We start from the raw sequence: 144,179 nt of genomic DNA on the forward strand, positions 1-144,179 counted from the left end.
GCCCGGGGCTGGGCTCAGCCGCTCCACCGGACCGGACCGGGCCAGGCCGCCCCGCCGCGGCTCCCCTAGCGCCGCGGGCTCGGGCTGCCGCACGGGGACGGCGGGCACCCCCCGAGGCCTGCCAGCATCTCCCGGCGGCGGGCGCGGCGCGGGGGGCGGGCCGGGGCGGGGACCGCGGGCGGGGCGGGCCGGGCCGGGCTGGGCTGGCACGGCGCGGCACGAAACGGCACGGCGCGGCGCGGCTCCCATGCGTACGCGCTGCGCGCTGCCGGAGCCCCGCCGCCAGCGGCAAGGTACGGGACCGCGGGGGGAGCGGGGGGCGCGGGGCCGGGGCACGCGTGGGCTGGGCGGCCGCGGCACCTGCCACGGCGCGGGGCCTGCGGAGCCCGGCGGTGCGGGCGGGCGGAGCAGGGGCGCCTGCCCCTCCCGTGCGCCGGGGCTGCCGCAGCCCCCGCCGGCCCCACCCCGCTTTGTGCGGAGCCGGAGCCGCCGCCGCCGGGGCGCGGACGGGCGGGGGATGCGGCGGCCGCCCGGTGCTGCGGGCCTCGGGCATCCCCCGGCGTGTGCCGCGGGAGCGGGTGCGGGAGCGGGGCTTCCCCGCCGGGGCTGGTCGCGCCCTCCCCGGGCAGGACCCTCGCTGCCCGGCAGCGTCGTGCCCTTGGGCTGCTCCCGCGGGTGACTGCAGCGGGGGGTCCCGCCCCGGGGACGGGGGTTTGCAGGGGCCCGGTGCACGGAGCAGCGGAGCTCCTCGGCGGCCTGAGGCAGGTGGGAGCCGGCGTGGTGCCGCCTGCCTGGGAGGCTGCACCGCCTCCCGCCGCCTCCCGCCGCCCTGCTTGCCGGTGCAACGGGTGGGCACGGCTTGGCATCTGCACAGCTTCCTTCGTGGTGGAGAGAGAAGCCTCTCCTATGGCTTTGTGTGTGCACGCCAGTGGCAGGATTTGGCCCCCTTGTGCTGGAGTCGTGGGGTTTTGGGTGCTTGGTGTCAGGGCAGGTCACAGCTTGCACAGAGCATGATGACAGTCACACAAACGGCATAGGGGCCGTACTCTCTGGCAGCGGGGTCTCCTGGTACCAGTTCCTCCTTCAGGGCGAGCCCGTGAAGGGGTCTCGCTCTCAGGCAGCGCAGCTTTGGAGGACTGCTTCCCTCGCATGGGTCTGGGTTTGATGCTGCAGCTCTGTCAGGGTCCGAGGCAGGCTGTTGCAAAGGGATATGTAATGATGACAGCACATTGCAAACAAGTCCCTGGTGGCCTGGAGAGGCCAGCTATGTGCAGTGTCTTGCTGAACATCCATTGTTCACCCTGCAGGGAGTGGTGCCCTCCTTGTCTTGCTCTGGAGCGTGGAAAAACAGCCCTGCAGCATCCTGGCTATTCGTGATCCCTCTCCCCCTGCCCCGTTCACTTACACCTCCTAAGCAGCCACTTTGTTTGCTGCAGTCCCTTAAAGGGAATTGCCTGGAGAGGCATAACCTCCTCTCGACTCTTGGGTGCTCAAGGGAAGTGATTTCTGCAGAGGATTTGAGGAACTCTTTGGGGGGAAGTTGGGTGTTGGTTGCCTAAAGCCTCCCAACACAGCTCCCTGGTGGGTTAACAAAGGAGCAGCCTGTGTAGCCCTGCTGTTCCCTTTGTTCTCCCACTGGCTGTGCCCTCTTTGGAGGGCTCTGATCTCTCCTGGTTTGATCACAGATAGGGAGCAACTGATGGAGGCGTGCAGGGATGTCATGTTTTGGTGTGAACGTTACAGGAAACTCTGGAGCAAAACTTCAGGAGGCAGGATAGGGGAGAGCTGTTTGCTTCTTAGAGACAAGGGAAAAAGGAGGTGTTTTCAACTATGCTGATGTTGTTTGGTAAATTAGCATTATTGCAGAGAAGCCTTAGCTTCGTGAATGAGAAGCATTTCAAATTCATTCAATCCATTAGCCCATAGCAACAAATCAAAACTCGTCATCTCTTTAGAGCTGCCATAGACCTGAGAAACACGAGGCCCAGGCACTGGAGACGTTTGGACAAAGAGCCAGACAATTCTGCTGCCTGTACCCAGCTCTGCCCCGAGCTGTGCCTGACCTTTCTTCCTCGGAGGCAAAGCAGCTCTGCGTGAATGTGTCATTTTTGCAAGGCCCCTCGGGAGAGGGAGACTGCTGCCCTCTGTGCACCAGCTGCGTCAGCTTGCCCAGCAGCGTTGCTCACCTCCATCCCATTGATCAGTCTGGTTGCTGGCTGTGTCCGTGCAGCAGGTGGGTTTCCTGGTAGCAGGTCAGGGTATCTCCAGATGTGGTGGATTTCTCAGTCTCTTTTCCCCTGCTGGCTAATTTCTGCCTGTGTCTCGAGCATGTTGGCTTGTCCCATTTGAGCAGATTTTTTACTCAGGCAATGCCAGTAATGGATAATATTTTGAATGTTTCTATGTCTGCTACATTTGTTACTAATGGGTGATGGGTGGATTTTGGGTTGTCTGACTTTGCAGCAGGATTCTGGGAGCCTCTTTCTAGGTGGATTGGCACTGGGCAGGCTGTTGGTCTCTGGAACCAGTTTTGTTGTGCCTGTGCAAGGGCAGTTCTCTGTTGCCTGTGGGCTGTCTGGCTGCCAGATGCCCGAGTGCTGTGCGGATGGTGTTTTGTGGGTATCTGCTCCAGTATGGAGCAGGTCCCTGAGCTGTGAGCTGCAGGTGCTCGGCCACATGTATGCTTCAGTGTTACAGAGACTTGGGGAGAGAAGTGAAGGCTTTGGCAAATCCCCAGATGCGAAGATGATGTTCTGGAGAGAGAGACAGCTGCCTCAGGGCAGGCTAAGGTAGATTCTGCACGTGACCTTCTTGTATACTGTGGTCAGTTTGCTGCCTCTGATGTTTGTGTATTCCTTGGCTCACAGTGTCTGCACAGCAAGAAACCTTAATTCCACACTGGTGGGCCTCGATTTCCACAGCAGGGATTTCGATGGGGAAACTATTGGAGGGTGGGTTATGACAGGGTATGACAGAGACCTTCAGTGAAGAAATAGGGTGGAGGGACACTGTCCCAGATCAGTTCCCCACCATCTGCTCTTTGTTGGTCCAAGGGGACTTCAGCAGAGTCCTGATCCTTAATGGCCAGACCCTGTCCTCCACCCACATAAATAAACCTTCTCCGAGAAAGTTTGCTTCAATGAAAAAAAAAACCAAAACCAATCAACAAACTCGCCACCTTATTTGAGTATTCCCATCTGCCAGTTAGAAACAGCAGCAGTCTTTTTTGGCAATAAACTGGTAGTCAGTATTACAGTTTGCCAGTGGGCTGACGTCCGGGTGGCTGCTGAGGAACTTGCTACTATACCTCCTGCTCAGACCCAAGGGGGACTGGGGACTCATCCATCGCTGGTGAGGCTGGACAGTGGCTGGGGCTGGCCACCTTGATGCACAACGGGGCCACAGAGGGTCTGGTCTCTTGCTACCTTGTCAAGAAGACACCAGTGGAGTGATGATGTGGTAAGGTTTCGCATGTAGTCATCACCTGGCTTCCCTTAAGTGCATGTTAAGCTGCTCTGGCTGCAGAGGGCTGATTGAGGCAAGCAGCCCGCAGCACACAGCAATTACGCTGACGCGCCTTTTGCCTCTCTGCAGGAGAAACAGGAAAGACCTTTACATCATCCAGGAGGCTGTGTGGGCTGAGGGGGTTTGACACTTGCAGGGTTATACTGGCCTGCAAATAGGAGCCAGTCTGGCCTAGTATTTCCAGGGATTTCCCCTCTGTGGTATTACAGGCTTGGCAGCAACTCTCCATTTTGAAAATACACCTGCAGGGCTCTGTTAGGGTAATGCTGATGCTTATTATTTCCAAAGCACTTTGAAACTCACAGACAGAACTTTTCTGACCCTCAGCCAGACAAAGCCTTTTCTAAGCTTGAGACATGCTGCTGCCCAATGACAGTGTGCAGCTCCAAGTCCTGTTTTCTCTTCTCCTGTTGATCTGCTCCCTGCTCTATTCCACAGTTTCACATTTTCCATAGCAGTGCCCAAAGTTTGGCCTCTCTCTCCCTCTCTTTTCCAAGCATCCTTCTAGGCTCTGGTTTGTGCAAAGGTTTATTTCCAGTCTGGTGAGCTGCTGTGCTCTTTATCTCTGTGCAAGGAAACGTGCATTCCTACCTGAGGAGAGGTCTTCTGCACCGATGACTGCATTGCCTCACTCCCTTTGTGGGACAAAGCCACTGAGAAAAGTGATAAGGAAGATAAATCAGCAGAAACTCCCATTTTTATCTCAGAGATGGAGACAAAGTCCATGGAACCGATTAGATAGCCTCCAGGAAAGCAGGAGAGGCCAAACTCCATCTTGTTCTTCCTCCTACCGCTCTGGGAGGTGTGCTTAAACAGGAGAGGAGACAACACTGAGGGAGAACTCCTCCCAGGAGAAGGTTGCTGGGCAAGGCTCTCCAGGTCAGGGTTACACTAGTAAAGTTAGTATGAGCCTTGCTGAATATGAGCTTGTACATAAAGTAGAGCAGGGGCAGTCAGAGAAAAGGTCCAGCAGGAACCAAGGTCAATACTTGGCCCACTCTTGAGAGTGGAAATTAAGAGTCCTTGCTCTACAGATACCATGATTTAAACTCCTCTTGCAGGGTGCCTGTGCAGAGGGCTGAAATGCTCCTTGGAAGAGTCAGAAAGCTCTAGATCCCATCTCATCCCAGGTTTTCTGGAAACCACTGGTGAGGTGCATGGATGGTGCTTGGTAGAGAAGTGCCTTTTTCTCAGACATTGCCCTCTCCCTGGTCTGGGGTATGGACTGAAGCAGCAGGTAAATGACAGCACGTGCAAGCACAGGACTGAGATCAGTGGAATTCTCCCAAAACTGCCTGTCTTATTCCAGCCTCACCTGGGTCTCATTTAGCCAGAGAGCACATTTGCCTGCCTGCCAAAAGGACCCTTGAAGTGGTGCTGCCCCTGAATGCCACCCAGTGCCATTCTCACAGGGGCAGTCAGCACTGAATCCAGTCACAGGCTTTTCACCACCCTCTGTAGCACAGTAGCTCTTCTCCCATCAGGTGTCTGTGGAGTTTTGCTTTCCAGGCTGTGAAGGGTTCGGGTCTGCCAGTGCCATTCAGCTTTTGGCCACCTTCCACATAGTTACATGTGAGGTTATGTAAACCAGTGTTTCACAGTGTTTGTCTTGAGGAAGAATACACAAAACTTGAAAAATATAAACCATACTGCCTTAGAAAAGTGTAGATACTATTTTGCTTGAACTTCTGGCACAGCTGCAGTGCTCCTTTCTAAGGAACCTCACACTGATGCTATTGGGAACACTGTCTGGTAACGTGAACAGTGCCAGGAAGGACCAATCTTCCTTGCCGTTCCCTGGTTTCTTCCATGCCATCTGGCTCCTAAAAGGAACCTGCCTGTGTTGGCAACAGAATCGCAGGGTTATAAGTGCAGGGAACCCAGACAGCTCTGTAACTGCAATAGACAAATAGAAGAAGTCAAATATTATCTTGCTAACATCTACTTACATGTAATTAGCTCATATTATTTTTCTCTGCCATTTTCTCTAATTTAAATACTAAAATACACACACAGGGGAACAAAAACAAAATCAGAATAGCATGGTTGCAAGTTCCTGCTCTCATAATATTCAGATCCTCCTGCGTATAGAGGCTCTTTTCCTTACGGTGACAAGTATCAGGGTCTCTTCTGACCCCTCCTGCCTGCGGTCATGGCTGTGGCTCATGTTTCTCTTTGAATTTGCAAAGATATGATGTCAGTAACTTATGCCTGAAGTCCTAATTGAAAAGATTGAATTTGCTGATGATAGCCTGACATCCATAGAAACCAATAGGAGTTTTAAAAATCATGGCACTCATTTGAAGGCTTAATAGGGATTGAAGGGCTTGATATTACAGCTCCTTGCATCTATTTGAGGCTCATGCCTCTGCCATGCATTAAGCCCTGTACAATAGCTATGGGTGTGATGGACCCTGCCAGGCAAACCAAGTCTTGGAGCAGAAAATCCACCTCACTCTGATTTTATAAGTAAAAACTCAAGTGGAAAGTTGACTCTTTCATCTTTCTTGGCATCCAGGTTGTGGTTTTGGTGAACTCTTTGTTCCTGTGGAGTTTAAAAGATCAGAAGCCTCTTGTATCTTTACAGATAATGGATTTTTCAGTCTAGCTGACAAGAGCCAGTAGCTGGAAGTAGAAGTTATTATTTGTCAAAATAATAAGGCAGTTGTGTTTTTAGCAGCAAAGAGGAGTAATCGTGGGAAGAGCTTCCTGGGATGAAGCATTTCTAGAAACTTGAACAGGATGATCTTCTAAATAATGTCAATCAGTGCAGGCAGCAGCGTTCTTTGGGAGCAGGTGACATCTCTTGGCCTGTCATTAGCCAAACAGCAGCTATTTGGCATCCTGCAGAGATTTCTTTCTCCCAAAGCATCCTGTCTCACCGTGATGGAGAGCATACACTCCTCTTTCCAACCTTTCAGCATGTTCTGCTGGGCTTTGCCTTTAGGGCCCCATTCTTGTTCCCCAACATTACAGCTAACTTTCACTCTTGAGTTTTGTTTTATCATCACTGGAAGGATGACAATTTGAAGGCAGGAGTCCTCTCAGCCACTTTGGACATTGACATGACTGTAAGTGGAGATGGACTTCACTGACCATTGGCTAGAGATCTGGAGAGGCAGGAGTAAGTTCCTTATCCTCATGGATGTGTAGGACCAGTACCTGCCTTTGCTGCTGGTGTGTATTGACTGACCGGGGTCACAGTTATTAGCCAGACAGGGTCTCAGCAGGATGGTTTGCTTGCCTGTAGTACCTCCACCTATGGTGATTTTCATAATTCACAAAGGCAAAGCTCTGAGAAACCTGGCCTGACTTAGAGGCTGACCCTGCTCTAACCAGGAGTTTGAGCTGCAGACCCCCAGAGGCCCCTTCCAGACTAAATTTGCCTGTGGCTTCTGTGATGATAGTAGAAGTGAAACTCTGTTAATGATATTAGGAACCAAATTTCCAAGGAATTAAGCCAAGGAAACCCATAGCTAAAGTCCACCTGGAAGGTCTACCTTGGTCCCTACCTCCCATACTACTTTCCCAACACTGATGCCAAGTGTTGAACTTGGATGAGCATTGAGAATCTGCTTCTGCTGCAGCACACATACCTGCTTTATTGGTCCAGACAAAATATCAAAGGATGTCCTTGAATATATTGTGGTCATCCTTGAAGTTTCAAAAGATATTTCAGTAAAGCTCATCTTGCTGTTAGCTTGGGGAATCTCTTGCTGTTGAGACCTTGGTTTTGGTGCCCAGCCCTCTGTGTGCATCTTAAGCTTAATTGAAAGTAGATCTGTTTGATGTGTAAAGAGGGAACTGAAGTGACAATTTCTCTACCTTCTCTTTCTTTCAATTTTTAGAAACCAGTCATTATCTTTCATATGGTTTTGTGTATTTCAGAAGAGTTTTCTAGAGTCTTACCTATTCTTGCTTTCCTGACAGCATGACTTGCAACATGAACTTTTCTGTGATTTCATGACAGCTTGTATCTTATGTATAAAAACAATATAGCAGTGTTTATACTCTTGTTTCTGCCTGTCTTGCAGTCAGGCTCAGTTGCAGGTGTTTGGAAGGCTAATGGCACAGACACCATATGTGGCACTAGAAGGGTTTCACACACCTTTCACTGTTGTGGGGTTCTGCTGCCACTGGTGCTACTAGCCACTGGCAGTACAGGCAGATGATTGCATGGTGTGCTAGTCTGTAAGTCTGGAAATCCGTCTCTTGAACTCCTGCAGAAAGGCAAGTCTTCCCCAGGAAATTCAGACCTTTATGGCAAGCTCTTTCTGAAAACCTTTCCCTTTCTTTACTTCCATATCTGCCTGTGTCATTGTCTGCTGTCCTTCCTGTGCCTGGAGTTCTCTGGCATCATGGGGCACCCAGGGCATCACTCAGAGCAGCACCAGCACTCACCCACAGCCCTCAAGTAGGCTTGGAGAGCCCCCTGTGCAACTGCTCCCAGTTGCTGTCATCTTTGGCTGAGCAAGAGCTAGGAGCATGGTGCATGACTCTCCCCTGGCTTTGAACAAACTGCAGAAGCTTCCTGGAGCCTGAAGACTTTCTCTGGTACTGAAAAGCCCTAGATGCAGGTGTAATTTCATGAACACGTGTAAGATACCCAGAGAAAACTGCATATTCAGTCAGGTGCAGTGTGGCCCAGTGTGTCCTACACAGTGCTTTTATTCTCACTCTTCACACAGACAGTCTTTGTTTTTGCTGCCTAAGGCATGGAAATCACGCCCCAAGCTGCCTGGCCTGCATTATGTCAGGAGTGCAAATGCTGCTTTAGTTCACAGCCAGACTTCAAGGGCTGTGCTACCTTTCCTTTTATTTTTTTTCCCTTCCTTTTCCTTTTTATCCTTTCCAGTGGCACTGTAAAAAAGATCAAATACTTTCTGGATACATCTACATTGCCTCATGCAATGCTAGCTTTGTGCAACTCATTGAGGACCTGGTAATGCAGAAGAGAAGGCAGAGAGGGACAACTGTTTAGCTTGGAAAAGGTATGCCTGAAAAGGGATATGACATATGGCCTTTGACATGCGGTAGGATGATGGGATGGAGAGTTCAGATGGGGTGTGATTGTTCCTCTGTTTATTACTGCCCAGGAACCACAGGATACAGATAAACAGTGGAACGCATTGACACAGGATGTTGGGGATGTGGTTCAAGAAAAGCCATTAGATGGATCTGCAGGTGGAAAACCCATTAGGGCTGGCTAAACAGACAGATAAGCCTTCGGCTCAAAAAGTCCATGAAGCACAGATGCCCAAGACAGAGACCTGACTCAAAGGCAGAGAAAAAATCAGTTTGTTTGTCGTTGTGGATATCAGCTATGCTGGAGGAGTAGGCTGGCATGGAAAGTAGCAGTGGTAGAGGCAGCAACTCTGTGGCAGGGAGCTTAGCTGGGACATGGAGGTTCTGCTAGGGTGCTCCCCAGCTGGAAGGGTTGGAGAGAGGGATGGTGCAGAGGGACAGAGCTGGAAAACGATCAAAACTCATACTGGAGGAGATATGCAAAGAGGCTGGCAGGAATGACGTATGTAGGAAATAAACTACTATATGGGAGGAAAGACTGATCTTCATGGCTGATAAATGGGAGGTGGAGGTGGGAAGAGGGAGACTGGTCACAGGGGAGAGCAGTGATGTTGAACAAAATGATCAGAGATGGAGGAACACCTAAAACTAGTATAAGAGAACACTTGGAGGAGAGGAAGTAAAGAAAATAGTCTATCTGAAGACAAGCGAGGCTGAAGATCAAACAGAGAAGGAGGTCTATGGAAAAGTGTCTGTGCAGTGACTGCATCAACTCTCTGATAGCTATAGCCACATCTACAGTGCAAGAGGAGTAGACCTGTGGAGTGAAAGAGGTAGTACCGGGACTTCATAGCCGCAGGCATTTTGGATGTTTTAATTTGACCCAGTTGGTTCCATTAGCGGATGGAGTGTACTCAGTTCTGATCCTGGAATGTTCTTAGTTTCACCTGGAGGGAATCCTGTCCGCATGCTCCAAGATGGCTTTGCAATGCAAACTGGAGTGCAGTAAATGTCAGCAATAAGGATATTTGCTTTGGAAGTGTCCTTCCAGTCTGAACCAAGCACTGCTTCTGCACGTGGACCAATGGATCTGGTTCAGAGTGATGCCATTGGTTTCTCAGAGACTGTGCATTTGCTCTTGCCAAGCCCAGCAGGTGAATTAATGGACACAGAATCTTGTTTCCCTGGCAGATAAAGTACAGATAGTCCTCCAACATCAGTGAAAGCCAGACTAAGAACCAAAAAGAGAAAAACTGAACCTCTGCTCTAAATGGTGAATCGATTTTAAAACTTGTGATGTGGCAGAAGAAAGTGTTGTCTGTAAAACCTGCCTTTGCCACAAACATTCACTGCTTGTCATGCATCAGATAAATGGGGCCTGCTGTTAGAGAGCTCAAAAGCATGTTAGGAGTTTTCTGGAGAACACAGAGATGTCAATTTTGATTTAATCAGGCAGTCAAAGAGAAAAGCCTCAACGGACATCATAAGGCAATTCCACAGGCACAGCATGCGTGTGAGAGAGCTCCCCACATTTCTGTTTTCTGTGGGCCCCTAAATGGTTTTGCACGCTGCAAGGGAGGTGGAAGAACTCTGCAGCTATGAGCTTCAGAGAAGACCTCTGATGCTGCCCACCACCTTTCAAAGAACAAGGTACTGCTGGCATTGCTTCCAGCAGGACAGGGACCATTTCCCTTTGCTCCAGGCTGATGACTGGGACATCCTCATCTGATTCTTCTCTAGTCTCTTGTAGTAGGTACCTGTGTCTTTTGCTGCCATACAGATTTATTAATAGCAGGATACAACTCCTGGAAGAGCAGTTACAGAGCCAGACTCTTCTTGGCAGTGACGGATAGTGTAACAAGGAGAAAAGGACACAAGCTGCAGCTGGAGGGAAGTAGGTCAGATGTTAGAGAAAGCTGCATGCCCAGCAGGGTGGTACGGCCCTGGGACCAGGCAGGTGGAGGCCTTCATCCTTGCAGGTTTTGAGGGTTCCACATCTGCCCTGATTTAGAGCTATGGGCAGGCTCAACTGTGAGGCTGGACAGGAGACCACCAGAGGCAAGGTGGCCAAACCCCCTAAACCAGTGATGCTCAGCTTTGCTGCAAGGCAAGACTTCGGTACGGTAGCCTGTAGCAGAGATACACCATCTGCCAGATGTCTTCAGGCATGCTTAGACCTCATGATAAAGAGCAGTGGGACTAAGCGTCCCTGTCTTCCCAAACAACACAGCAGACTACTAAGACCTTGCTGAAACTTTTGATGGGGAGCTGAACTTTGGTTCCTGAAACTCAGAAACCAGCTTGATCTTGAACAGCAGGAAGCTTCTTCCTGTGAAATAGGAGAGGAAAGCATGGTGTCCTGGTTTCAGGAGAAACTGCTGATCTTGCAGAGGGTCAGATGATTTTTTCAAGGCTGCCTTTCTGTCAAGAAATGTGGCAACATCTCTTAAAGTTTGTGCATTTCACCACTTCCTTTTTATAATGAGTTTTTGCAGGGTGGGGGGTAGAGGAGGCTTCTAGTTTTTATTGTTTATTGAACTGGGGTTGTGGTATTTGCTTTTCTTTCGTAACAGAGCATAGTATCTTGCCAGAGTAGAAAAGCCCTGTAAGGTGGAATTTGCCCTCTCATTGAATTGAGAAGCACATTAGTACTCACAAGGAAGTTGATAAGCAATAATATTTTGTTTGCTGCCCAGGTAACCAGCAGAGTAAAAGAGGGTATTGTCTCTGGAGAATGCAGGCAAGCTGGCTTTATCTTTCTGCCGGAGTACACAGGCTATCTTGGAAAGCTGGAAGTGAACCAGGAGAAGGAGGGGCATGCTCTCTAAAGAGGCTAGGGTGGCCCCATCCTCTGCTTCAGTCATACTGCCTTCTGCCCTTCCTGGGAGCTCTGATAAGCCTAATGAAACAGTGCTGAGTTTCAGGGGTTTTGAGGTTTTTTGAGTTTTCCCAGCCTTTCGCACTCCCCCAGCCCACTACTGTACTTCTTAAAGGCCATGTTGACTGAAGCCATTTGTGTCCTCAACACATCACCTTTCTTTCTGCCAGAGCTTGCGGAGTTGGGGCACCAAATGAAGCAGACACAGGACACGTGGTGAAGGGAGAGATTGAACTATAAGGAAACAGTGTTGTCATGGAGTGTGGGATCGTCCTTGGAGGATCCTCCTGTTCTTCTTAGGACGTACGAACTGACTTTGCATTGACCGAGCATAAGTTTCTTCACACTCACTGGAGGGTGGGCTGTGCTCTTCAGCTTAATTTCTATCTGATACTGGCTTAAAAGTATTCAGGAGGCTACTTCTTCTGTGGCCTGAGGAATTCATGTGCAGTGAAGTGGTGTTTCAGTGCCTGTGCCTGAGTGAGAGGTGTGAACCTTCAGGAAGTGGAGCTCCAGGCGCCATTGAAGGCAGAATGGCAGTGGTGGTGCCACAGGTGCCTCAGGCTCCCTCGCTCCAGGGTGAATCACTTCGGTTGCTCATGGGAATGCAATCATAAGATCCTTGTCTGGCCACTGCAGGGAAGTCCGAGGTCTGGCAACAGAGCCTCCATGGGTACTTCCCAGCCCCTGGAATTCTTAAGCAACCTGGAGGCTCCCAGTCTGCTTGATGCCTCTCATGAGGGGAAAAACAGCCCCTCATGAACTTCAATAAAGATAAATGTCAACTTCTTGTCTGATTTGCAGCAGTCTCCTGCATTGGTGCAGGCTAGGTCTGACTGGCAAGAAAGCAAATCTTCAGTGAAGGCCATGAGGCAGCAAGTTTGACCAGAGTTATCTGGGTAACTTTGCAAGCCCTGCAGGCCAGCTGCAGCCTGGACTTCTCCGCAAGACGGTAGGCAGACATGTTTCCCAAGGGGGCTGTGGGATCTTCATCCTTGTTGGTCTTCCAAACTCAGCTGGACAGTCCAAGCAACATGACCTGCCATTGTAGTGAGCTTTGCTGGGGGCTGAGGATAGGACTCAGGACTTTCAGAAGTGCCTTCTGGCCTAATTTTTTCCTGTCATTCTGTGTGCTTTGTTGTTGTAATTTATTTTTGCTTCTCCCACTTGTCTTAGGGGAGGCTCAAGTACACATTCAGTGCCAGGTTTGGAAGTGACCCCAGCAATAAAATGAAGAACAGGTGGCAATTCAGCTGGTACTACATGACATGGCTTCACTTGACAATATTCTGGGGTATTTTATCCAAAATACTGTCTTGGGCTCCTTGTCAGGTCAGGTGGCAGGACAGTCTGAGCCTCTTGGGAGCTGCCTGAGGCTGTAGTCTCTGCCAGTTTTTTTTCTTTGCTTTCTTCCCTGCTCCTGGCTGTTGCTGCTGGATGTACTGGGATGACCCACTTAAAAATAACCTGGCTCAGCTATTTTTGTGAGTCATGTATGCTCCCTTGTCCATCTCCCTTCTGTGCCAGTGTGACAGAAGAGCACAGCCATGGAGTAATACTAGGTGGTGGGGCTGTGACAATACCATGAGCGGTGTCACCATCAAGGAGTTTTTATGCTGGACCACGCTTGGCATTGCTGCCTGCCCTGGGGACTGCATTGCAGTTTCAGCTTTGATTGAACACAAATACAGTTGGAAAGCTCATACAGGATGGCCATTGGATTTTTGCCGTATCAACCTTGCCTTGTGGAGAGTGCTCTTGTTTCAATCCTGGCAGCCCCAGGCTGCCCCTGGACATATGCACTTAAAATTATTTTGAGGTTCACAATACTTGGTGTATCTTCTAACATGAACAAAATTTGCACATCATGCGTTTTACCAAGTTTTGGGCTTTGGTATGTTCTTGGCTTTAGTGGGCTGCTTTGGGATCCCTCACTAGAAAGATGCTCTGAGACAATGTGGTACCATCTGGTGACAAAGTTTGTGGGATGCAGGGATGCAGTGGGCTGCTGGCATCAAGCCAAGTGTCTATGCAATGTTTGCCTTTCCTGGCTGAAGTGGATATTTGGGGGAAGCAAAAGTACTGGAACGCCTTCCTGCTTATGGTCCAAGCACATTATGCCTGTCAGTGGAGGAGCCACTGTCTTGCCTCTCCTGGGGTTGTGTCCACCTGTTACTCGCTGCATAAGCTTTGGATTACTGTACTGAAAAGAAGGAGCAAGAGCGTCTGCTGTGCCCACTCAGAGAAAGGTTTGGGCTCTGCTGTTTTGTGGGTGAGGAAATTAACACATTTCCATCTTGAGTGTCTCCTTCACCCCCTGCTTCATGTCCTTTGTATTTATGCAATGTTTATACTACATGTAGAAGTGTTTTTTTCACAACCTGCTTTCCAGGGCACTATATTTAAGTGTCTTTGCCATGCTGGAGAACTGCAAATATTTCAGAGTGTTATTTAGAGCTGAATTTTCTGATGAAAGATAACACACCTCTAGAATATGATGTCTTTTGAGATCTTGCCCACTATTGATATTTTGTCCCACATCACCTCTGCAGATCCAGTAGCACATCCTCCCTCAGGCAGCCAGTGGCCTGCAGGTTGTGCTGCTGAAATGAGGTGACAGAAGCAGTTCCCACAGCTCCCAGTGGATTGCCAAGGAGAAGGGGCTTTCGTGCTTCTGCAAAGGATTAATGTTCAAACTGGTGCAAGTGGTTGACATCTTCAAAGCACCACTTCCCATCACCTGCTTTGCTTCTGACAATACAGAGGTTTGAGTCTATGGCTGAGGTTTGATTTGGTGAAGGCTCTTTGCCCATTCCCCCACACTGAGGAAGGGTACTTTGATTACGAGGCTGCTTTACAGTGCAGGAGAGAGATGTGGCATGTGTGCTGTGTGGCAGGGCTACTTTGTCTCTCTCACAGGCAGCAGGCTGTAAACTGCTGCTTTTGTGGGGTGGCACATGTCTGTTTCTGAAAGTGGATTGAAACCTTAGTCTGAGCTCCCTTAATCTGAGCCCTGTAATGGCAAGCGTGGATTCTTTAGGGACAAAAGACAAAGAAAGGCAATTGATAAAATCAAGGCCCATTGCAGGATGGTTGATTTAAAAGGTTGGTTCCCAGCTGGCTGCTTTAAAAGGCTTCCAGCTCTGGTAGCAGATAGGGTTGTTTTTCCAAGGATATGCCTCTGAGCTGCTGTAAAAAGGTCCTGCTGCCTGATAGAAAGGCGTGCTGAAAGGGTTTTATTTGCTACTGTGGATTGATTGGAGTACAGATGCTCTGGAAGACGTGCTGCATTATTCATGTGGCAGATACCTTTGCTAAAAGCTAATGCACAGCCCGAAGGCTGTGAGCAGTGGTACAGCTCTTTATGCGGGTTTTTTGTTGATTCACTGGAGAGCCTGGGCTACTCTCAAGCTTTTTTTCTGAATATTGTGATTGATAAAGCAAATTGGGGAATGCGAGATCACTTAGCTAATGGCTCTCCACCTCCTTTCGTGTTTTCTTGTTTACAAACTATTCCCAGCTTTTTTATTTTTTTTTTTTTTAAATGAATTGTTCGTACAAAACTGCTTGCTAGACTGGTCCTGTTTGTAGTACTTCACCGGTAAGTCCGTTTTCTTGCGGCGCCAACTTAAACTGCTTCTCTGGTAGGGCTCAAATGTCTGAGGTGCAATATGCATACCAACATTCGGTTTGAAAACCGACCGTTTGCAGTAACAGTGCCCCGTGTTGGATTCTCCATTAATGCATATTCAGTAGATTTACCCATGAAGATTACTGCTGTTGAACATAGGTGCTGGGGCACCCACCACCACCAGCAGGGCTGCGGGTGGCAGCGCCTGCATTTCTGCGTGCTGGCCACAGTGGGAGAACCTCTCACAGGGTGCCACGCTCTGAGATATGAGCCCTCTTTTTGTGGGAAGAGGCACAACTGCAGCATGCATGCTTGTGCCTGGACTTCCTGAGCCCCCACAGGTCCTCTTCTGAGCTGCTGGCCGCCGGCAGTGTGCTCTTCTTGCAGAGACGGGTTTAAATTATATTGCAAACACCGGAGTCGGAGATGCGAAATGCTTTTCCTGCTTGCACCACATTTGTGGGGACAGGACCTTGCAGAACTCATCAAGGCAGACTCTGTTTCCCACTTGTGGCCACTCGCTGTAGTTGCACTATGTGGGCTGGATGCATACAAAAGCAGTCCGGGAACTCGTCTTTTAATGTAACTCCCTTTGCTGTCTTTTACCACCTGGCTGTCAAGGGACACGGTCAAGGCCATGGTCCAGTGGTCAGGTTGTCCATCTGAGGACTCCAAACCGACAAACCTCACCTCCAAGGCAACATCCTTGTATGCAGGATTTGTTTCTCAGTCTACGGTTGTGGTGGAGACAGCTGCGTCTATTTGCCCTGCGTTAGGTAGAACCAAGCTGTGAACCGAGAGGTGAAAACCACCGTATCCATACCATTTATTACTCTTGTAACAATAAATCTGTAGCTTCTGAGCTTGTAGCATTGTTTGAGATGACACATACAGATGGTATTTAAAGCTCTGGGTTGCTGCATAGTCATGTTGTTTGGTTGACCTTGGATCAAAAGGAATTTATTACTGGTAATTTCTCCTTGATAAGTGTTATTACACAGCAGAAGTGGATTTTGGACAGTGAGTGCATATGGGTGTATGTGACCTGCTGTCTTGCAGGTATGCCTAGAAGAGTGTCTACAGCTCAAGCCTAGCTTAAGCTCTCAGGCTTACGAACTGTTTGGTATGGCAAGTTTGAGAGAAGCTGGACCAGAAACAAAATGGTCTGTGCTTATTTGGCACCCAACTCAGGAGGAGGCTGATGGCTGCTGACAAAGTTCTGAGAGCTCTGATTTTGTCTTGAAGCAATAGCTCAACACAAACTGTGATATAACACCTGTAAAGGGCAGGAGACTGTTTCGTATGTGTGTGTCTTACAAATTGTAGGTAACACTGACATTCTTCTGTTTGCCTTCAGGGTTGCCTTTTTGAGGACATACTTGTATTACATTTTGAAACTTTGAGGATATAAGTCTGTAGGTAGATTTTTTTAAAAAAATGCAAACTCAAAAATGTAAACCTGAGAGCCTTGAATCAGTGAAAAATGTTGCCTGGATAAGTGTTGGAGTCAGCATGCCAGCCTGTAACATGACTGCACAGGTCCGCGTGCTGGGGCAAGTGAAATGCCTAGTGTAGCTGAGCAGGGCCATATGACATAGCTGCTGTGTGCATATGCCTGTGCACTGACTGCGCTGCTGGGTGCAGGGAAACGACTGGTAAAGGGCAGTAGTCAGAGATGCTGCACCAAGAGATGGATGGTAGATTATTTGGAAAAGCAATCAGATTAGCAGGAATGCATGCATTTTCTGAAGAAAGTGTTCTCTGGATGCTATCCTCCACTGCTTTTCTGTGCAGGAATAGACAATTTATCTTTTGAAATTAAAGAAGTATGGCTGGAATAAAAGGAAGAAGGAGAAAAAAAAAAGGAACTGATAGTGTTAATCTGCTGAACTGCAAAGTGTAAGCTGTGATTGCTCTCTAGATTTCTAGAGCTGTTGCTTTCTGTGTACTGTAAAGCAGAGACACCTTTACTTATCCTGTTACTAGCACTGGGCTTTCCAAGCCTATTTATGTGGGAATACTTTTTCAGTGGAAGCTAAATCCTGTAATTATATTAATAAAACCACACCAGTATTACTGGTCCAGCTTGGCATACAGAAATAAATACAAATGGGGTACTTTTCAAAAGGGAGAGGATGAAGATGCTCTTCATCCCCATCTTGCCTGCAAATAAGCATGTCTGCAGAGGGACATTTGTTGGTGTGCTGAGCAAAACGCAGTGCAGGCAGGGGTGTGAGACAGCCTGTTCTGCAGAGAGCTGCCAGGATACACAGCGCTGTGGGCCTGACTTCCAATAGTAAGAGCAGCAAGACTTTGTGCAGCCTGAGAAAGTGTGCTGTGAAAAAGAGGTGTCCTGGACCACTGATTTTGAATTTGGAGTTCTAGGTGTTGCTTCAGAGCTCCAGTCACAGGTGAGAGAGGAGCTCTCCTCCTCTGCAGATAAGACTTTCCATGAGTGACTTGCTGATGATAGAGGTACTTAGTGTGCTGGACCTGGAGCTCAGTCTCATGTATTGGAAGAACCTATTTCCAAAGCCTCCTGAAAACAAAAGCTTGGAGATCCCAAAGAACTTGCGCCCATGGTAGGCTGTTATGAACAATAAACAGTTTTATGTCCTGCATGCAGTCCAGTCCCTGGACCCCAGTGGCTACAGGGGTTCTGGTTGCTTAGCCAGTGCGTTGCCACCTAGCAGGCTTGGCATGCCCTGTGATGACCTCAGCAGCACAGTCCTGGCTGGCAGGGCTCACAGTTTCCGACTATATTGGCTTCTTGAAGTGAAAAATGCAAAGCCCTTCCCAAACCTGGCTAAATTCCTCTGCAACAGCAAGAGAGGATGAGTGGTAGTTTGGGCTACAGTGGGGCAGTGAGGTAAGGCAGTGTTCATGGCAGATGTATGGGGACCCCAGTCAGTGTGGGCGGCAGGGCACACATGAAGAACTGACTGAAATTAACTCAGAGCAATTAGAAGATTGCCATTGAGGATGCTGCAGCAGGTAGAGAAGATTCCTGAGCTCTAGACAGAGGGAAAGTTGAACCCTTCTATAAGGAGAATATTAGAACAACAAGAAAAAGCAGAACACAAGGGAGAAATAATAAGATGAAGGAGGCAGAGTAAGCATGGCAAAACCAATCATGCCAACACACTGTGATTTCCTCTTGCAAAGAGTGGTGAGAGCGATGGATGTTGAGAAGCAGATGTCCTTTACCTTAACTTTAGGAAAATGTTCAGTGCTGTCCCACACAATTAAGCTAAGGGAATGTGCACTAGATACACCTGGCTATGGTAAGGTACATGTAAATCTAGTGAGGGAACTGCACAGGAGAGCTCATCTGACAGTTAATTATCAAAATGTGAGGATTTATTGAGAAGAGTTTTGCAGTGCTCTTCCTGCCATCTGATGCTGTTTGGTATTTTTGTTAGTAATTGGGACAAAGGAATAAATAATAAACAGGAAACCAGGAGGAGCAGGAAGCCTGCAGAAGGACAGGGCTCTGGTTTGAAATTGCCTCGAAGAGCTGAAGAAATGACATGGGAAAATGAGGATGCAGTTCAGTCTTCAGGTTCAGGTCTTCAGATGACGCAGTACCATTGGACCTGGTGCAGTTCTGCAGAAAAGTGTCCAGGGTCTGCAGTTAGTTCCAGTCTGAGCACGACCCAGTGACATGCTGGAGCAGGAAAATAATAAACATGAACAAAGAGATGAAATGTTTGTTCATCCATGTTAGTAAAGTAGATGTATGCCAGTTTTAGGTGCACAGCTCTGAAAAAATACAGATCAGCCAAAGAGAGTGGAAGTAAGGAGGACAAATTCATCAGCTGTTGAGAAAATGTGGCTGACAGAAGGAGAATGAGGTAAAAGCTGGAGAAGACTGGAAAGCTGTGTGCTAACTGCAGAGGAAAGCTTGCTGCAGGAGGAAGGTAATAGTCTTTTTCCTGTGATCTGACTAAATAAGAAGCAAGAGATACTGATTGCACAAAGGGAGATTTAATTTTCAAAGCAGGGAAGAGCTTTGTACTCATAAAGGCAGCTGAGTGCTGGGATACAGAGCGCTGGGATACATTTCACAGGAAGATGGTGGTCTGTTCGTTACTGGAGAATTTTACAAAAAGATCCTTAGGGAAGAATGTAGAGAAACAAATGAGAAGAGTAGGAGAAAAGATGGACTCCCAAGACCTGTAATGATCTACCTTTGTTCTATGAGTGTATCCTTCCTGGGAGACATATAGGCATATAAAGAGGGTGCTGAGAGTCTGTTTTGAACTTAAGCCTGAAGCACTAAAAAAGTAGGCATTTCCCATTTTTCAAAACCCACTTACCCATTTGAGGACATTCTTGCTAACCTCATGCTGCATTATCTCTGCGTTGAGGAGCCATGCTAGTATTGGAAACTGGGTACGCTGTGTCACAGAGGTTCTGGCTTTTGTTAGGTGAGGCCTGGCAAGGGTTTACGTAAGCTGCGTTGACTCTCCATCTATCTCATTTATCTGTGTATCTGCTTTGTTCTGGTTTTCACTTCTTTGATGCCGTTTTCCTTTCCCCAGCCTCCCCTGAAAACTTTCTGACATTGCTTTTTTGCTTTCCCCACGTGTTTGGATTTAAATGACAGAGTGGACAGTGTAGTCCAGCTATTTTTGTTGCTTTAGATCAGCTGGTTGCCACTGCTTGGAGCATTTCATTTCAAGGAGGGCAACCAGATGTTCCTAACAACGAGCAAGTATGCTCCTGAGGATCTAGGAACAAGAAAATTCTGGAAATATAAATGCCACAGGGAGGAGGCTATGCAAAGGCAAGTCTTGCTCACAAGCAAGGTGCTTGTTTTTCTTCCCCTGGCCATGGCCTGTCTGATGAATCCCTGGCAGGCAGTGCTATGTAACAGGAACTTCTCCCACCTCCTTTGTGCTAAATGTGCACAGAAAGTTATGGGCTGCTTTTATCTGCATCTACTTGGGATGCTCTCCCTAGAGACCACTGTGCAGATTTTACAGGGTCATAGCATGGCATAGGGTAGAGGCACTTCTGGAGATCTTCTAGTCCAACTGCCAGCTCAGAGCAGGTTCACCTACAGCAGGTGGCTCAGGGCACTTTCTGGTTGGGTTTTGAGTATCTCAAGGATTGAAACTTCACAGCCTCTGTCAGCAACCTGTGCCAGTGTTTAACTATGCTCACAATAAAAAAGTTTCTTCTTATGTTTAACTGCCTGATCAATCTCAGGCTGAAGGGCCTGTGGTTCCCCATATCATGTGTCTTGCCCTTTTTAAGGTGACATCTGCTTTCTTCCAGTCCTCAGGGAGATCCCCCAATTGCCATCGTCCTTCAGAGAAAACCTTGCGACAGCATGGGCCTGTGGGTGCATCCCATCAGGCCCTTGTGCGTGTCCCTATGTCCACTGCACCTATGCGTTTTTGAAACACCTCCCATCTGTTTTATTGTTTCTTGACCTGATCCTCCTCCACCAAGGATGAGTCTTCCTTGACTTGGACTGTCCACAGCTCTTAGGAGCCCAGGATACCTAAGGGCTGGTCTTAGGAGTAAAGACCAAGGTGAAGAAGGCATTCAATGCCTCAGCCTTTCCAGTGTCCTTTCTCAAGTCCCCATTCCTCATCAGGCTCATGTTTTCCCTAGTTGTCCTTTTGCTGATGATGTATTGAAAGAAACCTTGTTACCCCTCACATCCCTCATCAGATTCAACTGCGGGTGGGCTTTGGCTTTCCCAAGCCCAGCCCTGCATCTTTGGACAGTCTCTCTATATTCCTCCCAGGACATTTGTCCCTGCTTCTGCTTCCCGTGTGCATCCTTTTTATGGTTGAGTTGTATGAGCATGTCCTGGTCCATCCATGCAGGTCTCATGCTGCCTTTGCTTGTTTTTTGCATTTTGGGATGGACCATTTCGAACTTGCAGGAGGTGAATCTTGAAAATCTTGCTGTGGTTGTGCTTGAGAAAGAGTTTAGTAACTTTTCTGATTAGTTGTGCTTTTCTGTATTAAATCTGCCTAAATGTATGAGCCACTTTCTATTTTCTTCATTTGGCTTCAACTTTAACCTCTCTTGCTCCTTATAGTGCTCATGACTATTTCCGTGCCACTTGCAAAGACAGAACTATTTTAGCTGCTTCTTCTATTGCTCCTTTGCAGCAAGCTTCCTCACTTGGGTTTGGAACTGCTTCCTGAGCCAAAACAGAGTTGCGGTTAATGTTTGGGCTTTCTGCCTTCTCTGGGCAAAATGAAAAGGTTTACATTAAGAAAGGAGCTGAAATGCTGGAGATCTGTTATGATACCTGCATCTTCTTGGTACGCCAGCAAGCAGCCTTCTAGGTTCCAGAGGACTGGAAGATGGCCCGTGCAGTACCGCTGCCTGGTGTTGGTGGTTGGTGGGGACAAGATAACCTGTTAGGTGTTCATCTCCATGGATAGTTCTTAGCAATATTTCCTCCATAGAGACAGCAGTGTATTTCACACAGCCTTACCCAAAACATTTCATGCCCCAAGACAAGGAATGCTTAAAATGAGGAAGGAAGCATGATGCTTTTAACTCAAGGTTTGAATGGCTATGTAAAGGTTTGGCTTTGATTTATTGATGTACATTCTCTTGGGAAGATCTTGTAAATGAGGTGCCACTGAGCAGGAGAGGACAGGAGAGAGGAACAGTTGCCTTGTGTCATGGTTTAACCCCAGCTGGCAACTCAGCACCATGCAGGAGGAGAGTCGGAAAGGAATGTAAAACTCAACCCTTGAGATAAGAACAATTTAACAGGTAAAGCAAAAGCCACCCACGCAGGCAAAGCAAAACAAGGAATCCATTCACCACTCCCCACGGGCAGGCAGGTGTTCGGCCATCCCCAGGGAAGCCGGGCTGCAGCACGTGTAACCGTTACTTAGGAAGCCAAATGCCACAGTGCTGGATGTCCCCCCCTTCCTTCTTCTTCCCCCAGCTTATATACTCAGCATGGCGTCATATGGTATGGAATATCCCTTTGGCTAGTTTGGGTCACCTGCCCTGGCTGTGTCCCCTCCCAGTTTCCTGTGCCCCTCCAGCCCTCTCGCTGGCAGGGCCCAAGGAACTGAAAAGTCCTTGATTTAGTATAAACATCACCCAGCAACAACTGAAACCATCAGTGTGCTGTCAGCATTGTTCTCACACCAAATCCAAAACACAGCACTGTACCAGCTACTAGGAAGAAAATTATCCCAGCTGAAACCAGGACACCTTGTGAGACCTTAATCATAGGCAGTCATAGAATCATTTATGTTAGAAAAGACCTTTGAGACCATCAAGTCCAGCTGTTAACCCAGCACAGCCAAGTCCATCACTAAACCACACCCCTAAGCACCGCATCTACATGTTTTTAAAACGCCCCCAGGGATGGTGATTCCACCACCTCCCTGGGCAGCCTGTTCCAGTGCTTCACCACACTTTCAGTGAAGAAAGTTTTCCTAATCTCCAATCTAAACCTCCCCTGGCGCAACTTGCAGCCGTTTCCTCTGGTCCTATCGCTTCTTACTTGGGAGAAGAGACCAACCCCCACCCGCCCACAGCCTCCTGTCAGGCAGCTGTAGAGAGCAGCAAGGTCCCCCCTGAGCCTCCAGACTGAACACCCCCAGCCCCCTCAGCGGCTCCCCACAAGACCTGTGCCCCAGCCCCTTCCCCAGCCCCGCTGCCCGTCTCTGGACACGCTGCAGCCCCTCTACGTCCCTCTTGCAGAGAGGGGCCCAGACCTGAACACAGGGTTCGAGGGGCGGCCTCAGCAGTGCCCAGTGCAGGGGGACGGTCACTGCCCTGGTCCTGCTGGCCACCCTGCTGGGGACACCAGCCAGGGTGCTGCTGGCCGCCTGGGCCCCCTGGGCACACTGCTGGCTCCTGCCCAGCCGGCCGTCACCCAGCACCCCCAGGCCCTTTCCCACCAGGCCCTTTCCAGCCGCTCTGCCCCAGCCTGTAGCGCTGCGTGGGGCTGGTGTGACCCAAGGGCAGGACCCGGCACTGAGCCCTGCTGACCCTCACACCACTGGCCTGGGCCCATCGCTCCAGCCTGCCCAGGTCCCTCTGCAGAGCCTCCTGCCCTCAGGCGGGTCAACACCCCTGTCCAACTTGGTGTCATCTGCAAACTGACTGAGGGTGCATTTGGTCCCCTCATCCAGGTTGTCAATAAGAGGACTGGCCCCACCACTGAGCCCTGGGGAACACCACTTGTGACCAGCTGCCAGCTGGGTGCAGCTCCACTCACCATCACTTGTTGGGCTTGGCCATTCAGCCAGTTTTTACCCAGCGAAGAGTACACCCATCCAAGTCCTGAACAGTCAGTTTTTCCACGAGAATGCTGTGGGAGGTGGTGTCAAAGGCTTTACTAAGGTCCAGGTAGACAACATACACAGCCTTTCCATCATTCACTAGGTGGGTCATATTGTCATAGAAGGAGATCAGGTTTGTCAGGCAGGACCTGCCTTCCATAACCCCATGCTGGCTGGGCCTGATCCCCCAGCTGTCCTGCACACGCCACATGATGGCACTTGGGATGATCTGCTCCATAACCTTCCCCAGCACCGAGGTCAGGCTGGCAGGGCTGTGGTTCCCTGGATCCTCCTTCCTGCCCTTCTTGTAGATGGGTGTCACACTGGCTAACCTCCAGCCTGCTGGGACCTCCCCGGTTAGCCAGGGCTGCTGATAAGTGATGGAGAGTGGCTTGGTGAGCTCCTCTGCCAGCTCCCTCAGTGCCCTCGTGTACCCATAGACTTGCACATCTAAGTGGAGCAGCAGGTCACTAATCCTTTCCTCCTAGGCTGTGGGGACTTCATGCAGCTTCTCCTCATCCCTGTCTTCCAGCTCAGGGGGCTGAGTACCCTGAGGGTAACTGGTCTTGCTCTTAAAGCCTGAGGCAGAGAAAGCATCAAGTACCTCAGCCTTTTCTTTATCCTTTGTGGCAATGTTCCCCACCACATCCAATAAAAGATGATGATCATCATCGGGTCCTGGCCTGGTCCCCTCCACAGCTGCCGTGAATTCCTTCAGGAAACGGTAATTCCTGGGAAAAAGCAAATACGAGAGACCCACCCTCCTCCCCTGGTGTCACCTCGGCCCAGCCAGGGTCGGGCTGGTCAGAAAGGGGTTCCCAGCGTCATCTTCTCCGGGGAGTGGGGGTGACAGGACACGGCAGCAATTGCTCCAACGAACCAACCAAGGTGATGATTTTGACAATCCTTTGTGGCAATGTTCCCCACCACATCCAATAAAAGATGATGATCATCCTTGGCCCTTCCTAGCAAGAGCTGCTAACAGGATGCAGTGAGGATGGTCCCAAAGGGGTGGAGTAAAGGGGCGTCTTGGCAAAGCCTCCACCTGCTCTTACACAACAGTCTGACAGGGCAGTAATTCCCTTTCTGTTTTCAAAGGTATCCTCCAGTTTCTTTGCAGGCTATAAATGAGGGACTGCCTCTTCATCTGCCTCATGGTGCTGCGGACTTGGTGTTTGTGAGTACCCCATCTAATTAGTGACACTGCTATTAAAAAACTTCCAGCCCAACCCAGCAGGCTTTCCTCAGGCTGCTGGTGAGTCCTCTCTGGGGGCAGGAGGTGGGTGTCTCTGAAAGTACTCCCTGATCTGCTGTGAGCAGAAGTCCCTGCGGGTAGGTCAGCCTAAAAGAGGGTGGTGCAGGGCACCAGGAGAGTGAGAGGTTCTCCCTGCTGGGGGTTTGCAAGGTACAGCTGGAGAAAGCTGGAGCCATACTGATGTGTCGCTGGGGGTGGCCTTGCTCTGAGACAGGGGGTTGTTCACCAATCCCTGTGATAAAACTCCCTTACTGCTGCTTCTGATGAAAGGGGAAAGAGGAGGGTGGGAGCAGGGTGAGGTGTGAAGAGCTGAGTGATCTGGTGAAATCACCTGGGAATAATATTTGTGTGGGCTAGAATGAATTACGGCTGGGCCAGACTGTGCTCCAATGGGTGGACTGCTCATGCCTGGGTCTGGTCCATGTTAACATGAGACAGTCTGTCCTGTCTTCCAAAACCTTCCTGGCGTGAGTGCGTGCTACTTGCAGAAAACTCTGTCTTACTACAATACTTGATTTAGCCAGAGGGACATGTTTTGCCCACTCTGATGTTTCTAATGAAGCCCTTTTTATTACCATGAAAGCTGGTGGCAAAGACACTTGAGATGGGAAATTGAAACCCAGCGCTGGTTGCTTATAGCTTGAAAGCGGCACATGCAGACTGGCACAAGCAGACACCTTTCTCACTGCTTGCTTGTTTTGTGATCACTGTGCTCCTATCAAGGTTGCAGCCAACAGCCTTTTTTCTGCATAAAGCAAGAAGAAAGGGTGAGAAATATATGTGGTGCGAGGTTTAAAGTTTTAAAGCCATCTGGAAGTGACAAGTTCCTCTGCACACTGTTTTTTCAGGGCCAGTTACTTTGAATGCCTCTGGTTTAACTGCGGGGGCAAAGTGTATTGGAGCACGTGGCTGGCAGTACTGGGTCTCAGAGAGAGCGAGCTTTGCCGTGTAGGAGAAGCATTAGTAGCATTATCCAGAGTAAATATAACGATGTGATGTATTTGTCTTCGCCAAAACTGTCCCAGTCTAGCTGGGTGGACCTGGGACTTAGCTGGCTTGGTTGGTTAGTCAACTGCTAAAAGCAACCATTTTCCAGTGAAAGTGCTTGTATGTGAGTCTTGCTAGTGTACCACATCCAGGTGACAGATGTCTTCTGCAGGAGGTGTATGAAATAGTGACCTTGCTGACCTGAGGTGCTGCACTGCTTCCCAGCTGTGCCCTGGTGCTGGATAGGTGAGAGAAGAAAGCTTTGGAGCATCCTGCTCTGCAGCTGTTCCTCTGCTGAGATTCAGTGAGAAGCAGGATGCAGCAACAAATGTGCCCCTCTCTGATCAGAAGAGGGGCTAACGGTCTTCTTAAAGTGGAGACACTGAAACCAAGGCCTTGTGTATGTGTAAGGATTGCACAAGCATGGTTTAGGAGCAGGTAGCAGATGTCTTCCTGATTCAACATAAATCTCTTGTGGGGACAGCAGAGTGAGGAGTACTTAATTATGGAGTTCTTTGGTATGGTCTGTTCCGTATGGAGTTATGTCATGTAATTTACAGTACAATGTAGCTGGCTCTTTGACAGAAAGCCGGCAGTATTTCATGTATTTAACTGCTTCCTTTCTACAAATCTTGGGGTACTGGGAATGGGAATGTCTCTCCTATTTCCCGTACACAGCTTGGTGTTCAGTGTAGGGCAGCGTTGAAGCTGACTTCATGTACATCTTCCTCTCGTCATCTGGCTCTAAGCATTATCGAATTGCCATTGAGTGAGTCTTCCTGACTTTTGGCATCAAGTTACATTATGCATTTTTGGATGGGAAGGGGTGAATTTTGAGAGGATCAGCTGTGTGGAAGAAAAGGAGAGGGAGGGGAGGAGAGGGGATTTAGCAGGAGAAGAGAAGGGTAAGGTGAATGAAATTGAGTTGAAGAGAGCAGGGGGAGAAGGGACAGGGGAAAATCGTGGACCTGGGCAAATTTTGCAAGTGATTCTTCTTTTGTTTGATTTTATTAATTGGCCCCGAGTGCATGTAAAGATTTTATTTCATAGACTACTGATACAGAACTAAGAAGAGGAAGTGTGTCTTCTCTAGAGTCTTCTACTTGTGTACCCTTGTGCCAGTTTCACTCTGCTTATTAGCATGGAATTGGAAGTTTGAATCTCTTGTGGCGCTCTCCTTGGATACTTGTGAACAGAGCTCTCAAAAGACTAGCAGAGCTGCTCTGTGGGTTTTTTGGCCATAGAAACGTTACCTAAAAATGATGAGGTTGAAAGGAAAAAGGCATTACCTATGCAATACAAGCTTAGCATTCCAAAAGAGAATATGAAAAGGGAAATGTAAAGTTTTCATGGCATTTCAGATTGAAATGGTCATTGGAACTTTCAAACCCAGCCTTATTAGCATTTGCATTCTTTCCTTTCTCACCTTTTAATCTCTTTTTGACCCTGCATGCAAGAGAAGGAATGAGGGGTAAATTTATTTTTTTCTGATGGTCCCTGTGCTTTCCAAATTGTTGCTAATTTTCAAGATATTGGGACCTCAGAAAAGTCCTTTAGAACTGTAAATTCTCTTGATTCCCTGTCAATAAGGACAGGGGAGGAAGAGAGTCCAACTTGCCAGGTTGGATCACCTGAACAGCTGAAGTGCTTTTCAGAGTGGCAGGTGAGGTATAGGCAGAGTTTGGAAACCTGCTTATGAACAATAGTAATCAGTACTTAAAAGTGTTTTGGAAGATTGTTCATGTTATGTGCTTTCCCCAGGAGTGCACTGGGCACCCTGTAGGCAAGGTCCACAGAAGTGTGGCTGGATTTCGGCCCATGTTTCTCTATGCCAGGGCAGCTTTCATGCAGGAGTGCAACACAGGCCGCACCAGAGCACAGGCCTCAAGGAGAAGGGAGGCTTCTTGTGTGAAACTGGGGGAATTTCAAGCAAACGTAACAGTTACTAATTCATTGGTATGTATTTGTACCCTGCTGAGAGGTGAGCAGCACAAGAAAACAGAAAGCAATTTTTTGGTGAGGGGCATGTACCATCCACATTGCACGTGATGAACTGGAAGGCTCTCAGCCCAGGCATGGGGTGGGGAGAAGATGCAAATCTCTGCAGGAGATGCTGTGCCAGACTCTCATCTCAGAAGAGCTCTGGCTGTCCTTTGATCACTGTCCTGAGATCAGGGGCAGAGGCTGGCAGTCTGTTCTCCCCTTGCTTACCTGAAGGCAGCTGGAGAGCTTTCTGTTAGAGCTTACAAACTTGTTCGGCCTAGAAATTCTGTGTTGGCTGAATTGAGTGCTGCTTCTGCAATCCATGCAGCCTTTATGTGCTGTATTTCCATACCAGGATTGTCATACAGTCTTATGAGAGATCTGTCATCTAATAGGATGCTTCATAGGCAGTGATCTTGTGCTTCAACTGGCTTAGTTTGGATGAACTTGTAAAAAAAGCTTTGAATCAAGGTGATCTTATAGTAGCTGGTGGAGTAAGATGCCTGTTTGTATCACTGGAGTTAGCAGCAAGCCTCCTCCCTACAGCTTTGAGTCAGTGAAATATTAGTGTGCATTGGCATGTGGACAGAAGGGACCAAGGACTTGTGTCTTGATGGATGCATGTAAAGTTGATGCATGCTGGGTGCTGCCAGGCCCTCAGATGTGCTGTGCACAAAGGCAGAGAGAAGAGCTTAGATCATGTCTGGAGTCTGGTCCCACAGAAGATGGGCACTGGCGTGGCCTGGGGGCTGCTCGGGGGAAATAACCAGCCTGGTTAGCTTGAAAAACTTTCTGTAGCCAGAGACCTCGGACACCTTCCCTGAAGGAGCTGCAGATGACCTAGCCAAAATGAGATGTTTATTGTTCCCACTGGGCTTGTTCAGCTCCTTTAAGTTCTCCAGATGCTGTTTTGTGCTGCTTTAATGATATGTGATCTCTGCTTCTGCAGGTCCAACCCTTCTGCTCAGCATCATCTTCAGCTCTGCATCTGGATGGGATGGTCTCTTCCCTCTATGGATCCTTTTTGCAGTCCCATACAGTTGTTGAGGTTTTAATCTCAGGGAAATAGGGCCTGCATGTTTTCACAAGGGCAGTAGAGAAAGTTTCAACCTAAATGCTGCATCAGACAAATGAGCTCAGGTTAAAATTTTGGCTTTCATTTTCCCTTATACCACTCTTAATAGTTAGCCTGAACAATGGTACATTTGAAAGGAGCTACTCTGGCGCATTAATGTCAGGAATGATGGCCACTGCTAAACAGCTTGTCTTGCAGCACAGCTCTTGGTACCATAATGAAACAGATTGTTCTGCAGTAGCTGTATCTGATTCAGCTGTCTTGCCCTGGATGTTAAGAATTGCAATTCTGACATTAAGATTGCACTTAAAAATTGCTTAAAATTGAGATACTGGATGCCCTGCTGAGGGGGTTAGTGCAGCTAGTACAAGCAGGTACAGCCTGCCACACTCGGGACATAGCAGGCTTACTGCACATGAAATCAAATCATTATGTGATTTCTCTGTTCCAGCTCTGTGAGTCTGTCTCCTGTCCAAATCAGGGTCAGCTGTAGCTCCGTTGTCATTGCTAGTCTTTTATTGAGTCTGCCTGGGAAATACCACTGATGGAGATTCATACATTTCCCACTCCTGTGACTCTTAGAAGTTTTACTGCTGCCTAATTGGAGACTTCTCTGATGCGGTTAAAACACATGGTTTTTTACTTTCTGTCTCCCCTAGACTTTGAAAGCGGACAATTTATATCCTCTTTGCGGCAACCTTTTCCGTGTTTGAAGCCTACTGTCATGGCTTCCCTCCATCATCTCCACTCTGAAGCTTTCAGGATTTCTTAGCAGGTCACACACCTTTGATCACTTGTCCATACCACTCTCCACTGAATTCTCCTATCAACTGTCTGGCACCTTTTGCAAGAGCAGTGCCCAGAGCTGAAGGCTTTAGTCTTCAGCTAGTGGCAGATGGTTCTGGCTTTGGAGTTTGCTGGTTCCTCGGGACTGGGAAAGAGCAGAAGGCTGGCATGCACTGAAAAGCATGAAATATAGGAGCTGACCACGCTAAGTAGGATTTCCTGCCCCCAAACTTCTTGGTCAGGTTACAAACCCATCTCCCATCTGACCTTCATGTAGTCTAAATTCCTCCCTGCTCTGACTGGGTGCAGCACAGCCTGTGAGATGTGCATGCCTGTTTACAGGGGAATGAGACAAGGTCTGGTTCTTAGCTACCCCTCCTTTCCTGGGGTGACACTGTCACGCTGCCTGGCTGTGGTTCCCTGGATGAGCTGAGGGGATCTAATTGCTGTCAAAGACACTCCAGTTCCCTCTGCTTCTACCTGTGATGTGACACCCATCCCTTTGTGCTCTGTTTTACCCACACCAGATACTTTTTATGATCTAATTCGCTCAGATGCCTTATTCTGTTTTTTTCTCTTTTTTTTTGTTGTGTTTGTGTTTTATTTATTTTATTTCCTCCCCCACCTTGTGTTCATTTTCTGCTCTTTGAGCAAGAGAAATTGGCTCATAGATGAGACTGAAATTGCCAGAAAAACAATATGCCAGGGTGTGTGCTGGACAGGTCAGCTCTTAACAGTATGTGGAGCCACATCCAAGAGCTGGTATTTCCAGGAAATAAGGTGCCCATCAATCTTCTTTTAGACCTTCCTCAGGATTTGAAGAAATAACTTCCAGATCTGTATGCCCTCCAGCTCCTGGCACAATCCAAGGCACAATGCCAAGGATGTCAAAGCCACCAAAGATATCAAAGACTGTAAAAGGCAGAATAAAGTGCTGCCAGTGTCTTGAGTTTCCAGACTATTAGGACTGACCTGGCTGCTGTGACTCTTTCACAAATACTGTGCACCAGAGGAGGAAATGCTCTCAGTTGGACCTGTATTAGGCTCCCATATGTCTGGGTTTCCTCAAACATGTTTCGCTTTTTTTATGTGTTTTTTTTTTCCAAGAACAAGAGAAATTAATCCAGAATTCACAAGTTTCATGCACAGTGTAGGCAAATCTGTAATCCTAGTGTAAGTGGGATGCAACAGGGCAAGCAGGAACATGCTGGCCTATGGTGAAGCACATGTTCACTCAGTTGGACATGCATATGCCTATTTGTTTTGTCTAATACTTCCTGGAGAGTAGCAAATATGCCACAGCATAACTTTCCCAAGACTGCTTCTGAGTGCTGCAGACCTTCCTAGACTTCACAACCCTTTTAGGAGCTCACACCTTCAGTCAGGAGCTAGGATCTTTGCAGTCAGGTTTCATGGATGAGTGATGAAAAGTTAACTTTTCATAAACAACCTCATAAAAGAGTCATACCTAAAGCACAGCAAAGTCCCTTCAGTGCTGCTGCATCGTATTTCTGAAGACAAGTGGTAGACCTGGATTCTCCATCTTTAACTGTTCTTCAGAGGTCTCCTAAGCATTTCCATGTTCATGTCTGGTAAACATGAAAGGGCTGAGTAGGCTATGCTTGAGGGTATCAAAGTACCACAGTGGTTTTCTGGGCATCTTTTCAGGTGCCAGGAAGGAATCCCACCTGCTGTCAGCACTGGGCTGAGAATTGCTACAGCTTTACTGTTTTATCTTATATCAGACCCATGTTGCAGCCATGACCTCACTTTCTCTGCCTCCTTCTGCTGTATTCTGGACCTTGGGCAAGAGATGAGAATCTTTTTACATTTGAGACCAGCTTGTATGATGGCTCCTCTGCTCTGTAGTTGAGGTTCTCCACACGATCAGATCTGTGTCTCAGGGTTGTCCGTGTTGTGTCCTTCCTCCTTCAGCTCAGAGCTGAGCACCCAGAAATGCCAGTTTTGAGAGGCTTCAGGGGATCATTTAAAACTACCTGTATGACCTTGCTTATCTCTTGCAGTTGCATTAACCTACTTAGAGAGGCAGAGGAGCTGCTGCTTCTGTTTATGCTAGCAATGAGGAACTATGAAGCAAATGGATGCATTTTACTGTATTTGACATAAATGCATGTTCTTTCATGAGATAGTGCTCCCCATGCTAGGGTTGCACAGCTTAATGGGCAGAAGCTGTCTAGCAAAGACTGTCCGTCCTGGAAAAGTGTGTGCTGATTGCCTACTGCAAAGTGGTAAGCAGAGATCTGAGTGGGGCTTGCAGGGATCTCTATCCTACTCCAGGACCCTTTGGCAGCTTCAGAAAAAAGTCTCCTTAATGTTCCTTGTTGGAAGAGGTGGGAGTGACAACCACAAGGTGCCAGGACTTTGTCTTTGAGAGCTGGGTGAGGGGAGGATAGTGCTAACCACATTTTTTGCATCAGCTGTATGGTTAGAAACATACACACGCTAGTACAATCTGCACTGTCTCCCTCCATCCCAGTTCCCCCTCCCCCCACAGGGAGGCTTGTGATATTGGGAATTAGGGAATTAGGTCAGGATGATGGGGAGGGAAGGCAGGAGGCTGATTCTTGGATTGCAAAGGCTGCCTTCCTCCTTTCTCCAGGATGCAAAGGCTTCTGTGTCATGCTGACAGAGGGCTGATGGTCCATTCACCAGTTCCTTGTCAGTTCAGCATCAGTCTCTGTGCTGATGGCACAGAGCCCTGAGTAGCAAGTGGGGGGAGATCTTCTACCTCCCTGATCAGAAGAAAGGACCCAGACCTCAGCTCCAGCTGCCTCTCAGGGTGGGGATGTGCTGCCATGGGCACTGCCCCGTGTGCACGGATGGTCTGCGTGCCCTTGCTGTGGGCATCCTGGCTCCTTGCTGTCCCACAAGCAGGTGAGGTGAGCTGGGGATCCCTGAGCTGTGGTTACAAGCCTCACCTGGTGCTGCACACCCAGGGTTTTCAGGACCTTGAGCTCTGCCTATGCTGACTCACCCTGCTCAGGCATGAATGTGCAAGGGGAGACTCGTACACTGGGGGCCCTCCAGTGCAGGGAGAAAGCTAACCCCATTAGTCTTAAAAAACACCCAGGGAAAGTATATTCTTAAGGGACTATGCAAAACATATACTTTTGGGGCTTTATAAAATGTACAAATATGGTATTTTTTTTTGAGGTGGTAGCACAAGTTTTTGCAGTGAAAAAACAGTCCTGTCGTGCTGGCAAAATGTTCTGTATTTTCCCACACTTTTTCCCCTCCATCCCTTATACCAGTTTCTGTTTGCACAGTTATAAAAATGGTTGCCCCTCCAAACAGCAGTTTTTATGGAATGGGGAAGAAATGTGTTGTCATTGCTCCCTGTCAGAAGAACAGATGGGAGAGCTGAACCTGGAAGACAAACTTCAGGTTTATTGGGTTGAAAGTCCACATCGCATGGGCATACATCTTGGTATGTTGCCAGTGGCATTTTTAGGGCAGTAAAAGATACACATGGCTGAGATCCAGAGGCCTTAAAATCACAGAATCGCAGAACAGTTGAAATTGAAACTCGTATCTTGACGTCCTGCTCAAAGCAGGGTCAACTAGGGGAGGTTGCCCAGGACCATGTCTGGTCAGGTTTTAAGTATGTCCAGGGATGGAGACTCCACAACCTCTTTTGGCAGCCTATGCCAGTGTTTGACTAACATCACAGAAAAAAAAGTGTTTCCGTGTGTTTAAATGGAGTTTTCTGTATTTCAGTTTGTGCCCATTGCTTCTTGTCTGTTGCTGGGCACCACTGAGGAGAGTCTTGCTCTGTCTTCTTTACCCTCGAGACCTCCTGAGGTGCTGGTACATATTGATAAGATCCTCTTGAGTCTGCTGTTCTCTAGGTGAACAGTCCCAGCTCTCTCAGCTTCTTTTCATATGAGAGATAGTCCCAGTCCCTTTAACATCTTCATGCACCTAGACTGGACCACTACATCCATGTCTTTTGTACCAGGGAGCCCAGAACTAGACACAGCACTCCAGGTGTGTCTCACTAGTAGTAAACTACTTCTGAGTAGAGGGGAAGGATCACTTCCCCCAGCCTGGTGGCAACACTCCTCCTTATGCATCCCCAGAGGCCATTGGCTTTCTTTGCTCCAAAGGCACATTGCTGGCAGCTTATGGTCAGGAGGAGGTTGGTGAGAAGGTTCTGCAGTGTGGTGGGGCCTTGAATGGGAGAAGGTAGGTGGAAAGTACAGCCAGAGCCTCAGCAGCTTTGGAAGAACTAAATAAAGTTACTCATACACCAGGGTCTTCTGCTTGCCATGGAAAGATGGAGGAGAGGGGGATCCCATGGAGGTGCCTCTGCCTCCTGCTTTAGGTATGGTTTTGCAGATAGCTCCCTGTGGCCTGTGGGATTGGCTCTGATGCTGCTTGCAGTCCACTGCTGCCCCTGCCCCCAGCGGTGAGGAAACCTGCCTCCTAATGTTGGGGTGGCAGGATGGGCCATGGAAAGGTTGAGGCGAACGTGGAAATGTGTCAGTGTGACATGGCTTGAATGGACTAAATTGATGTGAGATTAGCTGGAGTGGAGCATGGGAGTCATGTCGGAGCTCAAAGGCCATTATGGAGAAGGTGGCAGCTGCTTTGCAGGACTCACCCAGCACGGGAGAGGATTCAAGGTGGGCTTGCCTCCAAGAAGGAATGGCAGGAAATGCTGCTGGTGACCTAAGTGGCCACCGCTGCTCACTGCCAGGAAACTGCTTCTGTTCTGTGAGGAAGCTGTTGAGTAGCTGACAGTCTTGCAGGGGTGGAGAATAAAAGAGGAAAGAGCAGTTACCTCTGGCTGGTACAGGAGGGCAGTGGATAACCTTACATTGCTCTTCTGAAGCAGGCACTCAGGAGCCGCTCAAGTACAGACCTGTAGTGAAGTGTTTTGCCCAGCCCAGCTCTTCCCAGCTTCTTTATCTGGGCTGCTGCTTGGCTCGCCGTGTGTCTCACTGCAGCTGTGTTTGGAAGTGGCATTTGGCACTTTGGCACCGTAGATGTGTATGGCACTTTGAGCCACACCACAGCTCCTTCTGGGGGCGGGAGATATTTCAGAAACTGGCATCTCCTTGCACTTGTAAGCCAGGGAGACCCTTGTCTCCTACACAACATTGGCAGAGCTGGCTTCTCTGCCACCTGTGTAGGGAGGCAAGCCCAGCTTTTTGCCAGCTGCACCAGAACAGGTTCCTTGAGCCCTGGATGGGAGATACTGTGAAAATCATGCTTCCTTTCTTTGTGTGGTCATGAGCGTTTTTCACCCAGCTCTGCCTTTGTTGTGGTGCTTTCTTCTGTACTTGTTGAGAGGAAGGAGTGGGATGCCTCTCTGCTCTCTGGTCAGTCCCCCTGCTCCACCTTCAGCCCTGGAGAGTGGACACAGCACTCAGATTGTCTCTCCCGGGAACATATGACATTGCATCTAGGAGAACAGAGTGGTAGTCAAGATGGTTGAAGTACCAGATGAGGTGTGATTAAACCAACTCCTTCCTTCCAGGAAGACAGAGGGAGGAGGGGGAGGAGAAGTGACTGGAAAACCTGCTATTTTAGGAAAAAACAAGGAAGAGACTTGTAGCTATAGACTGAGGTCACTTCTGTCCTGCCATGCAAACACAGGAGCTGAGCAGAGAGGCTGGGCCAGGACTGCTGATGGAAACGGGGTACCAGTGACCTGTGACTGGTTCCTGCATTGTTCTGGCAGCAGTGGAAGGGCAGATCTGGGCAAATCACATGAAGGCAGACTGCAGTGGGGACCTGCTGGGGGGATAAGTGTTTCTGTAGTCCTTTTAGAACCTATACACCCACCTATGCAGTTGGTATTGGGCCTGTATTTATACATAACACAGCATTTGGTGCATTGAGAGCTCTGATGGAGAATGGTGACCTCTTTTCTCTACAACGATCTTCTTGTATGCACCATAGCTTGCACTGTCTAATAGCTGAGATCTGTCAGAGCCCTGGCCAGGCTGTTCTTGTTAATAGCCAGCTGGAAGATCTCATCTCTTGCTGAGGAACCACATCTTGTCTGCTGCATGGCTTGTAGCAGGCAGATTGTACACACAGGGCCTTATTTTACTTAGTGAAGATGTGAGCTTTTTCATTTGTAAGGTTTCAGTATGGTTTGGTGGCACCATGCCCTAGGTTTTCTCCAATTCAGTCTCCTGTTCAGAGGCAGGACTATTATGAACATTTGAATAAGGAGAATATGTCTTTATCTAATGAAGTCTTGAAAGGATTTCCAGGGATGGAGACATATCACCACTTGAGCAACTTCCAGTGCAGAACACTCCTCCACACTCCTTCCAAACAAGTTTTTCTTCATGTCCACGTGTCTGCTTTATTTGGGTTCAGCATCTCCCACTGTGCCAGATGCAGTCTGCTGATGCTGCACCTGTTCAGGCTGCTTTTTGCCATATTTTATTTAAAAAGTTTTTTCTTTTAATGTTGAGCTTTCTGCTGTGGCTGCAATTATGTCAGGAGGGACACTGTTCTGCTAGGATTGTCTTTTCCATTTTTATGATATTCCCAGTTATATATTGCCCTGCTGTCCAGGCTGTAGGTGCTTTGAAGTCCATTCCTGTGACAGCTGAACCTTAATTCTACAAACTGAAATAGGAGAGAGCTTGTTTCCTAAGCTTCCTATCCAAACTTGGGCATTTAATTCCTTTTATTTCCTTTATTCCTTATTCAGAGTTAAAATTTTACAGGTACTCTGCATGGGATGTTAGTATCTTGCTGTGTGTTCCTGCTCTCTGGTGCTGCAATAGTGAATATATTCTGTGTACTTGGTGACTCCTTTCTCCAGAGGAGCCTCGAACCTCCAGACCACACACTCTGTCCCACCTCAAGCGCAGTTTATCTAGAAGTTCCTTTGAGCCAGGCAGTTAATTTCCTTTTGGAAAGATAACGTTCCTGCTGTAAGAAGGAACTGCTGCATCCAGACAGTACAGTGATTTCCCCCCCTCCACCATGATGCGAGTAAACCTAACCACTAAAGCTGTGATAAGTGTGAAGGTGTTTGAGAATGCTGCACATCTTGGGCTGTTTGGGGAGCTAGTTAGCTCTGTAAAACCTCAGCTTTCTTTCTGTCTGTGAATATCCCTTCTTCCAAGATTATTTTCCCAGGATCACTGCTTTCTTTTCCAAATAACTTGTGTGTCTTTGTTTTTGTTCAGCATCAGAGCCCTCACTGTATCAGAGATCCTTTGCACCTAATGTTTTCTGCACAAGAAATCTAATCAGCTAAGAATATGGAGAAATGTGGGTAAAACGTGCCAAGGTAAAAGCAGGCAACAAAAATGACTGTGAAAGCAACTGGTGATCTGCCAGGACTGATTTTTTACAGGCATATGTGTTTGTCCAAGGTGGGGTTGGGTCTGAGCTGTGCCAGTAGATTGGGAGGAGGTGAGGAGTAGGGCAGGACTTGTGTCCTAGCACTATTCACGGCCCAAATCTTCCAGTGTGACATGAGCTTTGCAGATCTTTGTGTTGATGGATGCTTGTAAAGCTCCAGTTCAACTGCCCAGGATCAAGCAATACAGACTCCTGGCATTTAATAGTCATCCCAGGAGGATACCGTCTTGTGCCAGCAACAAGGACATTTTGGTTTAGAATTGCTTAGACCTCTGCTTGTTGGGTGATGATGCACTTGGGCTCCTGCCATTGAGTGCGTGCTTCCCTTCAAACACTTACCCTTGTGAATGAGCTAAGTTTGCTGTAACACAAAAGGGGGAACTCTCTCAAACTGGAATATCTTTGATCCAGCAGCACTGATAATACCATTCATGAAATGCACATTCAGCAGATCAATATGGGGCAAACCAAGCCCTCTCCTGGTCTTTGCCTATATTGATTGTGTGGGGCTCTTTTTCACCCAAAACCTTCTTGCCTGATGTACATTTCTTTTCCTTTGGGCAGTAGGATCTTCTCACCATCTCTGCCATGTCCCTTTTACTGTCTAGGTTTTGTGGACGGAGCAGGAGTTCATAGTCTGAATTGCCTTTTCTGTCCAACACTGGTACTTTCCTATTTGAAATTAGTTGCATCAGTTCCATCAAGCTTCACTGCTCTCTGTGGGAAAGGATTCTTGTGGTTAGCATGCTTTATGTATCTCATTTAAACACCATTTAAAATGCTGTCTCTCAGAGGGCTGTAGTGCAGTTATAAACCAGACATGCAGAATGTCATTGTCAGTGGGGAAAAAAACAACAGGTGACTGTAATGATTACTATGATCTCTCAAACCTCTTTTTTTCCCTTCATGTGAGCAAAATTTAGACTAGCTTTTGGTCCTAAACCACCTGAGGGCCAAATGAAGCCTGCATCCAGACTGACTTGTTCACTCGCCATCTTTCAGGCTTTCCTCACCCAGAATATATCTTTCATGCTTCCTGAGTTCTGAGCTACCAGGATTCAATTCCTCTTAACCTTGCTGCCATGTGGCCCAGCCCCCAATGATAGGGATTGCTGGTGCATGCACAAGCCAGCTGGCTGGTGAAGGAGAGGGTTGTCTTTTCTCCCCTGCACTCTCTCCATCAGAGATGTGCAACAGGTGCAGAGGCAGGTCATGCCAAAGGGGTGAAGACCAGCAGAGAAAAATGTGGCTGCTGCTTTCTGGCTGAGGGTTGGTGCAAGGACCCCAAATGGGGGCGGAGGGGGGGGCGAGCTTGTTCTGGAGAGAGGGGAGTGGGGGTCTGCAAGCCATGATGGGATAGCTGATTCTTATGTCATGGGGTATTTGTTGTGTTTCTCCCCTTGCAGATGTCGTGGCACCCACAGTACCGCAGCTCCAAGTTCCGCCACGTGTACGGCAAAGCTGCCAGCAAGGACAAGTGCTATGACTGCGTGCCCATCACCCGCAACGTCCATGACAACCACTTCTGTGCCGTGAACCCCCACTTCATTGCAGTGGTGACTGAGTGTGCGGGTGGGGGGGCCTTCCTCGTCATTCCCATCCACCAGGTGAGCTCCACTGAGGCGAGCTGGCTTTTGAGAGCACATCAAGAGGGGTTTTCTGGGAGGCTAGACTGCACAGACAGTATTCAGTTAATACTGTTGCCCAAATTGCAAAATGATGGAAGGGCCGCAGATGCCTTGACAGGTGATTCCCGAGATGTGTGTACTTAACATTGCTCCTTACAGTTTTTTGGCACCTTCCTTCATTTCAGATCTCATTTGCCTTTCTTGTATAATCAGCAGGAACTGTGCTGTTCAGATGTTTGTCTCCTAGGACAAATTGCAAATAAAAAAGCAGTTAGTAGATACAGAGGGCAAAAATTGAAAGTTGCTTTAGTGGCATGGCTTTAGCTGTGACCAGAGGGGCATGTGGTATGTTTTGCACTATCTTTTCCTTTGTGAAAGAATGGAGGCATGATTATCAGGCTATGAAGCTCTTAAGCTTCAAGCAGTGATGCTGGAAAAACTTCCCTTTCAGAAACAAATCTCATGTTTGTGGGTTTTGATGACTTAGGGATCTGATGAGAGGGAGGAGCTGGCCATCTGATGTTTATTGCTTCAGAACAATTAGGCATGCCCTAATGTGGATTAACTTCTATATGAAATTATGAACTCTCTAGAATCAGGGCAGAACAGATGAAAGGTAAAAGTTCAGCCTTTAATTAAAAGTTAATTGATAGTGTTATTGCAATGCCACTTTTTCAATGTATATTTGCTAAGGATGAAAGCGAACTGGCTATGCTTGAAGAACCTACACAGTTCCCAGCCCTTTTAGACTTTGTTTATTCAGCTCCTTCACTGCTGGTGCTGTTCAGAGACAGTCCTTCTAAAGTTAACTGCTACCCTGTTTTCCTTGACTGAGTCAGTTCTGCCCCCTCGACCATGATCTGTTGAGGCTGAATAACTTGTCTTTATCACAGAGCTGCATCTATAAGCAGGCAGCTGGTGACTGTGGGATGTGGGCTGGGTGGGACCCAGCTCTCAAAAGCGTGGGCAAAATGAGCTGAAGGTGTTTGCACTGCTTACTATTAATTCTTCTGTCTTCTCACCTTTCTCAGCTTGGCTAGTTTTTAGTAGCAATTCTTCCATTCTTAAGATCTGCTCAGATACTCCACCCAGATCTGAAATGCTGCCAGCAGAAGTGAAAGGCATGGTAGAATTAGAAAATACAGAAAAGGATAATTCAAGTACATCAATGAAAATGTGAAATTGCATTCATGTGAGGAAAGACTTCAATCAGTTTGGGAAAAAAGACAAATAAATGAGATATATAAAACTGCGAAGAGGCTGGGGAAGAAGCATAAGGAGACATTCTCCTTGATTTGTGTGGTGAAGGGGATCCTGGAGACCAAGGAGCAGACTGTTAGCAGCAGATGTGAATGCTTCTGCAGTTCAGATGTGGAGCTCACTGCTCTGGATGCTGATAAGCCCAGAAGAATTAAGCGGTTCAAAACAGGACAACTTTGCTAGAGTTGGAGAGGAGTTGGTTTACAGTGTTCAGATGTAGGTCCCCTAGTTCAGGAAATCCCTTGAGGATTGACCTTTGGTGATGGATCAGGGAAAGGATATGTACGTGCTGCACTTCATACAGCTGTTCTCTGAATACCTGTTCCTTACTGATGCTGGGTGGGGGAGAGCAGCCTTAGTCACCCACAGAAAGAGGATCCCTGAGTCTGGGGGCTGTGATACCTGTTATTTTTTTTCATGAGACGCTTGCAAACTGGTGCCACCTGGTAAAAAGCGGCAGCTTTTGGCTTGTGCTTGTGTTGGTGGTATTTGTGGCTGCCACCTCCTCCTGTGGTGGTGACCCATGGCAAACAGTGTACTGGGCTCTATGCCCCTGGCTGCCAGGCCACCAGAGGCAGCCTGGTCTGGAGACATGTGCCTGAGACAGTATTGTCCTCTCATGATGTACAGCTGATCTGAGGTTACTTTTGACTGGATTCACAGATAGCAGATACATCAGAAGCATGCCACAATGTGGAGGAGATGCCCAAGAGCCAGGACGTCATGTTTAGCCAAAGTTGGAGGTGGCAACCAGGAGAGGGAGGGATGCACTTCTTGGGGAGGATGAACAACCTGCTCAGGGAGCTGCTTTTGTCCCTTCAGTGCCTTTTGAGTTAGTTCTGCATGTGCTACTGGAGGGACTGCCTGCTCCTCCTGGAGGATGTGCTCAAACACAGGCTCAACCTCACTCTGTTTAACTGTGCCTCCTTGCTTGTTTGTTGCGCTCCTCTCCTGCTGAGTCATGGACACCAAGCTCTCTCATCTATCCTTGAATAAATACCACTTCTTGCCTTGTGCATCGTTCTTCCTCTCTGAAAGCCTGGGGGTGAGGCAGAGTTGGGAACAGCAGAGGTTATTTAGGGAAAGAGCTCTTTGCCATAGATACCCTCCTTTCAGCAGGCCTTTGCATTCAGCCTGAAGAGGAATTAGTTGAATGTTTGCTACCACTTGGAGAATGGTCTTCAGTTGCACAGGATGTGTCAGTTAGGTCCTCCTGAAGATGTGCCATTGAAGCCAGCTGGGTAAAATGGCAGTACATCTCACCAGGGAGGGAAGTGGCTTTGGCTACAGGGGCCGCCTGGTGCCTGTAACAGACAGAAAGCCGTTATAAATCCTGCAAGTCAGACAAGGCATGGCCTCAGTGACTGTAACTGGGAGATAAGATGCTTTCCCACAGTGTGACCTGGGTGTAGATTGGTGTCTGACACAGATGTGTTGGGGAGATGCATGAACTGCATGCCAAGGAAGGATCTTGACTCAGAAGGACAAGTTTTTGGCATTCCTTTGAAAGACGAAGACCTGCCTTTTTGCTTCACCAGTGACCAGACTTGGTTGGCACTGCATCTGTCTGTTCCTTTGCAGTATAAATTAAAGGGATAGCAAAATGAGAACAAAGTCCTGAGAGACAGTGAGATATTTGTATCCAAGTCTTCGCAGTCTCTCACTGTGTCAGCACTGGGTGTGAATGGGAGGATGTATGTGTGATTGTGTAGATCTCCTAGACACAAACCCCACTCCCTTCTCCCTGGGGGTGAGGACTATGAAATGGATGACCCCTCAGGCCTTACCTGACTGACGCCAGATGTGAGTGCTGTGCTGTGACTGTGTTAGTGCCCTTTGGAGAACACCTGGGAGGTAGGGCTGACCCATGTCACAGTAATCTACCCTGCACAAATCTGCTGGGAGAGTTTAACAGCTGTACCATTAGAAGTGGTTTTTTTTTGGTCAAAGAACTCTGAGTTTGGCTATGTTTAAAAAATGCTGGGAGTTTAGAAAGTGAGTGGTTGAAAAATGACACATTTTCAAGCTCTGCAAATAATGGTGAACAGCAGGTACCTCTGCATGAATGACAACATATCTAGTAATTGAAATAGTTTTCGGTCTATAGAATGCGTTTTCCCCCAGCATATGAAGAGCTTCATTTCCACATGCAGATGTGTGTCCAAGACTAACAGCCTCACCTGTCATATATGTTTGTTGGCAGCCTGGGGCATGTGTTGTGTTCATGTGTTGTGGGTCCTGCTCTGTCCCAGGGCTGCAGGGCTGCACTGGGGCAGGTGAGACTGGTGGTTGGGAGGGCAAGGGCTCATTTTCCAGGGCCAGTTGAGCCTGCTGGGGATGTGGGGGTAGGAAAGCCTTGCAGGATGAGGCAGGCAGAGCGGGCTCAGGGCAGCCTGGAAGTCTCCCAAATGGAGTGGGGAGCAGACAGGCAGCCAGCTCTGGGAGGGACAGAGTTCCCATAGGGATCAAGGGATCCCTGTGGAGCTGGCTGCCCAGCCCATTGAGCTGTCAGCTTGAAACCAAGCGCTGAAGCCTACAAAAGGACACCGTGGGCGGGGGAACGCTGCTTATTAAAGGCCTTTTATCTCTCTTCTGCCTTCCCAAGTCACTTTGCATTGTTGCTATTATAAAAGGGAATTGTTTTAGACTGTAGTCTAAAAAAGCACAGTCTTTTACATTTCAAAGCCCTCTAAGTGTTCAGTTTAAAGCAGGTTAGTCCTAGTCTATGTGACAAAATTTCCAGTGAAGCCAGAATAGTTACACATCGTGATTTGTTCTGCATTCAGAACTGTACAAATTTTCAAGGCTGGGAAAATTGCATCCTAGCCACGCCACATCTGGGTTAAAGCCAACTCTGGTTCCCCTTTGCTGTGCACTCCTAAGGCCCACCTCTGGAGAGGTGCAAGGGGGTACGCCAACAGAGGTGGCTGCTTTTCAGTAGAGCATGCATTTGCGTTTGTTTTGATTTACAATTCTTCCAGGTGGGATAAAAGTAAGCAGGTAAGCATCACCAGCTCGTCACCATGTCTGTCTTCTTAGGTGATTGAGCTTTGATCTTGAACAGATGTCTGGGATGCAAGGTGGGTCCCGGAGCTCCCCATACTTCTGCTCCTGACAGGAAGAAGCAAGTGCTGCTCCAATGTTAATAAAATCCTCAGCACCCTCCCTAGCACATAAAAAATGTACCGACTTGGCTTTGTAGCAGGGACTGCGCCTGTATGGGTTTATCCTGATGCAACACAGCCCCCATGTGGCACTAGGGCCTCAATACTCCTTAGTGCACTTCGTGCAGGATTTTTACCACTGAAGATGCCACCCAAACATGGCATCTTTTTTGAGTCTGGAATGCTGATTGAATCCTGTGAATGGCTGGATTTCAACACCATCAGAGAGAAGCGGATGGCTTGCTGAAAGAAAAACTGCATTTGTAATTTGTGTCACAAACGTATTTTTGCTTAAAATATATATGCTTGCTGATGAGCGCCCCCCCCAAAAAGCTAAAACATGTATCTCCCTCCCAACTCCCCACTCTGCCCCTCGCTTATCAGAAATGTCTTCTGAGACATATTCTGGTGTTTTTTTCCTCCCAAGATATTTAAAAAGTGTGGAAGATTCATCTAATTTTTGTTTCCCCTCTAAGTTTTATTCTATGGTGTCTGAACCAAATACTGACTTCTGACTTCAGCAGTCTCAGTTGCTGCATGTGTACAGATTTCTTTATAGCCGTGTGTGCTCAGGAAGGCCTGAGCACTTTCCTTTCTTTTCAGTGGTGTCAAGACCTGCCTAGCAGGGACAGCAAAACCCCATTCTCAACAGATAGAGAGCACCCAGGGCATTTGGAGCATAACAAGCAGAAAGAGGTTTCTTACTGGAGCTAACCTGGATTTTCAATGTCCTGTAATTCCATGGCTCGCCTTAGGTTTGATGATATTTGTTTTTTTCCAGACAGGCAAACTTGACCCACATTATCCCAAAATATGTGGGCACAAAGGGAATGTTCTGGACATCAAGTGGAACCCATTCAATGACTTTGTAATAGCTTCATGTTCAGAAGATGCCACAGTAAGTTTACCAGCTTGTACTCTGTTATTACCTGGTGAATGTGCTTTTTTTGGGAAAGAAATGAAAAAGAAACCAAAAGGCTCACAGATGAGATGTGAAAGCTAATATATATTTACACTTATAAAAAAAGTCAAGTAAGAGGAAGATACCCTTCTTTCTCTTAAGGTCAGATCTGTGTGATCCCTTTCAGATCATATATGAGATCAGTGTGAGGAGGAAGATCTGTTTTGTGGGGGCTTGCATCTCTTTGGGTGTGTTTGCATGAGAAAAACAGAATATGAATTTAAAATGAAATGACCATTCAAGTTTAATTGCTATGAAACTATTCCTTTACTTCAGAAAAAGCTTCAGCACAATGTAATCTGGAAGAGCTATTTCAGATCAGTTCCCTTCAGAGCAAGTTTGAGCTTGTTCCTGTACTCATTTTCTCTGTAAAAGTCATGCTGGATTAGTTATGGTTAGCTGAGGAGTCTGTGTCACACTATTCTGCAATAAGTGGTTTGGCTGAAGTTAGTATAATTAAGATGCAGTCACATATTTTTACTCCAGTGTAGGTGCAAACTAGTAATAACTACTAATAATTGGAAGTTTCAATTCATGTTTGTAAGGGGCAGTTTAGCCCATATATACCCATTGAAGTGTCACTTTCCATGTCTGACAAAAGTGTGATGTTAACTTCTGTGAGTGAGGATATCTGACTAACTGCTGTGCTTTTTTCCAGAGATCCCACACGTGTTTTCTCCCACTGGGTATATTCACCCTCTGCCACACAGCATCAGGGAAGCTTCCCTAGTTATTTCCTCTAACCCTGGCTTGGTGCACATCCTTTGCCATTTCAGCTCTACCAAAAATCACTCTTGAATTGGAAATCTAGGCTCTTTGAATTATCCTTCCTGTTTGGTGACTTCCTTTTGCTTCTTTGGATATTCATGTCTTTTTTGAAGGCTTCTTTTGATTTCGGGGCTGCCTGTGAAGGTTTTATTTTATCTTCTAACCTGTATACCAGGTTCTCATGCTGTCTCGGAGAGGATTTGTGGCAGGAAGCACCACCATGACTTCTCTTTTGAGCCTCAGATGAGGAATGAACACAAGCTTTGAAGCCTTCTGCTGCAGTTACAGAATCACAGAACCATTCATGTTGAAAGGGAGCTTGAGTGGTCTCTACTCACATGTCCTGTGCAGGTCTGTGGAGATGAGTCTTGGAAACCTCCAAGGGAAGAAGATTTCACCACCTCTCTGGGCAACCAGTTCCTGTTCTTCATTGCTCCCATGGAGACATTTTTTTCCTTATATGCAGCCAGAATCTCCCCAGTGTAGTTAGGGATCGCTGTATCCCATCCTCCCACCCTGCACTTCAAGACAGAGCCTGGCTATATTTTCTCAGTAGTCTTGTAAGTATCGAAGGCTTCTGTCAGTTTTTCCTGAAGCTGTCTCTTATCCAGGCTGAGCAAGCCCACCTCCCTCAGCTTCTCCTCACAGGCCAAGAGCTGCAGCCTCCTGAGTGTCCCGGTGGTCTCCACTGGAGTCACTTAAGTGTATCAGCATCTTTCTTGCACTGGGAGGTGCAAAACCAGATGCAGTATTCCAGCTGTTGTTTAATGATTGCTGAGTAAAGGGGAAAATCATTTCACTTGATTTAGTGGCTATCTTCCTGTTCCAGACAAGGATGCTGCTAGCTTTCATCTCTGCCAGGGCATGATGCTGGATCATATCTATTCTATTGTTTACCAGGACCCTGGGGTCTGTACAGAAAGGCTGCTGTCTGTCAGCTTTCTTTTCCAGTTTCCTACTGAAACTTGGCACTGGGTCATTCTCCAGGCTAAAGAACAGAAACACTGAGCTTGTCACTGGTCTCAGCACCAAAAGTTGTTCTAAGAAGTCTTGCTGTTTGTGACTGTATTCTTTTTTCTGGCGCCACCCTCCCATAATCATCTGGTATTAGGAATTGGTATCTCAGGGGTCCCCTGCATAGTGACACAGTGTAGGGACACCTCTTCCCTCCCTGCTGAGCAGTGAGGACAGCAGACTGCGTTTCTTAGTATGACTATCTTTCCTTGCACCTGGTAGCTAGACCACAGGGTGGTCACTTCATCCAAGCCCTGCTCAGAGCGGGGCAGTAGAATCAGATTGCTTCAAACCTTGTCCAGATGAGCCGGGAAGATCTCCAAGAGTACAGGTCCTGTGGCCTCACTGGGCCCTTATTCCAGGGGTTGAGTACCCTTCTAGGGAAAACAGGTCTCGTCTGACCTCCAGGAAGTGTCTCTATTGCCATTTGCATCCATTACCTTTGGTGCTCTCCTTGTGCACCACCAGAGTCTGGCTCCATCCTCTTTGTGCCTTCCTGCAATGTAGTTGAAGGGCAGCCAGATACTGAACAACTTCTTTTCTTTCCAGCTCTCCTCAGATTTGCTGTGCTTCCAACCCCTCCTCATCTCAGTGCATGCTATTGGACTCACTCTTTGTGGTCAACATCTGTCTGGGCCTGGGCTGTGCTGGAGAGCTCAGATAGGACATGCTCTTGGGACATCTCCATAACAGCACTTTCTCTGGCCTGAGAGAAGTGTGAGGAAATTTTTGGGGTCCCAGAGCTGTCCATCACTTACACTGGGCTGGACATTAGAGCCAAAGCCTTTCCTGAAGTCTGTTGTTAAAGGCCTGGTGCTCTCTGCTATTTCTGAGCATTAGCATAAGCCAGCATTCTGGCTTGTGTGCAAGGACACATCTGACTGGTCTTATTGGCTGGGTCTTCCTGGAACTTTTGAGGAAAGCCACAAACTTCTGTGAAGATAATGGAAATTTCCCATCACCCACATTTCTTAGCGGTTTCTTGGCCATTACCCAGCCTTTCTAGAGCTTGCATTGGTGGTACCGCAGCTATCTTTTGTGATGTATAGCTGAAGCACACAGAGTGGTACTTTTGGGCACAGGAGGGGATGGATAGTCCCTGTGAATGCCCAGTGTCCTTTCCAGTTCCTACTGCTGCTTCAGACAGGCTTAGGACTGAGGCCAATGCAAGTGACCAAGGGCTGAGAGTTTGAACAGTATGGGGAGAGGGCTTATCCTCTTACACCTTCTGTTCCTTTTGGCAAATTATTGGGCATGTATGAATTCAGCTTGTTGAAGATCTTCTCCACTGCGTTAGAGGGGAAACTCTATGCATTTTGCTTTGCTTTGTCAGATTTTCTTCACGATGCAGCGGGCTAGACAGCTTGTGGATTGTTCCTGGCAGCTCTGGCTCCAAGACCTGCTTCTTCTGCACACTAAGAACTGGCAATTTCTGCCATTTAATGCATCCTGAGATGCCAGCCAGGGGCTTTTCCCTGCTTTTCCCACCAGTCATTTCATAGCATGGGGAGTGAATGATTCATTCCTAGGCAGTTCTTCTCAGTGTGAACACAACCTATTTTTCCCTTTGCTGCTCTCTAAGCCCCATTCCTTTAGTGATAGTTTTTGAAGCTGTAGAGTACGATGCTTCCTTCTACTGCTGTAGAAATTAATCTGGAGGCTACTGGACCCCACAGTCCTTAGATGTCTAGTGGGCTTGATTCCTCAGTGGGATAAACACCATTGAGAACACTGAGAATGATGCTCATGGTCTTTGCCAGCAGGTCCCAGAATCTGTGCCTCTTGTTCTTTGGCTTAAAAAGATGTGATCCTCATCAGCTAAACAATGGAGACTCAGGCAGATGTGACTAATTTCCACAAACTATCTGCTTCAACGAGCTTTTCCCTTTTACTTCAGAGTAAGTGCTAGAAAAGTTATGATAAGCATAGTGATTTTCATTGAGGTTAATCATCTGTTATCATCCTAAGTACTTGTGCTTGTAGGGGTAGTGTGAGAAAGACTCATTTTAGCTGCATAGGTTCAGCCCCTTCTGCAGGTTTCCTCTACTGTCTTCTGCCACCCCAGGATGACAGAGGACTTTTGTCTTCATGCAGCATTGTTCTAGAAGATCTCAGGGCTGCAGGTAGAGCTGTTATGGAACAGCACACCCTCCCAGTGTTGAGTGACTTCAGTGTGGTGGTGCCCAGTCTCTCTGCTCACGGCATCTGCCATGTGGCCACCTGTGTGGGCTTCTGTGTACTCTGAGAAATGGCTGTGCCATTTACAAAGTGTTCAGCACTGGTGTAATTTTCTATGGGACAAACAGTACTCTAGCTGTCATCTGACCAGGGGAATTCTCAGTTCTTTTACCGGGTAGCATTGCGTGGATCACTGCTTGGATCAATCACTGCTGTAGTATCTTTTGGGACTCTGCTGAAATTTATTTCAGCTTTGCTTGTTCCTGTTCAAAGTTTGTTAGGAGGCAAGGTCTGCAAGATCTGTGATTTACTTCTTCCCCTTGGGAATAACATTCTGTAATTGTGCTGAAAGCTTGGCCAGGTGGAAGGGTTGGATTGACAAGTTAAAACAGACTGGTAGAACAGCTGGCTAAAGAGGGAGGGTAAAGAGGAGTCTTCAGGCCCCCCCCAAGTAAAGATACTAATTTAAAGGACTGGCATTCAATAAAGCCAGGAGCATTCCTATTCGCTACCAAGGGAATAATAATACCAAGGGAATAATAGCTATTGGTAAGTTCCTGATTAGCTCCTTACTCAAGAATCTCACAAAGAGCCATCCTGTGCCATTCAGGTTAAAATCTGGGACATTCCCAAGCACTTGCTAACAAGAAACATTACCAGTCCGAAGAAGGAACTTCTTGGGCATGTTCGAAGAGTGGGCCTCATTGAATGGCATCCCACTGCTAATAACATCCTCTTCAGCTCTGGCTATGACTACAAGGTGGGTCTGTTCTCTGTGGAGCTTTCCTTCTGGGACACTCTGTTTGGCAGGGTGTTTTGAAACTTGTTTTAATTTCCAGCTGTATGATAATACTACAGATTTCAAAAGCCTTCTTCATGGGGAAATTGCATGGTGACCTCAAAAGCAAAAGGACATTGCTACAAGGTCAAAAGGACTTGTTGGTTTTCTAGTCTTCTGATGAACCTCAGTCTGCTCTGCCCTTCTCCTTTACTGGATTGGATACAATATGTAAAGTTATGCACTTTTGTTTGGCTTCATTCTTGTTCTGCTGCAAATATCTTCTCTGATGCTGGCCTTTTTTGCATATAAAATGTGTCTGCAAAGAAAATTAGAATATTGGACTTTACGAGCAAACACTACATCCCTGATATATTGTTGTAAGGACCAGGAATTGTTTTAAATGGTGGAGAGCGTCCACTTATGGTGCTAAGACCTGTACATGTAGAGAAGAGAAGAATAAGTGAATAGGGTACACAGAATCCCCAGTTGGCCAGGTAGCAAAGGGCTGATTTTTTTTTTCTTTTTTTTTCTCCAGATAATGATCTGGAACCTTGACACCAAGGAGGCTGTCATCTCAAACCCGGTGAAGGTCCTCGATGCTCACAAAGATGTAGTCCTCTCAATGTCATTCAACACAGATGGCAGTCTCCTTGCCACAGCCTGTAGGGACAGAAAGATACGTCTGATAGACCCTCGTGGAGGAACAGTCCTACAGGTAGGTTGGGTTCAGAGGTTTGTAGTCCAGCTGATCTTACCCCTTGGAGTGTTTCCTCTTCTGGGTAGATTCATTGCCATTAAAGGAGACGCATTTGTGCCCCACATTGTCCAAGGCACTGGATGGTGCTATTGTGTTCTACTTTTCATACAACGCTGTCATCGTTGAAGAAAGGGTTTCTGCATCTTACTACCGTGCTCCTTACTGAGACCCTTCCTGGAAGTGCACTGTTTTCATAATTCTCTCCTGCAGTCCTCTGTGGGATGCCTTGGGAGGTCTTGTAGAGATCAGGTGGACAGGCGGGTGCAAGTGTACATTTGTCCCACTGCCACAGTTGTTCTTGTTGCCTGTACTTTTTTTCTGTTGGTAAGGTGAAGCCAACTGCATTTCACAGGTATTTGCACACATTTGTGTCATAGAAAGTCTTGCCTACCATTAATAGGGATTGCCCTCTTACAGATGTGTGAATTGATAGAGATTGATTGGGCTTTTGGGAATAGTCCTGAAGAGTTTATGCCACCTTTCCAGGATCCCCATGAAATCCTGCTCACTGTAGTTCAACCCGGCTGAAGTAGGTCTTTCAGATGTGATTGAATCAGAGGTCTCATGTAACATTTAATGTAGCTATGCAACAGGTGATGTCTCTTACTCACATCTTGTCCCTTCTTTTTCTATAGGAAGCCAGCTACAAGTCTCACAGAGTCAATAAAGTCCTGTTCCTTGGAAACGTGAACAAGCTGTTCTCTACTGGAACATCTCGGTGGAATAATAGGCAAATTGCATTATGGGATCAAGTGAGTTGGACCAGCAATCTTAACAATACCAGCTTCAGTTTTCTCTCTTTTGCTCTCGCTTTAACTTTTCCACCTGCCAAATACCCAAGCATTGGTTTATAACAGTAATTTATAAGTGATCTGTCAAATTCTTAATGGATGATAGGTCTTACTGCTGTGACACTGTTAACTGAATATGAGTTTCTGAAGAAGGTTTCAAAACTTTCAGCATAGAAATCCACCAGAACAGAGAGAATGCTGTGCCTGCAACAGGAAGAAGTCATTCAAAGGACCTTTGAGTCTTCTCTGTAGCTCTGACTTAAAAGCAGCTCTTACTGGCCTTACTGGCAAATTGTTACTGGTACTGGAAAAAGAAATGAGCTCTACCCACAGTATACCCAGGTGAAGCCCTTAATGGAGAAAAAGATGTGGGGTGTTTTTAATTTCTGATGATTCTTGATAGTAGAGTATTGAGGTAGTGCTTATTGGTCACTTCCAAGACATGATCTCCTATCGTGATGGCTGCTAGCCTTATGAAACCCTGCTCTTCTCCACCTTTCTCAAATGTAGTGAGATACTTTTCCTTTGTCAGCGTCTAACTTTGTCCCTTCTCACCTTGTAGCACAATCTTTTGCCTTGTTGTGCTGTCACCCTTTGTATCAGGCAAAGCTGGTAGACCAGGTCTATGATTTGCTATTTGTCTGTTTTTAGACATGGCTTCTTTGCTTACGTGAGTGGCAAAGTACTGTGCTACTGTCTGAAGGGTTTCCACAAACCTGAGCAGTGCTCTGACACAACACGAGTCTCACATCAGGGTTTCACTGCCTTCAGAGGTGCTGGAGGAGCTGGCCACACGTAGTTTGAGAACACAGTGGGAAGGCCTGTGAGGTCAAGTATGTGCAGTCTCCTTAGGGACAAGCATTGACACAGGACCTGCCCAGCAGGCATCTTTCTGAGGCCCATGTCCACTCTTGTCATCATCGCATCTAAACAGAAGCTCTGGCTTTCTGGAGCCTGCAGCTGGACAGTTCTGCAGGACAAAGTATGTATTAACCCTAAGCTAAATACATATTAATGTGGCAATAGCCACAATGGCAGCCAGGGGACACAATACTCTGCCCCACTGGTCCTCGTGACATCGCTCTCTTCAGCAGTGCAGGGATGGTTTTGTATAAGACATGCCAGCCTTGTGTATGGTGTGGTGTGCTACGCCCTCCTACATGGCTTGCGTGCAAAAGGCCGATGGGAGCTTTTGCCCTTGCAATGGGCATCTTCCCACTGAGCAGTTTGGAGACTGCTTGGCTGATGTAGACTGTTCTTGTGGTGGCTGGTGCACTGTTGTGGAGATATTGCCCTGACTAGAGGTAGTGAGGGAACACGAGTAATTCAGTGTGCAATGCAGAGGTGCCCCAAAGGCCCCTCCATCTCCCTGAGGCTGGTGGCCCACATAGAGGCAGGCAGTGTTTCTTATTGTAGCTACCTCTGGAATGTCATCAGGTGCCTGAGATGTTCTAGTGGTAGAAACTGATGTCCTGAGGTGCTGCACACAGTCAAGAACCAGGGACAGAGTGCCCATTTGCCACCCACAGAGCTTTGAAGAAGTCTGTGTGTGACCTCTGCTTGGGGCAGCTGGCCATGGCCTAGTATTGTTTTAGAGCTATGCTCATATGCTGCTGCCAGATGGGATCCAGGTAAGGTGTCCCTGACTTGAGGTGACGGACAGGTGATCACAGCTGTCTGTTTTTCCTGTGTCCTGCCCAGAATGACCTTTCTGTGCCTTTACTGGAGGAGGACCTGGATGGCTCCTCAGGACTCCTGTTTCCCTTCTATGACTCAGACACACACATGCTTTATGTTGTGGGAAAGGTAAGTGCTTTCTGTGTCAGCAAACGCTGGCCTGTTTGATTCTTCTCCCTGCCTGGGTTGCACCAAGACGAACTCAAGGATGCTCCCGAAGCATGTTAACCCAAGGATATGGGCTGATGAGGTGGGGCCTGAAGGCGCTGCAGCATCAGGCCACTGCAGACGTACCTTGTTTAATATGGGGAGGTACACTGCAGAGCCCTAACCTTTCCACAAAGGAATTTGAGGGCTATATTTGGTTCATTCTTGACCCTGCATGGCTTCTGGGGCCAGGCATTCTTCTCAGACCCTCCTCCTGAACAGCAGAGCCTGGCTTATGTTCATTTTCTTTGCCTTTAGGGTGATGGAAATATACGGTACTATGAGATAAGCCCTGAGAAACCATACCTGAACTACCTGATGGAGTATCGTTCTCATTTACCACAGAAAGGAATCGGTGAGTGGCAGCATATGTCTAACATTACAAAAGGATGGTGGCTTTTTTGTTTTAGAGGCTGTCAGGGTCCAAGACTATCCAAAATAACATTTAGAAAAGAGAGTGTGTCGAATTCCACCAAGGTTTACTGGTGCACAACAGTCAGCTTGGCCCAGCTCACCTATATATCACAGGTGCTATCACAGGGTCACAGCTTGGAAGGTTCCCTTCTGACCAGCAGAACACGGGCTGGGAAGCTTTACTGACTCATCCCCTCTCACATACTTTGTCAAGGTAGAAGGGATGGTAGTCTGGATTTAAACATGGAGCATGCTCTTTGCTCTTTGTGAATCTACTCTGAGATTTTTGGTGATGAACTCTGTTGACATTGTTTCCACTGTGGGATTTATCTGGTAATGGGTGGTCCACATCTTAATGCCTTCACTCTTATCACTTGCCTACCTTCTCCTGTACTGGCATTTCCCATTTAGAGATAGACCTGCTATGATTAGGTCACCTCTCCTCCACTGAAGACCCTTGTTTACTCACCTGTCTGCATACTACCCAGTTTAACTCACTCAGGCTATAGAATGTGGCTTTCAGCCCTCAGACCCTAGTGTTAGCCCTTTCTTGAGCCTTCTCCAGTCTACTCTGTAAGTCATATCCCTCTACAGACTGATGTGTTTTTAGGTTCATTTGCCACCCCTCCACAGTACCTGTGGACACTCTTATTCTTACAGAACATTGGCAGCGCTGGATTTTGTGCATGCAGGGCTCCTTCAAAAAACCTGTTATTGGAAAGGGATAAATTATTTAAAACTTCACTGGAATATCTCTCTATTATTCCGCTTTTAAAATCTTTCCAATTCACAGCATCCTGATTTTACATTGTCATAGTCTCTTTTAAAAATTATTCCATGAAAAGGAATTGTACAAGTGTTTTTAAAAGCCTGGAGTGAATCAAATCTACTTCCTTAACTTGAGCTGTTCTGCTGATCAAACACACTGCTAAGGATATTGCACAAAAACATCTTTCCCAGTATTGCCAAAACAAAATACAGTGCAGAGGAGTGGAGTTTAGATTCACGTTTACATGAATGCATAATGTAAGGAGCAACAGTCCTTCACATAGAATCTACTGTTTAATGAAGTCATTAGGTATCAGTAGAAAACAAAGCTCCTTGTAGGACACCGTGAAGCAAGGTCTACAAGGAGAGGTCATCTCTTTTGTTAAGGGAGTTAACATGGATATAGGTTTTGGACTGTACAGGCTCATGAGCGAAATCCACTGAGATTTCCGGATACTTAGAGACCTTGTGTGGCTTAGCCAGTCCCTGAAACACAAGTGGTGCTGTCTGACAGGGTAGGTGTTCACACCCTTCTCATAGTCCATTCTGCTTTGGGACAGTGTTACAGGGAGGATACTGGGCTGGAAGGGCTTTCAGCCTGACTCATATAGCTGTTCTGGTGTTGTTTAGGTGTCCTGAAATCCCTTCCTGGTGACCCTGATAGTCAAATCCTGTGGCATCACTTGCCAGTTCTGCTCAGTCCTGGTCACTCCATTTGCAGCTCATTTAGATAAATAAGAAACAGGAAGCTTAGCATGAAAGCTACAGAGCCTATGTGTAACTCAGTGGTCTGACAGTAAAAAAATGATTTAGTCTTGTCATTTGTGCCACTGAGCCAGTTTTGAGTGCAGATTTCATACCATGCTGCTGTGGAGCTGATGCTGTGACTCCTTTTGTTGTTTAGTGACCCTTTTTCCACGGTGGATGACATTAACTTCCCTAGTGAGATTTATACCCCTTTTGTTTCATGCTGTCCCACCAGGAATGATGCCAAAGAGAGGCCTTGAAGTGTCAGCTTGTGAGATTTTCCGTTTCTACAAACTGATCCCAACTAAAAGCCTGATTGAGCCCATCTCCATGATTGTGCCTCGACGGGTAAGTTAACCTCATAATGTTCACACCTGGGACAAATATCAGTGAGAAAGAGGACAATGTCTCCTCTCTGTGACTTTCAGGGGCAGAGGAGTAGGTAGAACAAGGCATTTTCTCCCTCTTGGTCTGAGGGACAAAGCTGGTCAGTTTGTGGGGCAACCCTGCCAACAAACCCTGGCTGAGTACTTCAAGAGTTAGGTCTCTGTGTAGTGGCTAACTTTCTAAGACATCCTCACTGATCTGCTGTGCTTTGTGCAACAAGGAATCTCTCTGTCAGGTCAGCCACCTGGCTGTAAAATTCCTTACTGACACCTGTTTGACATAATGACAAAAGAGAAGGGGGAAGAATTGGGGATGATGTTGGGTGACATGAAAATTTCCTTGGGTAAGGAAGAAGAATGACCCTGGGAAAAAGGGAACAATGGGTTCCCAGGTCTTTACCCGTTGGCTGTAGCTATGTTACAGACAGTTCTGCAGCATGTAAGATTTGACCCATTGCACTGAGCATGATGTAGAAGTAAGTCTTAGAGCTGGTGTGGCTGGAGAATGACCCAGGTCATGAACCTGTAGCTAGCCAAGGTAGCTTCCATGTGACAGTGTGAGCAAAGGTTGTTGGAAATGCCAGTATGTGCCCTGTACTTCCAGAAACATCGGAAGGTATGAGTGCCTTGAATTCAGAGAGACAGCAGAGATAACGCTCATTGCAACTACCAATCAGGCATGTACCTCCAGTGTTATGTCCTTGTCCAGTTTCTGTCAGCTGATGATCAGCTGGTGATTTGAGACTTGTGTCCATCCTTCATATTCACTTCATCCTCAGGAATGCTGAGTTCGTGAGAGCCTCTGTAACCAACCTCCCCCAGTCTGTTGTCTGGGTGTGTAAAGACCTTACTGTCAGGAATTGAAACAGACCTTCAGGTGCAGTTCTTCTGAGTTGGGGTGAGGAGGAGAGAGGCTTGGGGCAGATGAGAAGATTTTATGTCCATGCCAGTGAGTGCTCATGACACTCCCTTGTGCTGAGATGGAACAAACTTTCTCTACCACAATCCGGTATGGTCCCTCTAAGCCAAAACATCACTGATACAGTGACTCTGAACTTCTGTTTGCTTGCAGTCGGAGTCATACCAAGAAGACATCTACCCCTTGACCACAGGAACCCAGCCATCGCTGACAGCACAAGAGTGGCTGAACGGAGTTAACAAAGGTCAGCACATGGAGAGCTCCCCAGCCCTTCAGCTCCCAGGGCTTGGGTAAGCTGCCACTGGCTCTCTGGCCTGTTAACTGCCAGAGAAAGAGGAAGGGAGGAAAAGGAGAGACATAACAAATATGGCTGTAAGCTGAAATAATTTGGTGGTGAAAATATTTACCACTGTGAACTCTGGAAGCTGTTGCAGTCAAGTGCCTTCATGTTTATCCCTGCAGGTTGTTTTCATGAATTGCTTACCGCTGATTTCTGAATGTGGTTTGTGAGTGATAACCTGTCACCTGCCTCCCTTCCTAGGGCCTCTCTTGGTATCCTTGAGACCAGGCTCTGGAACTGTGAATTCCTTACCACAGTTTCTTGAGCCAGAGCCAGTCATGAAAACTACTGACCTGAGCCAGCACCAGGGAGGAAGGATGCCACTGGAGGACATGCAGAAGCCAAGTGAGACTGAAGACAGTAGAAAACAGCTGAAAGTGGAGGAAAAGTTGCTGAAAAATGAGCAGATGTGCCTCTCCAATGGCTTTGACATATTTGAGTGTCCACCACCAAAAACTGAAAATGAGGTGTGAACATCTGGGGTGAAGGGCTGTGGCTGTGGGGGGATGACCAGAGTCAGCTGCAAAAGGATGGTATTCACAAGGTGAAAGAATCCGGGGAAGACTTATTTGGCAGACCTGGGCCAGTGTGAGCTCTTCATTCTTTGTGGGCACAAAAGCTCTGCATGCCCTGGCTGCCACACAGGGAGCAAAAATGTTGCCCAGTAGTACCCCAGCTGTGGGTGTCTGTAAAGCAGGTAACTATTAGTCTTCCCACTACCTCGGCATTCTTGTGGCACAGGCCTGCTGATGGCTGGCTGGGGACAAGGAGGTTCTTGTGACCTCAAGGTTCTGGAGAAGAGAAGGGGGTTTATGCAGTCTAAGACTTCTATGAGAGCTGCATTCAGAGAGGCTGGTGAGGCAGCAGTGGTGCCTGCAGAAGGAGTGGGTGCACCCTGCTGCCTTGGCCCATGGCATATTCACGTAGTCCTAAGCACCTAACCTGACTGTGGACCCTGACATGCGAAAGGGGCTGGCTCTGCCCCTGTCTCGGCAGCTCACTGCTGGGGGACAACTTGGCAGTGCAGTGCCATTGAGGCTGGCTGCGTGTCAGAGCCTGCTGCTGAGAATGGCTCCAGAAAAGGTCCTGGCAGCTCCATCATTTCTTCAGCCGTGGCCGACACCATCCATGTGTAGTAACCAAAGCTTGTACAATGGTAGATCTCTGTGGTGATTTGCAAACTCCCTGTTGCTGCAGCTCAGGGACGTTTTCGAGTACATGTGACTTGTTTGCCTTTAGGAACCCTGGAAGGATTTCTTTCCTATAGCTGTGCTTAGGTCCCCTTTTTGGCCCTGCAAGGTTTAATAGGACAGGAATAGCCCTGCAGCTTAATAGGACAGGAATTTCCACAGCTAGATTTCCCTGTGGTGTGGAAAATTATATTCTCCATGTTTCTGAGCTGATGCCCCGAGGTTACAGAAGCAGCCATTGCAGAGCTGGGTGCTGTGCTGTGTGTACAATTGAAAGGCCATACTAGTCCCTGGTCCCAGCTGGAGAGGGCAGAGCATGATCAACAGGAAAAAGAGAAAGGGAGTAAAAGGACTTGCGCAAGGTCAGAGTAGGAGATGTGGCAGATCCAGGAACTGAGACTCCAGGTACTGTCTGTGTTTAGACTGTCTTTGAGGGATCAGTTGTATGAACATTATTTTATTTGAACTTTTCCACTGAATTAAGCAGATGTATCGTTATAAAATGGTGCTGAGAAACACCCGAACTCATAGCCCAGGCTAGTGGACAGCAGGAGCACTGCTGATGTTCAGTCTGTTGGTTGAAGGCCTTCTCCTTAGATACTTTTTCTCTCAGAAATGATGTGATGGAACTGGTGGCATTTGACAGGTTAAGTCTGTGTTTTCTTAGTGTAAAGGAAATAAAATGTGATTTTCTTACAGCTTTTGCAGATGTTTTATCGGCAACAGGAAGAAATCCGTAGACTACGTGAGCTGGTAAACCAGAGAGATGTCCAAATTAAACAGCTGGAGCTGGAGCTCAGAAACCTCTGCATGGACACAGGCAGTTACTGAGGGTGCTGGCCTGCAGCTCTTTGCACCCCTGGCCGCTGGAGCAGAGTCCAGTTCCTGTGGATAACTCCTCCTAGGGTTTTTGCTGGGGGAAAAATTGATCCTTCAGGCAGCATGGACTTCCCTGGCTTGTGGTGGTCACATTTCCCTAATCATCACCAGACAGTTTATGATGGACTTGCTGTGCTTCTTCAGGCTCCCTTTGCTTGCCCATGCACTTTGTGTCAGAAGCTCATGCATTATTGCCAGTGACAGACTTTGGAAAATCTTGCTTTTCTGGTCTGGAGAAGCCACCTGTTAAGCTCTAGGAACAACCTGTTTTGCTGCCCCTCCACATGACAAGGGAATGGGACACGGGAGGCAGCTGCCAGCTTCTTTTCCTACTCCTGGATCCAGCAGTGCAGCTCCTGGGGCTGCTGCCCTCCTGCCCTGGGAGACCACTCTGCAGCTGAGCTTCAGAGGCACCTCTAGCTCCAAAGTGATCCTCATGCACCCCTCCTGCCTCAGTTTGGCCCCACATCTGGGTGGCTAGGCAAAGTCATGGCTACCCTGACCATGTTCTGGGGATAGTCCTGCTGTGAGTGGGAGGCTGCACTGGGGCTGCCGATGGCAGCACTTTTGTGATAGGTAAAGGGAAGTTGGTGTTTGGAGGTCTTACTTCAAAGGGGTGGTGGTGTGGACTGGTTCTCACCAGAGAAGCTGCAGGTGCAGTTTTTGGGTCCTTTGGGTCAGTGGCCTTCTTTCACTCCTTCTGCCAAAGACCAGCCACAGTCAGCTGGGGGCTGTGGTCCTGCGGTGCTCATCAGACAAATAAGGACAACATTTAAAGCTGCACAGGCTTGGCAGTGGGGTGTTTGCCAAGAGGCATTAAAAGGGTGAGGGAAGAGTTGCCTGACCCACTGCAGACCTTTCAGCACTGGTGCTACAAGTGTGTTGTCAACCACAGGAGGATTGTAGGACCATGGCTGGTCAGGCACAGCCCTCCCCAGTTGCTGGAGTATTGCTTGTCCTTGTGCCTGCAGCTGCTGCTTCATTAGCTCCCAGGTGCCAGCGCCTTGTCCTGTGCCTGCAGCCACCTGCAGCTGCAGAATCCCTACTCCCAGCTGTGTTGCCCAGTTCCCTGCATCCTCCAGGGCTGCCCTGCCTCCCCAAGCCTGGCAGCCACACTCATCTGTGCCCTTCTGCACCAGCTCTCTAGCTCACTGCCTTCCCCAGCCCTTTACTTAGGGCAAGAGCAGCTGCAGGATGCAGGTCCCATCCTTGGCTTCAGGGCTGGCACCTGTGACCAGCTTTATGCAGTCTGTCTGCAGTGTGCCGAGCTGGGCCAGTGACAGCAACAGGGGTAGTACACAGACCTGCCTGCCTCATCCGTGCCTGGGGGGTCTTCTCTCATTTATTCCCACGGTGTGGGGTAGGAGTGCACTGTCAGTTGTCCCAGGGTCTGAGCAACACATCAGCACTGGAGGGGGAACATTTTTCCTTGCCCCAAATGCACAGCTTATGGAGATGTCTTAAACCCAACCAGAACAAGCAAATGCTGTTTAACCTGTAACTGTGCACCTCTGTTGTGACACATGCAGGAATGAATACTATGCCCTGCTAGTTCCCTGAAGCCTGTTTCCCCAAAGTCTAAAAAAACCAACCAAAACCACCAAACACAAAAACCCTTCTTATGAAATTTCCACAAACAGGACTCCTTAGCAAGGGGACAAAAGGCTGTGCACTGCCTGTGCTCATGTGAGATGCCCCTCTGGTTATCCCTGAAGGCAATAGCCAGCAGGGAGCTCATGGGCTCTAAATACTCGTGTATGAGAATCACACAAAGACTTTGTCATGCCTTTTGCTCTTATGCAAAGACTTCATCCAGCTTTCAAAAATATTTCATTCATTTCTAAATACCAACAACAGATGTGGGTGCTACAAAGTCACAAATACTGTCATTTCCTTCTGCAGCATTACGAAGAGGGGATAGTTGTTCATGTTCTTCAGGAAGAGTCCTTTAGCATCATCCACTTACTTAACACTATTCTTTTTGTAAAAAGAATATATTAATAACAAAGTTGTTGAAACAAACTTCAGCTCATTTCAGATCTTCTAGAGTGGACTTTCCTGTGCCCTAGGAACACTCTGCAGTATGCGGTTACATGCAGAAGCATCTCACCTCAGATACAAAGCTTTAACCCAAACATGAATCTTACACCAGAAGTGGTCAGGCTTTCTCACCAAAGAGAAGAGCTATGTAAGAAGTCAAGAAGCTCACAGTTTTTTAGCCATGTCAAACAGGCCTGACAGCTTTTAACTTCAAAGCCATTGTCACAGAGGGTAGCCCCGGGGACATGACACTCTAGTTTTCAAGCTATCATTATCAGAAGGGAGAGCACTTGACACAGCCTTGACAGTCCAGGGGATATGACACATCCTTGTCACCATATGTGTTTTATTTGCTGCATTTTTTTTCTTATTTTTCATACAGAATAAATTATTTAAATTATTTCCAAGTCAGAGTCATTTAGCAGGATTTTAAAATCCTCTTGTGGACCATTTCTTTGTTATCCTATGACTGGTTAGCATAGTAAATGGTCAGCTGCCATGGTTCTTATCTTAGGGTTGTGTTGATTTCAGCATTTCTGGAAAAGAAGTTGCTTTCATTTAGGCTTTGCTGGCAACATTTGATAAAGTAAGACTATTTAATCAAAACTTCTTTTTTAGACAGTATGCCCGTAAAAGTGTAAGCTGTGAACTGTATTTCAATTTGGAGCATAAATGCAACCATAAATCTTTCACACAGAGAAAAAATATGGAGGAAATGGAGTTATGCGTTAATGAACTGTGCCTAGATAGACTTAAGTGATAATTTTAATAGTTTCTAAAACTCCTAACAGCTTTGTAAAAAACTGTAAAACGTGGGGATAAAAACCAAATTTGTGCAATGAAAAGCAAATGTAACTGAATAATAAATATATTTAGAGTTTTACTTTTTGATACATGCAAGGTTGTTGGTTTCTTATTATTCTTATTGTGTACATCCAGGGCGTTGAACTACTCCCTAACCTGGTCCTCCCTCTTCTGATATACAGCAGATATCCACCACAGCAGTACCCATTTTTCTCTGCCAGCTTTCACTTGCCTTAGGTGTATGTGAAACTCTTCAGATTCTCACCGTGGCTACTGTGCTTGTGGAAATCAAAAGCCTGCTATGAACAGCAGCTGTGCGACCAGTGGTTCACCTATAGTATCTGTTGAATCCTCCTTGGGCCTGATGGAGAAAACCAACACTTGGGTGCCCATGCCATTAAGCAGTGCCCCTGGCTAGTCACACTTGATACATCTCAAGTCACCCTGGCAGAATCTTTGGTGCATACATGGAAAACCAGCACTGCATAGTACAGAGCCAGATGAGCCTTGATAGCCTCTGGACAGCATCCTTAATGAGAGCCCCAGGCAAGCAGCAAACCTCCCTAGATGATAAATCTGGTCAGCAGATACAGGGCTTCTACCCTTGTAGTGGCCAGTAGTCTCCTCTAACTATTGCTTGTCACTTCTCACTTCCTTCTAGTGGTTCTGAGTGGCTCATGTGCATCCAGGAAACCCCCTTTTAGTTGGCCCTGACAAGGCTGGGACCAAGGCCACATGGCTGGAGCTACCACGCTTAAAACCCTGCTTGTCTGAGCTACTGACAATTGCTGATTTTGTCAGCAAAGAAACCTCTCCTGATTAAGCTCCTTGTGGAGAAGCAGAGAAGAAGTTTCTGAACTTCATTTTTCAGTGCCATAACATGGCTAATAATGCTATGCCCAGTTCTTTTCAAATCCCTATTTGCAATAAATGATGCACAGTAATCTGTTAAAGTGAGTTCTTAAAAGGAATGTGTGCTTAAGTCAAGATGGTTTCTTCTCCTGATTTTTCTCTCCTCTTTTTGCATGTTTTTTCTTCAGTAGAAATTTGCACATCCAGTTACTTCTTATCCAACCACAAACAACCCTGAGGATCCACAGAGGAAGAGGCTTAAGAGCACATGGAGTTATGATTATTTTGCATCTTTCCCAGCACTCAGCCATCAGATATGGAAGGCATGGGTGAGGGGCATTAGAGGTGGCTCAAGTCAGTCCAGTTTTTATTTCCTTTTAACAGGAGAACTTGGATAAGTGGTGCTTGTTACATTCTTCCATCCAGATTAGACGGGGTGACTGTGCTTCTGGCTACAGAACTTTTCTGCTTTGTGTTTAATTTGCTACATTATACTTTCACCATCTTGACCCACATGGACATATTTGGTCAGATCTTGCAAGACCTTTGGGAAAATAGCAGCAGTACCTTAGCTCATCTTTGGGTGTATATGTTTTAAGTGCCAAAGTCAAATCTTTGCACTGGTTCCATATTTCAGCAGGACTCAATATACAAATGCATATGTGAGCAAACATGAGTAAGGAATAGAAAACACAGGTGTGTGGAATAGTCTGTAGAGTAAAATCACCCAAATGAGAAGGTAACGTGTTTTGAATCAAACCTTACTTACTACTGATGGTCTTTAGAGAACCAATCAGCTTCTTTGGCTTAATGCAGTCTTAACAGCCTCATTTCTATGTCAGCTTCTGTGCATCTTCTTTTGACGCAACATGTTTAGGTACATTTTAGCAGCAAGACTAACATGTGTGCGTAAGGGTGGAGAGTTCCAGAGGCAACCTGATCATTGCAAGAAGCTTTTTTTTTTTTTGCCAGGGGCTGGGGCCATGGATTCTTCTCTTCAGTTTTCACAGAGATGTTCCTGCAGATATTTTTTGTGTGATTTTATCTGAGCCTTTAAGAAAAAGAATTTTTAATTCCCTTGTAATTAATTTAGTTTCCTGATAAAGTTCACTGTGGTTTTTTTGCAACCAATAATTAAATGAATCAAGCACAGAAAAAGTTGAAGTCGAGCATATCTGTTCTTCTGCCTGCCTAGCTAGAAGGGCATACTTCCCAGGCTCTGGGCAAATTTCCTGATACACTGTGAACATTTGGAGTTCACAGAGTATTAAAAAACTTTCTGATATATAACAGAGACTGTGATTTACTGGACTATAGACTTTAGAGCTGGACTTGAATTTAGAGCTTTTGCTCTCCCCAGGTCCATGTGAACCTCTGCAAAGTCTCACTCTTTCCTTTCAATGAGGCACTTTTATTTCAAAGAGAGGATGCTTTCTGTCCCTGGAAGCTTGCAAGACCAGGCTGGATGGAGCTGTGAGCTGTGAGTGGAAGGTGTCCCTACCCATGGCAGGGGGGTTGGAACTTGATGACCTTCAAGGTTGCTTCTAGCCCAAACCTCTCCATTATTCTAAGGGGCTGTTTCGAGCAATCTCTGGCTGGGGGTGTTTTGGTCAAGTGATCCTCACCATCTGTGTGGACGTGGGTGGGAAGTGCAGGGACATGGCCACAGCATTGCAGCCTGCGTGTGCCATCAGTCCTGGGTGAAGGCCAGTGATGGCCTCCCTGCCTGTGTGAGGCCCTGCCATGGCTTTAGGCCGGCCTCTATGGCCTGGGAAGGGTGACTGCTGTGCCATAGCCAGACCTGAGGCCAGGCCTGGGGCAGAAGTGAGGTGTCAGGCCCCAGTGCCAGGCCAGGGGACGACGGTGTTGGCTGTCACGGCCTGCCCAGCCTGTGGGCCAGGCCCCGGGGGGCTTCGCCAGGTAGGTGAACGGAGAGAGTTGGGCTCTAACACACTGTGAAGACAGACAAGGCAGGGCTGATGGTAGGCAAGAGGTGGTAACTGGATCCCTCAGAGAGGCCTCCTGAGCTGTGACACAACTCCTGCCCCTGCCACATGCAGAGGATCGAAGGTATTTTGTTGGGGGGTGCGCACTCTGTGTACCTGGTGCAACCCGAAGGCACCATGTTGGAGCAGGGAGGAGGGCCTGTCTCCCAGGGCTGCGGGCGAGCAGGGACTGTGGGGTGGGGAAAAGGCAAGGGGAAAGGAAAAGGAGTGGAAGAGAAGAAGAATGACATGGAGAAGGAAAAGGGGTGGGCATGCATAGGCTCCCCGTCCTGGTGTAGGGGATGTTGCTTTTGCTGCTGCAGCCCTTCGCTCCCACCTGACATCATTGGGCCAGTACAGCCATCAGCAAAGGAGCAGAGTTTGACAGACGTCCCTTCTTTACAGGCTTGCTGGGACTGGTCAGGGACCCAGTGTTCCCTGGAGCACTTCAGGAGGCCAGCCTGTAATTTTGTGCACCCTGAAGTCCCCGGCCACTGCCCACCACCTGAGGGAGGAAGTGCTGTTTAGGGAACAGTCCCTTCGCCCGCTCGCCCCACTGGAGACCCTGCCCTTGTCTGGGTGGAAGACCCTTCCTAGAAGCCACCCTGACCTCAAAGCCCATGGGCTCCTGGCCAGCCCCTCTCTTGGGGTCTGTCTGCTTGGCATCTCCACTGAGGCAGCCCTGGCCAGAGAGACTTTCCCTGCATGGCCCCTTGGGGGAAAGCAGCTGAGGCGAGGCTGCGTGATAGCCACAGCAGCACCTCTCACACCTACCTGCCCGTCCTCGGCTTTTCTCAGGGCACAAGGAAACCTCTGTGAAGGCTGTCAGTTTTCCCAGGCTTTCCTTGCCAGCCAAGACAAGAATCATGGAGGTCTGTGAAGCAAGGTTTGCCATGTGAAATCCTCTGTATGTGTTGTTCCAGAGGGGACTTCAGTACCATTTGTTTGCAAGATTGTGTAGCTGTCATTTGTCTTCAGCTACAAATTCCTCAGGTGTTTCAGCTCATCTGTCCTGCATAATCTGCTCTTCTGGGCTGCTTTTTGTGAACAAAAGCCTGGAACTTGGGAGAGATGCTTGTGCTCCTTTGCAAATTTGTTTCCTAATGCTTTGCTCAAGGTGGAGATGAGGATTGGTGTCTTTGAGGGGCCACTTTGTTTTATGAATTCAGGCCCTCAAGATTTTTCTGTCTTACCTTCTTTGTTTAGTGATTCTCCTTTCGGTGAGTGGTTATTTCTAATGTAGTTTGTAGCTGGTCTTTAGTTATATAATCCATGCTGAGGTCCAAAGGCACAAGACATTGAATTAAAGACTTGTTTAAAATAAACTCGTCCTTCCAGTTCAGCAGTTTGTACAGTTGTGTATTTTTTTTTTTTTTTTTAAACACTGAGAATTTGGGAGTCAATGCATTCCAGGGAATTCATGTTTCGCTATTGATATTGTGACAGATCCTTACTTAGAGCTGTTGTACCTATCAGTGCCTTCAGCAGAAATTGAATGCAAAACCCCAAGATCCAATACTTCATTGATTTCTTCACCTCTCTTTCTTTATGTGCTTGACTTCTTTGTGTATAGAATTTAAGGATTTTCATGTTACTGTAAGGTTATTTAATTAGGAAAAAACCCCTAAACCCTCAGTAAACGTCAACAGGAATTCCATTCTGCAGCAGTTTCTCTGCAATAACTGCAACATTACCTCAGTCCAGAAGAGGGAACTATTGTTTCATGTATGGCAAGCCCAAGCAAATAGTTCAGAAAACATTCTCACATCTATGGTAAAGGTGAAAATGGGCTTATCTAATGATAATAAAACACGAGGTTTGAAAGCTGAGCTATTTAGAAATTTTAACAAAACAACAAAAGATCGGAGCATATGAATTCCATCTACCTTTGCTTTTAGAGTATTCTCACATTGGTGATTTATATAAAAATATGTAGGTTAAATGGAACTGTTTATCATAGAACAGGAATATCTTAGATCCTATTTGTTTTCTGGCATGTGAAATAAATTATGTTAATTAGGTTACTTTGGTGACATACCTTAATTTGATTTTTTATCGAATGTCTAAGCCTTTCTGGGGAACAGTAGATACCCTATTTAAAAAAACGCATCTTTTCATTTACAGCTTTCTGCTATCAGCTGTTGCCAGAAATCAGAAAGGAGGAGTGTTTTCCTTCTCACAAGGATTCCTTTAAGTGAACAGTCTGGTACTTAGAACTTGGGTGTTATAAATGCCTGAGTTTCTTCAAGAGTACCTTATTGGGAGTGATTTTCTTTTAAAAAATATTTTAATATTCAGTTCTTAGAAGTATAGACTAAGAATTTAACAGCCAGTGCTCTCATAGCTAATATTTGTCTTTGGAGAAGGAGCTCTTTCTTACATCTTCCTAGTGATGATGGTATGTTTCTATCTTGAGCTATGTTGGTTTTAGCCTATATGCTCAACATTAAACAAAGTATTTATACCCTGACATATTGCATGTTCCTGTCACCATGCATAAAATCATGCACATGAGTGCCAAATAACAAATGAAAGCACAACGTGAAGCCATTGAACTACTATCAACTTATTTGGAGCCTGGGACTAGTTATATAGCCAGGGATTGAGAATAGAAATGAATGCTATTGTAACGGTTTTCAGGCAATGTGTGGACGATATGTCCTAGGCAGGGTCTCGCTAGCACTAGTGTGTACAAGAAAGTAAGCCTGCTGAACTTCTAAGATGCTAGCTAGCATCTATGATTAGATTTGAATAGAGAACTGAGAGCTACCATAAACTTCCAGTTAATGGTTTGTCAGTTAAACCATGCCTTTATTCTCATTGCTGCTGCTAGACAGCAGGGTAATATATTCAGACCAATAAACCCAACCTTGTGTCTCTGTCTTTAGTCCTGCTGATTTGTTGCCTGATGCTGGCAGGTATTTTGTGTGGCTTTCTCTGTTTTCTCACTTAGCCTTTGCCAGTTCATCTTGCTGACAAAAAGCAAACCTGATGTAACGTTTTTAATGGTGGCTATCAGGGAGATGACACCATACAATGACTTCTGGTTGTGACCAATAAACTAAACACATTTCTTATGTAACTCCAGATAAAACCAGTGAGGCAGATTTTCAGAGGCTGTATAGCAATACTGCATTTTACAATAGAGCTGTACTGGTGTTTACAGTCTATGGCTAGGAAGAAATGGGCTTGGCCACTTGCAATGAGTTTGTTCTCACTCTTTCTGTGTTTTCTAAGTAATAATATCTACTTTGCATAGTTTTTGTCTTTTGTTCATCTTCCTCTTTATCAGTCCTTGTATCTTCCCACTCATTTTTAAATTTTTCCCTAGGAACAGTGACACAGTGGCAAGACAATTATGGTGGTTTGCCCTATGAACCATTAAAAAAATCACAAGTTACAATTCCAGCTCTTGAATCTAAATGATTGACAGTGATATTCCAAATAGAAAGAACACAGCTTAATTTGCAGTTAAGATGGCAAGACAGTTCACCAACAGTTTAGAGTAGCTCATCTTTTGTCAATAAGCTAAGCAGATAAGACTCCAGATGATACCTTGAGGCTATATTGTAATCTTTCTCCACATATTACTTGTATTTGCATTTACAGCTGTAATTTGCCATGATGTGAAATGCTTTGTAAATTATCTGTGTAAAAGATTTTTTGCTATACAAGCAAACAAATTTATTTCAGATTTAAAAAATCAAGCAAATGTGATCTGGAACTCACTGGGGAGAGTAAGTGTAGTTGACTCCAATGTGTCTTCCTTATTAGCTTATTTGATTCTAGTTATGTATACAGCAGAGCTGAAAAGGACTAAAGGTGTCATCAATCCATGCCTGTGCCTGAGGCAGGATTAACTGCACCTGTGCCATTCCTGGCAGGTGTTTGTCTAGCCTATTAAAAACTTCCAGTGATGGAGATGTGTGCCATCTGTAGGTGATCTATGCCAATGTTTTTCCATCATCATCCTCAGCAAGTTTTACACCAATGTCTTACCTGGCTTTTTCTTTCTGTAACTTCAGGCTGTTACTTTTTGTCCTATTTTGAGAACTATAGAACCGACTATTCCTGTTTTTTTTTAATTTATTTATTCTGCAATAGCTCTCTATGCTGCTAAAGATCACTGAGTCCTTCCTCTGTAGGTGAAATTACCCTCAGTACATTCTCTTCTTCCTTGCTGGACTAATCTTACTGATCCTATGGGTCCTTTTAAATTGGTCTCTTCAAATCTTGTGATGCAACACTGTACACAGACTCCCAGAAGACAAGGGTACATTCACAGGTTATCTTGGGTGTAACCCTGTTTCTGTCAGCCTGTATGATGCTTGCTTTCCCACAGAAATGCATAAAATCATGCTCAGTATATTCACTGCAATCTGACCTCTCTTCCTGAAGAGTTGCTACATGCTTTCCTCCTCATATTTTTCAGATGGTGATTTCAGCTTGTGTGTAGTATTTCAGGCGTCTTTGTTGAAAGTATTTTCTAAACATCTTGAAATGAAAATACGCCTGAAGAGTAAGGAATGGGAGGTTAGACTCCATCAGTGTGCCATCAGAAATTAACAGGTGAAAATTTTCTTCCTGATAGTTATAGTGCTATGTTGAATTACGATAGCTTGGAATCCAGCTGTTATTATCCAGTCTTTATTACTGGAAAGCAATGAACAAAGTACAGTCATTCTTGCTCAACCATACTCAACAATGTAATTCATGGATTTGGGTGAGTGCCTGCCTGGCTCAAACTTTACTTTCATTTGCCCCTCTTATATTTGTTTATAAAAGGACTGCATACCTTGACATCTTGCTCCCTGGTAGAGGGTATGAGAACGCTCTCTTTGAGTATAGGGTACCATAGAATGGGATCTCTTCCTCATTATGAGGCCTCTTTCTTGAATTTTCAGTATAGACAGAAAGTCTTATATTTTCCTGTTGTAATGAACCACATGTAGTTCACATATAAGAAGATTAAGTATAAACTACAAATATGCAAAAATGTTGGAGAAAAATCATAAAGTGCTGAGAGAAAGTGAAAATAGGAAAAGGCAAAATGCAAGTAAGTCTTCCTTTTCAGTTCTAAAATAATGACACCCAAATGACACTGAAAAAAACGGCTGTGGTGAATTCCTTGTCCTGTGATGTCCTCAGATGATGACAAGGTGCTTATTGGATAATATTTTAGCTAAATGTGAGTCACTGGGCCCATTGTGAAAGTGCGTGGGTGAGCTTTTCTGGACTGGGTCATATAGAAGATCAGATCAGACAGTTTAACAGTCCCTTCAGCCTTAAAATCATTGAATGAGCAAAAGATCAGTGAGAATACAGACTTAACGATGCCAAAGGCAAGTAACGTGGAAGGGAGACTAAAAAGGAACACAGAAGATGGGACAAATTCAGTACTAATAGGCAACATGGCTTCTGAAGAGGGGAGAATGAATAACAAAGTAAAGGTTCAACTCCACCTTCTGGAGTCAGATGAAAGATTGCTGCAGATTTAAAAACTCCAAGGACTAGGCTCTTAAACTGTCCATAACTCATATGTGACCATTAAGTATATACACTGATACATGTATACACCACACTCCCCCCTTAAGTAATTGGAGTGAATTTGTTTTGTTTTAAACAATTTTGAAGGATTATCTGGCAGAACTTGAAAATGGGGTTGTCTTCAGCCCATGAGTGAAAGATGTTATGACGCATAACACAGTACCAAGCGTAGTGATAATGGTTGGCTATTTTCTGTGCAGTTGTGGCTTCCTTAGAGATTAAATTAGGAAGCAGATTAAAAAAAAAAAGTAAACTGTGTCATTTTCGTATTTCAGAGGAAAGCAACATCTTATGTTTGGGAGCGGAGAAAGCAGCAGCTGTGTACCATCACAAAGACAACCTATACGCTTCCTGGTAAGGGTGTAAGAGTCATTCTACTTGTGCACTGCTTGTTAATGTGCAGAGCCATCCTATCTATTGGCATAGGACAGAATATTTCAACTAAGCTGTCAGATGAAAGCACAAATATCTCTTCCAGAAATGAGAAAACCAGACAGCTTTGATAGAGCTTGATTTTACTTCTGACCTTTCAATTGGGGATGTGGAGGAAAGGAAGAGAAGATAATGATTTTGGTAGCAATACTTCACCATTAAACATGTTCAATGTTCTGGGTCAAAAGCAGCATCCATCAATACTGCAAGATCACTCAGTGGAGCAGCTGTGGTGGTCCAGCATATGCAGGTTACAAACCATTGCCACATATTAGCCATCTGGGGATGATTGGAAATGCCTGCCATTATCTGCCTGGGGTAGCAATTTGTAGGAGCTACAATGCATTATGATGGATTAGCTCTGCAGCTGAAGGTGTCATGACCCATTTCTCTGCATCTTCTTTGGAATAACACTGCAAAGTAAAGGCTTTTATTGTTGCAGTTTTGGGGCAGGAATCTAATTTGCAGTGATGCTGTAGGACAGAAGAGAGGAAACGCTTAGATAGCCACTGTGCCTGTGAACTAAGCATGCACTTCAGTTCTGTCACTTGGCTGTTGTTATGCTTACCTGCTTCAGGGTGTTCCCTAGCTAGGAATTGTTTACGTATTTCCATGCACTCAGGAGCTAAGCCATTAACACCAGTCCGGGACTTGTTTGCCAGGGTGTTTCTTCCAGGGTTGGTAACCTGCTTTCTTATTTCCACCTGTCCTTCTCCAACTGTCTATGCTTTTGCTGACTTTCTCAACTGTCATCAGTCTTATGCTACTCTGATACCTGGCAGCCCAGTTCCTTATGGTTCCTCGGGGAAGGCAGAAGGTACTGTGGTACCACTCTACGACACTGGCTTGCACTGTCTTATAAGGAGTGTTAGCCCTCCATTATATTTTTATCCTTCATGAGATCCTTTCTGAGGGATCTCTCTGTTGCTCTGACGGCTGCAGGACTGTTGATGAGGAATTGTTATGACAGTTTTTCTTTTTCTTATCTCATTTCTATGTTCTCTTACCTTCTTCTCATTCTGCCTCATTCCAGTAGGTTGTACAATGAGTAGACAGTTCTACTGTGATACAGTTCAAGGGTTTGTTACCTTTCTCCTAATACCACATGGAGAAATACAGATGCTTGGTTGGGTGATGAATCTACACAAATATGTGCATATAAACATGTGTATGTATACTCTCATGCACATGCACATGTACACACACTAACACACACTACTGCCGATGAATATGTAAGTACTTTGGTAGTAGTTTGCTTTCAGTGTGGAGCTGAGCAAGTTTACATCATTTATGAAGCAGGCAGCAATAGGAAGTTTTGTACTTTTAAAAAGAGCCTGGATGGTGTGCCTTTTTATTTACTTTTTAAAAGCAGAATCATATCTGGCTGTTTGGATCCCAGCTCCTCTTTCCTCCTCACCACTGCTCTGACCTCTGTTCAAGCCAGTTTCCCCAAAACATCAAGGAAAATACTGTAACATGCTTATTGGATTGACTCCTCAGGCTGTTGCTGACTGTTGGCTGATCTTTCAGTCTCCCAGCTCAAGCAAATAACTCAGCAGACCCTTTGATTAAAAATCTTTCAAGTTGGCTTAATTTTGTGTAAGGAGGAACAAAGCAGTCTACAGCATGAAGCAGGGTGTTCCTACACTTCTGTCCTTTCTTTGGGTCAGGTGAGTGAGCTTTTTGGACAGAAATGCAGAACATCTGTGAGGATGCTTTCTTGGTCTCAGAAACTCCTTCAAAGTCCTGCATCTTCTGGCAGGTTTTGTCCTTCTCCCAAGAAACAGAGAACAGGTGATTTCTACTTTCTGGGATCAGATCCCTCTTTAACTTCTTTTGCTGGAATTTGGACCCGAACCTGAGCAGTGGTTAGTGTGCATTACCTTCCACTAGAGCAAAACAACTTCTTGGCTGGTTTATCTCATAGCACTTATACTCATGTTGACATTGGCATCAGTAACTGCATGTCTTCAGACCTGAATGATTTCCTCTGCAGTGACATATACCTAGTCCTATGCAAAAATGACAGCATTAGCAACAGGACAGCAGTTACTTTGATGGGGACAGAGCTGACATGGCTATAAGAAACCTGCTGTCCAGATGATTCTGTAAGAGTTCATACGGTATTCTTGCCCCATAAGACTCAGAAAACATTCTTAAGCTGCAGACTCCTTATGACAAGTAGATAGACTTTATATGGACTTGTTCTTTGAAATGTGAAGCATAATCTACACTTGCAATTATATTTATGCATCCCTATTCACTCATAACCTTACAGTACTCTTTCACAGGCCCCTTGAGAGGCTGACAGTCAAGATACAAATATAAAGTGCAGTATAGGTATCAAGACACATCTGTTTGGTGCTCCTGGGTGCTCGACAAATAATTGGAGATGTGAGATCGGCATGGGTGGTTAGCTGGTATATATAAGACAACCCAGGCATATTATGCAGGGGCTGAGAGATTAATGTTGTGCCTGTGACGCAAAGGGATGAGTTACAGATCAAGTACGAGCAGACTGGATACAGAAGACATGTTATGAAAAGAGGTAGATCTAGCTGCAACCCGCCTTAGTGGACACTACCTTGTGGAAACATTCTATTTGGGTAAGTCAGTAGCAAGTAGCCACAGACTGGTGGAGTCAGCACAGTGCCAGGGGAAAGAAGTCCTTCTGTGGCCTTTTCTTCTTGCTAGAAGATTATGTGCCTGCAGCAGGACTGTTTTACAATTTTCTGGTGTGCTGTCTACCACAGTTTTGGTTGCATGTAGTGAAGAACATCATGATTGAAAGAAGCACACCAACTAGAAATAAACTTCAGTGAAACTGCATGTGCAGAGCACTGAAGGAGGTGTCAGCTCTCCTTGCTTTAGGCAGTGACCAAGAAACTTATTCCTTTTGGTAAGAAATGGAAAAAGAAAACATCATTGTGTGTTATATGTAGGTTTGTCATTCCTTTTCTGTCTGATATACTTCACAACTGCCACTGAAGGCTGGAAAGTCTCAGAGAACAATTGGGTACTTTTACAAAGAGCTTCTAATGAACCAGCAGCACAATTTTTTTTCTGAAGTTCTATCTGAAAAATGCAGAAGAGGTTACCTGTTCACCTTGTGAAAGTGCAACTACAAGGCAGATAAATTCATGGGAGAAAAGAAAAAGAGTAATCTTAAGAGTGAAAAGAAAAAAAGTATGTTGAAAATGTTCCTTTGAAAAGCACAGAATTCCAAACAGATCTATGTCCCTGAAGGGTCAAGGGATGAGGGAGCACAGAGGACAGAGGACACAGATGGCTTCTGTCGTTGCTTTAAAGCAGCACTTGGGCAGTGAACATGCCAACATTCATGTCACAGCCAGGGTGGGAGTGAGTGGACTTGGGGAAGGGCTGTGAATGTTGTTTCCTTGGGATCTGCAAAAGAGACAGCACCCAAACAAACCTAGGCTTATTCAGGAGCTGTAGTGGTGCCGGTACTTTTCAAACTGTATTGAGATGATGACACCACAGGCTTGAAAGGAAAACCCAAGCTGTCTGCCAGAGCAGGCAATAGTGCTTGCGATTACAAACAGGTGGATGAAATGTGTAGGGTAATTGTCAGGCTCAGGACATTTAAAAAGACATGGGGGTATTTAATATATTGGTGCCTAGAAAATGAGCTAAACATTTCCTCATATTATCTTAATCTCTTACTTATTGGGAGAGACCTTACATGCCTCTCCTGAGGGTTTTACTCTGGAGCATCGGCAGGGTGTTTGCTGGGGAGGAATGACAGTGAATAAGCAGGTAGAATCATGCTGTACCACTGCTCTCTACTCTGCTGTCCTGAAGGACATGTGACTTTTGGGTTTCAACTTGTTTAGCTCTAGACACCTCATACATGTACACTGAGCTCCAGACCAAAGACACACCAACTATGGAGTAAGTGAAGGAGCAGCCTGCTTCCAAAGAAGGAGGTTTTTGCCTTTGGTAGGAAAAGTCAGTTTCTCCAAATGGTAAAGTCTGTGCATGATGTGGGGAACCTGAATATGGTGTCACAGTGATCCTAAGGGATTCATCAAAGGTGTCATTTAAATACATAAGTCTCAGCCTTTATCTGTCTGAGTCTCGTAAGTAGACAAGTTTTCTTTGCCTACCTCAAAGGAATTTACTGAGGACAAAGACACTTTTGGTCCTCAGATATTACAGTAAAGTGCTGTAGGTACTGCAGATTTGCGAAACCCATGAAAAGACATACGCAGCACTAATTGGCTTTTGCTGTTTCCTCAGAGCACCTTCTGGGGCATTCATTCCAGTGGTCTCATTTCAGCTGCATGGCAGGTATTCATCTTAGTGCTTCTTTGCCTGCTGTACAAGTTTTTTTCTTAGCATTTTGAAAAGACCTAATTTGTTGTCATAGGGATGCCTCTGGAGAAGTTCTAGCAGTTCATGCTAGAGCTGCTTAAGATGTTGTGACCCTCAGCTGTCAGCAGCTGTTGCAGAGGTAGGACAATAAGCAGTGTGTCTTCCACTGCCTGCCCAGGGTCAAGGACAAGGAGATTACAGTAAATTGAAACAAAATGACAATGATTCCAGCCTGAACAGAGCAGACCTCATACGCAGGCAGACTTGGTGTTTTAGAGCTGTATTTGGTTGTGGTTCTTTTCATATCCTTCCAAAGATCAAAAAAAATGTTGATGTCTTTCTTTTCCTTTCTCCGTGAAGGATGCCTCCATACATTTTCCTGCTTCCAGCTATATGGTATGATTCTCCTTGGGCCAAGACATGGGTGCATTCTGAAGTAAGGTAGGAAGAGCTGGCTTAAAGATGTGACTAAGCAGGGGTGAGTTCGGTGACAGTCATCCTCTAGCCTCTTCTCCAGACTTGGAAAAGTTTTCCGACAAGGTACTCAGTACTGTGATTCAGGGGAGCAGAAGATTTAGGGATCTCCCTTAAAAAACAAATGTGAGCAGTAGCAAAGGCTGGCTAGTGCTATTTTTGTAATTGTATTATCTTCAGAACTGGAAGATCATGCCTTCTGTTGAGCAGTTCCCTCCTTTTCTGTCTCACATTTAACCACAGCAAAACCAAAATACATTGTTTAACATTTTGTACTTGCTGATTAACAGCAGCAACTGAAAGCAGCTGTGGGAGGTCATTACAGTGGAGTCAAGGGACCTGAGATCTGCTGTTGAGCTCCTAGGATTATGCAACAAAATATTATTCTGTAGTTGGAATTACATCATTTAGTGATTTCAGCTTTGTTTCTGAAGCTATTTATAAACAGAGGTAATAAATATGTGTTTACTGTGCTTACCCGAACAAAATATCATTCAAGAGAGATTCATGGACCAACATACACAGAAATTCATTTTATAAGGCATTTATTGCAAAAACCTCTGTTCACATAAACTTCAAACTCTTTAGTATTTCAGCTATGATGATGAAATTATCAGTGTCTCACTGTGTCGTTTGATAACACCATAAACCTGTATAAATATACGCATGTACCTCACAAGCTAGTATTAAGTGTGCAAGGGCACAGATCATTTTCTTCACTGTGAAAACTATAAAAATTGTTATTGTGGACTAGACCAAAGGTCTGTCTGAGGCAGTGTTCTGTCTTCAGTAGTAATTAAAACCGGGGGAAAATAGGAACAGAGCAAACACACTTTTGTCCCAGTATCCACTTATTTTCAGTGTGGGAAGTCTTTTGGTTTGGACTGGCATCAGTTTGCTCTTCCAGCTTACTAAATATTCCACAAGTGGATGCAGGAAGGCAGTGGGTGATAATCTAGTGGAAAGGCTTTAAACCTGTACTGTGAAGACAATATCAAATCACAGAACCAGATACCACAATGGTGAGGGAGTTCAGAAACCTGGCTACATATATAATTTTATGGTTAACATGTTTTGTAATGAAAGATGTGATTACTGGGTAAAATGATTAAAATATAGTTTACAATGTATAAAATGACTGAGCATGTGTTCTCTAAGTGTCTTTGTATGTAGCTAGATGACTACTATAAACACTTTCTTATCTATGAGCCACTCCCTGTATTTCTAAATACAAAGCGTTTACTCCAAGAGCCCCTCCAGCAAGTTCGAATAAACAAAGCAACTGGTAAAGTCGTAGCTACCCAGGAGTGCCTTGGGAGAAGGGTGTTATAAATGCTGACAATAGATGGGCTCAATATATCGTTTGAGAAAGTTGTAGCTAGTGGCCTCATTCATCATAGTGACAGCAATACTGACAGCTCTCTGCAGTGCTTCATTGCGAAATGATGGATCAGCAACGAGGGCTGGCTGGCAGGAGACACTTGAAACATCCAGAGCTTTCAAAGTCTACCTTCCCTGTCATGCTTTATTTGTGCTGCATAATGGACAAGCACAGACAGTGTGTTGAATTATAGGCTTGAGCCTTGAGATCCTGACCAGGGATAATTTGGCTAAATCTGTACAATTCCTTTTCAGATGCATGTGATAGCAAAGCCGGTGGCAGAATTGGGGAAGATCCTGGCCACTCAGAGCTAATCACATTTAATACACGGATAGGACACATAATCATGAAGAAGAGTTACTTAGGACAGAGGGAAAGGCCAGACTTCTTTGTGATTTGCTTTTGGAATAGAATTATAGAATCATTTACATTGCAAAAGACCTTTAAGATCATCAGGTCTAACCACTGACCTAGCACTGCTAAGCCCACCACTAAGCCATGTCCCTAAGTGCCACATCTCGATGTCTTTTAAATACCTGCAGGGATGGTGGCTCAACTACTTCCCTGGGCAGAGTGTTCTAATGCTTGACACTCTTTTGGTGAAGCAATTTTTCTTAATATCTAATCTAAAACTCCCCTGGTGCAATTCGAGGCCATTTCCTCCTGTCCTATCACTTGTTACTTGAGAGAAAAGACTGACACATTTCAGGTAGCTGTAGAGAGTTATAAGGTCTCCTCTCAGCCTCCTTTATCCAGACTGAACACCCCCAGCCCCCTCAGCGGCTCCCCACAAGACCTGTGCCCCAGCCCCTTCCCCAGCCCCGCTGCCCGTCTCTGGACACGCTGCAGCCCCTCTACGTCCCTCTTGCAGAGAGGGGCCCAGACCTGAACACAGGGTTCGAGGGGCGGCCTCAGCAGTGCCCAGTGCAGGGGGACGGTCACTGCCCTGGTCCTGCTGGCCACCCTGCTGGGGACACCAGCCAGGGTGCTGCTGGCCGCCTGGGCCCCCTGGGCACACTGCTGGCTCCTGCCCAGCCGGCCGTCACCCAGCACCCCCAGGCCCTTTCCCACCAGGCCCTTTCCAGCCGCTCTGCCCCAGCCTGTAGCGCTGCGTGGGGCTGGTGTGACCCAAGGGCAGGACCCGGCACTGAGCCCTGCTGACCCTCACACCACTGGCCTGGGCCCATCGCTCCAGCCTGCCCAGCTCCCTCTGCAGAGCCTCCTGCCCTCAGGCAGGTCAACACTCCCCCCAGCCTGGTGTCATCTGCAAACTGACTGAGGGTGCACTCGATCCCCTCATCCAGGTTGTCAGTAAACATATTAAACAGGATTGGTCCCAATACCGAGCCCTGGGGAACACCTCCAGCTGGTTGTAACTCCCTTCACCACCACTCTTTGGGCTTGGCCGTCCAGACAGTTTTTACCCAGCACAGAGCACACCCACACAAGCCCTGAGCAGCCAGTTTCTCCAGGAGAATGCTGTGGGAGGTGGTGTCAAAGGCTTTACTAAGGTCCAGGTAGACAACATACACAGCCTTTCCGTCATTCACTAGGTGGGTCATATTGTCATAGAAGGAGATCAGGTTTTTCAAGCAGGACTTGCCTTTATAACCCCATGCTGGCTGGGCCTGATCCCCCAGTTGTCCTGCACATGCACTCAGGATAATCTGCTCCATAACCTTCCCCACACCGAGGTCAGGCTGGCAGGTGTGTAGTTTCCTGGATCCTCCTTTCTACCCTTTGTGTAGATGGGCATCACATTTGCTTGGATGAATTGGCCTAGATGCTGATGACCAGAAAGCATTTCAAAGTTATAAATCAGTCTGTGGGCTGTATACACAGAGACAAATTAATGATGACATAAATCTAATGGCTCATGTAGCTCAAAAAACAAGTGAAGTTATAGTGCCATGACAACAGCAGATGTACTTGGAGAGGATGTGAAATAGACTTTAAAATTTGGCAAAGATAGGTTGAATAAAAATAATATGTGCAGAACATGACTGAAATGCTCCCTGACAGCACCATGGTGCTTGGCTTTTTCTTCTTTATTGCTGTGAAGCTGATAGGTGACTTGTTAAGGCAGAGCAGTAGCAGCATCTAAAGCTGTGTTTCAGTTAAGGGTCAGTGTCAGTGTTTTGATTATAAAACTTTTTCCTTCAGACAATATAGTACTGCAATAAAATCATTCATTCTGGCCTGAAAGGTGCTGCATGACAGTTTGGTCCTGGGGCACAAACAGACCAGTGAAACAGCCCAACTGAAAGTCAGCTGAAGTCAAGGGCAAGTCTTTGGTTTGCTTTCTGATCAGGCCCATGTAAACTGAGTGGCTGTGTGATGAATTAACAATGCTGAATTTCCAGTGTCTGCAGAGCATGAACAGTGAAAGTGGTTGTTTCCCTACAGTGACTGTTGAGTGGGCACACTAGCTTTGTAAGATGCACATTAAGTGAGGACATTGCCAACATATGACACAGATCTCAGCTAATATCCTCTTCCCTTAAAACACACACTTACAGCATGGGCAGGGGCCAGTCAGCACAGCTGCAGTTCTAGGGCATGGATGACAACATTACTTGGATCCATGGCTCCTAACAATGGGGACAGGCTTGAGATATCCAAATTAGGACTTAGATCTCCATGTGCTTGCTCTAAAGTCAGTGCAAAGAGAGACAATTTCCAAGGTGGGCTGTGATATGGAAGTATGTGGCTCCAAATTTATCATCTCAGTCCAGTGGCTGAAGTGAGATAGCGTCACAGAGGAGCTGCTAGTAAGGCTGAAAACATCTGTTGTCCTGCTGAGGTATCTCCCAGGTCCAAGTCCACCATCGCTTCTTACAAGGGAGTCCATCTGGGATATGTCCAGGTACCCTGTGGGGGAAGTTTTCTTCAGTCTTTTGAGGACGGAGTGCCACGTGTGTTCAGCATGTGTTTGGCAGGAGAGGTATTCTCAGCTTCATGAGAGTAAAGGGAAGATTCCTATGGTGTAAGCCAAGGACAAGTGGGTATTCATCAGTCAGTCAAGTCTTCCTTACGAAGTACAGTCAGGGCCAGAAAACCAGCGGTTTTCAATCTTCTCCAGTTTGTAGGTCCCTAAAATATATGGAGATTGGAGATGCAGCCAGCTGTATACTGACTTCAAGCCAGCAGACAACAGCTTGCTTCTCTTAATTGCCTATTTCAGATGCACTAGGTTCAGTCTGTGGGCCTTAAAGGGTGTGCAGATCACAGACTGGAAGTCAGCTCCTTGAAATGGGTATTCTAAAACAAATTAATTTTTCTTGGGTGTCATGATACCTGATTTACTCTAAAGCCTAATCAGGGCGAAGTAAATGTCAGCTTTAAAATTGGACATGAGCTGACAAGGTGCCCTTGCAGCCCAGAAAGCCAACTGTATCCTGGGCTGCATCAAAAGAGGGATGGCCAGCAGGACAAGGGAGGTGATTCTCCCCCTCTACTCCACTCTGGTGAGACCCCACCTGGAGTGCTGAATCAGCTCTGGGGACCCAGCATAAGGAGGACACAGACCTATTGGAGCAAGTCCAGAGGAGGGCCACAAAGATGATCAGAGGGCTGGACCACCTCTTCTATGAAGACAGGCTGAGAGAGTTCGGGTTGTTTATCTTGGAGAAGAGAAGGCTCCAGGGAGACCTTACTGTGGCCTTTCAATACTTCAAGGGGTCATATAAGAAAGATGGGGACAGACTTTTTAGTAGGACCTGTAGTGATAGGACAAGTGGTAATGGTTTTAAAGTGAGATACAATAGATTCAGACTAGATGAAAGGAAGAACAATTTTTTGAGAGTGGTGAAACCCTGGAACAGGTTACCAGGAGAGATGGTAGATGCCCCATCCCCAGAAACTTTCAACGTCAGGCTGGACGGGGCTCTGAGCAACCTGATATAATTGAAGATGTGCCTTCTTATTGCAGGAAGGGTAGACTAGATTACCTTTAAAGGTCCCTTCCAACTTAAACCATTCTATTAATATATGATTAGATCTCTCCCAAATAAATGAAGCATGCAATGTTACCTGGTTGTGAAGATCTGCATAATCTTGGAGTTGCAGCCTAATTTTGCTGTTTTATGAGAGCAAGAATTTAGACATGAGTGGTCCTGGGCAGCATGGCATGTAGCCTGTCCTGGTGCCTGTGTAGAAGAGCTGCTCCCTGACCTCCTGTGTGGTCCATGCTGCTGAGCTGGTAATGTCAGCTAGAAGTTTGGCACTGGAGAAGGGCTCCTCTCTTCATGGTCTAATTTTAATTCATTACTTCATCTGAAGTAATTGCAACTACTAAGCCTTTGAAAACAACTACATTAGCTGGTTTTACTCACTGAAACTCCGTGAGCTGAACAGACATGGAGTTCAGACTGTGATCTTCCCATCAGAAGAGGCTACTTGTGCCCAGGGGTGAGGCATGTTTGTAAAATGCTGCCGTGTAAAGCTTCATGCTTTGACATGAGGGAAGGTTAGTTCTGTTGGCCAATTAATCCTTTTTCTGAATGTAATGACTTCTGTTTCTATGACAACCAGTTTGGCAGTAGGGGTATATTTCCATTCATCTATATTGCTCCGTGTGTATTTTTAATCTGACTTTTGGGACTTAAAAGGGAAAAAAGTTCAGTGTGAAGTATTATAATTTAGGATAGTCAAGTTTCCAACCTGAAATGAGAAAACAGTTCCATGAAATTAACCATTTGATCTGTAATCCCTTTTTCAACCTTTGTGTCCTGGTATTTTCAGACCTACTGAGAAACTGAGTATTCTAAAACTACTGATGCATTTTGTGGCATTGGTTTGTGTATTTCTGTCACATCTTTGCTTTTACAAAAGCACAATTAATATTAATGAATTGCATTTTTATTTCCAGGGGATATACATTTACACAGACATTCTTTCAGCATGAAGTTTGTTTACTGCTTCATCATGCTAAAAGGAATGGGAAAGAGCAATTGCTAAATTAATCTAGTTTATACAGTAATTTGTCCAAACTGGTCACCCATACCAAACACAGTGAAGCCCTCCAACATTTGCTAAAATGTGCTGCTTGCCTTTTACTACCTTCAGGATTCCTCCAATGCACAGAACTGCTGGGAGGTGGACAAAGTGCCCCACTGGGAAATCTTAAGGCCATGCTTTACCTTCTAGATACACTGCTGCCATTGTTCTGTGTTGGAATTATGCAGACTTTCTTACTGGGATCACAGTCCTATTGTCAATACAGTGGGAAACTCCACAGAAATATGGTAAGAAACTGACTGATGAGAGGAATTTGACCCATAGCTGTGGGTCTGCTCACCTTCCACTGAGAACCAAGCATCCTGGAGCTGAAATTTGTCTTTTCTATCTCTAAATGAAATCACTGAACCTAATGAGAGGCCAGAGCATACTATCTCTTATAAATTCTGGTCTGGTCAGTTCCTAAAAACTAGTGCATTTTTACATTTCATTCCAATCAAACCAAAAGTCTGATAATTATTTTAAAAAAAAACTTTTTTTCTTTAAAGTAAGGGTATATTCTCAATGGTGTATGAATGTTCACAACACAATTAATAGAGATTTGGGCAATGTAATTTATAGTAGAGTTACTTGTAACTGTGGCAATATATAAACATTCACTACTTTTTTCTAGTACGTCCCTATGACATAAAAAGCAGCACAGCATACATCATTATCACTGGTATAGCTACTTACATCTTGCCTTCTAGTCATCAAACGTTAAGTCATATAAGCTGCAAATGTGACAGCAATGCATAATAAGTCCTAAAGTTGTACCTTGAAAATGTTAAAGGAATAAAGAATTCAGAAAGCTGAAAGAAACCACAAGCATAGCTGCTTATGGAGCCTAAATCCACTATTTGTAAGTGTGCTTTGATCTTTAACCAGAGACCCAGTAAACACTCCCAGTTTTCTTGGAGTCACTGGAATAATCAGCACCTCTGGAAATAACGACTGTTGTAGTTCCTGAATTCTTTCTCATAACAAATCTTCTAGGCACTGTTTTTAACACTTCAGGATGTGGAGGTGGGCTCTTTGCCAGAAGCCTTAAAAGAAAATCCCTTGCAGAGACTTTGACATTGGAAAGCCCCCTGTGTGGGGCATGGGCAGGCCCAGCTCTGTGGTTGCAGAATGCTGGAGATAAATCACAGGAGATTGGCAACTAGTGCTACAGGACGGCATATAGGGAAAACAGATGTGCCCCAGCTCTGCACAGCTTGCACATCCTCTCCATGATCTGTATTAGCCCTGAGTAGGTCTGTGGGGTCAGTAGGAGTCATAGTGCTGTACTGGGTAGCCACACGTTCCCAGTTCCTTGTGAAACAGTGAGCACTGGGGTTTAATACAGGGGCTGAAGCCCTGGAAAACCTTTTGGTGAATCCATATCTTCTTTAGGAAATGGTGGTTCTGGGACACTTCTAAGATGTCCTATGGAGAATCCTATTGTGCTCCCTGGAGGGGTAAGAGAGAGGTGTCAACACTCTTGCTCACACCACACCTTTGAGGAAACCTGAAATAACCTTCACACTGTAGTAAATGGCACACATATGTGTATGGCTTCTGAAAAGATGGAACTTAGGAGAAATGGGGTAGCTTGTATGCCTGAGCATTTGTCATTACAGCATTTGCAAAACTTACATATACAAAAAGTTACTTTGGTTCCTGCATATATATACATATACTTTGTGTATTATAATACACAGGCAGTAGTAGAGTCAGGTAGTACGTTTATGACCAAATGATATTTCACTGACAAACATTTCATGTTAAGGCAAGGAAGGAAAAAAGAACAAGAGATACTGCCTCTCAACAGCGTTGCAGTGACTGTAAATATGGAACATTGGAAATGTGTTTATGTCCCTCATCTATCTCATTCAGAGCTATCTGACATGAAAAATTCAGGCAGAATCCTCCATCTGGGATTTTTCCAAGCTTGGCCCATATCCCAGTCAAAGACATGAATACTTGAATTGGAAAACCTGAGAATCTGATTTTAAAATACTGCATCTTAACACATTTCTGTGTTTACAAGATGATTCTAAGTGATCTTTTTCCAGAGGGGAACAAAATCCCCTTTTGAAACTGTGTATGCTACAAGATTGAATTGTTATCCAGGGGTCTGTCCCACTCCATGTTTTTACTAACTTTTGGGTCAGATTTTGATTACTGTAGCTTAAGCCCTTGGATGTAAAAATTATAATTAACACAGTGGATTTTTATGAGGAATGATGGACAGTAAGTTATACATCCCAAAAGGTCTGTCCAAGGTGACAGCATCCAAGCACGACTACTCAAAAAGTAAATCATGTTTTCTTTCCATGAAATAGGCCAAGACATGAGCTGGGACACCAGAGGGCTAGCTAAGGTTTCAAGAGGTTTGGGCTCAGTTTGCCACATGTCTATGCCAGCTGCATCTCCTCGAGTGTGGATTGAAGATATCACCAATAGAGTCATGTGGCTTCAGCCCACTGATGAAGAGGAGTAAGTCACCTCTGTAACGGCAGCGATAAGGATCTGAGTGCTGCACTGTCCTCTGCCAGGGTTATGTTCTTTATCTATACATCTCAACTTCTGCCTCTTAAAGCAGCTCATCTCAACAGAAAGTCTTACCACGTGGACTTACCTTGGCTCACAACAGCAACTGCAAGGAGCACAGTTTCATTTATAACCTTCCCTAAAACAACTGCTGTGCTTTCGACTGCTTTAAATTACAGGCTTCTGCAGCTGCCCATTTCAGGGATGCAGAAAGCTGGTTGTGTTCTCAATATTTCTTCTGATGTTAGGCAGCTCAGGATAAGATAAAATCGTGAATGCTCCTTGGGTTATAACTTGAATTTACAATCTTGACAGCTCTGTTCAGGCACATCGCCAAAAAGCTTTCGGTACATTTAAACAACAATAGGACGAAGTGATATTGTCTCCTAAGGGACAAGAGGAAACAACTTGGCCTTTCAGAAATGTTACATTGATGTGCTTTCCTAGGAACATCAAGTAAGTATGGCAATCTCCTGGTAAAGCATCTCCAGGGATCTCAACTGAAAGAAGGCTATGATATGACAAAACTGCTGGATGGAATGAAAATAAGGAAAAAGAATGGAAATGGGAAAGCTGATTCTGATAAAATAAACCTTAAATCTCAGAAATAATTTCTGTGTAGGAAAAAGGATTCTTTGTTCATTAAATAACAGTTTGAAGGGACACTTCTATAGTAATTGTTGCATCATACAAGTGCGTGATGGACTCTCAGTGTAATCTAAAACTTGTCATTTTCAGATAATACAAATTAGTTTGCATTCTTTATTTTGATAGCCATAATTTCTGTTTCATCTTGGGCAAAATAAATACCAAAATCTAGTCTTGTAAGTCATGCCACTGCATCAACAGTAAAAGGCTAAACAAAGAAAATGTGGGCTGAATAAGGCAGACAGTTTACATGAAAACAGGCACAGGTAAGACTGAGGTGCTCAGTGTTGTCTTTGCCTCAGTCTTCACCGATGTGCTCCCAGGATTCAAGAAGGAGGACCACAACCAACAAGTGGATGAAGGCTGAGTCAGGGATTACTTGCACAACACAACCCATGCAAGGCTATGGCACTCCACAGGCTGCACCTAAGGTTGCTGAGAGAGCTGGCCGATGTCCATGTAAGGTCACCCTCAAGCATCTTTGAAAGACTGTGGAGATTGGGAGAAGATTCTCAACAACTGGAGAAAGGAAAATATCAGACCTGTCTTCAAAAATGAGAGGAAAAATTATCTGGGAAACTTCAGGCCAGTCAAACTCACTTCATTCCCTGAGACAATCGTGGCATGCATCCTCTTGGAGGATGTTCCTGGGTACATGAGGGAGAAGAAGGTGATTGGGAGGTTGACCAGGAGTAAACCATGCCTGAGCCAGCTCATTACCTTGTGTGATAAATTGATCAGATTTGTGGACAAGAGGAAAACAGGGGATATAATTTAAGTTGGCTTTGGCAAGGTTTCCAACAGTATCCCAACAATGTCCTTGAATCCATACTAGAGGTTAGAGTCTAGGTGGGTGTTTTACCAAGTGGGTAAATACCTGGTTGGGTGGTCGAGTTCAGAGGTGGTGGTCACTAGGCCATATCTGCCTGGAGGCTGGTGCTTGTGGGGTTCCACAGCATCAGTTCTGGGGCCTGTCCTGGTTACTGCCTCTAGCAGTGAGCTGGGAAGGTCACAAAAGGCACTCTTTCAGGTTTGCAGGTAACACCAAGGCTTTGGGGCTGCAGTTGATTCAGCTGGGAGCAGAGAGAGCTCCAGGGCATCTAACAGCACCATGCCTATGGGGAGGGGATCAATGAGATGGGGACGGGGACAAGCTTTTTACAGCAGTGCCTGGCTGCATGCAGGAAACTCTTTTTTCTTTCCAAGGATCATAGCAATCCCTGGAGGAGCTTCCCTGAGGGCTCTGTGGACTCTGTCCTTGGAGGCTGCAAGCCCAAAAGCCCGGAGCTGAGCTCCTGCTTTGTGCAGGTGGTGAACAAGGGGCCTCCAGGGGTCCCTGTCCCCTGCCACTGCTCTGGGAAGCTGCTCTATGACTATGAAGCAGAGAACAATATACCATTGTTTTTTAAAGTGCAATTGAAGGTTTCGCATAAACACCGCTCTGATTAAGCAGTAAATGGAATTTTCACTCTTTTTTTTTACTAAAACATTTTATCATTTTAGGCAATAAATGGGATGAATCAAATCTGTGATCAAAACGCTATGACTTTGCGTGAAGACAAGGGCAACCTGCTCCCACAGCCTTGCAGCTAACTGCAGTCTGCACGTCAGGTGCCATGGTCTTTGCTTAGACTCATTTACACCTCTGCAAAGCCATTGTAAAAGTGTTACTGCCCTGATTGCTTAGTGCTTTGTATCTAGTTTGTGTGAGGGGAAATCACTACTTAAAAATTGGAGTCCCATTTTGTTCTCTGCCAACTGTGAAGTTTTAGCAATTTCCAGAAAAAAACTTGTTGACAATTTTTTTGCTTGCTTAAGACTGAAAGAAGTATGGGTGAATAAACTTTTAAATGTCTTTCTGAAACTAGCCCTTCCACTTCTTTCAGACTTTGCCAAAGGTGTCATGACTGTTACCTATTTCTGAGTTGTTTCCATGGCAATATATTCTCCTTCATATTAGTCTTATTTTGAACTGTCAGTCTTGCTACGTATGTTGCTGTTCAAGCTTATCTAGATAAAGACTGGTCTATAGTGCAAGGTCTGTCCATTTTGGTATACCCAGGAGATTTTACCGTGGTTGCTATCATACTGAGGAGCAGAGGCCAGCAGATTGATTTGCTATGGCAATAGAAAGGAACCTGATACCGATAGGCCTAACTGAAGGCTCATGCTTCACCCAGCAGGCTTTGGAATACTGCATTGTTATTTCTTTTTTTTTTTTTTTTTTGCTTAGAACAATGTGATAAATGACCTCTTGTCTTGCTCCGTTGTTTCTCTTTGCTCCATTTATTTGTTGCCACCATGCTTCCATGAATATTTTATCATTATTTCTGCAAAACATTGGCCAGCAGGTTACATGCGCATTAGTGTTTGAGAAAGTGGAATCTGTCAGTACTAAGCTTTTGAAGAGGTTTTCCATTTATTCATAGCAGAGGGGTGGGAAGGGTCAGAAGAAGCTCACTGATTTATTGAAGAGTTGGAGGAGGAGGTGGTGAAAGAAAATTAAGAAAACCGGTCATTCTGCAAATTGTTACAGGCAATACAATACATGCATGCACACCATTCCCCGCCCCCCGCCCCCGCCTTTGTTACTGTAATTGTGACACGGCATCATGTCTTCATAAAACACTCAGGAAAGACACTGCAGATTTGTTGACTTGGTTGCCTAAAACTTAAAGGAAAAAGGCTATGAAAAGAAACCAGCAGCAGACACTGTGCATATAGCTCGTTCAGCCCAGCTGAAAGCATTGTGCATTGTGTGGCAGAGCAGTTTTGAAGAGAGTGAAAGACTGTTACAAGGATCTTGATGAGATCCGGGCTGTGTCGGTCATCTGCATGTACATTTTGCATTGTAGTGACTGACTGCAGAGTTTGGCTCTGAACAATTCCATTTCCCAACTTTCACACTCTCGAGGGGGCTTAGGGGCTGAATGTTAAAGTACATTGCTGAGAAAAAATGTTTTGTGAACTTAGTTCTGTGCTTTGTGAAATACTAATATCTCTGTATGTTGTGGAGGCTGTGGGTATTCATATATTCTACGGTTATAAACTGGCTGGCTTGTGGAGAAGCAATTTTGGTATGAAGTGGGGAAAAAGGGTAGAAAATTTGGTAAGGGTTAAGAAAAAGGAAGAATTTGAGCTTTATTTAAACAGAAGAATTGACAGGTAGCTGCAGGTCAGTGTAGTTCTTTCAAACAGTTGCTGCTTTTGAAATGGGTAAATTAGTTTTGGTATTGCAAGGGTCAAAGAAGTGTTCCTCAACAACAGGAGCTCCAGTTCAGCTTAAGTGCAGGAGCTTTTTGTGTACTTAGCTGGGATAAGTCCTAATTCTTCCCAGGCCTGGTGTCAACATCCCATTTCTTATTCTTAACTCAGCAGGTGGATTCTCCTTATGCGTTTCTATTGGATTAGAGCCAGCCCTGGTGTCTGGACCTCAGCCTGCCACTGCCTCTGTGAAATATATGCACTATGCATCTTCTCAACTTGCAGAGTATCTTTAGGAAGACCTCTATTTGCATTAATGTAAAAGGTACACGCAACCTTTCAACTCCGTGTGTATAATAAAGAAGTCAAACCATATACACAGCTGTTTTTACAGAACAACCTTCTTCTGCAGACAAGTAAGATAACACAAAATTACTAGGCTAGCTCAAAGAGAAGTTGAGTTCATAGGAGAGCTAGTGCCACTTTCAGAAATGCTTTATCCTCCTAAATCTGTGCCAGTTCTCTTCCTGCAAATATCAATCACAACCTAATACCTGACACCTGATATTTTAAATAGGTTAGTTGGGCTTTGGTGGTTTTGTGAAGCAAAGCATTCTCATACAACTAGTGACCTGCCTGTAGCCAAAAGACAAAGGTTCTTCCTCCCAGGTTTGCTACACAATGACAAGAAATATTTGCCCCTACTTCACACTGTGGTGTGGCTGACCCCAGCTCAGGTGAGAAGGCTCCTGGCTCGGTATCTGTATGCAGCTCTTTATCTTCCTGTGGCACCTTGCAAGTCAAGACCAGATATATAGGGAAGAATAAACATCAGTAAAGCACAGCTGAAGACTGGTCATTGTCCCTGAAAGAACTAATTTTTCCTTGCACTGTCCCATCTATGGGGCAACATGGTGCTGGGCCCGTCACCACCATCAGGCAGTCCAGGCTTGGCAAAAGAGAAACCGAACTCTTCCTAGCCTGAAGTGAAGATTACAGGTGTGCTGAAATAGCTGTAAGGAGAGTGGAATGAGCAACAGTTGCGCAGATGGAAGATACTGAATAGTCCCTTCAAAAAACATTAGTATAGAAAGTGTGGGATAAATCCTTCACTGGTGCAAAATGGTATAACACCATTTGAAGGCAACAGACTTCCACCAAATAGCTGCTGTTACAAAACAGATGACTCTGCTTTACAAAATATCTCTATTCTGTGGTGTCCTTCATGAGTAATGAGTAATTCCTCACAGTGGGTCCACAATAACAGGAGAAAGATGCTTTCTTTCCCACTTTTCATAGACCATTGTCTTAAACCAATGAAGACAGCAAAGTACACTCCTGATGCACTTATTACACTCTCCAATTTTACCCAGTTTTGAGACATTGTCAGTGTTTTGCCCCTTCAGCTGTGATGAAGAGTATTTTACTAATGCCACAGAACCTCACTATTTATATTCCCATCTTATGCCCAGCACCTTATTTGCTGCCTTTTAGAAATACAAGCAGAAAATATAATAATTTAGCTGACTTCTCTCTTTATCTGTTGTGCTTCCCATCTAAAAAACATGAATTCACTTGCAGCATATTAGCAGGATGCATATTCTGAAGCTTCACAGAAATGCAGCAAAGCACCTGGGCTCTAAAACCTCTGCCAATGGAATAGCTGAAATTTGTTGCCACATCCTTAACAGACCCATTTATGGATTAGGTGTAGATAATAAGAAAAGAGCAGATTCATATATCCATTCTTCAAGATCACACCTAGGACCTGTGAGTAATTTTTGATTTATTGCAAAACAGTGGAAACCAGCGTCTGCAACTAGGAAGCCAGAGCCTCGAACGGGTTAAGTCAGTACATCTCTCTAATATGTGTGTGTATTTTAGACAGTCTTTTACACAGTATTAATAACTGATAGTGTTAAATGGAGCATCACAGAGCATATCTATATCACAGCTTCATCACTTTAGTTAGAATCTACATTGCAAAAGCTGAAAAATTGCTGACTCACATGTCCAATTAATTTGGTGAATTATTATTTTTATATTTCCCATTCCTGGAAACAATGTGATGCCAGTCTCTCTCTGACTGGTGGCAGATCTAGCTAGGCTTGAAATCAGAGTGTTTTTTAAAAACATGCACAAGATTCGTGTTCAAATAGGTAGCTCAGTGTAAATACATTTCATTTGTCATGGTTTTATATAAGCTATTCTGTAGTTCACTGGGAGGTGAAGCCATAGCACTTTGTCTCACTAGCAACTTGACGAGCTTTGAAGAAGGTATAAAAGACCCCATGAGACTACTCCTTACCTACACTTCCTAGGGCAGCACAGCTTAAAGTGTTGTGGAAATCCTATTTATCCCATGTTTTTGGAGACCAGCTAATCTAGGGATGATGCAATCTGTTAAAAAGGTTGTTGGACTAGTTCATGGGGAGCCTAAGAAGGAGATACTGTAGAACACTGCAGCTGTGTAGCTGAAAGACGAGACAAATGAGACTTAACAGAAATAACACAGGAAATGGTGCAAACATTCTCACTGCTCATGTTTCCCTTTTTTCCCCAGAAGGAAACCTGGACATACAGGATATTCCATGGAATTTGACACAATATTTTTAAAGTGAGCAGAAAGATACAGTGGTTTTTTTTAATGATAACCAATAAATTAAATCTTGTGAATTCATAAATACAGAGTTCCAAGAAAACTTCGACTTTTTTTGGTTGTTACATGGAGATGTCTTTGGCAGCTGCTCTCTAGAAATTCCTGAAGTGTAGAAAGAGAGTTAAATTTAACCGAATGGAGGTAAAAAACCTTCCCTTAGTGCCAAATTATTTCATCACAGTGTATGTTAGAAGTTTATTAGTGTTCATCTGAAATCTACAGTATTGAGCAGGATATTGCTCTAAATATGCCTGAGGTCAGAGCCAGCATAACAACTTCTATAAAATTGTCCTTTTGATAAGTTTGCTTGTCCTGAGACTGCAAGATGAGAATTTCTTCTTTTTAACTGTTTGTTTTTAATTTCTGGATAAAAGAATCACTTTAGAGACTGACACGCACAGGAAAATGAAATGCATTTTTCTTGTGGCTGTTCTTTCCACTGCTGTTATGAAGGAAGAGGACTGAACAATTCTGTGGTGGAGCAATACCACACGAGATATGGATGCATATCTCGTCATCATAAAAACACATTACAATAACATGGTATTAACAATCCCTTCTTATTTCATATTTTGCATGGCTAATGTTGGTGCTGTTTCTACAGTGGTATTATCTACCTTCATTAGGAAAAAAAAGGCAGACACACAGGTTACAGTTGTTACAGCACAAAGATTCAGAAGAAAAATGTAATAGAGGCATGTTGAGACTAACAAGGCTTTTCTTGTTCTTCCGAATCCCAGCAGAATTAAACAACCCAGAGAGCAGATGCTGGTTTGAGCGTTGGCTGTAAATTAGCCACTATTCAAGCAGCATCTGAAGACCATCCTGCACCTCTGAACTAAAATGTGTTTTAGAGTTGCAAGCTTTTTTTTTTTTTTTGCTCCACTTCCTAACTACCCTTTTTTTTGGAGACTTTTTGTTAAATGTGTTCTCTTGACCTCTCTGAACTGGCAGGAGGGAGAGGGTTTTACAAATTAGAGGAGACTATCATGGCTGTGTCCCTTTTATGGCCACTTTGTCCATCTTTGGGATGCCCTTCTTCCCCCTAAACTTAGTGGTTGATCTGTGCTGTGGTCAGTCCTGCCTGTCTTCTAGCCAACCCATGTATGAACACCAACCCAGAACCCAGAAGATCCTTCTCACAGCTTTGTTAATAGATTCATGTATAGAAAAACACACACAAAAAACCCAACCCCAACCCCAAAGCCCCATAATACAGGGCCCAAGCTGTTCTGTCTGAAAATGCATATGAACATAGTAGGAAGGAAAGGAGAGAACTTGTGCACCTTGAGTAATCTCTTCTTCTTTGAATTGCAACATTATTGGATGTCTTTTATTAGAGAAGTGTTTTGCGAACAGGCTCAGACTATACTACAAAATGGCTTCTCTGCATGGCTCTCTGTACCATTTGTCTATTTATGTTTTGGGGAGACAATTACAGTGGCACTAAAGTGAGCAGTTGGAAAGGGACTGGAAGGATGAGGTCAGTGGAAGGGGTGGACTTGTTTATATGACTGTAAATCTTGAGGAAAGGCTACTAAATTGGAGGGAGGCATGAAAAAAGAAATCAACTTCTGCAAGGAGTTCATGTCAATGTGTTCAGCAAGGTGCTGGATCCTTACGGATTTCAGCTGATTCTCTTCCATCTTTGGAACTTGTCCCTGAACTGCCTCATCAGCAGGAATCCATGGGATACTTTGGGAAATGTTTGGGGCATTTACTGTTTTCCTTTTACACATCCCAGCAGTAAATGTTCACTAAGCATTTCTGCCTTGTTGCAAAGCCCACTGAAGACAATGGAAAGACACCTCTCCACTTTGTAAGGGACTGTTGACCAAGCTTCTACTTCATAAACGACCAATTTCCTCCTAGGGCTGCGCAGACGCTCTGTGTATTTTCTGTGTGCAGCACACACACTGTTTATTTCTACGGTATTCTTTTGTGTTTTAAATGGGGAAGTGGAAGGGCCAAAGAAGACAGAAATGAGAAGAGGCAAAATCAGAATTCCTGACAGGCAATACAGGATAGGTGCTTTTCCAGAGCAGTAGGTTATCTGAAAAGACTGCTGTTCCCACTGGTCCTGAAGAATCAGCATGACGCAGGATCCAGAAAATAAAATTGTTATAGCTCCATAACTGCATCTTTCACAACTTTGGTTTTGCACTGAGTCCTGTGAGCTTGGCAGAAAGCCCAGAAACAGATGTCTTGCACTACATTGACATATAGTGTGGTGAGACCCAGGACAGGAGTATAATTTTGCAGCAGGCATGTGAAATATTTTTTTGTGCACTCATTTTCTGCAATCCAAAGGACTCTATTTTGGGAGCAGGAATAAGGCTGTTTTGACACCTGTGAGCTCAAAGGACTTTAGACAAGGGTCGGGGCTGGATTGCAGCATTCTGTGTCCAAGACCCATAGACAGGATCCTGGATGGAGTGACCACTGATAAACTGTCCTAGCAGGCAACAGAATTTCTGTAAATCACTCCTCTCTTTTTTTTTTTTTTTTTTCTTACTTGGATTATAAACTTGCTTCTGATGATTTTAAAGGACAAAGTCTTCACAAGCATGTCCATTGATATTTCTTCTTATTTGTGAGTACTGTGTTAACACCTGAAAGCCCTGTTAAGGTTCCAAGAGAAGATTTAGGTGTACAGATATCATGGCTACCGTACAGTGGGAGCCCAGTGTGTTCATTGTAATAGCTGGCACTCCATTTACAAGCTCATACAGAGCCTGCATAATTACACGGACAGTTCTCCCCTGAACTGCACAGTTTTGCTTCTACTGGTACTGTATTTGCACAGATTGAAGGTGGCACAGGTTTGTCTTGTTTGCCTTGCCATGCTGCAGACACACCAGGAAGGCAAGGCAGAGTTCATGTTCCTTTGAAACAGGGTAAACCCCTTGCCTCCTGGCTAAGAAAGCGGTGTAGTTGGCCATGGCCACAGACCTGAATAAACTTTTACTGCCTCTAGAAAACACAGCTTTGCCCTTAGGTCCTTGTTCCTCCTCTTTTCCTTCATGCCAGCAAAAGCAATTGCATGGCTGCTTGGTGGGCCTCCCCAGTGAAGTGAAGCAGATTAAACCCCTTTTTGCTTTCACCTCTTAGTTTTATATAAGACTTCCTTCACTCTGTGGTGTAAAAATGTTTGTACGATCATGGGGATGTGGAGGGCTAAAATGCTACCAAGCTAAACAGTCAAAAGTCAAGGAAATCACTGTTTATGCCAGGGATGAATAACAATGCCCACTTAAAATGATGGTGAAATTCTGACTGAGGTTCATTCTTCAGTGCTGCCACAAGCTGCGTTACCTGTGACAGATAGCTTCTGTGATATAGGGATGGTGATGCTTTCCCCTTTTCCTGTAAGTTTTCAGTGTAAGTTTGAGATTCTGAGGGTAGAGACTGTCTCCTGTTAGGTACTTGTACACCATCCTGTGAAACAGTCCTGATAGAGGCTGGACGCTTGCAGACACCTACAATGCAAAGAATAGTAGCTAATAAAGAAGTGGCGGAAGGGAAGTAGGGCAGGAGAGCTGTGTGTAGTGCTGGGGAGGTCTGTGGAAAGATCATTTGTGAAGGCACATTTTTGCTTTGGCGACCTGCGCTTTTCTCACTACCCAGTCAGGAAGGAGATGTATGTCACCTGTCCCATGTGTCCAAAGGAAATGTCAAGAAGTCTTCTTAAGTAGTACCCAAAGAGAAGTGACGTGGCGAAACACTTCACACACTGGCTGCACGCAAAAGCACCGGCACTGGTTCACTAACAGCTTACATATGCATTGCCCAAACAGGCCATCACTAACTGGCGCTCTGTTTCCAACATAGGTCAGCAGTTCCAAAAAGCTCGTGTGTTCCATGTGTAAGGTCCAGGCTGTCTGCTTCTGTAGGGAGAGGGTCACCATGTTCTTTAATACAGTGTAGTATCACTTCAGGTATCATTAGTTCATGAAATCCGTTGATTATAAATGTGTACACTCATAAACTAATGAAAACAATGAGAAGGGTCAGGAAGAGAAGAGCCCTTGGTAAGGTTTTATTTATTTATTTTTTAACGTGATAATCCAGACTGCTAATAGGAGAAACAAAGACTTATCTGTACTGCTATTGGTGCATAAGTAACAATGTTAATGACATAATACTTCAGAATAATTGAGACCTAAGGGGAAAGAATGACAGAGAGAGATGTGGTAGGCAAAGAGACAGTGAAAAAAAATCTTAAATAAGATTTACAAGCAATAGCATTTAATTATTTTTAAGGAAAAAATGTGAAATTGCTTTAATAAAATCTCAAAAGAAAAAAGAAAGCAAGCTGGTTTACACAGCTCAACATTTTTAGGCAGGCTTTTAACCTGCTAAAAGCTGGGGTTTTGAACTGGTGATTGTTGTGGCTTGCAGCAAAAGCCTGATATTGAAAAATTAATGTTCTTTCTCAGCTGTTAATTCGATTTTAGTGCTAGTGAGCTGGCAAAGTGTATGTGTTGCTCTGCCGTGGTGCTCTGCAAAACAGCTGCACATCTGCCATACAGAGAACTGTAGAAGCTACTAATGTATAATGGATGCTGAACTGTAAACAGGTAGGTCTCCCTGCGCTTGAGAGTCAAGTCCTGCACAAGCTCTGTTCCTCATGTGTGCAATATGGGTAAATTAATTCACTTGCATCTTCCACTTCTCATTAGGTTGGCAGCTGGAGCACTCTTACGTGTCAGAATGTGTAGGCACCGAGTACTGCCTCAGTGGGGTCTGTGCTAACCTGCTGGTGGGTGCTGCTGTCAGAGGTGTCAATTTGTAAGCTGATTGATAAGGGGTGGAACAGGGTGGCATAGTCACCATGTGCACGATTATGGTGCCTGTAAATATATTCCCACTACATTTCCAGGGAGCACTGAGAGACACCACCCAAAACATCAGAGGAGTGAGAAACCAAACGTAGAAACTGACTTTCCTCCATGGTCCTTGCCACAGGCCAAGAAAGCATCTCCTCTCATGCAGAAGGCCAACAGTCAGGTTGTAGATTTGCTGCAGACCTTAGACTGTCACCTGTTCCTTCCTGCCCAGGGTGCTGTGAAGGCAAATGCAACAAATCTTGTTGGTTCCTGAAGCAGCTGATTTTCACCAATGTGAACAAGACAAAAAACTGGTGGTAAATACAGAAGAGTGTAAGCAGTTGGGTAGTGCTGTTTTAGCCCTGCCTCCCAGCAGGAGAAGATACTTCACGCACCTCCAGGCTCAGGTAGCAGAGATCAGAGGCAAGCACAGGCTCTCGACTTGAGGTTTGTTTGCTTTGTGCCATCACAAATATATTTTGACCTTTAACATGAAGGCAGTTTGCCTTCAGTGGCCAGTAACACAGGAATGTTTCTACTTATACAGAGTAAATGCAACCGTTTGGTCATGCCATACTCATCTCCAAATGTTCACCTGTGCCTCCCAGCCATGCTGGCAGGCAAGTCTCCTGTAGGCTATGGCAGCCTGCAGCAGGGTGCACAGAAGAGAAGGCAGGCAGTTCCATTTCAGTCTCCTTTCTCCTATGCTGTCCCGTGAGGGGGTGACATTGGCACAAAACAGAGGCATTCTCAGGGCAGGAAGAGACATTTAAAAGGGGAAAAAAAAACCCAACACAACCATCCAGAAATGTGTGTGACTGAACAGGCATGTGTCTCTTCTTGTTCTGCTGCTTGATGCATTTCATGCAGACAGATGTCAATTGGACTACAGGGAGTAACTCCAGAGGGGAGAGGCTGGCAAGGTGGGAGAACACACCTGAGGGACATGTAAGCTGTGCAATGACTTCCAAATGGTAAGAGCTGGTGAACACAGGACTGGAGAGTCCAACAGACCTGAAACTGGAGCCTCTGCAGACTGAGCCGAGGAAGCAAACCCTGCAGATGGAGTTGTGTTTGAGCTTTACGTGGACTAGAAGGAAGGGTTTATATGACAGGAAAGCTACATGAGTGATTGCTGGGGTGTTCCTGTGGCGCCAGACACTAAACCAAAACTCCAATGGAAGCTGGCTTCAGCAGACTGTCTTCTCATAAGGCATATAAGGCATATAAAACATGTAGACATAAGAGCCTGGAGATATTTTACCTTCTGCTGCATAGGGCTAAAAGACACAACCCCTCATAAAAGGCTACATGCTGCCACAAAACTTCTCAACAAAAGGAATTACATCTCAGGAAGCATAAATCCTGCTCTCTTAATCTCCAGAACTGGTAATTTCTTCTCAGCAAGCAGTGGTGAGGAGCAACCACGCACTCTGAGCGGCCACTGAGTTATGGATCGCAGCCAGGGCTTGCTCCATCCCCGTCCATTGTACGCTGCCTGCTCCTGGCAGCGGGTTAGAAGCACACAGCCCTAGCTATCTGCTGGTGGGGGCTGGATCGGAGCCCCAGGCGGCGTGCAGGGATTGATGGAGGAATCGATGGAAGGACCTGCAGCCTAAATCACAGCCTGTGCCTGCGAGATGAGAGCCTGGCCAGGGTAGTGCCAGCCATGGCTGTGCTCTCTTGTACTGGTGAGTAAACATTTTGCAAAGCACCGCAGAGACCAAGAGGGAGAGGAAGCCTTCCACTCTTAGAAGGGCTGCTCAGGCAATGCAGGAATTTCAGAAGACCCAAAAGTCCAGGCAAAGCCTACTGCAGGGCAGAGCAAACTCCTCTTTTGTTTCACTTCTACATTTCTACCTGTCCTGTAAGACTAGATGAGTCCTCAAGGAGATTGGAGGCTCTCTTGACCTTAAAGGTCTTTCAGTATGACAGGGGTGGCGAGGAATAGGTGAAGAGTGTATTTAGCTGATGTGGATGGACGTGTGGACTTCAGTTCTGTAAAGTGACCTTTAGGTCAGCAAGAACTGACTATCACACAAATCCATTTTGTTTGCTTGTTTGTTTTGTAGCAGTTAGAAGACAGTTCAGAACACTCTACAGATTTCCCACACATTTTTTTCCCATTTTTTTAAAAAAGCAAAACAAAACACCACAACTATTTTTAGTTTTGATCTAGATTTCTCCTGAAGCTCTCCTAAGATGCAGCCTCTTCTGGTCTGGCTGTTCACTTTCTTCACTCCTTGCCTCACTGCTACATACCCTGAGGCCATTTGTGATGGTTGGTTTTCAATTTCAAGTGATAGCTGCAGTGCAGAGAGGGCAGAGCGGATAAGCCATGCTCTACTAGCATCACTCTCCAAACATGACCATGGTAATCCAGTGCACACAGAACCATGATATAATTAAACAAGGACTACCATCTTCAGAAGCTCCGATGGGGTACACAGATGTCAGCTGGAGAAACAAAGGACTCATTGTCCATCACTGTATATTTCTGGATCTGACATTTCTATGTGCAAAGCTGCTAAATATAACTTGTTCCGGCCTTTCCTCCATGACAAATGACAAGGGCAACAGCAAGGGCCTGCTTTTATCAAGAAGTACTGACATTGAGTAAGATTATTACCTCAGGTTACATGGATGTTCACAGAAGCATTTTAGTTGCAACTGGAGTGAAAAAACAATCAAGAAGTAGGCTTCCCAGTGGGTTTTACCCTATTTACAGCAGTGCACCATGGTCAGTATAAATATACTCCTGGGAAATACCTTGGAGTAGAAATAATCTTGATTGACAGACATCATTGTTTAGCTATGCACAAGGATATATACAGAATAATTTTACCCCATGCACTAGAACAAATATGCAGATTCTTGATTCATTTCAGTGCAAGACTCAATGAGACTGCCTTTTGCTATCTTCATCCTCAGAATCAGTTTAGTTGTAGCTGTATGTCAATTAAATTCAAAAACATTAATCTCATTGACAAAACTCACTCTAGAGTGGCAGTGCCAAAGCTGAACTTTGCAGGGGATTTTTCTGCTGAGGCTGTGGCCAGGTGGTAAGAAGTGAGCACAAGCCTCAACACTGCATGTTCCCTTCTGTAAGTCAGAAATTTTATCACAAAAGAATTTAGAACAAGTGTTTTGTGCTCAGATTTTTGCCTGAACTGGCAGGATAGTTTAAAGGAGCAGGGATGTCTTCCTGAAATTTGTGGCTGCACCCCCACAGTGATGGAGAGAAGGCAATGCTATTCTTCTCTGTACACAGGGAACACTCTCTGCCTTGCTGTGAAGCCCTTTGTTCCAGTCTTCCCACTCTGCATTTTCAAAACCAATTGCACAAGAATCCCAGGCAAGCGAGTCTCTGACTGTCACTTAATTAAATTAACACAACAAAATTGAGGGCAAGATCTTTTGGAAGAGGAATGTGATATTTATTTACAAAGTCTTTAAGCAAGCTGATTTTATGCATTCACTCTCTAACACTCATGGACTCATAAACTTCAATGCATGTGAGTCCATGTAGTTTGGACACAGAGGTTAAGGAGCACTGGCTGTCAAGTACTCATCAGATGGTTGTGGTTGTTCTTGGTAGGAGACATCAAGCTAATTTTTGGACATTCCTTTTATATCTCTTACAAACCATTAGTTGTTACGAAGCAGTCCTTCGCCTGGGGTTTGTGCTTACTTCACCTTCCATAAATCTTACATCACGTTGCTGTCCATTGACTGTTTTTCCTTGTGTGAAATGCAAGATTTTTTTGTATTTGAGATTTTTGTTCCTGCTGGTCTGATGCAAAAAGATAGGTATCTAGTGTGCCACAGTCTTCTAGCCATCCTGCTGGTGTGTGGATTGCAGGGTCTGTGGGGTCGTCAGGAGCATTGGCCTGGGGTTGTGACAAAAACAGCACTTCCCTCAGTTTTTCTGCTGGGAATGGTGTTGTGGGAGCCATGTTTCTTCTGGTATTCACCTATAGATTGCGAACCATTCTTCACTCATGCCTTTAATATTTTTGCCATGAGTCTGTATGACGTTATATTCTGTATAACTGAGCAATTATGTCGTGCTCTGGGAGTTTTTAGTAGGGGGTATGGCTTTCAAACCTAATTTTCAGTGATACAAGAATTATTTACTTCAAAAAGAAAAAGGGGGGAGGGGGAAGTAAATATCTATAGTGAAAAACAAGAAAGAATTTGAAAAATGGAGGATGTTAGTTAAATCCTTACAGACAATTAACAAAAAGTGGCCTTGGTGGAAGGAATTGACACCGTAAATATGTCAAGCTGGGGTGCAAGAAGATAAGCTCAAAGAGAACCAAGTGGTTAATGAGAATAAACAGGAGATTATTGGAACTACATATGAACTATGCTAATTGGCATACTAAGAGATCCACCCTGGAGCAAAGAAAACCCCCTACTAACAGAGCCCCCTCCCCTCAGAACATGCGTGGTGAAAAAAAAAAAAAAGAAAAGAATGTTGTACCTTTAAAAGGAGATGAGGCCTGTAAGAACTAGGGAGAATTTAGTGTGAAAAACTGTAATTGTAAACAACTATTCAAAATGTATAAAAAGTTTTATCATATGTTAAGATCTGCTGGCTTTGTGAATGTACCACCCAGTGCCATCTCTGCGCAGACATGCAACAAACGAGCATCTCGGCTCTGTGTGTGGACCAGCTCTTGCATGCTGGGTGAAGAACCCAGATCTGGGATAACATTAGTGGTCCCAGAGGGAAAGAACCTAGGAAGAACATCATCTGAGGTCTTCCCTAAACCTTGTTGAAGATGACTGCACCAGAACCTTTATTGACTCCCTTGCATGCTAATTCCTTTCTGGAATCTATAAGAAGTGCTTCCCTAAGAAGTAAGTAGTGTCTGGGGACTGCTGCTGATCACAAGACAGGATGGGTAACTATGAGTGCATCCAAACCTAAGGTAAACAAAAAATTATGAGAAAAATGCCATTTATTATTGGAGATGAAAGTTTGTTAATGTTCTCTCCCCAGATGGCCTGAGTAGCAGTTGAACTATTTTTAGCTGCACAAATGGTTGAACACAAAGGAACATGGAAGCAAAAATGAATCATGACCTTGTTCTGCAATGATGTTCTTGAATATAATACATCATACAGTTCTTTAAGTACCTTTTAAGACAGATCTAAAAGGTCTCTAAAAAACCAGACTTTTGAAGAGTATGAATCAGACAGATATTACTGGCAAGTAGAATTATACGTTCACAGGCTGCAAGTAGGTCAGAGTCTTTACAAGATCAGTATTGACTTTCCTATTCTTTCTCCCATGCTGCTAAAAACTCATTAGTATTGCAGCATTTAACCCATCCTTCCTCTCTGCTGGTTGTCAGCAAACTGGCTGGGAAGCAGGACTGCAGAAGGGGAAGGACGAGAATGAGGCAAAAAAGCTTGTAGAGGTTTGCTCACGTTTATCCACCCTTCTAGCTGTTACGGCCTTACCTGGTGCAGCTACTGTGCATGTTGTTGGTTGTGTTAAAAACTAGCTTTCTAGTGCGAGCCAAAGCATTTCCACTTGGCTGCAGAAGAAACAGATCAAGGTTTCTCAGACATCTAATACTTCCAACACTTCTTTTTGCAAAACTGTAATGACAAAGGCTTGACAAAAGACTCTTGAGTTGTAATGGGTTATTCTCACCTTTCACTGTTGAACAACAGTTTAAGACTTCAGACTGTAGCCTGGGCTGAATTCTTGATGATATGACTGAAATCTTACAGGGCCTTCAGCAAATTTGGGTTCAGTCATGATGCCTGCGTTTCTTTGCCAAGGATCATCAAGGATTCTTAAAGAAGTTAGTGTTTTGTCTAAATGTATCTTCAGTGGTGATATCTGTGCATCCAGTTGTTAAGTAGGCTTTCTGGTAGGTTGTAGCAGTGTTGAACTAAGGCCATAAGAAAGGTTTGTAAAGAGACGTGTTGTAATTGGTTTAACTTGCCTAACTGGGAAATGCATGTAAGCTTAGCCCTTAGTGTTGAGGGAGACATGGAATACTTGGAGCTAGAGACTGGGAAAAGTAATTCCAAGTTTAACAATATTAGTTACATGAGTGGAGGGCAGTTACATCCTCCAAAAATGGAATTAGTAATTGTGGAAGACAAAGTTTATCAGCTCCTAGAGGAAGGTGAGGAAGAAAAAGTAAACATCTAGGGAGTGGGAGCATACCCTACATTCAGCTAACTCATCTGCTAGATAATTCTGGGATGATATTTCACTTTCCCTATTTTTTCCATCCATAAAATAAAAATACTAATGATTCAGTAAAGTACTGCAAATAGAAGAAGTTACAGAAGAACAATTTTCTTTCTTCAAGAATTCATCTGATTATTGAAGCTGGTGATTCAGATCTGTAAATGTGGGAATGGTGTGCAATGGCCTTCTGAAACACTGAGAACTCAACCACTTTATTGGAAACCCCCCACACCTTAATACTGGGTTGCCAAGAAGTGCTTCTACTTCTTTGATAAATTTTTAAACGTGTGGGGTTTACTTGTTTATGTTGCTAGGTGAACCTGTGAGAATCCATGTGAGTTCACCCTCAGAAGAGTTTCTGTTTAACTTGAATGGGTGATGACATAAAAACTGTCAATCTTTAATAATAATTAAAACAGACTAAACCTTGTGTTCACATGGCTAAACTGTCTTTTGCTAGCCCCTTTACTGTATTTTGGAATTGTTTCTTCCTGAAATGATGCCCGAACTTTGCCTGGTAGGAGTTAGTTGTCACCAGAAAAAAAATACCAGATAATGTCTTGGTGATGAAGTAGTACGTATGTCAGTCCTTAAGCTGACCCTCCACCTGTCTTTAGGTTACTGGTATGCTTTTAGCCAAAAAGACCAGGTTCCTGTAAATTTAATGGAAGCGGATTAGTTTGGTAAATGAAAAGACACCATCGATCCCTTTATGGAAAGCAAAAAAAAAAAAAAGGTGATGTTTGAACTCTGCCCCTACTATGGGCCAGAGCAGGTACATCGGAAATAATGTGTGGGGCAATTTTTCAAGCCACTGGGGGCCTAATGACTCAGTTAGGGCTTCTCTGTGCTAGAGATATTCTGCTGCCTAATGGAGCATGGCAGAGCATGCTTCATTCAGAGAATTTCCTCAGTATATCACTGTTAAAACTCAGCCAGCTAGAGCAATCAAATTCGCTGGAAACAAGTCCCTGGGTTCCTCACAAGGCAATTTATTGTATTATTGCATATGTCCAGATGATTTGCAGAATTGACTTGCCAGTATACAGTGGGTGGTACTTTCTGTCCTCAGGGGTTTTGCAGAGGGTGGCATGGAGGTGCTGGAAGTCAAAGCTGAGGCTGGTGTGGGTGCCTCGTCACTCATCTTCCTGTTTTTGCCGTGCTTTTTCAGTCAGCCTGGCTGGATGTGCCAGGTGCTGCATTAACCCACCAGCATTGCTTAGCCTTAGAAAGTCCTGGGAGTTCCCAGGCATCAGGATAAGGCCTTGTCCACACCAAATGACCACCTCTCCTGTCTCTCTGGCAGATCCTGATCACTGCACTGCATATGAGTTCTGAAGGACCAATCAATCCACAACTTTGCCCCTGTTGCTTCAAATTGCATCATCAAAGATGAAAGAGAACATTTCAGCTCACATTCACTGTCTTGCACATAATGCAAATCATTGCTGACTCCTTATGATCCAAAAAAGATTATTGCAGAGCAATTAGATTTGGAGAGAGCAAGCGCAGTTTTCTATAGCAGTGTAGCAATTTCTGTGTCCGTACACAGATTTTGGCTTGTACACCAGGCTGTCCTGTTATTTAACCAGTCAAGAACCAGGAGGCCAGTATAATTATGTTGACTGAAAACTACGTTATAGGAAATGGGGACAACTCCATTGTGATAAATCATCCCCAGAGCCAGATAAACAAATAAGAGCTATTGCAGCATGTAATAACTTTAATATGAAAAATCACTGTAGGTAGCTGGATAATGTGCATCTGCTGCTCAGGATGACCTCCAAACTGTGCTTACATAGGTGAGATTCTATTAGAAGCCATGATGGTCATGTTGATATTCTCAGACACCTAACATAAAATGCCATTTAATAAAGACAAGCATACAAACATGCCTATTTTGAAGGAGAAGTTACTTTATCTGTAAGAATTAAGACCAGAGATTTATCATCCTTGCACTACTTGGAAAAAAGTTTATGTTACTTGCTTGGAGGAGCAACCTGAGAAAAATCTGTTAATCCTGATACTCAAGATAACTCCCTGAATTGTAACAGAGTAGCTGAAGGGGAAAAAAGATTTGCTTTATCATATAAAATCCTCCTGTCATGTGATAACTCTGTTTCTTCAAATGGTGGGGGATACAAGCACTTTTCCTGGGATGTGAAACATTTGCTTATCCACAAATTACTTAAAAGGCTCTATGAAAACCACATAAATCTTGAAGGAGCATGAGGTAATTATTTTGCTTATAGGAAAAGTAACAGCAGTCATGTAACCTTGCCAGTGTGGTCCTACCTTAGAGAATGTAATACCTGACCATACACTTAGATGTAATGGAAACATTTTAAAATAAAATGTCATACACTTTAGGAGACATGCAAGTAATAGGAGATTCAGTGACTGTCTGATAGCTAAGCCTTACAGGTTTTTGGCAGAAGTTCAAAACAATGGTTATCTGAAGTTAAGGTGTTCGTTGAGATGGGAGGTGCTATATTTCTGAGCAATTTAGAAACATAAGCTGCTTCTGGAGCCTAATGTGGGCGTATTTGTCTAAATGTAAGTGTGTCAGGTAAGATGTGAACCATGCTTAGCTGTGACAAGAAGGAAGAAAAGGAAGAAACAAAAATAACAGAACTTTACATTTGATTTTTGGCTTTAGACTCCTTCATGTTAGACAATTCAGTCCTCCAAGGGAATGTCAAAAGAGTACATTTGGCTGATTACATTTCATACCTTTTTTTTCCTGGCTAACAAGACCTGCAATGCTGTGTCCTCCAGGGATTTCTCACTATTATGATGTGGCAGATTAGACTATATACTGTGAAACATAGGCTAGAATTTCTTCTACAGTGAAAGTTGCAGTGACATGTTTTGAACCTGAGTTGTAATTAAGTTTTCACTTGGCTTGGTATTTACCTTGTGATGAAGGCCACTATGTAAGCCAAGTTGGAAGAATACAAATAACCTTAGCTCATTAACAGAGTTGCAGAATTGACTTTCTAAAGTTTCTGAAGTATTTCCGAAAACATAATCTGTTGAGGCAGCAAGAACAAACAGAAATAGATGCATTTCCAGAATACCTGGAAGGTAACGAATCCATACTGTGAAGACTGGTGATGTTTCAAAAAATGTGTACATAAAATGTTGAAAGCAGACAAGAGTCTGACTCTTTTCTAAGGAGAGCAGGCCTTAGGGTGTTGCACAGTGCTTGCTGCAGAAGGATTTAGTCAGACTGACACTTGGTTTGTGACCCTGGTCCACTGTCCTGAATCTCCTCTTGCTCTTGCTGTTTTAGAGATCAGATTTACAGGCCTGTGGGCAGCATGTTGGATGAATGCAGGAAGGCACCTAGGAGAAAAACAGACAGAGATATGAGTCATTATGGTGTGTAGTTTGTAATTTTATTTTTCTTTGCCCTTAAATAGAATTTGGCTGTTTAAAAAAAATAATTCATTTTAAGATTGGCTCTTTATTTTATGTGAATTACTGGTAGGTACATAGAGCCTGAACCACTGCTTTGCTATTAGAGATAGCCGCCCGGACCATACTGAGTAACCAAAGATGGTTAACCGGCTGTTTGTAAGGCACCTTGTACTTAAGGGAACTTTCTTAAGGCAATTCCCTGACACTTACTCCTATTTTGTCACACTTCTGCTGATCAAGTCCTCTGTCTAACTTTATTCCTTTCAAAAGGATTCATTTAGTTCTGATAATCACCTTTTCATGTTTAAGCTGCATTACATTTTCCCTCCCCATTTTCTTTCTGGACATGGCAAAGCTGCAATTAGTTTATTCCTCCAGGTAGCTTTGCGTATCACCTGCCAGATATCATGTCGAAAGGCTCCAGAAACTTTTACAATTAACAGTTGTAGCTGTTTAGCAACTGGCTATCATTAGTAGCCTCTGTGTTCAGCTTGCTTAATGAGTTACAACCAATTACCAGTAGGTTGTTCCTGTCTTCTGTGCAATTTGTGATAGAGTGGAACGGCTTTTCCCACACCCATTTGTAAGTCTAATGTGGATTGCTGTGCTTGATTGATTAATACCTGCCCGGTAGGAGATCCATGGCATGCCCCCGATCCTGCTGCAACAGGACTTGCTAGCAAGGTTTCCTCTGATGGCAAATAGACCAGGACCAGCATAGTTGACTTCACAGGCAGATCAGAGGGTGAGGCTCAATATGATGTACAGAGCCACCAGTGGGAGAGTCACCCTTTTGCCCTTGAACTGGTGTTGTTTTTTGATAAACCCAAGAACTTTATCCTCCCGTGCATTTAAAATAAAAATGACTTCAAACCAGCTTGTTAAAATGTGATTGTGCTGCAGCAGGAGCTGCTTTTTTTCCTAAGCAGATTGAAAAGATCAGACTTACCAGATCTGGGCAGGGGCTATAGAGAGCTGAGACAGATGCCTCCAGGGTGTGGTCCTCCATGCCTCAGAAAGCTTGACAGAGGAGCAAAGAGAAGGCTCCAGGGAGACCTTACCGTGGCCTTTCAAAGAGGGCTTATAAAAAAACATGGGGACAGACTTTTTAGTAGGGCCTGTAGTGATAAGACAAACAGTAATGGTTTTAAAGTAAAAGAGATTCAGACTAGATGAGGGTGGTAAAACCCTGGAACATGTTACCTAGAGAGGTGGTAGATGGCCCCTCCCTGGAAACTTTCAAGGTCAGGCTGGACGGGGCTCTGAGCGACCTGATCTAGTTGAAGATGTCCCTGCGCATCGTGTTACCGAAAACTGTAACCAGAAAAACTCTCCAAACCGTATTATAGTTTAGAAAGCCAACACTGATTTTTTTCAGCACTGGGTGCATGGAGGATCTTTGTTCCTAACACGCGCACAAAATTAGTTGAGGGCACACATTATATACATATATAGTACTAGTACTATTATGTAGAAATAGAGTACTTCTATATACATAGTGCATTACACATTAATTTTCACTGATGCACAGGACTGGTTATAAGTTTCTTGCTTCTAATGCAAATTAGCACACATCCTCAGGTAGCACTACTGAAGCTTTTTACCAGCTATGCACCCTCCCCAAGCCAGGGTTTTGCTCTCTTTCATGGGGGCTATTTGAGTTGAAGGTCATGATGTCCTCTTACCACAATTACCTTTGTCTTACTTTCAACTAATTTTCTGTGGGTTGCAACACCTTGTCAGCTTGTCTCCTCTTGCAGTCAGAACTTTCTCACTTGGAGGCTTCTTTCTGCATAATTTAGGTATCGGCGTTCTTATCATGATCTGTTCTTTGTTTCCCAGGGTTGGCTCCCTTGATTAGAAGTCCTTTCATTCTCCACGTGTGATGACTTGGTGCGTCATTTGACGACTTGAGAGGCTTGACCTAAACTTTGTGCACATACTTGTATAACATATAGTTAAACACTAAACCACAGTTCAGTAATTCGGTAGTTTAGGCAACAGTTGCAGGACGGTTGGCCTAGATGACCTTTAAAGGTTCCTTCCAATCCAAACCATTCTATGATTCTATGATCATCCCCTCTACACCTTCATCACAAATTTCTCAGCTGGCTCGAGAAGACTGTTGTGACCACAGAAGCCTCTTCCTAACAATGGCTGTAAGGCCTGCCAGATTTATTTCTTGCAGGGAGCCTGAAACTGACTTTGAAATTGCTTTGAGAGGATGATATGCTGGCCTGAAGATGTCTAGCTCCTATCAGCTCACTTGGATTACTGAACAAGCCTTCCTTTTCCCTGAGAAACACTGATTCCTTCACAAAGCTGAAATTTTAGTGCTTTGAGTTTAACGATACATTTAGTGTGTAAACATAGAAAAGCATTTTCTAGTGCCAGAAAATTGTTATGTAGCTATGTGGTGGGACACTGTGGTCTGGAGGCCTTTTTCCAGGGAATGTTGCACAATAATGAATACTAAATAGAAATTATTTAATGCAGGTAAATTTTAATGAAAAGCACTTGTGTGCTGAACATATGTTGAAATGAATACATAATTAAAAAAGATTTGTTTATGAAGGTTCACCTGAGATTTGAAGAGCAGCAATCTAAAATGAACATTGCTTTCTTGATATGTCCCAGTTTGTCAAGATTTCTGAGCACTGAGTGGGAAAGGCAAGGGAAGCTTGCTTTTACTATAAAATACCAGTTGTATTAACTTGAAATAGAACTGGTAAAGATCTTTAAACCAAAGCAAAGCTTTGGAGAGAAGAGTGGTATTAAATAATTGCAAATGATTACAATAGGCTTTTTATGTGCTATGCCTATAGAAAGGCTAGATAATGTGCATTTCTTACCTCAAGAGGCTCAGTACTTGACTAGAACCAAAGAAACATTGCTGTTTTGCATGAGGTGGCTTTCCAGCTTGTTTATATGTATGCAGCCTCCTAACTTGCTACTTTGTGTTTTCCAGCATCTTTTTTGCATGGTATCTGGCTTGCTTCAACTATTGTTTTTTTTGTGAAGTAAAAGAAGTGGTTTTTACTTCATACCTTGGATGCAGCCAAATAAGGTGTGTGAACTATCCATGAAGAAAATTACGATGTTCAGATTAATTACCAGGCCAAGAAACCGAATAATACATACATATAAATGTTTCTGGAGATTGAAGTCATGGTATGGATTGTAATTAACTTTTTTTCACCCATTTATTTAGATACAAAACAGAAGTAGTTTTCTGAAAGCACTAAGTCTATTTTAGGTTCACTTTGGAACAGTTTTGAATGCTCATTATAAACTGGGGTCAGCGCTTTCCATGCTCATACTGGAAGTGCAGTAACAACAGCAATTACTCCATGCTGTATATGATTTAAGCTGTAGGTTTTAGGAGTTATTCTCTAGCCATATAGCTGGATCTACATGTAACACTTTGCCTGTGTTTTCCCAAGTGGTATTTTGCAGACACATTTAGTGATAACTCTAAATCTGTCCTTTATGAATTAATTAAGATGGTGTTTGTGTTTCCATTTCCCTCAAGGAAGAATATAAATGAAGTATATTACACTTAGAACATTATTGTTGAGTTCACTTGAAAACCTCAGTTTGAGAAGTGAATGTTGCCAGTACTGTTTGTCAAGAAACAGAATGTATTTGCAATCCTTTCCTTATTGTGTACTGAGTGTTTAAAAGAACTGATTGGAAATCTCTGTACATTGCAGAAAAGAGTAAAATAAATGACAAGTATGTAAAATACATAAAATACATAAAAATACGTAAAAACATATGTATATAAATTTTAGGTTGTATAGCTAAGTACACAAAAAAATCAGGAAATCTGAAAACTGTTGTTGAGTGTATAGCTGAACTTTTCACTTTGTATTATGATATAGAACCAAGTTCTTCCATGGTGTGTTGGTTACCTACAAAAATGTGTGCTAGCGGCACACATTGCAGGTTAAACAGAAAGCAAGAGGCAGTACAGAAACTAAGAACGCAAGCGATGTCCTTCATACTTTTGCTTTTTCCTTTTCAGCCCAGAATAGGAACTTTTAATTCTTAATTTCTGTGCATCTTCCAGCCGTGCAATACTCAGTCAAAATAAAATGGATAATCGTTTATTGAAGGAGACTGCGTATGTTCTGTGACTAGGTGATGCTTATGTTACATTGCAGTAATGTAAAAAGCCCAGTAGCCTTGACACTGGGACTGAATCAACCACTTAAATATGCTGTCGATCATTATGAAGTGATCAGTAATATAGACCCCTGCAACTGCACTCTGTTTTTCATGGGAAGCGCTCAAACATTTCATTTGTGGGTGAGTGTACTGTGGAAAGAGGGAGAAAACGAGACAGTGATTGACTGGAGGCTTTTCCAAGTAACCTGTGATTACTCAGGTTGCCATTCGGCAGTCCTGAGGCTATGAAGGTCCTACTGGTTTACAGTAGCTGTCAGCCTTGTCAAAACTTCACATACTGATAAGGTTTGCAAGTCAAAACGCATTTTTAAGAATCTGAGTAAGGAATGACCACCTAGGTGCAGCAGCACACTAGCAAGTGCGAGTTTTCCTGTGTCTCAGGCTCTGACTGTTAATGAAGACGTGGTCCAAAAAAAGAGCATGTAATTACATTACATTACAAAATTAATTACAATAAAACTGTCTGTTTGTGTGTAAGCCCTAGGTTCTCCTGTAGTTATTTTTTACTTTTTGATGCAGAGATGCCATCATATTCCTCCTTTTAACTCTTTCTCAAAGAAATCACTTGCATTTAGAAGTCTGAATATCTCTGTGACAGGCTACCTCTTAGCCTGACCCAAATTCACTCTTTTTGGAGCTGCTCTGCTGGAACAAGATGAACAAATGTCAATTCTTGTTTTCTGTTTTTATGGGAATAGACAAGAGTAGATATATCTCCACCAATAAGATACAGAGGGTGATGTGAAATGTTAACATGCAAATTAGGTTGAGATGATATTTCTGTCTGGGGAAATAAAAGCTCCTCCATGAAATTCCCTCATCATTCCTTTCATTTTCTGCATATAAGCTGCATGTAAAGCTGTCAGGCTGATAATTAGGCAAATTGTATGGACCTTCTCATAAGAAAACTAATGCAATTTCCAGAGAGAATTTAAAATGAAGGTGCCCACAAGGAAGGCAGAAGTCTGAGCTCATTTTCCTTTATTGAGACTGATTCATAAATAACCAGTTTTTTCCCTATCTACCCTTGAGAGTGGCAAAAGGATTTAGAGGAGGACTTTGTTGCAGCAAATAGGTGTCTGAAAAATTCTTCCAGAAAGTAGTGTATTTTAACACAATTTAATTTCTTTGAAAATACTTCTGCTAACTGTGGTAAAATTGTGCAAGCTCTCTGCATGTTGCATGATTTTCATACGAAGTCATGAACTGGTGAAGGTTTATTCCAAAATCAGCATAGACTTGTGAAGCTTTCAGCAATCTTTCCCAAGAGTAAGTTTGTGGGGAAAGCCAATTATAAACGAGGTTTCGTAATTTGCTGCAAAATCCCTGTTCAGAGTTCTACAGACAAATAGAATTCCTCACGTTTCAGGGCAGGGGATAATAATAGAAAAGTGTGATCATCAGAATTTGTTCTTTTAAAAGAGAAGAATAACATTCAGTAAACAGAGAAAAGAGTGCTCAGAAAAAGAAAATATGACAAACTAAGCAGGTAAGAGCCACCTCTCAAAATAATCAAGAAAAAAGTTTTGGGGTGGCATAGTCAATGAGGAATAAACAGGTGGTAATATAATGAATTAATTCAACTAATTTTTATAGTGAGAATTGTGTTGATATACTATACTTACATTTTGCTCAGTCCTGCATGATATTTGTGTAAAAAGATCAACATTTTTCAAAATCAGTGTATGCTGAACGAATGTAATTTAAAAGCAGTTTGTTGAAAGACTGAGAAAATTAATCCTGATGGCACATTACTCAGTTGACTATTCCTAGATGAGGTCTCCAGGGATTGATTTGCAATCTGTATTCAATATTTTTTTCATCAGTGATGTGGAAAGGGCCATGGCAGCCACCTGCCTCAATGGGGCTGTGAAGCGAGCACCCTGGCTCTGGGAGTCGACCTACTTCAGCTCTACTGGGCTGAGATGGAAACCCTCCCTGGATCCTGCAGCCCACTGGGTCTAGCTTCTTTCAACGACCATTAAACCATGTCTGCCAAAACTTGTAGGTTACACTGAGGTCACATTTTAAGCCAGCTAGGGACTTTACAAAAGTGACTTAAAGGCGTTTAACAATGTCTGAGATTACATGTACAGCCTCAGTTTACTCTCTCAGCAGACATGAGGTCCGGCACCTGGGATCTAGCTCACCAGCAACACCAGACGGGTGCTCAGAGGCACTAGAGTTCCCTGTAAGAATAAAAACTAGCCAAGGCTAAAGTCCTGAGGAGGAACAACCTCAGTCGTACTGTATTCATGGAAAGACAATTAATTTAGGTATATAAACTATTTAAGGCACCTCCCTTGCTTCTCTACCCCACTTCAGAAATGATCCCCAAATCCTAATTTTGCTTCTGCAGGTATGGCTGATTCTTTTCGGTCTGTTTGTATGTCTGATAACTGCCTTTGTCCTCCACGATCTCCTCTTTGTGAAGTGGAACCTGGAAATGCAAACATCATCTGTTTCCAAATACTGGTCCCAGTGATCAGGCTAGGAACAACTTCGGTGTTGAATGGCAAATTGCCATTCATGCTTATTATATTGCAGTGAAATGTCTTGAGGGTGATTATGGAAACTAGGAAATCATTTGCTCATAAAACTGCTTGGAGCCATTGCTGGAGGCACAGAGCATTGTCCTGAATCTATTCATGAAATTGAACACACCATGTATAAAATAATCTGGCAAGGAGAAGCACAGACAATTTGCAAAGGAAATGATTCATGCTGTTCTTAAACTTTAATTAAGGTTCAAACAAAATATTTAGTGACACGTTGGATTTTCTGTTTCCTTATTGCTTGAAGGGGTTAATCTCAGACCTGTCTGCAAAGTGTGCTGCAGTTCAAATGAAAGCTCTGGCATTGTGGCAGGGATCAGTGCATGAAATAATGTTTTCCAGAGGGTAACATTAGATAGAGATATACTTCGCTCTTCTTTAATCTGGTGTAAATCCATGAACTGGAGTGATTTTATTTTGATAATTTGCATTTTGAAGATTGGTCCAATGACAAATTAATCCACCATTAATGAATGTGTTTACATTTCTGACAGCTCAGTCAATAAAATTAGGTTGTACAAAATAATGCAACCATGACTTTACATAGCATTTTCATTCTTAGATCATTGGGTTTGGTGGTGCTTGGATATAGTGAAGTAGAATGTAATACCCATCCACAGCAGGGAGAAAGTTCCTATTTTTATATCTATATAGTTGCATGGATATTACACACAGCAACTCCCGCCCTGCCCCCTGCCCCCCCCCCCCCCCCCCCAGCATCCCCTTTAATTCTGTTATCTTTAACGCCAAATAGGAAAGCCTTCAAGGAACAGTAATCCTACAAGCTTATGTTAGTAAAGTGCTAGTTTCATATCACAACTATAGAATCCTCTCTTGATATTTTTATCCATTCAGTTGCTGAAGAATCTTTCTGCTCTACCACACATTTTCTAAGAGCCACCCCTGATTTCCAGGAGAACTGGATCAAATGTAATCTGTTGGTATTACCAAGATGCTCTACCCAGCACAGGATGCTTACTTAACATGTGAGTGGGTGAGGCAGGTGCGCTGACAGCAGATCACAGATCTCCTTTTGCACTAAGGGAATAGAGAATTTACCATTGGCTCAGTGGGAGAAGGTTCTAAGAGCATGGTTATATCATCTTGTCTGAGGTCATTGCTGTAAGTTACAGGCTGTAATTTTGGAACCTGTTGGTAAACTGCACAAGGCATCTCTAAGATTTTGGTGCTGCAAAAATAGGGTCCTTTCTTAAAGAGAAGAAGAAAATGTAAGGGCATAAACTACTTTCTTCTCCTGCCCCATGTGTTCTTCTGGCTTCTACGGTTCACAGGGATGTACCAGTATATTTCCACACCAATTTTATGATTAAAGCCTTAGAAATTATTTTCTGCAGTTACAGGATGCTCACCTGGGAGAAGAAACACCGCTTTTGAGAATACCCAAGCCGGCTTTTGCTCTCTCTCTCTGCTTTGCTGGGTGGCTTTTCATTTCAGAAGTGAAGCCTCCACTCCATGGCCCTTCAACCTGGACATCACACCAACACCCGCAACATGGTGGCACTGTGTGGGCTGAAAGATGGATGGGCAAAGGGTGACAGTACCAGGTGACTGTGGGGCAGAGGTACGCGATGTACAGAATAACACTTGTAGTTCCTGGTTAACCTGCCTGTATACACAGTGATAACTGGATTAATTCTGCCTCTCCATCAGCTGGTGGACTGACCTCCCTTCTCTTCATTTGAACCTGTTTTCAAAACCTCCGACCAAACAAGGAGCTTTCTCTGGCTGCAGATGCTACCTTCCTCCGGGTTCCTTCAGCCCGTCCATGCCAGGTCCATTCTGTTGATCAAGATCTGCCTCCTCTGTGGTGAAATACTTGCAAATAAGTCAGACCTTATTAATGAAAGGGAAGAGGAGGGCACTGAGGATGACTATCATCACATTGCTTACTGGTCAATTCCCAGCTGCTAGGCTGTGCCCAGGTTTTCACTCAACAGCTAAACCAGCCAAATTCATCATCCACAGCTGCGTCTATGTAATTTGTTTCGTATGTAGAAACACTGTGTGTCATGTGGGGAAAATGTTATCTCTTTCCACTGTCAGTAAATTTGGGAGGAACAAGAAAAGTGTTCTTACCTGAGAAATCTCTTGCTGTTTTCAGTAATTAAACCCCTTCTTTTCCCATAAAGGCTTACTTCCTCACCTTTCATGTGTGCCTGGGATGGGGAACACCCCTGTGCTCTGCAGTGGGTAATTATCGAGCCATGCTCAGCAAAAGTTTTGATGAGCGGCAATCAGATGGGAACAAGAAATGATTACAAATGACAGTATAGGCTAAATGAAGTAGTGATGAGAAGTCTTTAGAAATCCAAAACAAGAAAAGTGATCACTCAGTAAACATGTGACACAATTAATTAGTAAGCATTATGTTTATTTTACTTGCCTGTGCTGGTCTTCTAGATCTAAATATTTTCTTTAATTTTAAGTATTTTCTTTACTTGTATGACTTGACACATTTTCGTCCTCTGATGTGCTTTCTTATCGCAGCATTGCAGAGAACCACCTTTACTCTCCCCTGTACTCTTTCCCTCCTGCTTGCTTTTGCGTAATTTTAAAGACATATTTGTTATTTCTACTTAAAGCAGTTCTTCAATGTATTCAGACCATGTTTGACTCCGTGAACAGTTTCTTTTGCCTCTGTGATTTCAGAAAGCCTGAACTTGTAGCAGAATATCATATATATATTTGTAAAAATTCAGATGGGAAACTGCAGGGAGAAAGCTCTTTGAACTGTCGTGCTAATGTAATTTTATTTTTAAAGCACATTTAGAGACCTGACGTTCATCATTTTAATGCATTAGCTTTGCATTTGCTGATCTGGCCTTGGAAGCAAAGGAGTGGGTGGAAGCTGGCGTACATTTGGTGTCATAGCAGTTTTGTTTTGGAGTCCACAGATCTATAAGCCAGGTTTAGACCTGACTCCAGGACTACAAGCTCAGATGTGAAGAGTGTTGTGGATTCCAGCTCCCATTGCCAACTACCTGATTAAAAGAGCTGCCAGGTTCGGCTGAGATTGTATTCAAAGATGCGTGTGAACCTGTAGTGGGTGTAAAACAAGGTAGCCTTTAGTTGCCAACATCTACCACGTGATCAGTAACAGCAATGGGAAAGGAGTTAGGCACAGGCCAAAGAGTATTACTGTGATGCCTTTTGAGCATATTCTCAGCTACAAAGAGGATGTGGAAGTAAATGTTCGTTCTTCCTCTCTGTGCATGTCAAAGTTAGATCATGTTGCCAGTCATAATTCCTTTTCTTGGTTCCAAGGAGAGAGGAAAACCTCTGAACTTCAAAAGGAAGGAAAGCCTTACTTTTGAAAGGATGTGTGGTCCTTTTGAGGATGGAGACAGCCTTGGAAAAGCAAAAGGCTGAAGAACAGTGAAATTCTGCTCCCTTTTGGGTTCCTTGTGTCCTGACACTGCCATCTAGGTTGGGCTGTCAGAGCCAGCTGACAACACAAGGTTAAGAACTGCACAGCTTTGCTTGTGATTGTGATTGCTCTGTGGGTTGCTAAGGGTCCCGTGAAATGTTCTCAGAGTTGTCACAGAAGTATTATAGTAAGATCATCCATGCTGAAGACTATAAGGGTTTTTCTTTAATAATTATTAGTTTATGTTGTTTGTTTACCTTAATTCAAGTATTGGTTTTGGGTGTCTCCCATTTAACGTGCCCTTGGTAACACTTGTTTACTTAATGTTTGATTAAAAAAAATTAGTGTTCTAGATACACAATTTGAAAAGGAGTAAGGTGGCTAAAGCTGTGGACAGACCATGAAATTTCTGTTTTGAAAGAAGTCATGTGCCTGGGAGCTGATGTGAATTACTGTAGGTGTCTCATTGACCTCAAAACTCTAGGCTTTATGAGAGCTAACCTTCAAGGGCAAAAGTTAGGTGTCCTTGAAAAGTTTATTTGGAATTTTCAATTTAGGGACAGTAATTTTCAACAGTTTGGGACAATGAGAGAGCTGGGACTGTCTAGCCTAGAGAAGAGTAATCTCAGAGGGAATTTTAATGTATGTAAGTACCTGAAGGGGGCTGCAAATGGGAGCCAGGGTCTTTCCAGTGGTGCCTAGTGGGAGAACCAGAGGCAATGGGCACACACTGAAACACAGGAGGTTCCCTCTGAACATCAGGAAATACTTTCTTGCCGTAGGCGTGGTGGACCACTGCCACAGGTTAGCCAGAGAGGTTGTGGCGTCTCCATGCTTGAAGACATTTTGAATATTCAGGTTTTGAACCTGTCTGGATGTGGTTCTGGGCAACATGGTATAGGTGATTCCGCTTGAGCAGGGGTGCTGGACCAGATGATCTCCAGAGGTTTCTTCCAACCTCAACCATTCTGTGATGCTGTGATGCTGTTATCACACTTATATGGGAACTTATTAGCATTGTTATTCAGCTAGTCATTCTAGAGTGCTACAATGCTGCTTTTACCAATTATTCAGAAATCTATATCTAATTCTATTATATGTCTTAGTTTGAAACCATTCATATATCAGTGGCTTTCTGTCAAGAGAAATTTGTCCCCTTGTCTCCAGTAACTCCTGATCCTCCATGTAGCCTAAGAAACCAACCCAGTTTCTGCAACAATGCAAGAGAAAGCTAAGTGATAGCACTTTCATTGTCACCCACAGGTGCAGTTTGTAAACCACTATGACCTCTTGTCTTTTTTGTAGATGAGGGATAAATTTAGTTTGCAGTTGTAAGAGTAAATCTCCTTTCTGTCAGCCTTGTTATGTGGTAAGTTGCTTTATTTTGCCATATAAATTGTAGGTTGTTATTTTTGTAAATATAATCTGGCTTTTCCTTTTCTTAGATGTTACATTTCTGGGGGCAATGGGTTAGCAGGAAGACTTCAGTGAAGACATTCCTAATTCTGGGCTACTATATGTTTTCCCACATTGAGCTAGTCCAGGTGGGTTCACAGCTGGAGCCATGAGCACTGAGGTTGATGTGGGGCTCAGCAAGGCAAGGAGCTGAGGGACTGAACTCCCCACCAACCTACCCTGGAGAAAGACAAAAATGGGGTAGACCAGTGGAACCAAAAATACAACAGATTAAAAAATTTCCCTGACTACTAGGCATAGTCTGTCCATGTAGGCAGAAAGTCAGTAAAGAAATGTGCTGGACCAGTAGTTTGTACTGGTTGTTACTGCATGCAATGATTTCACGTGGTGCTTTTACACACAAAGGACTGTCTTTGCTGTTTTAACCCCATGCAACAGCACAACATATCTGTTTGTTCCTTGCAATAGTGGAATTACTATGCTACAGATTCCTAATGCTCTGCTTCAACTGCCGTCAGTCCTGTCTGATCCAAAGGGAAATGTCTGAGATCACATAGAGCGTAATAATGAGAGGAACAACTCATACGTCCTATTTCTTATCCACTGCCTTCAGTCAGTAGTATTTCTGTGTCCAGAAACCTTGAGGACAAGCATCCCACAGCAACTTTGAGTTAAGACAGCTGTCTGGTATTTTGCGGGTTAAACAGCCTCATCAGGAAGGGCTGCACTGCCTGGGAAGGGGTGCGGGTGGTGGGGGTTCTGGGCAGCTGCCAGTGCTCCTGGGGAGCCGTGCTGGAGGGCAGCAGGAATTTAACAAGGGGAAGGAATATAGCGCTTTAGTACAGATGCTTGTCAGGGAATCGAGTGAATTAAGCAAGCACACACGCACACAGGCTGAGGAGTGGGTTGAGAGACCCTTTGTTTATGGAGGGCTGCCTTCCTATCACACTGTAATTCACTCTGGCGCTGACTGCCCTGTGAAGGAGCAGCAGCTGCAATCATAACTGCTCTCTGAGCGAAAGGCGGGGGGGGGGGGTGGGGGGTGGGGGCAGCGTGCAAGCTGTCCTGGATTTCCATGTCCATTTTAACTGGATGGGTTTGGATATGCTTTTGGCTGTTGCACCAGCCGAGGGCAGGAGGAAATAAGGACTCCCCCGCAGCCTCTGCTCTTCCCTCCCTCATCACCTTCTGTTCTTCATAAGGAGTGGATGGGTATACAGTTTAGAAGAACTGAGCAGACAGCTCTTGCTCCTATAAATAATACGCTCATTAATATGTATAGCTTCAGCCAATAACCCCAAAGTGTGATTAGGGTGAGGAACAGGCCAAGAAGGAGAGTGTATGGTGTCTCACAGTGCTGTGCAAAATGCTTACGCTTCCTTGTGACCTTGGCTAGAGGTTTCTGGCTTTGGCTTCAGCAGAAACAGGATCTCGTTTTAAAGGTAAAAATATTTTCTTTCAAGTACTGTAAAGTTTCAAGCTTCAGAACTTGGTAGAAGGCCCTTCACCTGCTGTTCCATTTCTTTCCAGTGGTATGAGTTAAAAAAACAAGGGTAATTAAACTTATCATCAATGCTTTTTCTCTAATGAAGGCAAAGGAAAAAACCCTCATCTATCCAAAGTTGCTTTTCTGCTTGCTTTAAAAATAGATCTTGGCATATAATTATATATTGTATCTAGTCTGAGGGAAACTGAGGGAAACTGAGGGAAAGATAAGTGTAGAGTATCCCTGGATAAGTGTATTGTATCTTTTTACAGGATGAAGAACAACAGGAAAAAATGATCGTCTTTCCTTGGCAGTTCCATAACCTTCTTTTTTGAAGCAGCTGCTTCAAGGGAGTGGGACTATCACTGACACAATCAAATTGAAATCCATGTGAAGGATCTGGTCTCTCTCCCTCTCTCTTTCCTGACTTTATCTCTCCTTCCTCTTTCCCCTTCTCTTCCCTTCCTCTTCCCTCCCTCCCATCCTCCCACCTTTTCCTTCTCTTTTTATCTTTTCTTTTTTTTTTTTTTTCTCTCTCTCTTTCTCTTTGTTTGTCCTTTCTTTTCCTTTTCCTCTTAGGTGAATAATCCAGTTGGCTGGTAAGAAGTCTCACAGAGGGCTAATTCAAGGATAAAGGAATATTTATCCGATGTTTGGTCACAAGAGATTGTCTTTCACTTCATTTGAAATCATGAAACATAGTTAGCTTATACACCATAAATAATGTTATCTTTCAAAAAATCTATGAGAGAATGGCAGTATGCCTTTGCTGAGTGCAATTTAAAACCTCTTGTGTGAGCTGAACAAATTAAATAAAACTTCTGTGCCATCAAGGTTCAAAATCTACTAATGTGCCAGCATTTATTCCTCAGCTCTGTATTTAGCTTTCCAGGCAGACAAGGTCAGCCGTATCTGATTGATCCAGCTTCTGTGTTGCAGGAAGACCAGACGGTTGTTTCTGTAAGGAAGAGGGTGTTTTCATGTTTTCCTCGTACAGCAGAGCAGCTGATCTGGTCTCACTCCACCAGATGGCAAACTTTAACCAAGTAAAAAAAAATAAATCACAGTTTTGCAACTATCCATTTGCCTTAGGGGAGTTGGGGGAAGCGAGCTTGGCTCTTTGGTTGTTTTTGTTAATTTTTTTTTCTTTCTTTCTGTTTTAAGAAATGTTTTTACTGTAACAGGCTCACATCCAACTTCTGGCATGATTTGTAGTTTTTAGAAAAATAAATCAATACAACAGCATTTGCTGTCAGCTATTGGGTAACTGACAGGTGTCACAAAGGGAAGTGAAAAATGGGTTAGAATATATACAATCCACCCCAAATCTCACTGAAGGCAGATTCAGTGCTCCTAAACAAAAAACTAAGTATGGTGGTTCCAGCCAAAAATGAGAAAATGTTTCCAAACTGTCATTGCTGCAGACCCTGAGTTTTGGTTATTCAAAAAACACATTAAACCCTGCCTTTCATTCTTAGGAAGGGGCTGCTCTGCTATTTGTTTCTGCCATCACAACCTGCCCGCAATGCCTGGATGATACACAGAGAGGAGAACTGTGCTTGCTCTGTCCAAGCTACATTATCTGTTCAGTCAAGGGCAGTCGAGGGTTTCAGACATCCTGGGAGCTGAGTTGAAGCCTGCTTGTCCTGATGCAGCAGACTTTAACTTCTCCATTAAAGTTAAAGGTGATAATTTTCACTCTCATTTTATGGACCGGCTGTCTCAGCTTCACAGGGAAAGAAGCTGTGGCACCGGGAGGTGGCTTGGCTTGGCAGAGGTAACTCAGCCACGGAGCGTTACAGCAATGTATGAGGAGCAAGTGTCCCTAGTCCGAGCCTAGTGATCTGCCCCTGGGGATCTGGAGATAATCTGCACTGTCTCCAGCAGGAGGAAAGAAATGCTGTGGGGAGTCTGCAGCCATAACATTAGGAAGCCTTGTATGTAAAAGCCCAGCTGCCAGTTCCTTCTCTACTTTTTGCATTTTTTCTTAGCATTTCCCTACTCCTGAGACCACTGGTCCACCTCCACTTGGTAATTAGGCTCCAGATGAGTTGCACAGTGGGATCCTTGGCAGCCCTGGGGGTTGCTTTGCAGGGTTTGGCACAGCAGCCCCCAGGGCTGCCAAGTTTTCTGCAAAGCAGAAAAGTGGTACCTGGTTGTTCAAGAGGAGAAGAGAAATGATTAGCGTGTTACTCTTCTGTTATAAGCATCTTCATAAGTTTGGAAATAGCTTCACCTGTGTCTTTACTCAGATATAAGCTTCTAAATGCCAAATCAATGCCATAGACATTTGTGAAATTATACCAGATGAGCCTGGGGGAAATCTGTGCAACAAACACAATTATATGGCGGTTTGTAAGTAGACAAAATTTGCGAGACCTGGTTCTGAGGCTTAAAAATAAATACATATATTTTAGCTATTTTTGCCTTTCCTCGTTCATGTTTTTAATTTTTTCTCAGCATCAAGGGAGCTTGGAAACCTTTGTTTTTCCCAAAATGCAAATTTATTCTACTGTTATCACATGACTCCTAGAACTGAAGCTTTGCAAAAGGCTCAAGAGTGGTAATATTATGAAGTTTGAAGGACTGCAGCAGTGCAGACTGCAGTAAAGTGGAGCAGCTAAGGAACACAAGTGTCAGGCTGTGGGCATCTGCCTCTGTAGTCATGCCTTGAGGATGTACCTTGCACTTCATTTCTCTCAGGGAAAGTATTATGGGCTTTGGAGTTTCATACTGTGGTTGGAGTTTGTTTATGTGTTTGCCTTTTCTCTTTTCTTTTCTTTTCTTTTCTTTTCTTTTCTTTTCTTTTCTTTTCTTTTCTTTTCTTTTCTTTTCTTTTCTCTTTTTTCTTTTCTTTTCTTTTCTCTTTTTTCTTTTCTTTTCTTTTCTTTTCTTTTCTTTTCTTTTCTTTTCTTCTCTTCTCTTCTCTTCTCTTCTCTTCTCTTCTCTTTTCTTTTCTTTTCTTTTCTTTTCTTTTCTTTTCTTTTCTTTTCTTTTCTTTTCTTTTCTTTTCTTTTCTTTTCTTTTCTTTTCTTTTCTTTTCTTTTCTTTTCTTTTTTCCCTTTTGGATAAAGTGCTGCAAAATCCTGCAGTGTCTCTGCCAGAGCTCCAGGCATGTCTGGGGAAGTGGTGAGCACCCTCCGTGACTCCAGCATCCCTGTCTCACACACTGCTTCTCTCTGGAAATAAGCAATATCCCTCCAAAGCCACGCAGGTCTGACCAATCTCACCTTGCTTTGCTGCAGCTCATCTTACTATCCACATAGCCTTCTGAATTAAGTGAGCTTTTGAAAGTATACCCCCAAAGGTGACAGCAGCTGCTGTCAGAGAAGCCAGGCAGGGACTGCTCGGTGCCCCCTAAGGCAAAGTGTCCTCTGAGGGACACGGGAGCCTGGTGCCCTACCCAGGCTGTTCGCACTGGGGCAGTACCGTGCTAGCTTGGCATGTTCATCAGCGTAAGAACAGTAAGGTTAATTTCACCCCGAGCCTCACTTCTCTGCTGCTACTGAGAAATGGCACTGCAGTGGTATGGAGTCATGGGAAGATGTTTTTCTTTCTGCTCTTGCTCTGGGCTTTGACTGAATTTTGCTTTAGTTTCCCCAGTGTGAGTAAATTTAGACATCACTTGGTTTTGTGACAGAACACAAGGGATCAGACCAATCTGATGATTTTGACACAAGATGCACTAAATCCAGGCCAGGATTGCCCAGGTAGAGAAATATTTTTCCTTCATTTCATTGCACATAGTAAATTTTCATACTGTAATAAAGTGGAAGCCCACAAAAACTTCGGATGCATTAATGTTTTTAGAGCCATTTTACTTAATTTCAATTTTCCTATTGGTCTCATATGTGAAACTCTGCTGAGTCTGAATTTCCCCTTTATAATTCAATTGTTGATGCAGAAACCAAAATAAAATCTGATCCCTTTTCCATATTCATGATGGCTCTGCAGCTGACAAAACTAAATCATAATAAACCAAAGCAAATCAAACTTTTTTTTGCTCCTAAGAAAGTTCTGTAATAAAATTCCAACTAAAGGTAAAGGATTTCACATTCACATAATAACTTTTCAAGGGTAGGAATGGATTTTAAAGTCATGCATTCAATAAAAAAATACGCTTTCAGTTCCACTCTGAATGTTGCTTTACTCAATGGCATTTTTCAGTCTGTAGGGTTTGTTTAAGCACTAATCTATCACACACTGAGAGAGCTGAGATCACTGATCTAAGTCATTTGTGGAGAGGAGACAACCCTTCTACCTTAAATAAATCTGAGCCCTCGACTGAAAGAACTGTTTGCATCAGAAGTACTGGCTTGCAGGAGGTTGAAGCCAGATGAGCTGTTTGATTTCAGACATACAGAAACCATTAGGCATACGAAGATGTATCCAAAGATGTACCTGCATCAGGCTCAGGAAGATTCCAGTGCTGCAAACAGAAGTGTGATTGAGTTTTTGAGGGGACTGCTAGGGGTACTTGCCTTGTGCTCACTCTTCTTTGGGTTTCAGCTTGCAGCCATGCTAGTGGCAGGATGGTGAACTAGATGAACCTTTGGTCTAAAATGTATGGCTGCTCTCACTTTATTTATTTGCAAAGTTTTTCTATGCTGTTATCTATTGGCGTATTTTAAAGTCTTCTGTTATACTTACCAAGATAAAAAAACTTCTGCTACTGATGTAAGCTTCTACTGAATCCCCCTCAAATGTTGTGCTTTTTTGTTACTGCCTCTCTCTGCCACAGCAGAAATAAATCTGAATCTCCATCTCAGTGCCTGAAGAGACAGGAACATTTAATTTATAGCCATTTCCTTTTCTTTTCATGGTTTCCACTAAACAGGACATGCTGGGTCTCAACCTGCATTTGTATTTATGCTAAATTACAACCAGAACAATCAATACAAGTCCCAGCTCATACTGCCCACAGCTGAACAGCAGCAAAGCAAGCAAACTGCCAAGGAAATCTTTCCCACCCAGCCAGCTTGTTAATACACAGCAGCATTTAGCCATCTATTTATTTATCAGAGTGGTCTTGGAGTGCCTCCCAAGTGTTGTGGAGAAGAAAAGAGGAGCTTATCCTTGTGAGGCTGCCTTACAAAGCAGCCCCAGATAGCCACTGCCCAGGACAGGACAGGCAGAGAGGGTGTTGGGGTAGGATCTCCTCCCTGAGTGCCTGAAGAGATGCAGACAAGATTGCCCTTCACCCAGGAGTGCACCTGAAGTGTGACCTCCATTGGGGTGGTCACTGTGGACACTCCAGCCCCAAAAGCTGACTGTCTTCACCTGTGACTTTGGGTTCACCCTCTTTCCTCTCTCCTCTGCATTCCTCCCTTTCAGATTTTTCCCCCCTTCAGGTTTCCTTAAAACCCAGCTCATCTTCCTTCTTCCCCATGACCCTTTTTCTTTTCCCTTCTTGTTTGCATTCCTCTGTCCTTAACATTCCTTAATGGCTGCACCTTTACATTTTTCATATCATCACTTTCCTGGGATGAGGCCAACCTCACCAGTGTGTGCCGATGCACTGTGGTCTGTGTCTGGAGCTCTTAGATATGGTGCACTGCAATGCTGTGCCTGCACTGGTCTGCAGGAGGTTCAGGTGCACTTGAGCGAACTGTCCTCAGGGATTTGCAGATCTGCAAACAAATTAATCTGAAATCGATGTGGCTGCACTAGGGAAACCTTTTTAGTAGATCCCACAGTCTCCCTGGGCTGAGCTCACTACTGGGATACTGTGCAGATAAAAGCAAAATAAAAGCAACAGCATTCATTTCATTAACTGCCCTTGCGCTCAGGTCCTTGTTCAGAGCCTTGCAGTCCCTTCTAGTCATTGGGTTTTAATGTGAAAGCAGAACTTGGCCCTTCTTGATGCCAGTTTGGACTTATCCAAAATGCTACCTAGCCTTTCATGCTGCAAAGTGTTTTAAAGCCTGAGAGAAACTTCCTTGGGAAAACTACACACTTGTTTGTGTTCCTTGGCTTTCTGGTTTGGAAGTGTCTTTAAAGTGAGAGCTGCCCAGCCACATTTGATATGGCTTCCTATCTTCATCAAACCTCAGGCAACAGTCAGAGCAAACACTCTCTAGCTGACCGGCACTGCTGTGCACAGGAGGGCTGGGCCCCTTGCACATGCCTGGTTGATCTGCAGGAGAGGTGCACTGGCACAGCCTGGAGCTGTGCAAGTCCTGAGCAGGTCCTGAGCTTCCTGAGCACATGCAGATCCCTCTACCTGGGACATGCTCGGCATGCCACTTGTTTTGAGTTTCAACACATGCCATTGCTCAGAGAGCGCCCCACTGCCGTTTCCTTGGATCTTCAGATGCTGAAGCGGCAATTGCGGTCACCCTCAGTGCATGTGTGCTGCATGCCCTCCAACCTGCCAAATGAGTGGACCGTAAGTGACTGGCTGGAGGAACGATCTTAGTGCTGGAAGGCTGCTGAACCTGAGGGAGCTGCAGTGATGATTCCCAGCTCCTGAGTGCACCCCTCAGCCTGGCTGCCCGCCTGTCGAGGGGCTGCCTGTGTGGGTGTGGGCACCACCGCATCTCCGTGCAGCCCTCCGGGCACAGCACGAGTAGGGAGGTGTTTGCCTCTTTCGTCTCCAGACCCGTGCTGAGCTTAAACCAAGCAGAAGAACATCTCTGTAATCCTGCAGTCAGCAGCTGTATCCTGCAGAGCCGCAGCGACTGACTGAATTGACAGGATTAATGTGACTCCAGGGGTCTCCCTGCAGCTAATAAGGAGACGCTGGTCCTAATGAATGAAGCACAGCGGAGAGAACGGGTAGCTAAAGGCAGTCAATGTCCCCTTTATTGTAGTTACAGTGTTAGTGATTAAAACATAACTCAGTGGGATGCAGCTAGCTCTCAAGCTAATTCTTCAAGAGGAAACACCAGCCCGTGAAGCGTCAGCTTCAAACATTACTGAAATCACTGCTCAGGACTTTCATATTTTTCATCAAGGGTGGTGTTGTTATTAACACAGGTGTTGGGGGCTATGGCTTCAGCCCCCACCTGCTTCTCATGCAGCTTCAACTTGGAGGCTGTTCCATGGCTCAGAAACAAGAAGGTTCAACAGAAATGAGGCAAACTAATCATTTCCCCTCCATGAACCGATGTTTATAATCCTGGCTGTGTTTCCCCGTTATGTCTTCCCTGGTGCAGAGGACCTTTTTTCCCTGCTGTGATGAAATAAAATAAACCAAACCATTGTCGAAACAATTCAAAGTGCTCTGCTCCTTTGAGCAGAGGGATCAGCTCTACATCCTACTTTGAATTTTAGTTACTCAAACTGCTGAAGAAACAGGTGCAGGAAAAATGATAGCCTGGCTAATATAATTTTGTTAGATTCAAGAGCTGCGTTTGCTTTATCAGTAACACAACACAGTGTGCAATACGTTTTTCTGTCCTGGCAAATGCTTTACTTTAGAAGAATAAATCAAAATCTCTGTGTATCTCTAAGCTATTGGCTAGCACAGAAATGAGCTCTTCTATGAATATGCATGAAATATCATATAAAAGACACACAAAAATTAGCAGCTGTGAAGAATGGGCCCTTGGTCCCGGTTCAGTCACATGGGTAGATCAGAGAAGCTGGTAGAGCACAGCTTCTACGGAAGCACCAGCTTTGAGGTTCTTCTCTGCCTTAACGACACAAAGAATTTGTGGGTGTATTTCAGACACATTGTTAGTTGTTCTTCCTATCTGGTTGGGAGGCTAAACCAAGAGTCCCTCATAACACACCTTGACATAGTGTATAGGTAACCAGTCAGGGTCCTTGGTCAAAGGCAAAATAATAGCAGCTAAGTTTGCCACTGCATGCTCTGCTGCTCGAAGATCAATCTATAATGGGAAGGGTGGGAAAGTAAACTGGGATGATATTCTAACTGCTTTTCTTTACCAGCTTGACTATAAACAGTTGACTTCACTGCTAAACCTTTCATTCTCTGGTATTTTACAGCAATTTGCTGTGCCACTTTGCTTTCGCCGCCCAGAAAAGCAGGAGCCCTTGCAAGAATTGGGGCAGCAGTGCTCTGTGAAAAAGAAATCCAGCGTCCTGGGAGCTGCTAAAGAGTACACAACAACAAGCAACAGTCACAGGATATGTAGAATCAGTAAGACTTCTTCTTTTGCACAGAAAGGTGGTTTTTTTTTTTTCTTCCTTTTTTTTTTCTTTTTAAATTGTAGCTCCATATGGAGCTCTCTCAGCAGCTAATCTCCCATTCATCTTCCCCCCAAAATTGTAGAAGCCCATGAATTAATAAAAAATTTACATTTCCATTTCACTTTTGGAAAAGAGGAAAGTATGTGTTGGCCAAGAATGTGTTTTCAGCAGAGAAGAAAATGTTATTATCCATGCTGTCCTTGGCAAGACCTACTTTTCTCCTGTCTTGTATTTCTAGGGTTTCTTTTCCCCATTATCTTTGTTATGCTAATTAAGCCCTAACTTCCACTTTCTCTCTTTCCTTTTCTCCTATTTAATTAACATGGTGGATGTTGCCTTTTGTCTCATGGTTACAAAGAACAAGGCTCCTGTGAAAACTGACATTTTTTGAAAACCTTTTTAATTGACATGGCATGAATTCAAAGACTGTCAGCCAGTTCTAGTCATTTTGTCACATGAAAGTTGCTTTGGAGATTCTTCGCCCAACACACACTTAAAAAACTAGCTTTTTTGCTTAGGCAGCAACTGTTGTGCAAAGGAAAATAAAGAAATGAAAGACAATTTTTTTTTTCTGAATTTTGTAGTTCTGCTTAAGGTGTTGCACTCACACTTGGAGTCATTCTGATTTCCAATAAATGCCCTTCTCCTAAGGTCAAGAATAAGCCTCAGATACAGAGTTTGTCTTTGAAGTCTGATGCTGGATTCCTGTCCGTGGTGTGTTTCCATATCTTTTTTTTAACATGAGATGAAATCCTGCTCAGGATGTAGAGTCTGGAGTTTTTGCTCCTGCAGGCCAAAGGAGTTTCCTAATTACTAGGATGAGGAGATGCTGAGGTCAGCACCCTCCACTCCCATTGAAGCTGGGTCACTCATCATTGTGGGAAGCAGACACAGATTAGGGAGGACAGCAAGGAAATGACAGCCAGAGCCTAGTGCAGCAACAGGTAGCTCAGCCAGGAGGAAGGAGATGCTGATCACTTGCCCTGCTACTCTGTAGTTATGGCTCCTGTGTTTTCTGACCCAGCTGCTTTTCACTGAACTTAATTGATGCATTTCTGTGGCTTCACCTGTTTGTCTGAATCTGGTGTTACATACTCAAATGCTCCTACAGCTTGTCTGATATTTTCACTTTCTTCCTGGAGATCTCTGGGTGTGCATGTATTGCACACTGCATTGCTGGGGACCTGCGGGGCATGGAGTACATGTGGAGCATGGCCGTTACTCCGCAGAGTGCATTAACACTCGTTATTTAAATCTTCTAGGAAAGGTAACTTTGAGAAAATTGCAATAGGATGTTCAACAACAGCACACAGTAGGTGCTTTGTTTTTTACTCTAGCAATCACAGACAGCTCAAAACCTCATTTAGGCATCTTCCTTAATATCTGTACCTGTTGTACAGTGCTTGCTGCAGAGCTGAGTAGAACCAAACACAAGAGATGAAATGCTGCGTTGTGTTTCTCTCAACTTACGCTGCTAAAGCGGATGGGATCAGCCATGAGAGAGGTCCAGGCTGTACTTCCTCAAACTGAGCTATAGGCCATAGCTGCAGTGTTTGATGCTAAAGCGTCTGCTTTCAGGTGATGAAGTACAGTGTCTGCTAAAAGCACCAACAACTACCCCGGTCTGCATCATTCCCCCTTTCCAGAATTCAGGCTGGCAATACGTAGCAGCTTCGGGCAGATTGCCCAGGTTACATAGTGTTTGCTTTGCAAGGATTTGCAAAGAATCTGATCCTTGTACCTTGGGCAATTGTTTACCCAAACACAAAATTGAATGTGAAACCCTGTCATTACAAGCGAGTAGCGTTTATAAACCTCCTGGGTCTTGGCGTCAATGCCTATGTAATAGAATAGTAACAGAGAGTAATGCTAGGTCATGGCCTTAGTCCGTACTTCATTATCACAGTCACTCCCATTCTTAAAAAAGTCTAGCATCATGAAAACCTATAGTGACTTTTATCACAGAAAAAGCCATGGTTTTTTTCCAGTGCAGAGACCCTTTGTAGTCAGTCTAAGATCTGCTCCAGACTTGTTTTTTACTGCAGACATGCACATATAACTTGATTTGATTCACTAATAGTCATGCCAATGATAAAGTAGAAAGTACTTAATTACAGTGCCTGGAGCTGGGGAGTCCTGATTCAAAGCCCACCAAGGTCAAAGGATGCTTTAAATCTGAATGAAAGGAGTTTGAAGGACATCAAGGACTCCAAAGTAAGCTGTGACTAGTGAATGTATATACATCTTCCAAACCAGGAAAAATCACCTGTAAAAAAGTGTTTAAGGTTTGGAACTGTGCTTCTAATCAATTCTATTTTATGGTCTTCTCCTTCCTTGATACTATTCTATTATATTTGTTCTTTGATCTCATACATTACTACTTTTAATTTATTCAAAAGTGAGAGTAGGCATAAATGTTCTGCAGTGTGTATTGGTAGATTTCTTACACTTCTGAACTAAAACAAGTTACTTTTAGCATTTGAAAATTTAATTTCACATATATTTTAATAGAGTTACTTTGGCTTAGTGGAACACAACACATATTCACTTTCTGCTCTATTGTAAATTCTGTTTATGCTTTATCCAGATTAAGGTTTACATTTTTCATATTTCAATAATACAGTATGACCATACAGCAGATTAAAATGAGTCATAAACCCATTGTGCTTTGATCTTTTGAACACATGGCCAGGATGTGGGTTAGTGTGTATCAGTATAACCCCAGTGAAATCAGTGGGGCAAGAGCATTTTATAGAAATATTTTTTAGAAAATCTCAGAACTGTGAGATGTGATAAGGCTGGACATGGTTCTCAGTTGCCCCCTAGTTTCTGTAAGCATTTAAACTAGAGGAAAGTGGAATGCAGGATTTCTGCAGGATGCTGCTGTTTGGGCTGGGTAGCATGTTTGTTTTGTCTCAACTCACATTTAGGAGATTGGATGAACAAAAGGTGGCATTAAGTAGATTAATTTTGGCAACAAAACACTGTGATTCCAGTCAATTTCCCAAACTTTTCTCTAGCTTGTTGGTAAACAGGACAATCATACAAAAAATGCCACCTTATGGTTGTGGGCAGCCTTACTTTTGACCTTTGCATGCGGACCATGACCCATAACTAGGAGAAATAGGGGTGTGCAAAGCTGAGCGCTGTAATAGTGGAAAGATTGGTTTTATTCCAGACACTGGTGTGGCTCCCCAAAATGCTACAGTCATTCCCTATTGAACAGCTTTTGTAAAAATGGGACTGATCAGTGTTCCCTTTGCCCACCAAAGGAGCCATGGGAAGAAGAGCCTTCATGGTTTTCCATGTTAAAGGTCTCCTCTGTGTTTTCCCCAGGGAGATATTTAGCTTGGTTGTCTAAGCAAGAGGTCTCTGGTGAGCCTGACTGCTGTGAGCTCCTCAACATTTCTGCAGTACTGTCAATGCTCCTGACACTTATTGAATCATGCACTGTATTAAGTTATTGCTAATCAGAGGGATGTACAGAATTAACAAAATAATCCAAGTTTCTTTAAAAAAAGTGTGAATTCCCAATACCACAAAAGTAAGGATCCAAGAACACTGCACCCTGAACTCTCCCTTGAAGGTACGGAACACCTCCTTTAATGACAAATTAACAGAAATTATTTTGTGTTTTTTTACCTCTGTGTTATTAATTTCAGAGAAGTTCCTGCCTATTATTTAAGAAGCCTGAACTCCTGGTGATGGTCATTAAACAAGCTATAGACCCTTACCATAGCTTTAGCTAGTGTACTCTTCTGGGAGTGGAAGGAAGTGCTTGGTGAAGCTAAAGTTGCTAAATTTCCACTCAAAGAGATTTCTGTGTTCGCACAAGTTATCTGCATTTTCCAAGTGTTCCTGAAGTAGTTCCATTATCCTTGACACCTAAAACCTGAGTGATTGTATTATGTTTGAGTCCCGTAACTTACATCACGGCAGAGATACTATGAATTATCATCTATTATGGAAGAATTAAAGTTAGCTAATTTTTATATAAAAATAAAGTAAAATGTAGTCTCCATTTGGCTGCCACTATCTTTTAGATAGTCTTTTTTACAGGTATTTCGAAACTCTGCATATGGTTGTCACTGTTGTCCAGTTCCTTGAAGTGTCAAGGTATGTACTTGACATGAGCAAGGTAACAGTGCCACCAACTTCCACTTCAAGCCACTAACTTATGGTAGTTTTTTTTAGTGCTGCCAAGGCTGAGAAAAACTTCAGTGAGTTACAGTGAGTCTGGTATCAATGATGCTGTGTTTTTCAGAGGTGTGCATGTTTCTGTAGCTCTTTTTTGGAGACGGGAGAACAGGGAAGTTGTGCCCTGCTTGATTTCAGGAAAAGAGCATCTGATTGAGGACTAGACCTCATGCCATTTTGATATGTGTCACTGCAGCTGAGGCAATCTGGCTGTGGAGGTATCAGGGCTGCGAAATTAGATTCCACCTATTGATTGAGATTGTTCTGAGTGCCACCAGCAGCATTAGGATAAATGACTTCTCTGACACTGTGAAGAAAGGGAGTAGCACTGCTCTCAAATATTTAATAGCTATTGATGTTTTCCACTGTTCATATCATTGACTTACATGACAGATTGTCAAGAAGGAAGAAACATTTAAAAAGAGACGTTAGCCTCAGTGTAATGAACAGCTAACTAAGGACCGCAGAAGTCTTAGGCTATAACTTCCCACCTATTATCTGCTACAAGAAAGATATAAAAAGGTAGGGCAATATTGCAGTACAGCTTGACTGAGGCGTTGAAGTGTTTCTCTTCATATGAAATTTGAATCAAATTGTAAGGATTAATGTAGCTTCAGCTGTACTTAACCAAACCTCTGATGCTGTTTTATAAACCATTCTCAGATTACCTTCTCTGGGAGCTGTTCGTGTCTGGTGAGCAGTTTTGACTAAAATGAACTCATGCTCAGGTTTGTAATAAAAGCAAGAAAATTTTCTGTCTCAGTTTTATGTCACAATGCTTTTTAAACATACAAATATTGCACTGTGTCCTGGTACATGAGCTGTAAGAGCTAGGCCAGGCTGGAACATTTTAAGAGAGAAATGGAGTAGTATGAATAACAAAATAGGATAATTGCAGTCCAGTGAAATATGTTCCCTGTAAAATGAGAGCTTCATTCAGTCAGGCAAAGCAAACAGTGTCATCTTCATACAAAACACTGGTATCCAGTACAAATTGGTGGCAGAAAGCTGCATATCATTATGCTGTTCCCTGAACTAGACTTCTGCAGTGCAACTGCAATGCAGAAGCGTGTCCCTGGTGCAGCAAGCATGTGCTTACATCTGCTTCTGTGCAAGACAAGTCCTATGACATTTTTTTTCCTGCCAGGTCTTTTAACTTCCTTGAAATTTTAGGATGAGCATGTAGGAGTGGAGTGTTAGGAAAAGCTGTGTTATTCACACTTGCCTCTCCACAACATTAATCAACAGGAACTTCTTAAACATGCTTTCTGACGTTGTCCATTCATACAAGAAATGACAGACAGGCTTTGTCAATGAAAGGAAAAACAAAGACGTGTGAGGAAGCCTGTGCATGCAGGCAAGCCAGACTTACAATGCTGTATGGCTGGTGCATAGGGACTGGTACCTCTGGAGAGCAAATTTGGAAGTCTGTAGTGGAAGGGGAAAGAGGCCATCATGGGTGGCTACTTATTGACTCCAAATTCATCAGAAGCAGGAGCTATGAGAGTCTTGAACTAATATGGAGCTAACTTCCCCTGCTCAATTCAAAGCACCCTCATGCCCTGCTCTGCTTGTCATCACAACTGGTAGCAAAATAAGGCCTCTGGTGAGAGCAGAGATGAGAAAGAAGAAAGTATTGCTGCCTGACAGCCTTATTTGAGGGCTCAGGAAAGGTGTTTTTCACAACACTAGAAAAGAAAAGCTTTTGCACTACAAATAGTTAACCAAAAAGAAAAGCCCTGAAGTAGTTTGCACTTGTAGTAAGAAATCATATACATCAAATCTGGTATCATTGCACCATGCCTGGGTGGCACAACCTTATATTCAGTGAGTTTAGGCGTTCTTTCTCTCCTTCTCTGCTCCCTGCTGCAGAGCATCTCCACACTGTGTTTAGCCATACTGCTTGTCTTGGCACCAGGCTGAGGAGAACAGATGTTGCTGCTTCTGTCCTGAGCGAGTTAAGTAGTGGCTGGTTGATCATGCAGTGGCATTTCCCTTGAGAATTTCCAAAATTAGGTTCTGCTGGAATTTTTGTAAGGTACCATTTGCTAGTGCATTGAACTCTGGAAGGAAAAAGCAGACTTTTCCTCCACGCAGCCTGTTGCCTGCTGGGCTCTCTTGGAAAGCGGTCTTGATGCTTTTTATGGAGGGTGTGAAAATCTGGCTCTGTCCCCTGTGTTACTGATGAAAAAAGAGGATTTATTTCACATGCTTGGTTATTACACAGACTGTTTATAAATGCTGTGCTGATTCAGATGTTCTGGGTTAGGTAGCACGGGAAACCATTCCTCTGAGCCAGGCACAGCTCTTTTCTGCCTCCTCTGAACATGAAGAGCTGTGATGATGAGACCCCTTATTTAATTCTTGCTGGCCTGAGGCTGAAGCGTTAAACTGGTCTAAATGCAGGTCGAGTCTCAGAGCCTAAAGACAGCTTCAGAATGTGAATTGTTTGCTCAGGGAAAGCACTCACAGATTTCAGCCTATGGACTCCCCTTCAGATAGACTGGAATGGGAATTTGCATGAGTAGAAACAGCTGGATCAAGCTCTCTGTAAGTAATTAACACACAGGAGAGACAGTTGTGCTTGCACTTTATCAAGCTTCTTGGTAAGATTATGTACTCCAGATAATTAATCATTACATTTCCCTATACACATAATTACATCCACTTTCTTGCTCTCCCACCTCCACACATATAAACAATTCATATGCATGTATTTACAGAGTAATTACAGAGTGTGTATGCTGTGATTAAAGGCAATATAAACTGTGTTACCCTAATTACAAGAAAAAGAAAAAACAAAAAACAAATACCCCAAACAAATGAAAGCACAAGCCAGAAACCGCATAACTTCTTTAACTGGTTCCAAACCCTTTATTTTTGGAATATTAAAAAGAAAAGAAACTCAAATAATCTATACTATGTGCCTGGCACAAAAACTGAGAGTGCCAGTCAGCCCAGCAGGTCCCTTGGTTATAAATGATTTAATATACAGGACATAAGCCAGAAACAATGTTACTTGAGACAAGATGAAAGAAATGCTGCATCTCAAAGTTAGAGCTCATTCTGCACCATTTGGGCTCAGTTCTCTCCCACCAGATAAGAGAAGCTCCTGTAGGCATAGCTTCAGTGGAAAGTACCTGCATCCCACATGAGGTGAATGAGGGTATGTTTGCCTCTGAAATGCCTTGCTGGCTTTGTTTACATGAGGCGATCTGGTGCAACTCTACTCAAGCAACAGCACTGTGCCCTCCTACTTAAGCCTCCTATCACCCTGTGGTATTTTGACATGAGCTGTGTGTTTCCTGGGGCAGACTTCCCTCATACTTTCCTTCAGAGTTTTTTGGCTCAGTGCACAGAATATGGGCAGATGAGGCAATTCTGTGGGATGGGGAGGGTAGGATCAAACAGAGTAATTTTGCATTTTCTTCTGTTTTCCCCTTGTGATTCATCCTTTTGCCTGGGCTTTGTGAGGCAGCATAGTAAGAGTAGTCAACAAGGATAAGGTAGGTGACATTGAAAGAACACATGTCCTAGATTTATTTCATCTGACACCACGTTGTTTAGCAAGTTACCACTTCAGTTTTGCCAGCTAAATGTGAGTGGTGAGACCACACTTGCAACTTTGGGCTGACAAACACTGCTAAGAGATGACACTAGTTTTTAATTCTAAGAGTGGTCGTAGACTGAAGGTTGTTTGTAGTTTTTATTTATTACTGGTGCAACTGAGAGGGCCTGTACCTGTCTTGTGTACCTAAATGTCGGCCATAGAGTTCAACAGAAAGGGCTGTTACCTTTGTATCAGCAATACCAGGCAAGCTACTGTAAGATCTGCCAGAAGAGGACCTTAACACCAGCTTCAGGAGCAGATCGACTTGTTTTCTGCCACAAGTGGATCTCTAGGGTCCATTATCTCTGCAGACGTAAATGGTATTGTCCTCTGCTATTCATACTGGGACACCATGCTTATTGCATTGGGCAGTCTCTGGACACGTCTTTGTAGAAGTGGAGGTATAGTTTTGTGCTTTGAGATGCTTCCTTTGCTGATGTCTGGGAGGAATTTAGCGTGCTTAGTGGAAATCTTGATGCTGAGAAAAGAAATCAAGCGGGAAAAGAGAAGATGTGGGAGGTGGCAGGGGAGGAACAGAAGTACAAAATCCTAGGGACACCGAGAAAAAAGTATGGTATAGCAGGGGATCAGCAGGGAGGAGAGGGCAGACAGGGAAAAGGCAGGAATTAAGGTAAATTGAGATGTGCTGGTGGCACAGGAGTAGGGGTGGTCTTGAGTTGTTACAATGTGCTTATTGCCAAAGATTAGAAACAAACTCAGAGCCCCAGCATCCTGGTAGTGCCAAGCAAGCGGGAGCTAAACACCCCGGTGTCTTGTAGCGGTTGGCTGATGTGGGCGGCAGAGCCTGCTACACACACCCTCCTGTGTTATATCAATGTGAGTCTGTGCAGTAGCTCCCCAGACCCCCACCCTGCTTGTGACACTGCTAGGGATCTTAGTGGGAGCCTGTTGTATGACCATGGGATTAAATCCTACATTTTGTTCTTCCCAGAATAATTTGAGGATGGTGGCAGGAACTTGGGGCTGATGTCTGACCTTATTCTGGCATGTACTTTGTCTCTGCAGCCTTCCAAGTTAGTCAGATGTAAGTGTTACAATTGCCTGGCTGTTTAAGAAGACAAAATTATCTTCTCCCTGGCCACCTGCAATTCACAGCTGGGCTCGACCTTCCTGCAGACCACGCAGCTTTGAATCACCTCAGTGCCAACCCTAACCCTTCAGTGTCTGGCCTGAGTAAAAGTATCTTATTAATTAATACACAAGCTGTGAAATGGGATTGGTGCCAGGTGGCTTGAAATTCAGCAGCCTGTGAGGTGGAATGCTGCGCTGTGTAAGGCTGAACGTGTTGGTGTTGTTTGCCCCAGTGGTACAGAAAGAAATGGAGACTGTGTCCAATTGAAACTATGCCTGGGATGGAAACAGTCCTATTTGAGCCAGAGAGGTGATTTAAGCCAGTAGTGTGTCATTACCTGAAATGCCAGGAAACAAACATGCATTACAAAAAGCACTTGAGGATCTTTAATTATCGCAGCAGGTCAGGACCTCAGTTTTAAATCTCATCAGGAAAGCATTTGCCCTCTGACATCATGCTGAGTCACTGGCTCAGTAAAGAGCTTGGAGGAAAGAGAGAGTGTGTGATGTGTCAAATGACAGGACCTCTTCTTACAGAGATCCTTGGTCTAGAGGGAGATGGGGACCGTTCATGATTAGCAGTCTGCATTACTTGTCAGAAAATTCAGTGGTCAGGTAGGGTTGCTCATAGCATTTGTAATGCTTTCAGTGTTCAATAATCTCTTATTTGTTCGCCAAGATATGCTGTTCTGTATATCTTTCCTTTGCCAAGTATGGATTTATTTACAGTGCAGGTTTTTATTCAAAAAATACTATAAAGTTCTTTGCGTCCCTCAGCACATATGCAAAGTTGCCTGTGCTTGCATACCAGTACCTTGTACAACACAAGTTACAATTACCTTGTAATGGGTAAATAAAAAAGGAAGCAAGGTCACCTACAAGCTTGCCACAATACCAGGAGTGAACAATGTGCAGAATTTATGTTGCAGGGTCTTTGCTGAGGTGGTGTGATCTTTAGCCATATGGGTTAAAGTGTGGCAAAGGCCGGGGCTTTTTAGATCAAATTCAACATGAGCCTTGCTGAAGGAGTAGAGCAGGTTCAAGGTTAAAAGACTCGATATGCAAAGAGAGCCAGGGCCCCAGGTGTCAGCCTGGACAGAGAGACAACTTGTGCTAACAGTTATCCTCATGGTCTAAATTACACATGCATTTCACACAACGGCATATATTAACCAGGAATTATGTCAGCTGCAGACAAAGCAATTAGGCTAATTTTCTCACTGTGTATGGCATATCAGCAGCTGGCAAACTATTTGCAGGAGTGCTCCTAGAAGTGCTAACATTAGCCAAATTATTGTCATGGATAATCAAAGATCAGTTTCCTCACATTGCCAGTGAAATGAGCAGTTCAGTTAGGCTTTAGGATGGAGAATTTCACTACAGCAAGAAACCATTTTCTTCTTACAAGGATACGGTGATGAAATAGTTTTCATCTGATTGGGGAAGTACTTCCTTACTAGTGTTAACTCTAGTATCTAGAAATAATTGCTAGAATTAATTTCTCCATTAGCAGTTGTCTAATCCCCTCATTTCTTCTGCAAAACACAATTTATTCACAGTTTTTTCACCTAAACTGTATGACCAATGTTCTGAATTAAAAATGCTGCCCTATTACTCTACCAGCTGAAAAGTTCATGGCACATGTAAGACTGATGCCAGTGGATTGCGGGCAAAAATATCCCTTTCTTTGTCTTCTTTCTGAGATTTTCAGTCCACAGAGATAAGTTCCCATATGACAAATGGCTCTTGGTTCAGCCTGATCAAAACAAAATGTAGAGAAAGCGAAAAGACCACTGTGGGAATCATGAGCACGAAGAATGCCTGCTCTGTGTGTGCTGTGTGTGTTATGCTGTTCCATTTGAAAAGCACTACTGTGGAAAAGAGAAAGTTTGTGGTTTTAGTAGCGTACACAAGTCTTGGTCAACAAATTCTGAATATTTGGGGTAAGTGGGCACCTTTACCGGTAGTAACTGTGGTGCAAATTTTAAACTCTGGGAAAAATTAGTTGGAGTCCTTTGAAAACATTGTTTGCAGATACCAGAAGCTTTTGCAGAGCCTCCTGTGAGCAAATGGCTGTGGTTTGTTTCAGCATTACACATACTTTTCCAGAGACTGCTGGAAGCAGGGGTAGGGACAGAAGGGCAGGGAAGAGCAATGTGGGGCACAGCTGGGAAGGTGGTGAGTAGCAGTGAGTCACAGGAGCATGCAGCAGAGAGACAGCTTCATCCTGCTCTGAGAAACCATTCAGAAATGTTTTTTGGGGTTTGTCTTCATTTTAGGCCTTCCTTATTAGGCTTGTAATGTCCAGTGCTGTGACCATGACTCGTCCAAGCAGCCAACAGTTCTCACCTGGTGCTATGTCTTTATTGGTAAAGAAAATCACAGACCTGGGCACTCAAAATGCAGAATAAGCAGGCTGAGCTCTTTGGTGGCTGTTTAATGGCATAACGTTTCATGTGTTTCAGGTGGTGGCTTGCCAGCTGCCTTGCCACCTCCTGTCCCATGTTGCCTGACACTGACCCCTCTGGGCTCTCAGTAGATGGTGGGGTGCCGTGCGATGAGGCACTGTGAGCCTCAGCCAGGCAAGGTGCGTGGTGCAGAGAGCACCCATGGGAGAAGGCTGCATAAATTACTGCTTTAAAGCCAGGCAGGGAGAGATCATAAAACACAACCTCAGAAAACTTAAGGTTGTGTCTGCAAGGGCAAGATAACGTTGATAGAATGGGATTTTCTGGTTGTTTCAAAGGACTTATCCAGGAATTTACACGCTGGGCCAAGCTCATCTCTGTCATAGTGCCATTGATCTCAGTGCTGCTGTTATATGATAATGGTTGCTTGGGCTCCTTGAAATGGATTTGGGGAGGAAAATAAAAATGCCACCATGTCCACCAAGTATACATTCAACTGCAACACTGTATTAAAAAACATCTGTTTGTCATCCTAGCCCTTAGTTTTCTCATGGCTTTTATGATATTCAAAGGACTTTTTACAGGTATTGATTAATCACAGAGGGAATCCGTAAGGCAGATGCTTTGAGTAATTGTCACCTCTGCTTCAGAGGCTGGGAAATTGAAACCAGGGGGTTTTGGCCACACAAGAAGCTGAATTTGCCACTTTGAAAGGCTGGCTATCCACCCTGGCCTCAGACCTCTTGATCATACCTCTGTCAAATAAAGTATTGCCTTACATTCTGCTCCTCGCTCCCCTAGCAAGTATTTCTTTTGAATTAATGGCTGATCGTGTAGGATCCTGAACTCAATATCAATCTATTTTTAATACAAGAAGCCCTGACTGGAGGTAGCCCAGAGTAACTGGCTAAAGTTAGCTGAACCAGATTGCATCCTTCCTTCTCTGTTTACAAGGAGAAGGGGTGTGGGAGAGCACATACGCAATCAAACAGAAATTGATGGATTTTATTTGGAATGCCATTTAAAATTATCATCTGCCAGCACTTTCTTTAGTGGATATGAAATAAAACTGGCTGTACAAAGGTGTGAAATATGCACAGAATGATCTATCTCTACTGAATTGTGCAAGCAGTTTTGTTGTGATATGTAATGAGAAACACACTGAAGTTCATGTGGGATCTGGTAAAGAACTGGAGAAAAATTTGCAGGCAGCTGGCTTTTGCTGAGAAACAGTTTTGCAATGACCTAAACGAAGTCAAATTCTTTTATGTGGATGAAGTTAGGGAGAAGGTGAAAAAAAAAAAGGAAAAGGAGTAAAAAATCAGTGTTCAGACTTGCCATTTCAGAAGGCTTGCTGGCTTTGAAACATAGCTGGATTTTATTTAGAAGAGGAAAAATCAGTCAAAATGCATCATCTATGGAATTTTGATGGTTTCCTGGGGAACTGCTACTTAGCTGTTAGCCTTCCTGGTAAAAGCAGATTGACAGACATGAGGTCACTTCACTTCGAAAGCTTTGATGTTACAGAATAGCTGACTTGAGGATGCCAAGGGGTATCTTCCAAGCAGAACTTTTAGGTAGTAACACACCTGTAAGTTTTGCCAAAAAAGGAAAGTTAGTGCTCCTGCCCCAGGGAATGGCGGTTCTAGGGTAGGTGGTGTTAAATATTATGTTTCTTAAACTGAGGCACCTTACAAATACTTATAATTTCATCCTGCCCCTAAATTAATGCTCAGAGGCAGCCCATGCAAATCTTTCCTCTGACTTCCCTTTGCAAGACTCAGTCAGATATGTAGTTAGCATTTGGCAAGACTGAGAGGTCTTCTGCAGCATGCATACTACATTGAGTACATCATGTGTTTTCTGAGGATCCAAGCTAATTATGGCACTGCAGAATTACTTGAGATGAATTTTAAGGACATATTTAAATTTTAAAATAATTGGGGTAAATCCTGAGTGGTCTGATAATGGTGGAGAGATCTCTTTTTAAAAGGCTGATTAAAAGCAGCACTTCTCTATAATCCATACAAAACTTTGAAGTCAGAAGTAGTATAAGCCTAGGTATAAGCACAAGTAATCCTATAAGTGTCTTCCAGTTTTATAACCCACAGTAGTCTGTGAGGTTTCGACCATATTTACAGAAACTGCATAAATTTGTTGGCTGGATATTGTACAGCTAAACGTATTTAGAAGTTGGCAGTGTAATGCATTCATTCATTCAGATATGGTGATGAGATCTGTGGATTTAATAATCACATTCCTGGCAATCACAATTATAAAAGTTATGCTCAGAGATAATCATGTGAGGCAGAAATAATTCCCTGTTGTTAACTGAGTTTCAACTAGCTCTGTATTATTAAAGTTGAAAAATAATAATTAAATGCCTTTCCCTAAAATTCATTTCTCTGAATACTTTTTCTTTTTTCTCCCCCTTTTTCTTCTCTTTTTGGGAAGTACTAAATGAAACATATTAATAAATGCAGAAATAGGATTTTTATTAAGGGCATTAGGAATGGAGAATATAGTTGAATGCAGTACCAGAGCAACACCAATGACAAAGTATAATCTCAGTATAAAGAGGTCCATTTATTTTGGAATGAATGATGTGGGGGAAAGAAAAAAAAAAAAAGAAAAAGAAAAAGACTTTTCCTTCAGGAAAAAACCTCTTAATAATGTTAAAAGGCCATGAATTAAAATGACCTTTCAGATTATGAAATGGAAGAAATTACGCAGAGAGCTGCTTAAAAAAGGTGATGAGGATATCTTGGTAAAAATGAATTAAAGGTGGCTTTTTCTTTGGTGCCCATCCTGCTGTTTCACAACACAGAGTAAAAGATATGTAGATCTTCAAAAACTGTAATGGGCATTTGAACCAAAGCACACACTTTAGCTTTCTTCCAAGGGTCTGGTAAGTTAAAGAGTCACTATGAAGTAAATATAATCTCTCAACTTTTGCAGACCTGATGTTTGGTTCATACAGGGTCTCACAAAGAGCTAGTGCCAGAGTCAGCTCACTGCAAACATTTGAAGGCAATTCAGAAGGTGTAAATGTGCAGCATTTTAAAATAACCTTTCAGCGTGGTTGGGCAGCCTCTGATAATCCACTCCTCTTCAGGGCACTGCCACTCACATACTTCACTTGACATTGTGTGAATTCTTGATGCTGAAATTTCAGTGGGGAGAGACGTTAGTGAACTACCACGCCAGGGCCGCAGCAAGACAGAGATGGATGAAGAAGCCCTGTATCTCCTGGAGCCCACAAGATGCTTCTGAGGGACCTCTTGCCTTCTGAATGTGCCCCCTCCTCACAATGTCTCTTGTTTCTTGTTCTCTGCCATCCATCTTACTAATCAAATCTGCTTCCGTGATTCCCCCTGCCCCCACCCACCCCAGCGTCCAAGCAGAGACCGCACTTGTAAGCCTGAAATGCCAAGATTAAGAAAAAATGCTGAGACTCTCAGAACCCCTCCTTAACGCAACATCCCCTGCTATCACAACCAACAGAAATCCCATACCAGCATAGAAACCTCTGCCTTCCTCAGATATCCATTTTGTTCTTTCTGCTGGGACTCATTTCAGAATCCAACACAAGTTTAAAGAACAGAAGAAGTGGAAAAATACTTTTTTCACTGTTCTGTCTCAGGAACACACTGCAACAATTTTAATCCAAACTGCCCCAGTTTTGAAAGGATCTTTCTCTCCATGTTCCTTCTCCAACACCTGATCTTTGGTCCCAGATGGAAACCAGCACTGTGCTCAGTGCCTGGTTGCTCAGTGACCCACGCAAAATCTGTACACTGGTTTTCTTTCTCTTGTACATTTGACCATGAACAAGAGAACCAGGCAATTAGAAGATGGATCTCATTCATAGGCAAGATTTTTCTAAAAGCAACCTTTTTTCTGTACATCTTTCAGGACCGGGAAATAAACAATTTACATCACCAAATCTCCAACTACTGGTCAAAGAATGCAGGAGAGTGGGAGCCTAGCTGCAAAACAGGGCTAGTATGTGACAAAGAGAAGCCGTAAAAAAATACTGACTCAGTGAGCTTCTTGTTGTCCTCAGCTCCACAGGTCTAACTCAGTTTCCATGGAACAACAAGATCACAAAACTGGGAGGACAGTTAAAGCCCTACTTTCTCTTTCTAGAGGGACAACTGACTGATAAATGGCTCCCGATTTTGCCCGTGTCTGCCCTGATTTTTAAAAAAGCCTTGTACCAGGGATAGCTACTGAGGCAGGGAAGCTAATTCAGTCTAACTAATGACTTAAATTGGTTTGAGGCAAAAAAACCCCAAAACAGGTGATGAAATCAAATGATAGTATATAACTTGCTATTTTTCTTCAGAGTGGCTTTGACCTGTCGCTTTCTTTCTTCTTTAAGGACTTCATCTGAGGGGGAATACCAGCTGACATAGGCTACCTGCCGCAGATGAAGATTAAATTTGTATTGGCATATACTGGGCAGAAGGCCTGTGGCCTGAGCGTCAGAGGCTTCCTATTGACCCCAGTGCTGGCATCAAACTCTTCTGCAGTTTGAGAAGCGTCATAACATGGCACTCACGAATGAAAGGGAGGGAGGGCTGTTTTATGGTGGTTGGTAATCCCACACCTACAGGCTAGTGGTGCTCTGCTTCTCTCTTCTGGGCTGCCTTGGCTCCTTAGTCGCAGGAAATGCTTGCAGTGTGGAACAGGCCAGTTATTTTCTCACCAAATAACTCCAAGGGAGCCAACAAAGGGGGTGCAGACCTTCATCCTGATCAGGTGGTGTGTGCTGGTGGGGAACGGAGCCCACCTCACGTGCACCTCTCTGCACGACGTGACTTTTCTCGCAGCGCTGCTGGCTCTGCCACTTGCAGGGACCCTCCCAGCTCTTGTAGTACAGTAAAAGAGAGTTTCCAAGTGTAAGTAGTAGAACTTTGCTCATTTTGTTTAAAATAGAAAGCGCTCACACAATACCTCAGATAAGAATGCAGTGATACAGGGCCAGGGTGGCAGAGGGGCAGCAACCTGTAGGCACACTTGTAGCCAGGAGATGATGCATGTTCACAGCCTCAAACCATGCTGAACCGCTGTGCCTCTGTCAAGCCAGCTGCAAGAAATGCTATGCTCCAGTAGGACCTGAGAATTAAAGGATCATCTGCAATGCAGATCAGATTGTCTTTCAGAGAACAGAAGAAGTCATAAAGTAGGAGCAGATGCAGGGTCTGGTGGTCAAAAGGGCTCTGCTGTGGTCTGGATGTGAGAAACAGGACTCTCACCTGAATTAATTCACTAAGCAGATTTATCATAATTATTTTTCCCCTATTTTATTAAAAAGGGCAATGAAGCAAAACACTGCCAAAATGCATTCTATTACCAGAACATTGTCACAGCATTGCCTTATAATGAGAATCAACATCTGAGCCAAAGCACTATGCTTTTCTTCAATAATACATTACCATCCATACTTCTCCCTGCAGAGAAGCTGCATCTTCATGATCTCATGACAAAGGAGGTAGTCTGGCACAGAAACAGTGTCCTCCTCGCTCTGAATCACACAGACCTTTTAACCAACAGAAAAAAAATTATCTAGATTACTTTGTTTTTGTTCTTTTTAGATATGGGGCACAGCTGTGTAGATTGTAGGCAACAACTGCCTGCTCTGATGTGGCATCCTGCACAGCAAGAAAACTAAACATTGTCACTTCTCCCCTTCATTTTGAGCATTGGCTTGTGCATTGGGAGTGCCAACGTACATCTGCCTGGTCGTGAAACACCTACGGGATCATGATGCTGGTCTGACACCAGCACTGCAGAATGATTTGGACTAGCAATTTATGGTTGGTGCCTTTCACTACTGAATCCCTGAGCACTGCACACCTTTAAATTAAATCACATGGCTCAAGGTCTCCCAAAAATGAGCATGAGCTCTGGAGAGTGGTAAATTTTCAGTTTAGATGTTTTATTGTCACTATGGCTTTGATGCTGCTGTCTGGCAGAGCCTGAGTACCCCAACAGCGTGATGATGACTGTAGATTATGATGAGCCAGTTACTATCTAACAGGATAGTTATGGAGCAGGTGCCTTAGCGCTGCTGTCTGAAGGTGGGAGGGAAGGTGGAGAATGAGGTGATGTTTTGGGGTGACAGGCCCAGCACCCATTTAGTTCCCAGAAGAAGTCTACAGGTGAATTTGGCACTCAACAGTATAAAAAGAAGATGATTCCTTGTCAAAGAGCTGTTCCAAGGAAGAAAAAAAAGGAATTTTTCTCCCTGTGCTTTACATTTGCAAATTTTCCAGACATGTTTCAGATTATACAAGACCCAGCAACAGTGCAGCCTTGATTGTTGTGAGAAACAGAAAGGGCCAGACCATGACAAAGGGGGAAATCTTTTTTTATTACTTCTGCCACAAACAGTTTGCCAGCATTTCCAGATGAATGTGATGACCAAATTTCTAAGATCAGCCTAGTTGTGTTTTCTTGCATATCAGTTCTGGTTTTTATTTAAATTGAAATAACATTTTAATTGGGATATTTGACACTTCCTCATAAGCATCAACAAATCTTATTTATAACTTGCATGTTATATATTTTTAATTAGGTTTTTACTTATCTGACCCACTTTTCAGCATTACTCTGCAGTAGTAGCTAGGTCTAACAAAGAGCATGATAACAACATAGAAATACTGTGAGGTGAATATAGGTATTCTTACATTAGCTTAGGCCTGAGTGAAAAACCTACAGGACACCCTGCACAAATTACATTTTTAAGTGCACTTTGGCACATTTGAGAAATTTGAGCAAGCTTTGCAATTCACTCACGTTGTGCCAAACTCTGAGCTGTAGCTTATAGTCTAAAAATGAAAGGTAAAAAAATGATCTGAATCACTAGACAATTAGATGTATTCAAGTCTGCACTGTAAGAACCAATCCCCCAAAGTATTAATGACCTATTTTCCAAAGAAATCAGCGGAAGTGAAGTACCTACATACCACTGAGGTTCTGGGTATTAGATTTTGTCTTGTTGTGGTATTCACACAGGTGTGGAACATCAGAGGAATAGGCTGATATTGTACTAATTTTTTTTGCAGCACAAATAACAACAGAAGAAAAAATTATTCTTGACCCATCCTGGCATCCCAGGTCAAGGGTTGGAAACCAATGGCAAAAGTATTTGTGCCAAGTACAAAACAAGTTCAGCTCCTGGCAAAGTATATGAGAGATTGCAACTTTCAGTTGATATTTCAAACAAATAGATAAATAAATAGTGATGATAAAAGTCCCATCACATCCACTGATTCCCTCCTCTCTCCACTTTTTTGGAATCAGGCTATTTAACAAAGTGCTTGCTATAATTAGAAGAATATCACATAAATATATGTGTGTGTATATTATATATATATAAATCGTTGTTGTGTTCTCTCTCAGACTTGTCTCCATAATTTTCTTTGTAGGCAGAATGTGTGGCAGTCACAGGAGGCAGCTGAAAGGTGGCTGGGTTGCATGCCCAGCTTGAACACTTATTTGTTTGGTGTAGCTGCAGTATGGCTGTGTGATGGCACACCCCTCCCCAGCGGATGCTCCCCTGGGTGTGAGCTGAGAGCACCCCGCGATGCACCAGGGTGTGGGAGCTGGGGAAGGGGACTTGGGTAGCTGTAACATCTCTCACTCCTGTTCTAGCAGCAGGGAAAGAGCCTTGAAATGGGAATGGCT

At 44.4% G+C, this 144,179-nt stretch overlaps 1 protein-coding gene across 4 annotated transcripts; it reads left to right on the top strand.

The window, feature by feature from the left end:
- The first annotated feature begins 203 nt into the window (after window positions 1–203).
- On the top strand, window positions 204–98,916 carry CORO2A (coronin 2A). Of its 4 annotated transcripts, none has more exons than XM_080372981.1 (12): window positions 204–293; window positions 38,196–38,396; window positions 43,623–43,739; window positions 48,373–48,522; window positions 49,079–49,258; window positions 49,936–50,052; window positions 51,793–51,897; window positions 52,234–52,330; window positions 54,140–54,252; window positions 55,363–55,453; window positions 55,751–56,016; window positions 57,439–98,916. In XM_080372981.1, exons 2-12 carry the CDS (start codon window positions 38,196–38,198, stop codon window positions 57,568–57,570), a joined length of 1,569 nt encoding a protein of 522 aa, XP_080229107.1. In that variant the 5' UTR covers window positions 204–293; the 3' UTR covers window positions 57,571–98,916. The 4 variants fall into 4 exon arrangements, with proteins under 4 accessions (XP_080229107.1, XP_080229110.1, XP_080229108.1 ...); XM_080372982.1 differs by lacking the exon at window positions 204–293 and adding an exon at window positions 18,781–18,979; XM_080372983.1 differs by lacking the exon at window positions 204–293 and adding an exon at window positions 33,588–37,527.
- The last annotated feature ends 45,263 nt before the right edge of the window (window positions 98,917–144,179 follow it).

Source organism: Falco punctatus, assembly GCF_963210335.1.
Source record: "Falco punctatus genome assembly, chromosome: Z".
NCBI classification, from domain to species: domain Eukaryota; kingdom Metazoa; phylum Chordata; class Aves; order Falconiformes; family Falconidae; genus Falco; species Falco punctatus.

Excerpts from the sequence above, each read along its gene's own strand:
- CORO2A (XM_080372981.1), top strand. The coding sequence starts at position 38,196 with ATGTCGTGGCACCCACAGTACCGCAGCTCCAAGTTCCGCCACGTGTAC. Across the intron at positions 43,740-48,372 it reads CATGTTCAGAAGATGCCACA|GTTAAAATCTGGGACATTCC; the intron begins GTAAGTTTACCA and ends TGTGCCATTCAG. Across the intron at positions 49,259-49,935 it reads GTGGAGGAACAGTCCTACAG|GAAGCCAGCTACAAGTCTCA; the intron begins GTAGGTTGGGTT and ends CTTTTTCTATAG.